At 39.6% G+C, this 111,607-nt stretch overlaps 6 protein-coding genes, 1 non-coding gene and 1 pseudogene across 7 annotated transcripts; 4 read left to right on the top strand and 4 right to left on the bottom strand.

Moving 5' to 3' along the window:
• Nucleotides 1–6,140: 6,140 nt before the first annotated feature.
• On the top strand, nt 6,141–7,733 carry LOC149284019 (cytochrome P450 1B1 pseudogene; annotated as a pseudogene).
• Nucleotides 7,734–17,610: 9,877 nt separating this feature from the next.
• LOC149284018 (regulator of microtubule dynamics protein 3-like) lies at nt 17,611–32,134 on the bottom strand. Its single transcript, XM_089497208.1, has 12 exons — nt 31,954–32,134; nt 31,141–31,285; nt 30,331–30,474; nt 28,641–28,905; nt 28,182–28,284; nt 27,743–27,803; nt 24,119–24,194; nt 23,082–23,159; nt 22,804–22,902; nt 22,108–22,161; nt 19,253–19,333; nt 17,611–17,682 (listed from the first exon to the last, which is right to left on the bottom strand). The coding sequence occupies exons 1-12, from the start codon at nt 32,132–32,134 to the stop codon at nt 17,611–17,613; spliced, it is 1,359 nt and encodes a 452-aa protein (XP_089353334.1).
• Nucleotides 32,135–49,587: 17,453 nt separating this feature from the next.
• Nucleotides 49,588–56,635, top strand: LOC149284017 (GTP cyclohydrolase 1 feedback regulatory protein-like). Its single transcript, XM_089497249.1, has 3 exons — nt 49,588–49,650; nt 53,755–53,849; nt 56,512–56,635. Exons 1-3 carry the CDS (start codon nt 49,615–49,617, stop codon nt 56,633–56,635), a joined length of 255 nt encoding a protein of 84 aa, XP_089353375.1. The 5' UTR covers nt 49,588–49,614.
• Nucleotides 56,636–61,219: 4,584 nt separating this feature from the next.
• Nucleotides 61,220–65,154, top strand: LOC149284016 (GTP cyclohydrolase 1 feedback regulatory protein). The gene is made up of 3 exons (XM_089497250.1): nt 61,220–61,255; nt 63,563–63,657; nt 65,031–65,154. Exons 1-3 carry the CDS (start codon nt 61,220–61,222, stop codon nt 65,152–65,154), a joined length of 255 nt encoding a protein of 84 aa, XP_089353376.1.
• A 5,610-nt stretch (nt 65,155–70,764) lies between these two features.
• Nucleotides 70,765–83,120, bottom strand: LOC149284015 (dnaJ homolog subfamily C member 17-like). The gene is made up of 12 exons (XM_089497248.1): nt 83,043–83,120; nt 81,362–81,431; nt 80,971–81,029; nt 80,496–80,583; nt 77,871–77,950; nt 76,016–76,119; nt 75,190–75,226; nt 73,594–73,671; nt 73,244–73,321; nt 72,764–72,872; nt 72,327–72,328; nt 70,765–70,884 (listed from the first exon to the last, which is right to left on the bottom strand). The coding sequence occupies exons 1-12, from the start codon at nt 83,118–83,120 to the stop codon at nt 70,765–70,767; spliced, it is 903 nt and encodes a 300-aa protein (XP_089353374.1).
• A 1,575-nt stretch (nt 83,121–84,695) lies between these two features.
• Nucleotides 84,696–95,820, top strand: LOC149284013 (abscission/NoCut checkpoint regulator-like). Its single transcript, XM_089497207.1, has 11 exons — nt 84,696–84,749; nt 86,231–86,352; nt 86,470–86,526; nt 87,594–87,739; nt 88,271–88,389; nt 92,132–92,246; nt 92,702–92,920; nt 93,446–93,522; nt 94,046–94,159; nt 94,745–94,905; nt 95,742–95,820. The coding sequence occupies exons 1-11, from the start codon at nt 84,696–84,698 to the stop codon at nt 95,818–95,820; spliced, it is 1,263 nt and encodes a 420-aa protein (XP_089353333.1).
• LOC149284014 (U2 spliceosomal RNA) lies at nt 87,315–87,505 on the bottom strand. The gene has a single exon (XR_016277893.1). It is a non-coding gene; the product is annotated as a U2 spliceosomal RNA (small nuclear RNA).
• A 3,391-nt stretch (nt 95,821–99,211) lies between the features above and the next one.
• LOC149284012 (protein phosphatase 1 regulatory subunit 14D-like) lies at nt 99,212–106,948 on the bottom strand. The gene is made up of 4 exons (XM_089497206.1): nt 106,766–106,948; nt 101,823–101,912; nt 100,454–100,486; nt 99,212–99,280 (listed from the first exon to the last, which is right to left on the bottom strand). Exons 1-4 carry the CDS (start codon nt 106,946–106,948, stop codon nt 99,212–99,214), a joined length of 375 nt encoding a protein of 124 aa, XP_089353332.1.
• Between the last annotated feature and the right edge of the window lie 4,659 nt (nt 106,949–111,607).

Below are 111,607 nucleotides of genomic sequence, written 5' to 3'. Positions count from 1 at the left end.
CATTTCCTTCCTGAAGGCCCAAAAACACTGCCATCCTGCAGTCTCCCACAACAACCCCCCCCCCCCCGTGTCCTACCCACCCTAACCGTGCGTGACAGAGGCTGAAAGTAAAGGGAAGTGAGTGCTATAAACAGTGATAGGTTCCAGAGCACGCAGCGCGGGTATTCGTGACTAAAAGACCCCCTTCTCCTAAACTGCCATTACTCTAACACGCAAATTCCAACAGGAATCCCGCTCAGCTCTGCTTGGAACCGGTGTGGGCGGGCATAAGAAAGGAGGGGTGGAGGGAGGGAGAACGTATCGGGGGAGGGGGGCTGTCTGGCAGTTCTTACAATACACAACTGTGAGGGGGGGGGTTGTAATCAGCGCTACCTTTAAAAAAAAAAAAATCCTACCTCAAACACACACACGAGCTGGGAGTAATTATGAATGAGTGCCGGAACTGAACGGAGCAAAGATTGCGCTGCAGTCAATCAGCTGACCCACAATTGGCTTCTTTTGCATTGTCGTTAACCCCTCTGCTGCCGTGTAAGCGGGCTGAAGTAACCTATTAAAACAATAAAATGCTACATAAGAAATGCATCTGATCTCGGATGAGGCACCGAACTTTCAAGCACTTTTGCACAGGGCCGTAGGAAGGGTGAGCGCAGCTGCGAGGATCAGCAGCTGCAGCCTGCAGGACTAGTTGGGAGATCACGGATCTCCCTCTAGTCGGGTCAACATTAGGGAGCGCGAGGCCTGTCACTTCAGACCTCGCTTTACTGCTCCCTCATCGAGGCACGCTGGCAAAAAATGCCGAGCGCGGGGATATGACGTCATCCCTGCGCTCTGCAGCAATAGCCGGCGCGTAGTGATGAGGCAGCGGTAAAGCGAGATCTGAAGTGACAGACTTCGCGCTCCCACCACAGGATACGGGATGAAGGATTGAGGAGGAAGGAGGAGGTAAGAGATGGGAGAAAGGGTTGTTATGGAAATGTATGTATATATGTGTGTGTGTGTGTGTATAAGTTTGTGTGTGTATGGACAGGTGTGTGTAAGAGCAGTATAAATGTTTTGTAAGCTGTGTGTAAGGTAAATGAACGTGTATATATATATATGTGTGTGTAAGGGCAGTATATATCTATATGTGTATGTTTAAGGGCAGTGTACGTGTATATGTGTGTGTGTATGGACAGGCGTGTGTAAGGACACTGTATGTTTATATGTGTGTGTAAAGGCAGTGTATCCAATGATACTCAGTCAGCATTATGGTGGACACCTGGCTGGCTGAGAATCATGAGAATTGTAATTCACAGCTAGCATCTGTCGCTTTACCGTTGACTGCACTTCCTATGATGCTCAGCCAGCATCACGGAAGCAGTATGTCTGGCTGAGCCTCATGTGAAGTATAGTTAACAGCAGATAATGTGACAGGTGTTAGTTGTGAATTTTAACTCCCACAATGCCAAGTCATAGTTGACACCTGACTGGCTGAGCATCATGGGAGTTGTAATTCACAGCTAACATCTATTGTTAACTGCACTTGCCTTGATGCTCAGTCGGCATCATGGAAATGGTATGTCTGGCTGAGCCTCATGGGAATTCCAGCACAACATTGTAAAGTTCAATTGTATTGGTGAGTTCTGCGAGAGCGATGTAAAAAAAAAAAAAAAAAAAGTGTCCCTCTTTCACATTTTGAAATGTTGGGTGTGAGGAGTGGTTGGGGAGATCACAGATCTCCCTAACCAGCCTAACATTAAAGAAACCATCTAAATGCATGGGCACTATGGGCAGTTTCCCAGGGGCCCAGCGTTCTAGGAGCTCCATGGTGGATCACATTACTGCGAGCAATGTGATTCACCACAAAGCCCCTAAAAAATATAGTGGCGTGTATATATAGGGGAGGGGTGATCAGAGAGGCCACCTCCCCTAGGCCGGTCTTCACGGGAGTGTAGAGGCAGCTGCGCGATTGTGCTCTCCTCAACCAGCCCTGCTCATCGGGCGCCTCGTGGGCATTGCGCTGGTCTGGGTATGAGGTGTCCGATGAGCAGGGCTGGTTGGGGAGATCACAATCCTTCTCTAACCTGCCTGATCACTACGCACCGGTAAATGATGCAGAGTGCGGCACCCCGCGCTCTGCATCAATAGCCGGCGCATAGTGATGAAGGAGCACTAAAGCAGAGGCATGGAGTGACAGACCTCACGCTCTTATGACAGCATGGAAGATAGAAGATGATGTATGATGCAGGATAATTGAAGATGATGGAAGATGAGAAAGGGTTGTAAGGGCTGTGTATATGTGTATATAGTTAGATAGTATGTAGATAGTGAGAAGGGGGTAGAGAGGTAGTAAGAATACTGAAATAAAGAGTGAGAAAAGGAATTAATGTGTGGACGAATAGTGTGAATGAGTGAGAGAATACATTGTGTGAATGAATTATGTAAATAAATGTGTGAATTAGTGAGTGTTTATATGTATCATAGATGTATAATATATTTGTAGAAAGGCAAAGATTGCACAAGCAGGGTGTTTGCGCCTTGGGGACCAAGATGGCACAGGGCACTTGGGGACAAAGTAAACTCATGAAGGGATGTTTAGGGACAAAGATGGCAAGCCCAATGTGTGTATTCTGGGTGCTGATCAGCTCCTATATGGGCAGCCTGAGGGCCAGGGCTGGTTTTGGGGTGTGCAGTCTGTGGTCTATACCTGTAATTTAGGGGGGTTTATCTATACATTGAATGCTTTTTATGTGAATTCCAATTGATCTATACCTGCAATGCTGGGTTTGTGTGTTTTATTTATCAATACTTGCAATGCCATTTGCCCATGCATTATTATTGTATACCTGTAAATACAGGATTTGTATGTCTAAATCTGTTTATTTGATCTATACCTTAAATGCTGAGTTCACATGTGAATTTCAATTGATATATACGTGCAAAGCTGTTTTTGTGTTCATGTGTTTATCTATACCTGCTATGCTATGTTTTCATACATTTATGTATGCCTGCACTTATAGGGTTAGAATGTCTTATTCAGTTAATCTATACATGCACAGAGGCAAGGCTTAGTGAATAAGTGGACAAAGGGATTCTGGGGAGAGGACCTCTCGATGTCATGGTAGGGTCAGAAGGAGGAAAGACTGCACTGATTCTCACAGTCTTCCCCCTAATCTGCAGTGAGTGTGGCAAGTATTTTTTATGGTGTGGTAGTGGAGGGAATTATTGCATGCCAGGGAGTGTGATGTTTCATTATAAAATTGTCAGCAGGGGCTAATATTGTCCTTAAACCCATTTAAAACAATGCATTGCTTTGTCATGAAGAGGTTAATATACATCGGCAACAGGATCTAATATGAAAAAATGAAAACTGCCATTTCAGCTGTTATTTTGAAATCATATTTGAATCACAGTCTTTACTTCAGAGTTAAGTACATGTGTAAGGGCATTGTATGTGTATATGTGTGTTTTATGGGCAGTCCTGTGTAAGGGCCGTATATGCGTGTTAATGGGCAGATGTGTATGTAAAGGCAGTGTGTATGTGTAAATGTGTAAATAAAATAAGCTCTGGGGGGATTTGTACTAACTGGCAGTTCCCAAAATATGCAAATGTAAGGGGGACCTTTAAATAAAAAAAAAAAATCCAACCTCAGACATACACACGAGCTGGGAGTTATTATGAATGAGAGTGCCGGGGCTGAACTGCGCAAAGATAGCGCTGCAGTCAATCAGCTGACTCACAATTGGCTTCTTTTGCATTGTGTTTAACCCCTCTGCTGCCGTGTAAGCGGGCTGAAGTAACCTATTAAAACAACAAAACGCTGCATAAGAAATGTATCTGATCTCGGATGAGGCACTAAACTGTCAGGTAGTTTTGCAGGCAGGTGTCTTATACATCTTCCCCGGCGATAGGTGTTTTCACGTTTATCATTAATGCAGTGATAATGATTTTGTGTCAACATTTACACTACGTCATAATTTAATTTTGAAAAGGACCAATTTATTGAGTCAGAAAAGGGGGAATACCCAGTTATAGGACCTGTTTCTAACGTAGCTCTAGTACCTTGCTTATATCTAGACAAATAACTACTCCATCAGACGTGAAACGTTTCTCCCAACCTGTTATGTGTGACGTGTGAGTGAAGAACCCGGGGGAATTTCACTTTACATCATACTTAAAGCACGCAAGCACAGAATTGGAGGACGGGCAGGAGACAATTGGCTTTACCATTTTCACGCCTTTTATAACACACAGGGGAAAAAAGGAAGAACGGAAGAAAAGGAAGAAATGAATTGTTCATAAAATCTTTACTGACCCAACAAGTTTTATAACAAATTTATAAAATTGTTAGTGTAGAAAAAAGAAACTCTACGGTCTATAAAATTACAGCATGAAGACACGGTCCATAAATACTTACAATCACATAAAGCTGTTATTAGGCTTTCTGTCTCCTGGAAACCATTATTATACCAGGAATTTGCACTCTTCTGAGTAACGTTATTACAAAAAAATATGTAATTATTTATCGAAAAAAATAAGTACATAAATATGTAATTATTTACAGAAAACAATAAATAGTGTATTGGATACATTCAATAGTTGTGAAATTTTTTTCTAAAGAAACCTTTTATATAAAAACCATTAATATAACACACACCAACCTTCTAGACAAAGACCCTGGCTCCTTATCTTACTGGTTTGTGGTAATCGATAGAATGACTTGGTCTTAATCACCCAGTCCCTGACACTCTGACTAATGATTGATGATTTCAGTGTACAGCAGCTCCAGGTCTAAAGAAAAGTACGTTTATTGGAAGAAAATGTAGTAAAACCAAGTTTGTTTTAATGCTAACCTACATTTCTGTATACTGTTTATGTTCAAGGAGAAAAAGAAATCCACTGGTCTTCTCCTTTAAATGTAACAAATATCTTTTACTTAAAAGTGATAGAAACAAAAACAATCCACACACTTATCAAATGGTGATAGATTAATAATCAATAAACAGCTATTTACCTGGCAGCACTACATATGAGTATATTTTCCAGTGGGCACAATCTGCATAATTTAATTAACAATTATATTAACATTCCAGACCCAGACGCTTAAAGTTTGGATGTAGTATCCTAAACAAATATGGAGGTGACATTGATAAATGTTGTTTCTTAACTGTGAATATCTCAAAAGCCACCCCCCACCACTTTCGTAAGTAATTCCCAGAATCTAAATGACAGTTTCTCCTGCCCGCCCTTTTGGTCAGCCACACTCTTCAGAAGCAATGGGTACATTAACATGAGAAAACATGTTAACATTAACATAAGAAAAGAAGTCACCATAGCCCTTTTAGGAATGTTTTTCCATCACAGTTAAAAAAAGAGCATACAGTATAATGATTAATTGTGGAGCAATGCTGCTCTCGAGTTATTTGGCATTGTGGCTCTTTGAATGGCCCAACATTCATAAATACAAACTAATCTGAAATTACATGCTAGACACATCAACAAGAGAAAATCATCCTCATTAAGAAAACCACAGTATTATTGTGAAAGTTGATGATAGCCCAATCATCTTATGCCCTGAAAGTGGCTGTATATGACACTTTATTGGTTGATGTAAATACATTACTTTAACTTACCAATTAACTGTATGTTGGGGCTTTTGACTTTAAAATCCACAACTCCTATCATCCTTTGCTGCTTGGGTACTTGAGGGTGATGGGATTTGTGATCCAGAAACAGTTACTTACGTGGGGCCAGCTGGTCTGCTATGTTCTTTGAGTAATTTAGTGTTTCCCTACTTGTGTGTCCCATGCTTTAATTAACTGGAGACCTCTACAGGAAGAGAGCACTTGGCGCTGAATGAGTCCTTGGGGCCACTAGAATAGGAGGAGACAGGTTCTGCCCCTTCTATTGGGGATGCTATAAAAAAGTGCTTAGAGTCCCCAGTCTGATATAGAACGAGAGAGCACAAGATGAACCATAGAAACGGACCATAGAAACGGACCATGCTATAACAGGAGAACTGATTTGAAGATAGGAACTCATTTCTGGTGGAACTATAACCAGGACTGGGGTCATCTACAAAGCATATCCAGATTTACTACTAGAAACTCACAAATATTCAGACTTATACTTCTGTTCCTAACCTGAACTGCAGCCAAGGATGACACCAATGGATGCAATTGACGGGGTGTCGCAACCATCGAGAGAATGGAAGGAAAATGTACAACCAGCGCTTATGTTCACATTTGTATTTTTAATCTGCTTAGAAGCCTGTATGTGGGTGAGAAGCCATGGACAGAGGAAGACTCCACCTGGTCCTTTCAGGTGGCCTTTGGTGGGGAACGTGATGCAGCTGGGGCAAATACCACATCTTACTTTTTGCAAGATGGCACAGAAATATGGGAATGTCTTTCAGATCAGGCTTGGTAGTCAAGATATTGTAGTGTTGAATGGAGATGACACCATTAGACAAGCTCTTGTGAAGCACAGCGCAGAATTTGCGGGTAGACCAAACTTTACATCGTTCCGGTTTGTTTCTGGGGGTAAGAGCATGGCATTTGGTGGGTACAGCAGTCTGTGGAAGGTTCACAAGAGAATTGCCCACTCGACTCTACGAGCCTTCTCCACAATTAATACAGAAACAACTAAAATTTTTGAACAGCATGTGGTGGCAGAAGTTGAAGACTTGATAAGGGGCTTCCTTCACCTGAGCTCCAGTGGTCAATTCTTTGACCCGTATCATGAGTGCACAGTGGCCGTTGCCAATGTGATCTGTGCCTTGTGTTTTGGGAAACGCTATAGTCACGATGACCAGGAGTTCAGAGCCTTAGTGGGGAGAAATGACAAATTCGTACAGACTGTGGGTGCTGGAAGTCTTGTAGATATAATGCCGTGGCTTCAAGCGTTCCCTAACCCCGTGCGCAGCCTCTACCGCAGCTTCAAAGACCTCAACGTGGAGTTCTTTGACTTTGTGAAGGAAAAAGTAACTCAACATCGTCAAACATACAGTCAAAACATTACCAGAGATATGAGTGACGCATTTATTAGTCACATAGAGTATGGAGCAGGGGCAGGAGACAGTCTCAGTAAGGACTATGTGGAAGGGACTGTGACTGATTTGATTGGGGCAGGGCAGGATACCAACTCCACTGCTCTTTCTTGGATAATTCTGCTGCTTGTCAAGTATCCCCACATTCAGGAGAAACTGCAGGAGGAAATTGACCTAGTGGTGGGACACGAAAGATTGCCCACTGTCGAGGACAAGGTTAAATTGCCCTACGTTCAAGCCTTTATATATGAAACTCTGCGCTTCACTAGCTTTGTGCCCGTGACTATTCCTCACTCCACAACGAGCGATGTGATCATGGATGGCTTCTACATTCCAAAGGACACAGTGGTGTTTGTTAACCAATGGTCAGTTAATCGCGACGAAGCCAAATGGACAAATCCAGGGATCTTTGATCCAGAGCGATTTCTGGATGAGAACGGAGAACTCGATAGAGACAAAACATATGGAGTGATGATCTTCTCTTTGGGAAAGAGAAGATGTATTGGGGACCAGCTGTCTATGTTACAAATCTTTCTCTTCACTGCCATCATGCTCCATCAATGTTCATTTCACTCCCACCCAAGAGAAAAATTAACCATGGACTATATCAATGGCTTGTCACTGAAGCCACTTCCCTATAAAATCTCTGTAACTGCTAGAAAAAGTCACCCTACGATGGAAGCTGGATACAGAACATGGGACTAGGTTCAAATTGGGTCACCTTAGGTGTCAACCAGCCAGGCTTTCATATACATCACTCAGCATGTTAAGAGGCACATTGTATGGACAATAATGTAAATAAATCACAAGAAGGTTTTTAAAGTTCCGTCTCTCACTCTCTCACTCAGTACTCACTATCGCTGTGAGTTTAATTAAAATAATAGCCTAAATTAAATGCATTTTAATTCGAAGCCACTCGCCATCCGCTCCACATGCATCTTAAATAAAGTGAGTGGTACTTACTCTTTTTTTGTATGCAAATTGTGGATTTTTGGAACAATTCGTTCAGGACGAGAAAGTTACACTACTCGGTCCACGCAGATTGGGCGATCCGCTGCCTCTTACTAGCCCGAACACATGTGTGATTAAAGCAGGGCAGCAGCAGACGAGGTAATGGTGGGACAGGGCAGGGAAGAGGGGGGTAGTGATACTTTTGAGATCTATACCATTTGCCTTCCCGGCAGCGTGGAGCACAACACCCATAACGCTTAGTCAGCCATGTCTGGGTACTGATAGAGTATTAGAACTCCAGCAAATGCTCCTCACTGTCCAGCTGATAACAACACTCTTCATGTGGGACTACTAACCGTATATATATATTTATGTGGCATCAACAGCTCAATGGTTAACGTTCTGTCTCAATAAATGGAAAAGTTAAGGGATGAAGAACTTGTTCACGCTGCAGGAATATTAGATTTTAATAGTTGCGATGATCAACCAGGAGATTGAATTTAAACCCCAAAGCTTTAGCAACGAGCAGGATTCCACAATTTAAAGTACAAAATTATACCTTTAAAACCATTTCTATTTCGCTTGGATTTTAATATATGTTTAAGGATTACAGATCCAATATTGTGAACATTCTGTATAACCAGATCTGTGCAGTATAAGTACATGTAACCGATTAACTGGAATATCAAGTGTCCATAGCATTGCATGAATAACAAACAGTGTTTAAATGTTAATTGTTGTTACAATGTAATTATTTAGTATTTATATGCACGCTACTAAGTTACTTTATGCCACTATATTACACTAAAATACGGTAAAATGTATTTTTCAATTATCTAGTAAATTAACTATATTATACCATGTGCACTACTCATGGTACACATAATAATGTTAAGTTCTTCTCTATATCATGCCAATTATTGGTTTTTACTTTTTGATTGGTTTGCTGCATTTAGTTATGCTTTATTTTGTACACTGCCCTAGCATAATGCTGATAATGGGCAATCAATATTGTGAGGTTACATTATTAACTATTGTTTAAGTGTTTCCTTTTGTTTAATAAATTAATTGCTGATTGTTCATTGTGAGAGTTCTTGTTTCACCTACTTTCAGACTGTTTGAATCATCTACTTAGTTATACTTCCAGGGAAACAGAGTAATAAGCGATCGCTCTGTGTGATCAATTTATTTTCGCGATTTAAATACGATTTACATCGAAATTTTGCACAGGTTCATGCAGTGGCGTCGCTGGTCGGTCCAAGGCAGTAGCGTACTTAGCGGAGGGGGGGCCCGGGTGCCGCTCATCAGGGGGGTGCCACCATGCCGGCACCCATCCAGAGACGGACTGTAATGTCCTCCGCTAGAGCAGCAGGCTCGGTTGGGGAGATCAAGGGAGATCCCCGGCTAAAAAGCAACCAAGCAAGCGGGAGGTCTGTTAATGCAGACCTCCGATCCTGCTCCTCTGCGACGCGTGCGGCAACTGATGCTGTGCGTCGGGATTTGATCTCACATCCCGGCGCACAACACTGAAGCCACGCCCACCGCCTTCCGCACTCACTGCACCGGAAGGACAGGGCACAGAAGAAGAAGAAGAAGAGCCAAGAGGAAGAACTAAGAGGGGGAGGAAAAGTGACAGTGATAGAGAAAAGGTAAGAAAACATTCAGTGATAGTGGATTAGTAAGTGTGTGAGAGTGATGGGTGTTATGCTGTTGTTTATGCTGAATGTTTGTGAATGAGTGTGTGTGTGTGTGTGTGTGTGTGATAGCATGGATGTGTAAGGGGGGGTAGCATGGCATAGGGAGGCTGTAATCACATTCCTAAAACTATGTAATTATTGTTGTTTTCCCAATTGTCCAATTTTGGTGTGTTACTTAGTTTTATTAAAAGTGTGGTTAACACACCAAAATAGGACAGCAAAATTCAATAACAGTATTATATATATATATATGATTGCTAACAGCAATCACACTCCCATCATGGCCAGGCAACCAGTACATGCTAGAACCTGGGCATGATAGGAGTGTGATTGCTATTAACAACATATATAATATTGTGACTGATTTTTTATTGTATAATTTTACTTACTTTTAATAAGTGGGGCTTTTTTTGTTCTTGTTTTTAAAGGTGTGTGGGGGGGTAATTTTCGGTTTCAGCCAAATGAATGCTGAATTCTTGGTTTCGGTCCAGAATTTTAATTTCGGTGCATCCCTACTATATACTAAGCCAGACACTGAAGTGGTAAGCCTACATCACATCGATGTTTGGCTTAGTATATAGTGATAGGGGTTATGCTGCATTATTGTCAATGTCTGGCGCAATGTATAGTGATAGGTGTTATGCTGTACCACCGTCAATGTCTGCCTCAGTATATAACAGTAATGCTGTACTTATGTCAATGTTTGCCTTATGATAGAAGCTATGCAGTTTTAAAGTGTGTGTGTGTGGGAGTGCCACATACAGGATCCGCCCCCAGGTGCCAAATACTCTAGGTACGCCCATGGTCCAGGGTTTTAAAGCGGCTGTAAGACCGCCTCCGCCGCTTAATTATTTTAAAGCGGCCAGAGTGCTTATTCCATGCCGGAAGACTGGACTGGCATTCAAAGCGGCTTCAGCGCTGGCGCCTAATGAAATTAAAGCAGCCGGCGTGCACGCACCTCGCCGCCCAATGGCCGTGCCTCAGCTCTTCGTCCCACCCCTGTTAAGAAGAGATATATAAATACACACAAAAATATACATATATATACACCGTATATGTTTTTTTCAGTTGTATGATTTAATGGTGGAAATTATTAATGCCCCCCAGTTTTGACTGTGGTATCTAATGTGCCCCCCCCTATATAATGTTTCTAGAGTCGCCACTGGGTTCATGTAACCACCATCACTACATGGTATGCTTACTTCATACCAGAGATAACATGTTTAGAGAAACTATTGCCAATTATTACGTCCTGATAAATCAATAAATAGTACTAAAAATAAATAAATATATATATATATATATATATATATATATATATATATATATATATATATATACACACATCATATTTCTGAGCCCAACATTATGTCAAAGTACCCCAAGTTTGGAGAATCCTATCTAATCCTAACATAGTTTACCATGGAGGTAAATTACTAAAACTGCCTAGTAACCCACAACATAACCATGTAAAAATTCACCAAAATTGGGGAACTTTAAAATAGTGGGGTGCTAAACAACATATGGCCATATCAGGTGATGGAGTTTATGCTTTGGATAGATGCTTATTAATATAATGTACAAAGGGCGTTTGTTCACGCTGAAACCGGTCGGCGTTTTCAGAAATAAACAAAAGAACTGCTTTGACTATTATCCTGGCTGATGTTCCTACTTTCTCTTCATTCATGATTGAGGGTGATACATTTGTATCCAGTGAGTACCTACTCCTCTGTTTCCCCTGTCTCTTTTTGTATATTCGTTGTTGCTACCTACAGAGTGGAGTCCATGTTATAAGCATAAGGTATGATCATTTACTATATATCTTTTTCAAGTTTCTCAACATGCTACGTCTTTTACTTTGCTCTCAGTGGAGTTAATTCACTGAACAGTGTACTGGGGTGCAAGGAAATAATTCCTGAAGAACAATTCATGGCTTCATGCAGGAGTAACTTACAAGTACGGGGCCCCCATAATCCACAGTGAATAAGGTTAGATGCAATGAATTTTTACTACTACTGTTTAGTGAATAAACAAAGCTGCCACACCAACATCTTGCAAAACCAGTCCTCATTTGTAGCTATTCTACCTTTCCATCTACCATCACTTAATTGGACAATTGTCCTGCCACCCATCGTAAGCCTGGTTTACTGATTTAGTAAGTTGAAACAATCTTTACATACTGTTGTATCTCCTAGCTTCACATGGATCCATAAGGCCATACTGTTGTTTCTCTCCCTCTAGACTGGGATGGACACAGTAATTCATATGCATATAACATCCCTGTACCGTTTCTCGCTTCATGGTGGAACCGCAATCTTGGTAGTCTTCTGCAGGCTGTAATGGGGGGGGGGGTGTTGAGGTTCTGAGCAAACTCATATATTCAAAGTCTGGCAATTCAGAATTAACAGATAATGCACTTCATACAGCTGACCTGTTTAAATGTCACTAAAGTATCGTGAGTGTGAGTATTTAACCCCTTAAGGACAATGGGCGGTCCCTAAACCCATTGAAAACAATGCATTTTGACAACGGGCTTTGTCATTAAGGGGTTAAAGGTCAATGTCTAATGTTATGATTGCATTAGTGTTGCCAAATAGACTCCACCACAGTTGTGTTGTAGACTTACCTGGCTGCAGTTAAGCGAAGAACGGGGTCATGGGGAGGCAGGTGCTGTGAAGATAGTATAATAGGAGGAAAGGATATGGACAGTAACTGTGTGCTAGAGAGTAATAAATAATGCGCATTGAGTGTAATGTAATGTTTACATTGGGCTGTTGGGTGCCAGAGTTCCTTTTGTTTGTCTTTCATCTGGACAATAAGGATGTGGAATTCTCTGTCTCTTTATCAGAGTCTGTACAGACACTTAAACAATTGGATGAATACTTGCAAAAACATGATATTCAAGGATATCATTTTTAAATTATGGGGAAACAGCTTCTTGACCCAAGGAGAGATCTGACTGCCATTATGGGGTCAAGAATGTGTGTGCAAAATTGGAAAGAACCACAAATGTTTTTGGGTTTTTTTGCCTGCTTTTAGATCAACAGCAAGAAATTAACAGATATGGGAAAGGCTGGACTTGGGGGCACGTGTTTTTTCAGCCTATGTAACTACGTTGTCCATCCAGTAACAAACCGTTTGTTCCTCAACACATTCCTCTCCTCCATCAGGCCCATCACAGTGTGAAAAAAATAGAATTACTGTCTTGCACTTTTTGGTGGTCCAATCTCTCACAGGATGTTCGTTATTTTACCCAAGCTTGCACCGTATGTTTCATACATAAATCTCCTAGATTCATACCCTATGGCCCATAACATCCTTTGACAGTACCTTCACAACCTTGGACACACATTGTCACGGACTTAGTTGTAGATTTTCCTCTATTACAAAAATAGTATATTCAGTAACGTTGACCTATTCTCTAAGCAGGCCCAGTTCATATCACAGACCAAGCTTCCGACATGTCAGGCTGCAGCAGACACATTCATCAAAAAGTTGTCAGGCTTCATGGTATACCACAACAAATCATCTGTGATAGAGGTTCCCAATTCACATCTCTGTTCCAGAGAGCCATGTGCAGATCTAAGGGTATATCATTTCAGGTTTCCTCCGCTTATCCACAAATAATTGGGCCGACAGAAACGACCAACCAAACAGTACCTCGGATTACTTGTCTTTAACACTGGCAAAACATCACTGCACATCTACAGGAGACCCAGAAAAGACAAACAATAGTTTAAGATAGATACTGTATTCCAGCTCTCAAGATTAATCCTGTAGACTAAATTTGGTTGTCTTCTCGGTATATATGCCAGGAACGTACCAGGGTTCTATCTGAAAATGTTAAAGCTGTCTGGGGGAGTACTGTCACACTTACAACTATAGGGATCTTTGCACAGCTACTAAGACCCAATCTAAGTCATCTTCCACAGTTGGCAGGCCCTCCTCTCCTGAGTATTAGTGTCCTTGCATCTATTCAGGTGTCACATGAACCATACATAGTCTTTGCCCGAACTCACTCTGACTCTGGGTTTACTAGTTCCTGATAGTTTGTGTTTAGACATAGCTATTGGTAATATGCTCAAAGCATGTGAAGTCATATTTAAACACTATTGGTAATACAAAGGAGAACTTCATTTTTTTCCCCCTATGGTAGGAGAACAAAACCATTGCTGAGCATAGGGGTGAAGGGAAAACAATAGTGTTCAAATATTTATTCCCTTAAATTATTTAAATATTGTTAAAGTCTAAAACATATACGAGTACAAATATTTAGTGCTAAATGTAATGTTACTGGAAGAGCGACAGGTACACTTTAGGCTATACTAGATAATTCAGAAATAGTTCTCTAAACTTCTTTCATATTCTTAAACATGGTTTTAGAGGTAACAAAGTTAAGATAAAATTCCCCTTGAGATCAGTACTGCAAGGTTAAGCTGAACCTATGTGTTCAGAGCTGCTATCTGGCGCTCCAAATGCCTCAGAAGAGCAATATATGTCATTCGCTTTGTTATGGCAAAAACTTCTAAAATATACGGGTATCCGTAAAACTAACACTAAAAATACACAACTCATTCATCTTCACGTCACATTAAACAAATTATCTTAGATGGCAAAAAAGGCTATACTGTAGACCACCTTCAAATGTTAATAAACTAGTAATTAAATGACTTTATGATGAATGTTTTCATGCCGTTATTGATGATGATGATGATAAATACAGTTATAGTCTTCCAAGTTATATCAAAGGGAAAAATTAGTAAACCATTTTATGTTTTTTGAACATTCATATTTTTGAGATCATACAAAAAACAGATGTTAAAAATGAATGCAGCTTAATTGAATCACACTTATACACAAAGTCAAGGCACGTAAGTTGCTTTTGTCCATCAAGTTATTTTATTTATCATGTATTTTGACATATAAATCTTCTCACAGCTTGTCAGTGCATGTTTGGTTAATTACATAATATAAAACCACATCTAAATGCTGGATGTAATATCCGAGTGTGCCTATTTCTAGTTAAATATATCAGTTAGAGACCTTGTCATACCTTTAACTATATACAAATGCATTGTAATTATGTCTATGTAAATATCTAACTACACATTTGTCTGATTTACAATGTTTAGCAGTGTATGCCACATATAAATGTAAAGTTACATTATCATATATGTAATATAGATATATAATGGCAGGTAAATTAATTTATACTATTATTATGCAGCAAGCGTCATTTTAAGTATTGTGCCTAGAAAGAGATTAGGAATGTGTGACTATTTATACATATGTTCCGTATAATTCATTTATAAAATAAACATTCACTATAAAATCTGACCAGCAAATCTCTCTCTGGAAAACTATTTGTTTTCCTGAAACATCACTTGAATGTCAAAGGTACTAAAAACACACTACAGTAGTATACAGCTATTCTATAGCGGTCTGTAGAACAAAATCATTACACATACTGTGCATTTAAGATGCTCTCCCACAGACAAAATCAACTGCACTCGCTATGCTACGCAAGTTTCATCTCAGAAGCTGTATTTTTTAAGACATTAACCCATCACGGATTGCTTTTTGTGTCGCAACAATTAAACATTTCTAACAAATTACGACTGAGGTTATTCACATAATTAGAAAATGATTTTTGTGAAGAGTCAAAACATTTACTAATGGGAATAACCACTTTACTTATGTAGGGCGCTGCAGTTATATACCGGTGCTCCACATTTTAAGGATGTCAAGGCATTAGGTGCTACATACTATGGAACCTCGGTCAAGCTTGGCACAGTCCACTGTAGTGTAAATGGGCCAACTGGGCCTGGTAACGAGCCCATGCTACTTGGTAACCAATCATGCAGCAAGCTTCTGCAACCATTTATCTATGAGCTGGCGATGCTTCTATATGATCCAGGAACATCCTTTCTATATATAAGTAATGGATACCAACTGGGTGGCCTGCTGGCATTTTGTTTTAAAAGAAGGTCATTCGGGCCTTAAGCTTTTATAAGTTAGTAATTTGAAGCACTTAACAGTCATAAAATGTGAGCCAACGCTACATATTTTATTTTTGTATGCCTGATGATTTCATGTGTTTTAACGTAACACAAAAGACTTACAAATGGTTTAAAGTGATGCTGACATCATTAAGTGTGACAAAGTCATAACTATTTAGACACTACATCCAGTAGGTAGTGTGTAAAAAAATAAAATACACCCAAAAACCCCAAACTCGCAGTAGTTGTCCAAACCTATTTAACCACAAGTCTTTCATATGTTAAATTTGAGTTCAGACAGCTGGGCGAGCAGAAACTTCCCAAGCCTTTTGTTTTGTTTTTCTTGGCCTTCGATATGCAGTGACTTTTATGTGCATCAGATTATTATTAATGATGGTACAATTATACCTTAAGGTTTTGGATGTTTATGTTGGCTTTTCTTTCTTTATTGTATACAATGTAGGTTTTGGGGTGATATGTGGCAAAAGTTCCTTTAATCTGTGAAATGGATTTATATCTTTACCACTGTGTCTTTGTAATTTAAACCTGAACATCTGCATGCCGTCCCCAATAAACATAACGTTGAAAAAAAATGTTAGTCATATGTTTTCTAAGACAGGCATTAAATTCCCTATCATGGTAAGTAGGCCAAATAGCCTCAACAAATGCGAATAGCCCCTTAGCAATCTTTGCACCTTTTACAAAAATGTTTAAATAGAAATACTCATTTCTGACAACACATAGCTCTTTACACAAAATTACACAACACATTATACCTGTGTAGGAGCTGCCCAAGGGCTAACTGTCTAATTAGCCAATGCCACACATTTTGCTTTTATTTGTTACATATTTAAAGAGAACATAGGGTCAATTTACACAATGTATGGTGCCATTTCAGTTATCAATTTCGAATGTTACATTTGAGTTGTTTTAATGGGGTATACGGTACTATAAAACGATTAACTTAGAATAGTTAGGACAAATATTGCGGTGCATTGTCGACAACAGGGGACCAGCAAGGCATTGTGACAAACCATTTACAATATTTGTGGAGAGAAAATCTTACATTACAGATTTAAGTAGCAATATTTATGGTCAATTTTAATATTTGCTATAGCACAGGCATTAGAATAGGGTTATTATATGATTCAGTCATCAAAATTAAAAGAACCGGTGCATGAAAAGGTCCCCATAAATACACTAATAAGAAATGGGTAAAGACTTTACCAAGTGTTGGCGATGTTTGCATTGTAGCATGAACGAGCTCCTGCACTGTGCTTATTGTAGACCTTGCTTTTTGCCAAAACTTGCATTTGTTTTATAATCAACTTTCACACATTCTCATCAGAGCCCCATTTGTCCAAATTTATCAGCAACCAGTCAAGCTTTTAGGTTTTTCCATAAAGTAAAAAATGGTGGGTTTCTTTCAGAGACAAATATTTACATAAACATAAAAAGAAAAGAAAAACAGAAAAAGTATTTTTTTCCTGTTCTTGTCTACCCTTCATTCTACATACTAAGCAAACAAGTTGCTTGTCCTTTGAAAATAAAACAAAAGAAATACCAATTAAATGATACTATAGCAAAATAAGATACAATATTTTCATCCCATTACTACTTATTAATTTACATTTTTCACATTATTGGAATAAGAGGGTTGTGACAGAAAATGAAGCAGGGTATTTAGATATTCAGTAAGGGGTGTATTCACAAAACTAGTAGTGTTAAACGTTTGAAACCCTTACTTCACTAGGGCCCTGGATAAAATAAATAAGATGCATAACATAGTGGTAGAGTTCTGAAAACAAAGAAGTCAGTCTCAGAATGAGGACATTTAAAATCCTGGACAAAGGGATGATCTTCAAATTCACAAAACACGGTGATTTCCTATTATCCAACCGTCAATTTTAAGAATTAGGTCTTCCGTATCACAACTCACAGTCCAAGTAAATTGTCACGATTGTTGTATGTTGCTATTTCATCCATAGTAGAAGCCATTTCGTGGTCCTGACATAAAAATAGAAATTTAGGGTTTTTTTGTAAAAACAGCAGCTTTAGAAAGAAATTGTTACATACAATGTTGTAGAAAAGTATTTGCCCCTTCCCAATTTCTTATATTTTTGCATATCTCAAGATTGTAAGCTTGCGAGCCGGGCTCTCTCCACCTAATGTATCGCTTTCTCTTAGTCCAGGGCTCGACAAATCCCAGGCGCCAGGTCGCCCTGGCGACAGAGAATTTTGTCCTGGCGCCTAGGTTTGGTCAGCCTCTTACATCCAGAAAAAATTGTGGCTGTAAGAGGCTGAGTCACCACACGGGGGCGCTGCTGCTGTCTGCCCAGGAGTCTGGGCAGACAGCACAGCCACACAGAGCCCGCCCCCGAGCCTGAGGTCACTCCCACGGAGGGAGCCTGTAGGCTGAAAACACGGTTGCTGGAAAACCAGCAATCGTGTTTTCAGCTGCCACAGGCAGCTTCAGGGAGGGGGGTTGTGTGTTGATTGGGCCTCCACACAAGTGTGGGGACCTGACCCAACACCCCCCTGCTGCCTGATCGCTCCATGAGAGCGACAGTGCAGCGTTAACCCCTTCAATGCCGCGATCGCGGCATTTAGGGGTTAATTCCCGTTTTGTACGGGACTCTGCTGCTGGTGGTCTGCCTGGAAGCCCAGGCAGACCAGCAACAGCAAAAATGAGCCCCCACAAGCCCTTTGATGATTCCTGTAGGCATGGAAGCCTACAGTCGTCATCAAAGAGATTCCCCCCTGCAATGGCTGGTCTATAGACCAGCAATTGAGTCCCAGCTGCCAGAGGCAGCTTCAGGGACAGGGGAGAGGGTTCTTTGGTCTCCCCATGAGTGTGGAGACCAGCCCCAACACCCCCCTGCTGCCTGATCGCTCCATGAGAGCGACAGTGCAGCGTTAACCCCTTCAATGCCACAATTGTGTATGACACATTCGTGGCATTGCAGGGGTTAACATTTGTCCCCACAAGCTTGTGGGGACTAAATATCAGTCAATGCTGTGCTCCAATGGAACATCAGCATCGAAAGAGTTAAAAAAAAAAAACAGCACTGACCTGAAAGTCCAGGGTGCTTCCAGGTCAAACGCTGTGATTTTAGTAAGTGGGCTATGATGATCAGATCACTCCTGACCAACTGTTAGTTTAAAAAAATCCTGGCTCCTAACTTTTTTACCTGGCGCCTAGATTCACAACAAATTTGTCAAGCCCTGTCTTAGTCTATCAAATCTCGTCTTGTCAGACCCCTTGAATATATGTATTGTATTAACCGCTGCGTAAATTGTTGGTGCTTTAGAAAAAAAAGATAAGTCACTTTAAAACGCTTCAGATAATCTAACTTATTTTAATAAAAGACAGACAACATCAGTAATAAATTGACCAAACCCTGTATCACTCGCGTAAAAAAGTAATCTAGTAACTGGTTACGCCACTCTTGGAGGCAACTGCGATCAAATGTTTGCGATAAGCAAAAGACTCATTAACAGTTAAGATATACATTCTGGATACTATTGACCAAAAGGATTCATATTTGGACACCCAAAATCCACAAACAATACATACTTCTTTTGTGATACACGGGAGTTCTGCAGCCAGTTTCAACCAATGTGCCGCCATAGCGATGTTTCCTAAATCCTTATAACACTGCAGTTAAAACAGACATGTTAAAAGAAATGTGAAAGAAAAATACATCAAATGCATGTTGCTATTTATCCTACATCATGCCACCTCTATCACTTTTTTCAAAATTAGTACCTAATTAAGTCACTAATAAACGTCATGCCGAAAAGCCATGCACATTGGAAATTGTTAAAAAGGTATTTGTAATTATTTGAAATTATTCAGTCTACAGTACATTTTGTTTTGCAGTAATTCCATTCAAGTGGTTTTGTTATACTCTGTGCAGAACATCTGTGTCACTCCATGTCATAATTGATTTGCACTGCAGACTGTTGCAGTTCAACAGGAGCGCACGGAACAGTTGAGATGTCAGTCGGTTACTATTTGTTAATAGAAACTGCTTACCCCCTGAACACCTTTTATTGGCAGACTTCCAGTTTCTCAATTACTTCCCCTTATGTTCTACACAAACTTGGCAATCGCTGTCAAGATAATTCTCTAGTGATTTGAAAAATCTAAGACATTTTAGCTGGGAACAGGGTGTTCATATACTATGGGAAATCGCAATTCAAATTGTAATAGCATGCAAAGCCAACTATAAATCGGTTATACTGTAGCTTCACATAGTGCTACTAAGCTTTGTAATTTTATAGAAAAAGTTTTAAAATGGACCTGTCACTTCCCAAAGCCTTGCATACAATACACTTAAAAAAACAATAAGGTTTAAGTGTGAGGGTTTTCCTTTTTTTAAGAATTAAATCAATTCTGTCTTCAGAGGCTGCCTTTGCATTTATGCCTCTGTTTCTCTGATGAGAATGATTATATATAGTTAATAATAATGATTATATTTTTCACGGTAAGAAGGGCTTTCTTTAGATACCATTATTTTTATACTACAGTATCCTGTAAAAATAATGAAATATGGTAAAAAAAAAATTCTTTTACCCAGCCACAAAAGCTAATGAAAAAAAACTTGCTAAATGGATTCTAATATTTCTCCTGAGTATAGAAATATCCATTGTTTTTATATTTGTGGGGATTTTGTTTGCAAGTTACAGGGCAATAAGTACAAGTAGCGTATTGTGTAATTTCAAAACCATGTTTTTCTCTAAATCTGGTCATCCTGCACCCATGTCCTATTTCAGACATGTTTGAAGCCGGCCAGTTCAATTTACCCCAACAACCATATATTTTTATAAACTAGACACCCCGTGGTATTTTAAATGCTGGTATTTTATGTTTTCATGCACTAATTCTACTACCGGCCTATGTCAAAGGTAGTAATGTTTGTGGTTTTTATTACACATTTAATTCAGGTATGGATTTACAGCTCCTGGTATATCTCACTGCTAAACAATACCCCAATACGTGTTCAGCAACATATCCGGAGTACAGTTATACCACGCGTGCATAGGTTTGCTTGGTTATTTCGGGGCCTGAAAGGCCACATTTAGGACATGCACATCTTACAGCATCTGGTCATGCCGCGGCCATGTCCTGTGTGGGACAATTGTGAAGCTAATCAATTCAGTTTTACCCCATCAAGCCATATATTTTTGAAAACTAGTGACCCAGAGTATTTCAAATGCTGGAATTTAACACTTTCTGGCTGACCTCAGGAAGCAATCGATCACTTCTTAAACTGCAGACAGACAGACATTCAATATGATGAATGTGAGCTGTCTGGAGACCAGGGGCCAACATTTTTTTTTGTTGCTGAATGCAATAGTAAAGCACTGCAGCAACACAGTGTGAGCAAAGTAAACTATCACTGAACGAATTCTAAGCTTTTTTAAACCCATGACGTGCCAGACACACCAGTTGTCACAAATGGCATGTCTGGCATGTTAATTGTCGTCAAGGGGTTAAATGCCACTTTCCGAGTCCCTAAATAATATTAATTACAGTGATGTCACCAAAATTACATTAAACGCTTTAGCCAATAAACAGTTATAAATATGGATAAAAACAGCAACATTTTTAACTAAGAATTGATAATTCCCTTTTGCCTACATAAAGTTTTTTGGCATCTGAACCTAATGCGCATATTACCCCTTTATGAGAAAAACACAAGCAAGATTCAGCAACACAGCTTGCAAAAAAAACCAACGGCATATTTAGGCTTATTTTGAATTCTGTAATCTAGAGATTACGTCTGCAAAAATAAAACTTTCTACACAGACAATGGGTGGGACATGCAGAGCAGATTGCTAAAATGAACAAATGCTTTGTCTCAAGCGGGGGAAGGCTACTTCCCACAATCTTTAAATGGTTTATTTTGTTTACTACTACATTATGCAGATTTCCTTGCAGCATGTCTATGCCTTATGCTAGTGGACTCTCTGCATCTTAAGGGGACAAATAGGGCCTCAGTACACCATTACAATATGAACATCTGATCATGAGACCGGGCATTCTCCTACTGGTAGGTGTTAGTGCTGACACCCGCCAGACGAACTTAACAGATGCTGTTGGGATCTCTGATAGCTCCCCCTACTGGTTGATCGTTGTATTGGCGCCTGCTTGCTGATCCTAGTTTGATCAGCACAGGAGAGATCGGAGGGAGTAGATGGAGAAACATTTTTTTCTCTTCCAAAAAATAAAATTAAAATATATATGAAAAAATACATAGGGACTTTACCACCAGGTGTAGGCTCACCAATAGATCAAATCTTACAACACAAAAGGAATTCTACCATAAAAGCTATGTTTTCAAAATCATTGTTTGCAAACATAGTACAAATGACAAAAACTGCCTGTCCTTAGTAGTTAAATATACAAGGTATTTTAATAGTTACCTTTGCAATATAAATTCTTAATGCTTTAGAATAACCAGGCATCAGTTCCTCAGACTGGGAGAAAAAAGAAACAGTTAAACAACATATCTAAGAAATAAAAGGATGCAGAATTTATTCTAGCATATAAAAGATCTACATGTCATTCCTTTGCTTGTTTAATGCCTCTCATTCCCACTTCCTCATTAAATACAAGAACACTGTTCTCACGTTATCTACTTCTCAAATCCAAACCTCCTTACATTTTTTAATTATCATCTAGTAAGTAAAAACCAAAAAGCCATCTGTCCCACTGGATGTTTACCTATACCACAAGTTTATACTAAACCTGCTTTGCTTTAAAAAAAAAACCTCAAGGCATCCTTTTCAATCACAAATTAATGATAGCATACCATATTTAAAAAACAAAATACTTTTGAACAGATCTCTGTGCTGTTTCTAGCTGAAACTGGAGGTGCTGAACCTGGGGATTTGCCCAGTGTAGTCAACATGGCTATGCAGTAGAAATTTAGGCTGTGTGATACTCATACTCCCAACGATTCCTAAATGTTTTTCTGCACCTAGAGCTCTGTACTGTATACAGGGTATACCGTTCATTTAGCTCCTCCAGTGATGTATACATTTACAAAGTGAAAGATAAAAAGTTGTTAAACATTTTACACTATATGAGAAAATTGTAATGTATTAAGTTGTGCATGCCTTCAGGAAGTTCTGCAGGGCCTCGTGGACAGTAGCATTTGGAGGATTTTCATATAAGGCAGACGCAGTCTTTCTTTCCAACCAACCAAGGTTAGAAACCTATAGGAAAATATATTTGATTGTGAGAACTGTTTTGTTTAAATATGAAATAGTGGGCAGCATATGGTCAATACTAGTAAATTACCATCATCTAATGTACACAGTTATTAGTTATCCTTTCACCTGTGGCTTTGTTGATACACAAAACTTAATTACCAATTGCCTACATAAATATATACCTGGTAGCACCAGCGTCCAAGCAAGTAATAACATCTTGTATCATCAGGCTTCAGTGAGATTGCCTTTTCAATGTGCTCCTAAACAAACATAAATAATCCAAAATAAAATACCACATTTTGTGGAAAAAGTTTCTACATAATCATTTAGTCAAGCTTTTCTACGCATATTTCTAAATGAAAATTCTGGACCGAAACCGAAAATTCAGTATTCACTTTAACCCCTTAAAGACAATGGGTTGTCCTTAAACCCATTAAAAAAACCAATGCATTGTGAGCCTGTACATGTATGGGCTTTGTCATGAAGGGGGTTAAAAAAACACGCTTATTAAAAATAAATAACACCAAAATTGGACAAAAAAATTGATTGTTTACAGCAATCTCACTCCTATCATGCCCAGGTTCTAGCATGTACTCGTTACCTGGGCATGATAGGAGTGTGATTGCTGTTCGCAATCGTGTGTGTGTGTGTGTGTGTGTATATATATATATATATATATATATATATATATATATATTACACACACACACTAATATTGTTATTGAATTCGATTTTTTTGTGTGTGTCCTATTTTGGTGTGTTACTTTTAATAAGTGTGGTTAACACTCCATAATTGGACCAAAAAAACCAAATATATATATAATTGCTAACATTAATCATACTCCTATCATGCCTAGGCAGCCAGTACATGCTGGAACCTGGACATGATAGGGGTGTGATTACAGCCTCCCTAAGCCATGCTACCCCCCACACTTACACATCCATGCCATCACACACACTCCTGGCCGGTACAAGAGACAATGCTCGCGCACTGTGCGACCAACCCACAGGTAAGCAGCCTGGCCCCTGCGGACGTATATTTTCATCTGTTTTTTTTCTACTTCGCCATTTTGCCGATATTTTTCGGCCAGCGATATATCGGTGCATCCCTATTCTAAACTGTTACTTCTACTTTCAGTATGATGCGGGTTTTGATTAATTAGAAATAAATGTTATTTCTTTTATGCCATTTTTTTTAAACAATAAGCTGTAGACACACCTTAAATACATTTCCTAACTGAATGCGCTTCTGGATAACTTCGTGCTCTGCGAGCTGTCCACATAGGATAGCAAACCTGTAAAAGAAAATACTATAAATAATAATAATAAAAAAAGTGTTCATAATTTAAATTAAGAGGGTATATAGACTATTGTGCAAGTAAGCATAGCTGGCAACGCTCCTGAATAAATCAAGACAGAACTGTTGGATGTTCAAGAAAATGTCATGTTAAAGGGACACTCCAGCCATCACATGTATTTTAATGCATGTGACAGCTGAAGGTCCTCTTTAACTGTGTGTTTTTCCCAGTTGCAGATGCATGGCGTGATGTCTCAGAATCCTCCCTATGCATTTTCTCTCTTTCCTTGCCTGTCAGATCCTTGGTCAGTGATGCTTTTGGTCAAACACATTGTTTACATGCCTGTGCACACATGTGCTGAACTCACTGCCAGCCAGTGTTGGCACTGGCTTACACAAGAGTTCCAGGAGGTCTAATGAGATCACCCATGGGTAAAGTATTCCTATCGATATCAAGCACCCGAAATTGGCATGAATTGGAAAAGGATGGGGGCCATGTGCAGCTTTTCCTAAAGAAGTGTGATTATTTTTTGTTCAGCATGAACACAGCATTATTAGAACAGAAATATAGATTACATTTACTAACAATTGCACAGTACATAACAGAAGGACATCACATGACAGTTTCAGTGTGCCTTTACTAAACCTAACGTGTGTCTTTTCTCACACAGACACCTAAACAAAAAAAAAGGTTCTTTAAAATAATAGTGAAAGCAAGCTGACAAGATTTATAGATGGGTTTACTCTATACTATGTAATAGGAATTGCCATTATAAGTAAAACGGAACAAATAGGAGATTGAAGAAAACGGAAACCTAGAGCAGCTACCTCCTTAGTCAAACAAAGACATAACTCAAGACTTTACCTGAACCAACACTTTTTTTATGCTCCTTCGCTATAAAAACCCTGTAGTGCTTGTGTATATATATAAGAGAATACACAACCCAAGAACAAGAAGATGGATATTTCTCACGGTTTTATACAGCTGAACAAATACTCAAAAGTTTCACCAAACAGGGTCAGAAGAATTTCAGGGATGAATAACATAACAGATTTGTTTTCCTGCACCACAGGACAAAAGGATAACAGTCTGTTGAATGAGAGAATTCACTATATCCACAATATTTAACCTGTTCATTTACTATAGTAAGGCACACAATTTTCATGGCTGTGACACCCCATTCCACCTTATTGGGGCTGCCTGAACTTCTACCCAAGTTTGTATTAGGCATTGTATCTATGTTCCCTGGCAAAACAAGCAAGAATATTCCCGATGCAGATAACTTGGTGGCAAGATAGATATAAGTCTGCAATGTGACACAAGGCACATCAATAAGTGGAAAACGTATATACCATTGATAGCAGGATATTCAACTTTACCAGTGTTCATGGTAAAATAGAAAAAAAACCTTTTTTTGAATTTCAAGTACAATTTCTAAAGAGTAGGTGACACAGCTGAACAATAACCTAATTTAAATTCAGCAACATCCCCTGACTACACTAATATCCTAAATATTTTTAGATTTTTGAAGGCCACACCGCTATGTAGTACATTATTCGGCCTGGTCTCCCTATCACCATAAATAATTAAAAACAACACACTGGATGTACTACTACATCCACTGCGTTATCTTGAGACCTTGTGGATATAATAGCCCATCCATGAAGGCATTAAGGGTTAATACAGTGCCTTCCCAGAAGTAGGGGAGGGGGGCGCATAATCCTCAATATTAATGTGTAAGTGTGTGCATTAGAACGAGTGTGCACGTGTGAGGGTGTGCATGCTAGTGTGTAGTCACTGGCGACTCTACTTTACCTGTCCCCTGGGCCGAAATGTGTCAACCCTAAGCTACTCAAAACCCAATTTTGTTCAGAGCTATTCTACTTCACCATATACAACTCTATAAAATGCTTTAAAGAAAATATAGTCCATTGGACTTCCTCTTAAAGTGGGGTCAAAAATATGTTCTGGAAACACAAAATATTAAGTGTGAATCCATGCTGTTGTAAAAGTTATATGATACACTTTTTTTTTTAACGAATGAACAATGCAGTGCTTGAGGCATTCTGGCTATGAAATACTGCTTAGACTAGCAATAAAATATGTGCTGTGTTTTGATCTCTTGGGGAAGCGGATGAAATTGAATTATTTGGGACCCTTCGCCACTCAGAAAAACATCTGCAGTAAGGTGAAGGGTGATGGGGGACTGACACTTTAACAAGGTCACAGGAGGTCTGTGCTTGACTCGTTGCAGTTTAAGATCTGCAGGCTCTGTTTTACAATTTCCCTGGAACAATTGCCGTGAGAAATAACAGCAGTTAGCCACAGTAAAAGTTTCACACTTTTATTTATTTTTTTGGTTAAGTCAAAGTGTGTAAATTCCATCGCTAATAGCGAAGTATTGATGAACTGAGCAAACCGTAAACTTCTCAAAATAAATGGCACCTTTTATTATTCGGGGTCACCAAGATGCTTCAGGTTAAACATGAAAATACAAAAGAAATATATATATATATATATATATATATATATCGTATTCCACAGCGCTACACAATTGGTATTAACTTGTAGGCAGTAGCAACTCACTCTGAATGAAGCATAACACTGCTTATTTAATTCATATCAATGGGAGACCAATAATGTTAATGTGTTTCTTGTTCCAAACTCCAGACCTTGATAAAAGATAAAAGCACCGGCATTCAAAAAACCCATAAAAGCATCTATCTTACATTAAAATCAGATGATATCCTCCAGGAGAATAGGTAAAAGGTAAGTCTTCAAATTTGTGCCCGACAGCAGAGGAAACCCAGCGTTGAAATGAGTTGTGGAGAAAAAGGATCCTGGCACAAATTTAAGGACTTCCATTAGGACTTACTTTTTACCTAGTCTTCTTAAGAACATCATCTAATTTTAATGTAAGGTAGATGCTTTATTGTTCACGGTAAACTTTTTTTTTTTTTTCTAATCCAAGCTGCTCAAGATAACTTTTTGGCTGAAATCCAGAAATGTATCTTTTTGCCAAAGCAAGCTTGACCGCTTGACTCTTGATTGAGTCAGTCAAGTTAATTCAAAAAGGCTCCAATTACATGAAATCAACTCTGACTCCAAATGTCCAGTGGGTAGACAGAGCCCCTCTACCTACCTTTAGCAGACAGGGCCACACCAGTGATTTATCGGCTGCTGGGGTTAAATCGTTGCTAACAATTTCAGTGCTCCAGTCTGGTTCTGACTATAGCCACCACAAGTGAATTGTGATAAGCTGTTTTATGTGTTTCTGCAGATCTGGCTCATTTTTTAGACACAGGAATTCGAAACATTAAAATCAATTTTACTCAAGGAGTAAAAAACACATTGAAATGACCTGTGTGCTAACAGCCAGTCACTTCCAACAAGCAAAACATATTTAATTTTTGGTCTTTTTTTTTTTTTTTCCAGTTTGCATATAGAACTAAAGCCAACATTGCCTGCTGTGTTATATCCACAGTGAACCGAAGCTTAAACATGACCTTGAGACATCAATGTCAAAGACAGAAATGTCTACATACCATTTGTGGCACTCTGCACTTTGGTCTCCTTTTCTAAGTGCATTTTCAGCTTCCTCTTTTCCTGCAATGCAATTACACGAAGAAGTATTAGGTGGGAGACAAAGTATCGGGAGTGTTGTGGGATGATCAAAGGAAATGACACCAAAGTTATATACATGTTAATATTCTTTAAAAATGGCATATACCCCCTCCCCATGAGGAAGGATACTATTGAAGGGACAGCAATCAGACTCAAACACACACAAAAAACATACCATACATATACTATAGGATTTCATATAAAAAGGTGAGGACTTATGTATGCCAAAGGCTCTCTCCTTTCTTATCCCTTCAACATGGTGTCACTTTATATACAGCAGGATAGTCTGTAAAAAAAGATTTGGGCTTGACCTTTTTTTTTTTTACATTTCTACAAAATGAGAAGGGATAGCTCGCTCACCATCAAATGCATATGTTTTCTTTTCTTGAACATCTTCAGTGGCATCACACATATCACTGTAGGACCGAGCGAGACGCCAAAGAAAATCTTGATGTTCACCATACTTTACAATTGAAACAAAAAAGTGTATTACTATATAGAAATAATGGCCCAAATGTGCTATAACTTTTTTTCTAAATGACTACTACCACATCCTAACATAATAGACCATGTGTAAGTATGGGTGGAATCACATTTAATAAGCTCAGTTAAACACATAAACTTGAACATCAAAATATATCTTGCTATTCAGAATTTTACAATCTAGAAATAGAAGGTAGGATATTACTTATAATTAATTAAATAGAAATATATATAATTCTTTCATTTTACAACGCAGGCCAATTTGAAGCCGATTATTAAGGAATTTTTAGTACATTTCACCGACTGTAGAAATGTGGGAAAAAAAGTAACTTCTACCAATAATTTATTGCTGAGAAGCATTTGGAACCCTTGTCTCTTCTCCTCAGAATCCCCGCTGGAAAGTTGGTCTGACTTTTGGAGTAGATGCATCAGCTCCTCATCCACAAGGTCAGTAACCATAGTTGTTTCCTCATCCATGACCAGGTCCACAGAGTCTCGGCGCATCGTTCTCACAGTTTCACAGCTTACTTCATCTTCCTCTTCCTCGCTACCCTTGCTGCTTTCGCGGTCATAATCAGATTCTGCGTTTGCTGTAGTGTAACTATAAAGATAAAAATTACATAAGATGTTTATGGTCTTTATTGTTGACAATAGCATTTTTTAACTACATAAAAAAATAATAAAAGACCTGCCGGTCTGTACAAATTGTCAAGAAATGGATCACTTTACAAGAGGTACTTATACCATTTAGTGCAGTTAAAAATGATACTGCTTAAGTAATTTTATGTCTGGTAAACCTGAGCAAACAAGTATTTCTTAGCAAGTAAAAAAACAAAACAAAACCAAAACTGTCAAAATGGTCATAAGGGCATATTCATATAAAATATAAAGATTTGTCACATTTGCCTTGGACCAAAATATGCTTATGCGGCTTTTTATTTTTTTATTGTAGAGGATGATTATACTTTTGTGCCTTTGTATAAATAGCCTATTGATTTAGTGCTTCTAATTTCCCTCCCTTTACCCCACTCTACTCTTAAAAAGGATGTCTGAATCAAACAAGCAGTGATGTATAAAAATGTAATCAGGTGGAATAATCATGTAGATCTTGAGATACACCCGTATTTGCTCAATTATAAAACGACCCCCAAAAAATCTGAATATTAATTTAGGGTGAAAAAAGAAAAAGCCTGCTCCATAGGAAAAAAGTTTTACTAGTAAATATTAATGTAAACTATTTTTTCATATTTAATAAAAGCTATGATTGATAAAAATATTTTTATGTTTTTATTTACTTTTTTTTGCCAATCTGCCCCCAGGCCACTCTGCCCCATGATATGCCTTTTAACCCCTACATGCCACTCTGCCTCCAGAAATGCCTTATATCCCCGGTGTCTAGTGGGGCCAGCAGGTGGAGGCTGGGGCTTCTATGACTGAGAACCTACTCTCACCTCCTACATAGTGGGCACACAAAGCAGTTTTTTGTATACATTGTACAGCCAACACACTGTATTTGCAGCATGCTCACACTGTTTGGTAGGCCTCATATTATACATTTGTATTATTTGAGTCTGAGACTAGCTTAGCGCACAGACATTTTTTCCCCCTGTTTGCACTTATTTGAGGTTGTTGGCTCCTCATCAGTCTGGTTGCAGCTTGCTCTCCAGGGGTTAAATGGGAGGAGGTTTAATTGCACTTCCCCCAACACATTAATAAGGTTTTGGTAGCCGTATAAACTGCTTTGTGTGCCCACTGTGAGAGTAGGTTCTCACCCTATTGAGAGTGTGCCTTGACATGGCGAGTGAGCTTAGTAATGCTTTGGCCAATTCATATACCCAAAACCTCTCATTAATATCATGTTTATATATTTGTTGCCAACTTTATTAGGGTGAGAAGCGCAGACAACTTTTATTTTTTGTATACATGGTCTGCAGGCATAAATACTGCCCCCCCCCCCATTGTTGAGTACTCAGTTTTCACAGCCCATACCTGTTGCATACAGAAACTTATTGTTTGCACTGCTTACCCTCCTTCACTTTCAACATCCGTGTGCCCTGCTCCAGAACTTGTTGTGAAGTAGATCGAGCTGGATCCTGTGGAATCTGTCCTCTCTCTGTAAGGTAGATATCTCCTGCGTCGAACTGCCTTCTGGTTCTCTTCTAGTTGCAATCTATATATAATACATTACATGTCTTGTGTTTTTTTTTTTTTGTGTACGCGTATGGGAAATTAAATCACAAATACTGTTTTTTTTATTAACATAAATGTGATGATCATTTCACATAGTTTAAATCAAGGTTCAAGCATGTTACAGCCGGAAGGTGTGCAATATATTAAACGAATGATTCAAGATTTATATTTTGGAACTTTTATTTAACATTTAAATACTTTACATTTATTGATAGAGCTCATGTAGACGCCATAGCAGTATTACAATACCAAGGGGGGAAAAAAAACCCATAAAAACTGACCACATAAAGGGGGCCTTGCCTCTTGTAATTCTACAATGACTTAATTTTCTTAGCAAATACAAGTTATCTCAGAAAGATACTGGAGCAAATGCATATGGAGGATTCTGTAGAATACCCCTATGCATTTGGAAGGGGGGCATCATGTAACTTGATATGGCTGAAACATCCTTTTAAAAAGAAAAGGTTTGCATCCAGGAGGTTTACTTTGGATATCAAAAAGTTACTACCCCCTATGGTCTTACCAACAAAGAATATTTATTAAAGTATTTTTAAGTAATTTTAATTTGCATTCTCTACTTTGGTGTTGCGAAATGATTTTGTATAGAGAAATATTGCGCTTCCAAAGACAGCCAAGAGGTACCTACCGCACTTCTCCAACAATATCCTCAACTAATCCATGAATACTGTCACGCAAGGTTTGAACCTCATTTCTCAACTCAGAAATGCTGGTGATGACATAGTCCAAGCGATTCAGCAACTCCAACTGCTCCCCTTGTGATACAGCTGTCTCTAACACGGCTGAAGTAAAGCAAAATAGAAAACCATATGTTTGCACAGCAAAAAGATTAAAACGTGACGTTCACATCTTGCAGAAAGAGAATTTATATTTTTCTTGGGGATCTGTTAAGCAAACAGTGTTATGTCTACCCTCTGACATGCAGAACCAGCATGCCTACAGCGCATGTGCACAAGCATTGCAGTTATGCATAGGATTCAGGATTAAACATAGTAGCTTAGTAGCCAATGGGGCAAGGTCAAGCTGCTCGGCGGAATGGTCCACATAGAGCAGGGCTTTTTTGGAATTACAGAATGGATGTAAATGGAATACATTTTTGACAGGGCTGTTCCTTTAACCCCCTTCTACTCTCACGACTTTCTATGCCATTATGAATAGGGATAACACAACACCTAAGGCAGAGGAGGTCATATCCCAGTAGCCATGTGGCCGCCTATACCATGCATAAGGATAAGGGGATTATACATTTTCACCGTAAAGACACTAACTAGTTTCTTTAATATATATTTTGTGTGGCTACAAAAAAGGGAATCCTGGTTGAATAGGTGGTTAAACAACAAACTTAACCTTTTTTTCTTGAACATCAAATAAAAACAGAACATACACTTTTAAGAAGCTATTCCAGTTATTTATAATACAACAAAATATTGTATAAAGTCACCTTTTGGAAGCTTTGATGTTAGGATATTACTATCATCTGTGGATAAACAGTACCCATTCTGCTTCAAAGTCAGTTTTTTATTGTTACGGTGCCTCTTGTAGACGAGAAAAATGACAGCCCCTGCAGTTGCTCCAAATATCAAACCAAAGCCAAGTCGATAAAAAAAGATTTGTTTAGACATGGCTTGGCTTCTTTCTTTCTGGGAAAGAGGAAAAAACAAATCACAATTATTTTCACAATTGAAATTTTAAATCAAGGTATTCATGTGGCTGGGTGAGTTAGTATTACCGGTATTTACTACATGGATTTATCCACAGAGCTCTGTTGCTGAACAATGACCACTACTGGTAGTGGCTACTGGCTGGTCACTAGTATTATGAGTAATCATGAGAGGTGTATTTGGTATCTCAGCGGCTGTTATCTACCATCAGTCATGACCAGTCAGCACAATTTACTGCGTTTACACGCTTCCAAAACAATATGAAACAATTATGAAAAAATATTTAAACAAATTTGTATTATGTAACCTCTTTAGCACGTGAAATAATATTTGTGTTTCATATGCTCTGATTCACTTTTCATTACCTTTGCTTTTCGGGTTTGTTAAGCCATGCTCTAACAATTGCTTAACCGTTATAGGAATTATATTAAGTTCTCTAACCAGAAAGTTACACTGTTTACTTGGGGGGGGGGTGTCTATGGAATCTGGGCAAAAGTGACAGATCCACTTAAAAATGCAATAGCCAATCAGACATACAGGGAAAGTTCCACATATTACATCAGTAAAAGCAGGGCTACAATGTTTGCAGTTCTAAGGTTCATTAGTCCAGGAACGGCTGGCCCAATAGGCAGCCTTACGAAAAACATAACGTTCCATAAAGTATTTAATTAGTGTATTTTAGTAATATATGGCATTTTGAGAAACGATTAAAAACTGTTTACATGAATACGATGCCACATATTGGGCAACGCCACAACGATCTTGGGTCTTATATTACATCTTACATGACGTGATAGAAAAGGAGATCAACACATAATGACATGTGAAATAATAAAACCCACGTGACACATTCTTTTATATCTCTTGACATATATATATATATAAAACTGTTATGACATATGTAAAAGGAAAATGGAATAGCATTGTATGTAGTATGACACTAGAGTCCATCACATAAAGCGACGTATCCGCACGTGTGTCATAATACTTGCACTCTTATTTGAAAGTGACATATATGTAAAGAAATGCTGCATCACCCGCACATATCTCTCAATGACGTCACGGAATGACAAGTCCTATAGTTAAAGGAGTCAGTCATTCGCCGCGTGTAACTTCGAACTAATATTACATGCAACGTAAATACCCCGTTAACATTGACAGGCCAGAGTCCAGGGCAAATGCGCCCTCTGAGACAGGTCACCACCACGTGGTCATACCGCAGCCATGCAATCTCGGTCGCTTCTACGTATTTTAATACGCCAGGTTACCTCTTATGCACAAAACCCAAAAATCTAACGAGGGCACGTTACTTCCGCCGCTTTCCCGATCTAGCGATTTCGGTACTCTTAGGAAATACCCGCCTTCCCTACCGGAGGAATCTGACAGTCGACGACACGCCCACTACAAAGGCGTGTACAATGTTACGCATGCGCATTGATTGTCCTTAACCAACCTCCAAATAATGCATTCAAGCGTCATACTGCGCTCGTACCGCCCCTATAGTGCTTTCTCTCTTTAAAGGTACAACGTACTGTCCATGACACCCCCACAAAAGAAGAATACATATTAAAGTAATCTGTGACTACCATATTCTCACAAAACAAAAAAAAAGGACTTAGATGAGGTAGAAGCTGCAGCCCTGTTGTCAGCTTTCAAAAAATATATTTTTTGCTCAGCGTTTTTTTTTTTTTTCTAGCCATTAGGGCCCAACTCCAGTGTATCACATTTAAAACAAAAAACAATCTAGTATGAAAACAGTGATAGATCTTCTTTTTCTCTTAATTTGCGCCTGCTAATTATATTTGGCTTTTTCATATTTTTTTCCCCATTTTTTCCTTTTTGTGTTGTAAAGCTAAATCAGAGGGAGGCAATTATGATTGAAAACATGATAGCAAATAGACTTGTGCATTCGTCTTCGGGCGAACATGAAATGAACACCAAGAGTGCGTTTTCGTTGTTCGTCACGAAGAAACGAAGAAGGGAAGGTAGTGGCGGTAAAACGTACATGAAGACACACAACATGAAGAATCTTCGTGTTCGTCTTCATCTACTAATCTCCCTGGTCCCTTCCCCATCTAGCCTACTTTATCTACGCAGCATCGCAGGGATTGACGGAAGCGGAAATCCGTAGGTTCGCCATCAGGGGTTAAGGGGCCATGCGAATGACTCTATTGGTCGCCTGCAGGGTCCTCCTCTGGCATCAACCAATTGGTTAATTGGTCTATTCCTTCATTGCTGAGTTTACATGTGATTTTCAGTTGATCTATACCTGCAGTGCTGGGTTTGTGTGTTCTGTTGGTCTATACCTGCTATGCTATGTTTCCATACATTATTATTGTATACCTGCAAATACAGGGTCTTATTCAGTTGATCTATACATGCAGTGCTGTTTACATGTGGTGTTTATTTGATCTATACCTGAAATACAAGTAAAAGAGAGGTGTGGCTTAGTGAATGAGGGGCCAAAGGGACTCTGGGGATGATTACGGGGGAGAGGACCTCTTAATGTCACGGTAGGGTCATAAATACGGAAAATTGCACTGATTCTCACAGTCTTCCCCTAATCTGCAGTCAGTGTCGCATATATTGTTTTTGGTGCGGGAGTGGAGGGAGTGATTGCATGCTAGGGAGTGTGGAGTGCGGCCCAAGGAAATGCTTTCCTGGGGTCCAATTTTTTGTCAATATAATATATATTGGCAGCAGGATCTAATATTTATATATATATATATTGGCAGCAGGGGCTAATATTAATATATATTGGCAGCAGGGGCTAATATATATATCGGCAGCAGGGGTTGCATGTATTGGCTGCTTGTGCATGATAGAAGTGTGATTACTGTATTAAATCACACTCCTATTATGCCCAGGCATACCCATATTCCAGCATGTACTGGCTGACTTGGAATGATAGGCGTGTGATTGCTATATTAAATATATGATTGCTAACAGCAATCACAATCTTGTCATGCCCAGGCATACCCAGATTCCAGCATGTACTGGGAATGATAGGAGTATGCCGTTAACAATCATATATATAAATATTTATTTTTTGTTTGTCAAATTTTTTACCTTTAATAAAAGTGTGGTTATTTTAATTTAAAATTATTTATAAGGGGGAGGTCATTTTTGGTTTCAGCCAAGTGAATCATGAACTTTCGGTTTCGGTCCAGAATTTTCATTTTGGTGCATCCCTAGTGTTGGTGTGGCAGAGTCTGTACTGGTGTGTGTGTTTTGGGTGTCAATGCGGCAGAGCCTGTCCCGGTGTGTGTTTGGGTGTCAATGCGGCAGAGCCTGTCCTGGTGTGTGTTTGGGTGTCTGTGTGGCAGAGCCTGTCCTGGTGTGTGTGTTTGGGTGTCGGTGTGGCAGAGCCTGTCCTGGTGTGTATGTGTTTGGGTGTCAGTGTGGCAGAGCCTGTCCTGGTGTTTGTGTTTGGGTGTGAATGCGGCAGAGCCTGTCCTGGTGTGTATGTGTTTAGGTCTCGGTGTGGCAGAGCCTGTCCTGGTGTGTGTGTTTGGGTGTCGATGTGGCAGAGCCTGTCCTGGTGTGTGTGTGTGTGTGTTTGGGTGTCTGTGTGGCAGAGCCTGTCCTGGTGTGTGTGTGTGTGTGTGTGTGTGTGTTTGGGTGTCGGCGTGGCAGAGCCCGTCCTGGTGTGTGTGTTAGGGTTTCGGTGTGGCAGAGTCTGTCCTGGTGTGTGTATTTAGTCATCTGCTTCCCGGCACTTTACTTTCTGTAGGAATAAATTGGTCTATTTAATTTTTATTTATCTAGAGATAAAACACCCTCCTGAATTTGTAGGCACTTCAGAGGACAAAACTTTCTAGGCCCAAAAATCAGTGAGAGGAAAAATAAAGGTTTTGTGTTGTTTACTCTATTTCAGTCAGCATATTTTATTAAAAAGGATTAGTGACAGTAAATTGTGGCTTCAGGCATCCCGTGTATGATGACTTTTGTTTAGTGTACTTATCTACTCCCAATCCCATCACATAAGATTCTATCCTATATTATCTGCCTCGCAGTGATAACATCTTTATCCAGTATGCCGAACAGTTTAGATTCTGTCTATTTTAATCCTCAGAACCAGGCCCATGTTACTCTCAATCTGCTCGAAAGATTCTAAGTAATTTTTTTATCTCATGGACGAAATAACGTATATATATCATACACATACCAAATACACTCCATATATAGTTTGAAGAAAATATGCTTTTAAAATGTTTTTTTTTACCATTTGCCATTTAAAAAAAATGTCCCTGGATTTCATTTTAAAAATCTGGTCACCTTACTGTAGAGGACTGAATTGTGGCAGCTGATTTCAGCAGAGGGCAAAAATGCTATCGCCACGAGAAATCCACTGTTGGGGGAGACACTGTTCTCCCATCTGGTTCAGTCTCTTTCCCCGGGGAACCCCAAACCCGCTTGACGCTGAGTAAAGGACATACATGTGTGATAGCGTGTATAAATAATTTTTTTTTTCTTCCCGTCTCCCTTCACTTCTGTTTCTTTTCTATCTTTCCTGCTCTATTTATGTTCTTTACCCTCGGGTAAAATGCAATTTATTGACTATGCATCTGAACAACCTGTAGTCCTGAGTGTATTCTTGTCAAAACAAGCTTTTCAGAAAAAAAAGGGGTTTGGCGCAAATATTCATAATTTCCCCTACAAAATTGTCCGTTAAAATGTTATGTAATGAGTTAAAATCATACAGCTTTATTTTCCCATTAGTATACTGACATCATCTCTGTCTATTGTACAGGTAAAGATGATAAAACTCTGCCCAGGAGAAATTAGATAATTTTTGTGTGCAGTGGGAGAATGTAATAACCGCATGCAAGGTTATTGAGAGAAACTATACAATAATGCAGGCCTAAAGTGCATGCGGATATTAAAGATTGTATCTAACTCGTGTTTAGGAGAAAAATAATCATGGATTTAATATTTCACGGTGCCTTGATACACACAGGGCATATTAATGCGCACTACAAATGCAGTGCTTTTTTAATTTACATTTTAAGATTAATAAAATAGACAACCCCTTTGTATATTTTTTTTCTTCATTTTAGTGTCGCAGTTGATAATATCCAAGCCATTTATATTTTTTATGGAAATTTGGAAAAAAAAGGAAGCGCCTTGTGAACATCAATGCACAATTTATATGAGCATAAAATTAGCTTGGTGAATATGTTTTTTTTAAACGGGTTGTGGAAAGCCCCAGAAGGGCAACTGAATCACTAAGTGTAATAACACATACTGATAAGAGGATGAGCGTACTCTATATGCAGGTCCACACTGGCCAGCGATAGGGCCGGATTAAAGGCAGAGCAGATGGAGCAATTGCTCCAGGGCCCTATAGTTCTGAGGGGCCCTGCACTAAATGCTCCAGTGCACCAGCGCTGTGACGGTCCATACCTCTCACAACGCGGGGAGATGATCAGGTCCACCATGCAGCAACCATCCTCCCTCCTTCAACGGAAATAACATTATTTCTTGCCGAGCAGTGCCAGTGAGGGACGATGATGGCTGCACGTCAGCAAGGAAGTGGAAGTTCTGTGTGCATTTGTATGTATATATGTGCATATTATGTGACAACTTCACCTCTTTGCAGGCTGGAAACCATAGATAAAATGAGTATGTTTGTTTTTATTTCATAGTGGGTTTTTTTCACATAAACAAAATCCTAGCTCCCACTTGGTTTTCTGCTAGTGTAAAGGATAGGGTGTTCCGACCCAACTACTTCATAGGCCTGTTCCTATTCCAACATTGGACGGGTCACACTGTACCATAAACTCTTTTGAGAAATCAGCTGTTACTAACACTGGCTATGAACAAACCACATCTTTTAGTTTTTGGAAAGCATGCTCAGCTTCACCATTCCATTTAACCATAACAGACTTTGTACCTTTTGGCAAATCCGACAAAGGTACAGAGATAGTGGCAAAGTCTGGTAAGAAACACCAGTAATAGTTTGCCTGTCCCAAAAATACTTGTACCTGTTTAATATTAAGTGGCTTGGGCCAATTTTTAATTGCCTCAAGTGTGGATATTTGGGGTTTCACCAATCCTCTACCAACCACTAATCCAAGATGGGTAGGCATATAATTTGGATATTACCAAATTATCATTTCTAAAATGATTACAAAACCTTTATTGATCCATCTGGTTTTGGAATCAACATTACAGGGCTTGACCAATTACTATGAGATTCTTCTACCACTCCCATATCCTGCATCTTCTGTACCTCTTCCCTCAAAGCCTGTCTTCTAGCTTCTGGTGACCGATAATGTTTGAGATCCAATACTTTTCTTGGCTCTGTCAATATGTCATGTTTAATCATCATTCAACCTGTATCTTCTTTCACTGACATTTAAAATGGTGTTGCAATACATCCAAATCTCACCCTTGCATCTGTATTATTATGACTTGGGATATGGCATGATTGACCATGTGATAAGAGTGCAAACTGAAAATTCATAATATCTGGGTCATGGCAGATGCGTGTTATCAATGATTCTAAACCCAGAACACACATCAATGAGGATAGAAAAAATGTTGTGTTAAAACCTGCATTGAGAACCAATGGTTTAGGATGACTGTACTGCCATTGCAGTTATGGGTTTGATAAAAGTGCCTAGAATACTGAAATGGCTAAACACTTTTTGATATTGCCAAATGCCTTTTCAATGTTATGTAAAAGTAACAAGCACAGTTAAAGAAAAAAAAAAAACAACAACAATTTAATTTACATTTTGGTACAGCTTGTGCTCTGGCCAAACCCTGGCCTCAGCCAATTCAACCCATAGCATTGTTAATCAGTGGGACTTAACTTTCTTCAATTGCTGGGTCCATTATATGTTTTCAGGATGCCAAACTAACATTTATTTCTATGATATTTGTAAAACCTCACAAAAATGTTCATGACTTTGCCATTGGGGAATGGCGATCTAACCACCATGGGACTGTAATATTAAACAAGTTTAGTATCAAAGTCCAATCCTCCCCAAAAGTGGTGTTCATTGCCAAGTTAAAATATCTACTTAGGAACTGTTCAGCTGTATGTTTGTGGTTAGCCCAGAACATTCAACTTAAACTACTGTAACCAGATCTCTGTTGCGACAAAGGAAATTATTTCTGCCAAGTGGATAGCATCCAATACCTATTTGAACTTGCTGATCCCACGCTAAGAATTACGTTTTCTAAATTCTTTTCTCCAAGAAGATATATAGTTATAGTGTGTGTGTGTGTGTGTATATATATATATATATATATGTATATATATACATATATAACATATATATATATATATATATATATATATATATATAATAAATATATAAAACAGTTTTTAGCAGATGTAAGAATGACTTCAAAAACAAACATGTAACAAAATGTAAAGTGGGTGAACAGGAGAAAAATTTAAATCAAATGAATATTTGGCGTGACTACCCTTTGCAGCAATTCTTCTAGGTACACTTGCACACAGTTGTTTTAAAGGAATTTGGCAGATAGTTCTCCAAGATGTTTGCAACAACCTAACAGCTCTTCTGTAGCTTTATGGCAGCTTTAGTTCATGTAATCCCAGACAGACTCAGTGGTGTTGAGATCAGAGTTCTGAGGGTTCATGCCATCACTTCCAGAACTACTTGTTCTTCTTTAATCTGAAAATAGTTCTTAGTGACTTCGGCTGTATGTTTGGAGTCATTGTCATACTGCAGAATAAATTTGGGACCAATCAGATGCCTCTCTGATGGTATTGCATGATGGATAAATATCTGCCTGTACTTCTCAACATTGAGGAGACCATTAATTCTGACCAAATCCCCAACTCCATTTGCAGAAATACAGCCCAAAACCTACAAGGAACCTCCACTATGCTTCACTGTTGCCTACAAGCACTCATCCTTGTATTGCTGTGCAGCCCCTCAGCGCAAAAGCTGCCTTTTGCTACAGCCAACTATTTGAAAATTTGGACTCTTCAATCCAGAGCTCCTGCTGCCATTTTTCTGCACCCCAGTTCCTCTGTATTTGTGAATAATTGAGTTGCTTGGCCTTGTTTCCACATTGGAGGTATGGCTTTTTGGCCACAAGTCTTCCATTATGTCTACTACTGACCAGATTTCTTAGGACAGTCGGTGTGCTAAGGTCTCACTGTTTTCAGCCAATGCTGAGCTGATGGCATTGTTGGACATCTTCCGATGTGGCAAGTTATATGTTATATGGGAAGTAAGCATGATGTGTCTTTCATCTGCTGCACTAACTTTTCTCGGCCAACCACTGTGTCTATGGTTCTCAACATTGCCCATTTCTTTGTGCTTCTTCAAAAGTTCTTGTACAGAACATCTGCAACCTCCTGGCTGCCTTGAAATGTCTACAAAAAAACAAAAACTGTCTGCGCTTCTTACCCTAATAAAGTTGGCAACAAATATATAAACATAATATAAATGAGAGGTTTTGGTTATATGAATTGGCCAAAGCATAATTAAGCTCACCCGCCACGTCAAGGCACACTCTCAATAGGGTGAGAACCTACTCTCACTTCCTACATAGTGGACACACAAAGCAGTTTATACTGCTACCAAAACCTTATTAATGTGTTGGGGGAGGTGCAATTAAACCTCCTCCCCATTAACCCCTGGACAGCAAGCTGCAACCAGACTGATGAGGAGCCAACAACCTCAAATATGTGCAAACAGGGAAAAGAAAAAATGTCGGTGCGCTAATGTCTGCCAGGGAGAGACCTTGCGGCACTCTGCCTTGATGCCAACACTTCTGCTGGGGAGTGGTTATCTGGGCCCAGGTGTGGAGACCACAGTCCCATCCACCCCTCCTGGGTTAACATCCTTAGATAAAAGATCAATTAAATCCCCACACTATGTAACCTCCAATGCAAGTGCTTCTGCTGACACTGTGCTAGTGGAGACCACAGTCCCATCCACTACCACAGTTTCTGGGGACACAAATTAATTTTCAACATAATAGAATACAATGGAGGTAAAAACATCTTAGTGCATAATGGGGGGTACATTTTCACCATATTTTTTTATAGGAAATTAGATGATATGACTAAGTAAATGATATCTGAAGTGAGACCATCTTGTGCTGAAGAAACAATATATAATTTGTGTGAGTACATGAAATGAGAGAGAAGAAGATTACAGCTAAACACTAGCACCACAAAAAAACCAGCCTCAGTCATGAAGGCTGCAAAAAGGGAAAAAAAGAGGCTGATCCTTAAAAGGTTAATAATAATAATGATTGTACATTCAAGCCTCTTGATGTTTGAGTTTTGCAGATTTATTCTGCGTGGCTTACAAAGACTTTGTGTCATGTTTTTGATGCATATTGCTGCTGAACATGCCGAGGTAGGGCTCATGTTCAAAAACTGTGAGTTAAAGTTATGTCTTAAGATGGAGAATGCCCATTTTTCTCTGCTAAATGCTGTGCAAATGAAGCACCTACAGAAACAGACATCTTTGGATTTACTTTACCTATTAGAACTTCCTTAATGCCATTTAAAGCTTAATATAGTTTCCTCATTTATTTTAGGAACATTTTAAGTGGTTCTTTAATTTGTTTGATTTTGTAGGTTTTGCATTAAATTGTTCATATAGGCTTGGGATGACTTTGGTTATGTTGTCATCAAAAGTGATTTTAATCATTTTCCTCTCTCAATTCTTTTCCAGACTGGGAAAAAAAATATGCACAAAAGGACAGCGCCAAATAACCTTTGTCTTCCTGTCAGAAATTATGTGAAAAAAACCTAAAGAAAACAGACCCCCTTGCAGGGGCCTGTTTCTGTTGGCTTCAAGAGTTCTACATCCCACATCGGCTCCGAAGAGACAGGCCGGAGCCTGAGCCAAGTGAGAAGGAGTTGATTCATGTGATAAACGGCACCTCTGAGATACATTACCCACATTTTTATTGCTAGCTCGCACGCTAATACAGCATATACTCACTCTCAAGAGAACCAGGCATATTAAACTGGAAACACAATAGCACAAGTAGAGCCTCGTGCTTTGTAGCCCATTAATACTCTCTCAATGTTGTTTTTGAGCACATCCTACTCTGTTTTATTTTGTACATATACAATCCAAATATGTGGCAAGTGAAATATTACATTGCATAACATTTATTTATAAAGCTCCGGCAGATTCTGCAGCGCTGTTACAGTCAGTAGAACAATTTAGAAACACATACAATAACAAACTGGTGCAAAGGAGAAGAGGGCTCTTGCAAGCTTACAATCTAGTCGGTGGTTGGGGGGGAAGTGAGACAATAGGAGAGGACTGCTTGGATGGGGATGAGTTGATTTGGTTCCGATGATGTGTTGAAGCTGTTGATTGTTCAGATGGCTTGGTTATGATGATGGTTGGGAGTAATGGGAAGACTTGTTGTACGCTTCCCTGAACAGGTGGGTTTTCAGAGAGGTTTTGAAAGTTGTGTATGAGGCATGATGGAACGGGGAAGGAAATTCCACAGGAGGGGTGCGGCACGGGTGAAATCCTGAATACGGGAGTGGGAAGAGGTAACAACAGTAGAAGATAGCCGCAGGTTGTGAGAGGAGCGAAGGGGGCAGGTAGGGTGTATCTGGATAGGAGGATAGAGATGTAAGGGGGTTCAGAGTTGTTGAGGACTCTATAGGCCAGGGTCAGATGTTTACATTTGATTCTGAAGGGTATGGGGAGCCAATGAAGTGATTGTCATAGTGGAGCAGCGGATGAGGAACGGCGGCGGAGAAAAATTAATCTAGTTGCAGTGTTGAGGATGGATTGAAGCGGTGAAAGGTGGGATAGGGGGAGACCGGTTAGTAGGGAGTTGCAATAATCCAGGGGGGATATCACAAGGGAGTGGATTAGTAACTTGTGTGGAGGCAACAGGATTTGGTGAGGGACTATATGGGAGGGATGAAGGAAAAAACAGAGTCAAGGGTGACACCAAGGCAGCGAACCTGGACTGTTGGTTGGATAGTGGAGTTGTCAGCGGTAATAGAGATGTCAGGAAAAGTGGACAGAGCAGATGGAGGGATTACCATGAGTTCAGTTTTAGAGATGTTGAGCTTTAGGTAACGGGATGCAATTCCTGATAGACAGTCAGTGAGGCGAGTTAGAAGAGAGGGGGAAAGGTCAGGAGCAGAAATATAGATAAGGGTGTCATCTGCATATAGGTGGTACTGGAAACCAAAGGAAGAAATAAGTTGCCCGAGGGAAGAAGTGTAGTTGTAGAATAGCAGAGGCCCAATAACTGAGCCTTGAAGAACACCAATAGATAGCTGTAGGGGAGGGAAGCAAGTTCCAGTGGATGAGACACTAAAAGTACGGTTAGAAAGGTAGGAATTAATCCATGAAAGAGCCATGTCACTGATGCCATGAGCATGGAGGGTTTGAAGGAGGAGGTGTGGTCGACTGTGTCAAAGGCTGCTGAGAGGTCCAAGAGAATAACCAGTGAGAATTGGCCTTTTGTTTTATCTGCGAGGAGGTCATTAGAGAGTGCAGTCTCTGTTGAATTCTGTGGACGGAAACCGGACTGTAGAGGCTCAAGTAGAGAGTTTGAAGAGAGAAAGTTTGTTAGTTGATTGTAAGTTAATCGTTCCAGCAGTTTGGAAGGTAGCGGGAGAAATGAAACTGGACGGTAGTTTGATGGGGATGTGGGATCAAGGGAAGGTTTCTTTAGGATGGGGGAGATGATAGCATGTTTGAATGAGGATGGGATTACACCAGAGAGATTAAAAATGTGGGTTGGGGTAAGGACACTAGAGGTGGGAGGACAGCATGAGGTCATTCAGGAGGAGGACCTATAGCTGAAAAAACCAGAGGGGGGGCAAATTCATAGGACACTTCAGCATCCCTTTAATTAAAGAAACATCTTGCACCATGGCCTCCTGTTCCCAAATCTAATCAAAATATGGCACAGGCAGGTTGTTTGGGGGTAATGATATGCTGTTCATCCTATTAATTGACTGAATGTCTTTTTAATATGGCGGTACCCTGCCATCGGAAAGAGTGATTAGGAAGCGATCAATGATTACTGGAACCTTAAATGTACTTTTCAGCGACAGGGCACCATCATACTTCAAAGACATACAGTCATTCAATATGGCACTGCTTCCATAGCTCAAGGGGTGTTGCTACAACAGCAACATCCGATCAGGAAGATCCATGATGTTTCATGGCTTATTTATTGCCATTGATGACTGCATAGACTGTCTGTGCAGTTTTTAAGGGGTTTATTTTTTGTATGTGATTTATTTATAATTAAATTATGCAATTGCTATTGAAATTATATATATATACTGCTCAAAATAATAAAGGGAACACTTAAACAACACAATGTAACTCAAAGTCAATCACACTTCTGTGAAATCACACTGTCCACTCAGGAATCAATTCCACATGCTGTTGTGCAAATGGAACAGACAACAGGTGGAAATTATAGGCAATTAGCAAGACACCCCCAATAAAGGAGTGGTTCTGCAGGTGGTGACCACAGACCACTTCTCAGTTCCTATGCTTCCTGGCTGATGTTTTGGTCACTTTTGGATGCTGGCGGTGCATTCGCTCTAGTGATAGCATGAGACGGAGTCTACAACCCACACACGTGGCTCAGGTAGTGCAGCTCATCCAGGATGGCACATCAATGCGAGCTGTGGCAAGAAGGTTTGTTGTGTCTGTCAGTGTAGTGTCCAGAGCATGGAGGCGCTACCAGGAGACAGGCCAGTACATCAGGCGACGTGGAGGAGGCCGTAGGAGGGCAACAACCCAGCAGCAGGACCGCTACCTCCGCCTTTGTGCAAGGAGGAGCAGGAGGAGGACTGCCAGAGCCCTGCAAAATGACCTCCAGCAGGCCACAAATGTGCACGTGTCCACTCAAACGGTCAGACACAGACTCCATGAGGGTGGTATGAGGGCCTGACGTCCACAGGTGGGGGTTGTGCTTACAGCCCAACACCGTGCAGGACGTTTGGCATTTGCCAGAGAACACCAGGATTGGCATATTCGCCACTGGCGCCCTGTGCTCTTCACAGATGAAAGCAGGTTTACACTGAGAACATGTGACAGACGTGACAGTATCTGGAGACGCCATGGAGAAACTTCTGCTGCCTGCAACATCCTCCAGCATGACCGGTTTGGCGGTGGGTCAGTGATGGTGTGGGCTGGCATTTCTTTGGGGGACCGCACAGCCTTGCATGTTCTTGCCAGAGGTAGCCTGACTGCCATTAGGCACCGAGATGAGATCCTCAGACCCCTTGTGAGACCATATGCTGGTGCGGTTGGCCCTGGGTTCCTCTTAACGCAAGATAATGCTAGACCTCATGTGGCTGGAGTGTGTCAGCAGTTTGTGCAAGAGGAAGGCATTGATGCTATGGACTGGCCCGCCCGTTCCCCAGACCTGAATCCGATTGAGCACATCTGGAACATCATGTCTCGCTCCAACCAACAACGCCACGTTGCACTACAGACTGTCCGGGAGTTGGCGGATGCTTTAGTCCAGGTCTGGGAGGACATCCCTCAGGAGACCATCCACAACCTCATCAGGAGCATGCCCAGGCGTTGTAGGGAGGTCATACGGGCACGTGGAGGCCACACACACTACTGAGCCTCATTGTGACTTGTTTTAAGGACATTACATCAAAGTTGGATCAGCCTGTAGTGTGGTTTTCCATTTTGATTTTGAGTGTGACTCCATATCCAGACCTCCATGGGTTGATAAATTTGATTTCCATTGAGAATTCTTGTGTGATTTTGTTGTCAGCACATTCAACTATGTAAAGATGAAAGTATGTCATACGATTAGTTCATTCATTCAGATCTAGGATGTGTAATCTTAGTGTTCCCTTTATTTTGAGCAGTGTATATATATATATATATAATATATGATCCAGGAATGTAATAAAAATATAGGGCCAATACAAACTTCAAATAATTGGAACACATATAAATGTATGTGCGTCAAAAATAGGCAGCGTCACTTAGATGCAAACAAAGGTAAAACATTTAATACGAACAAAAATAGAATTAGAATATAAAAAGAAGATAACAAAAATAATACAAAACAAGTCTTACAAAGCCTTGGAAAGGAATTTAGTTCGTGGCATCTGTCCTATGCATTCCTGGGGATGGAGGGAGTGTTGAGACGTGAAGAGTCCATGGATGGCAAGTACATCTCCCCTCTACCTCTCCTGCCATGCTTCTCCAATGCCTAACTTATATACGGTTTGGATAATGATGTCAGTCTATTGGTCTTCATCTAATTGGGTAAACATGCTCACTAAGATCTTTACACGTCAAAACCCTTTTACAGTTACAACTATACCATGCATTAGCAAGTTACTATCCTATCTATAGAATGCAAATCCTTCATTCCATATTTAAGGTCAAGGAAACCCTGAAGCCTATCATTGAAACCTATTAATATATCTTAATAATCATTTATTTATGAACAATGATTACATATCTTTGACTATTGCCTATACCAATAATTATATATGGTCCATTTCTTAATTGGGGTTAGAAAAAATGTGTTAGACTCTTTTACAAGGAAGTAATCTGCCACTATGGAATCAAGAAGGAATTTTTTTCACTGCCGTGGCATAATTGCCCCAAGTAGGGTTTTTGCCTTCTTTTGGTTTCAACTGTGTGAAAGGTTGAGCTTGATACACTGAAGTCTTTGTTTTTTCAACCTACTATACTATACTACCATGCCCCCCAACTATCCTGATTTGAGCGGGGCAGTCCCGATTTTGGGACTTTGTCCCACTTTGCGAGGCTGATCAACAGCCTGCAGGGCTGGTTGGGAAGATCACAATCCCCCTCTAACCGGCCCAGCCAGGGGAGGGCTGGCAGCCTAAGGCCTGGGGGGCAAGTCTAGTCAACTGGCCCGTTGCACCATCAAAGCGGCTGCGAGCGACATTGAAAGCGGCCGTCGTGCGGCAGTCACTCCACCAGCGCCTAATGAAATTAAAGTGGCCGGCGTGCACGCACCGCATGCCTCAGCTCTTCATCCCACCACTTTTAAGACGTGGGAAGAGGAGCTGAGGCATGGCCATTGGGTCTGACAGCCGCATGATGCAGGGGGGTACCTAGAGTATTTGGCACCTGTGGCAGACCCTGTATGTGGCACCCCCCCCACACACACACACTTTAAAACTGCATAGTTTCTATGGTTAGGCAAACATTGACAGGGGTACAGCATATTTGTTATCATTATATGCTTAGGGATTATGCGGTACCACCGTCAATGTGTGCCTATACATTGAGCCAGACACTGACAACCCCTATCACTATATACTAAGCCAAACATTGATGTGGTGTAGGCTTACCACTTTAGTGACTGGCATAGTATATAGTAGGGATGCAACGAAATGAAAATTCTGGACTGAAACTAAAAATTCAGCATTCACTTGGCCAAAACTGAAAAAAAAAACAAAAAAAACCTTTAAAATACTTTATTAAAAGTAACACCAAAATTAGACAAAAAAATCAACAACAATATTAACATATATATACACACAAACACACATATATATAACAACAATCACAATCCTATCATGCCCAGGTTCTAGCATGTGCTGGCTGACTTAGCATGATAGGAGTGTGATTGCTGTTTGCAATTATATATATATATATATATATATATATATATTAATACTGTCATTGAATTATTCTGTCCAATAAAAGTGTTAACACACCGAAGTTGGACCAAAAAATAATTTATAACAGCAATCACACTCCTATCATGCCTAGGCAGCCACTACATGCTGGAATCTGGGCATGAAAGGAATGTGATTACGGACTCCCTATGCCAAGCTATCCCCCAACACTTACACATCCATGCTATCTGAAACCCTCATTCACAAACATTCAGCATAACACCCATCACTCTCACACACTTACATTCAGCATAACACCCATCACTCTCACACACTTACATTCAGCATAACACCCATCACTCTCACACACTTACATTCAGCATAACACCCATAACTCTCACACACTTACATTCAGCATAACACCCATCACTCTCACACACTTACATTCAGCATAACACCCATCACTCTCACACACTTACATTCAGCATAACACCCATAACTCTCACACACTTACATTCAGCATAACACCCATCACTCTCACACACTTACATTCAGCATAACACCCATCACTCTCACACACTTACATTCAGCATAACACCCATCACTCTCACACACTTACTAATCCACTCTTTCCTACCTTTTCTTCTTTCACTCTCACTTTTCCTCCTCCTCCTCTTCTTCTTCTTCCTGTCCTTCCGGTGCACTGAGCGCGGAAGACGGTGGGCGTGGCTTCAATGTTGTGCCGCGCGCATCGTTTCTGAAGGCGTGCCGGCATGGTGGCACCCCTCAGATGAGCGGCAGCCGGGACGGACCGCCCCCCTCCCCACCACGCCAGGTACGCATGACGGCCGCATTCAATCCTGCTCGCAGCCGCTTAGTTTTTAACTTTGCGGCCGCAGCCGCATTGAATGCTCGTCAGTCCGGCCCACCGGCCCGGATTTAGGGCGGCCTGGGGGGCAATTGCCCCCCTGCCCCCCGGCCCAGTCCGCCCCTGGGCCCAGCATTAGGGAGCTCTGCTTCCGTGCTCCCAAATCACTACGCGCCGGCAAGTGATGCGGAGTGCCAGGATATGACATCATCCCCGCGCTCTGCATCATTAGCTGGCGCATAGTGATGAGGGAGCACTAAAGCGGACATCTGAAATGACAGACCTTGCGTTCTCACAACAGGATGGAGGATGAGAAAGGTAAGAGATGGGGAGAAAGGTGTGTGTAAGAGCAGTGTAGGTATTTCTAAGTTGGTGTGTGTATGTGCATATATCTGGGAGCATGGGCAGTCATGTGTCAGGGCAGTGTATGTGTATGTTTATGGGCAGGTGTCTCTGAAGGCAGTGTGTACGTGGGCAGGTGTGTGTAAGGGTCCTGGGAGGAAGAACAACATTAGAAATTTTTTTACAGCAACAGAGACAACGTTTATTCTGCACTGGTGTCAGAAAAAAAACTTTTAAATCCAATTTTACTTAAAATGACGCAGTGAAGAGCTGCTAATGTGTGTCTATCATCTATCTATTAATCATCACATGGTTAAGACAAACGTTGGTTCCATAGAAAGCAGTAGCAGCGTAAAATGTCAAAGCCTCTGACAGATTTTTAGCTTTTCTAGACCCGGTTATGCTTTTTATTTATTTTTTTTGCGCTGGTTTCTAACTTTCTGTTGGAACTCAACTTCTCCAGTAACATGTGTTTGTTGCCTACAAAGCACTTCCGGGTACGCCCCTTGAGGGCATTGTTCAGTGCCAGGGATTGGCCAGTATTAGGGGGCGTGTCTTTGATGCGAAGGGTAACACGCTAGATGTTGCCTGGCAGGTAGATTGACAGCTGGAAGGGGACCGGCGTCCAGAGGTGTGCAGGGAGCCGTCAGTATGCCTTATCTACTCATCAGCACCCAGACCCGCATGGTGAGTGCACGATCTCTGTGTGTTACGTGTTCTCCTATCGATGCAACGAATAATGTGCTTCCCATGTTTACATTTAAAACATTAGACATTAGACGTCATATGTAATCTATAGGCGTTCAGGGGAGGGAGTGGGATATCCCCAGCCGGTATTTTATGTGTGAGGGTCGCGCAAAGCATACATTATGTTTGAATGATTTGTGTGCACGTCTGTTATATTGTTTAATATGCTGTTTACTTCACCTGTATATAGTTTATTATACGTTCTATCGTTTTGTTGATCTGTATAAAAGGCACACATTATTAACAATACAAGCTCTATCTATCTACCGATCTGTCGATCTATCAAGTAAGGAACAGATTTCAAAGAGACATCTGTGTGTTCATGAGCTCTCATCTTTCTAATTTACGTCAGTAATTTGTTTTGAGACAGTGGGAATGGGATCACATAAATATTAACAAAGAACACATGTTCTTTATTATAAGTAGTAGCAGATTTATATTTTGTTTGTACACAGAACCTATGGCAAAATTGCTTAATATTTTGATATATTGTGCTGTTTTGTAAAGAAAAAATAAATATTGCCATATTAGCCCAGGGAAAATTGAGTCTGTAGACTATCAAGCAAAGTACCTGTACTGGTTATCGTTTTGGAATTATTGAATTATTATTATTGTTTTGTTTTTGAATGATTGAGATTCCATGTTGTGGATGAGATTCATTTTTCCTGCATGTGTTCTACTGTATTTGCACAACGATGGATATCAAAGATGTGTGTAGTTTATCTACACAGCTAGTACTGTAAAGTGGGTATTGTCTCCTATAAACGTGGAGGGCCCTGGGTTTTTAGGGCCACCTCACTGAAAATATTTAGGGAGCTCATCTGCAATGCAAATGATAAAAAGTCCAATTTGACATCAACTAAAAAAATATAATATTTGACAAAATAATTTAAGAAACAGATCATTTATAGGAACAACAGCTCTTCAAAATTACATTAGATCTGTATAGCACCGTACATAACATTAATAGCTGTTAAACATACTGGTACAGCGGGCCCTGCTCTTCGAATAGACTCTATCTGGTGGTTGAGGAAGAAGTGAAGCGGAAGATGACTGCTTGGGTGAGGATAAGGTGATTGTAGTGAGTGCGATGTAGGTAGCTCTTTTGGTCTGGCAGGTGGACATAGCAGATGGCTTCTTTAGAATGCTGGTTAAGGGCATTAGGAGGGAAGGTTGGACGCTTCTCTCAATAGGTGGGTTTTAAGTGAGCTTTTAAAATGTAGGTGTAGGTGAAATCCTGAATACACAAGTGGGAAGAGGTGATAACGGTAGAAAGGAGATGCAAGTCATGGGAGGAACGAAGAGGGCAATTACGAGAGTTTATGGAAATGAGAGTAGAGATAAAGTAGAGTGCAAGGGCTCTGCAGGTCATGGTCAGGAGTTTGAATTTTATTCTGGACAGTATAGCGATTATGAGAGTGTGTAGAAATGAGTGTAGAGATATAGTAGAGTGTAAAGTTGTTGTTCATTTTAAATGAATAGCAATGTTTTGTTTTTTTTGTCTCCCAATAAGTTAAAATTTTATCTTGGAAACATATCAAGTATATATGCGTATATACATGTCCAGCTATTCATATGTACCTAGTCTAAGGCAAGCCTTTCATTAATTCCCCATGAAATAGTAACATTTATTAAAATGTAAACATTTTCTAAAAATCTCCCCTTCGTAATTTTATCATATAAATGTAGTGATACATAAAACATTAAAGATAAAGCAAATGTAGGTGATAGTTTACAATATGTCAGAGGAAGGAGACACAGTATAAGGAGTCATATTTCATTTTGGTACAAAATATGAATATCCACATGTGCATTACCCTTATTACATTACTGAATGCAGTAGAGGAATGTAATGAGTGGTACACATGTTCGTTTGTTATGTCCTCCCTATGATGATTTCACTGGAAGTTGTTGGCCCATAGGATTTGGTTATTACATCCTTCTGGGTCAGGGTGTGTGCTTGAAATGTCTGTACTTTGACAATTCCTAAATCCATGCACAGCTGTGTCCTCCCAGAACCAATCACATGATTATTGCAGTCATGTTATACCTACCATCTCATTGGCATACTTGGGAACTCTCTGGGTTTGACCCGGAGATTGCCAGGTGAGCGCTGCTTCTCCGGTTCTCTGGGTCAAGACCCGAATCCTCCAGGTCGTGGGAGCGGGGTCTTGACACGCCCTGCTCCCTGCCCATTTTTCCTTAAAATGGGGGATGTTTCCCGATGCCGTCAGCGGGAACTCTAACCGACGTCAGCGGGGCTGCTCACTGACGTAAGTGTGCAGTCCTGGCCGCGTTCCGCAAGGGAAGGCTCCGGGTAGCCAGAGCCCAGAAGTTCCCAGGAATGTTCATTAGTGGTCGCATTTTGACATAGGGAAGCACAATCTGCATGCTGCTGGCAGTAATGGTTCCAGAGCCTGATCTTGGGAGGGGCATAGTTGACCGATTATCGATCGGTCTCCCTGATTGATGTCAGTGGCCTAAACCTGTCACTTACAAGTAATCTGATAAAAAAAATATTTTTAAAAGTTTAAAAATTGAAATGCGCATGTTCCAGTTTTGCCCTCGTAGCTTCCTCAAAAAATGCATGAACCATGCATGTGAGGCCTTGTTGGAACCGGGGGATGTTGGTGAACAAAATGTGGTGTTTTCTTCCACTGTTGCACTTATGATGTGCAAGAAATTCAGTGCAACATTGAAATGTATGCGTTAAAAACGCAATAAAATAAATTTTCCGTGAACTTTGGCAGACATCAGTGAAGAAATAGCTGCCTGAAAACTGTCAAAATTAACCTAGTTGAATACCTTGACTTGTCTGCTGTTCATAAATATATACTTTTATGGGGTAATTTACAGTGGGGGGCTTCCAAAATATCCTAAAGGGACATGGGCCCAGTAAACCAATTTCTGAAAATTCCAAATTTGAAAACTTGCCCTCATAGCTTCCTCAAAAAATGCCTGAACCATGCATGTGAGGCCTTGTTGGAACCGGGGGATGTTGGTGAACACGATTTGGTGGGTTTTTTTCTGCAGTTGCACATATTATATACAAAATATAATATGAAATCTAAAGCAACATTGCAACATATGCAAAAAAAAAAAACCCCCAAAAATACCTCAAAATTTGGCAGCAATTGGCGATAAAATCCCTTTTTGAAAAGTGTCAAAATGACCCTAGTTGTACACCTTGACTTATCTACTGTTCATAAACATATAATTTTGGGGGGATAATCAGTATCTGTGACAACTATTGCAGTTATTAGACTACCATGCCAAATTTGAAAAAAATTACATTTTAAAAACATGATGCATGCCTTGCAATATTTGCCCTATACTGGTCAAAATAGATGAAAATCCTGGCCGTGTCGGGTGGTTTCCAAATCAGGACAAGTTAATGAATATATTTTGGATAAAATGCGGGGTTTTTTTCAATTTTTTCCCCCACTTTTTCCAGTTTATTTCAACAAAACAATGTACTACCCAGCTTAATATGGTTTCAAATGAAAAAAATGAAAAAAACAATATGATTTGTCAATATATGACAGTTGAAGAAAGACATAGCAAAAACACAAAAATGGCTCCGGGCCTTTAGCGACACCTTAGTATCAAAATCGCGGTCCTGAAGGGGTTAAAAAATTTATCTTGACAACAATATGCCTTCATCACGCTATTAATCATTTCGCTTGGAAATTCTCTTCTGAGCCCTACAGAGTGTCATTTATTTCATAGATTATTGAAGAAAACTACTTCTAGCACTGTCCATTTTAATATAGAATGTTTCCATATGAACACCATATATCTCTGTTGTACAAGACATATTGCTAGCAAATACACAACTGTTTTTTATTTAATTATGGGTAATAAGCAAGAGAACATGCATTGTGTTATGTGTGGTACAAATTTACAGATACACATTATAGCTTTAAGCCTATTACAGCAATATCAAATTTTTTTTTATTTCTATTCACTCAGTTTATGTATTTAAATGTCTCTATCCAATGACCTACTGACTGAGTAGTTACAACATGGATTTATTTTGCACAGGAGATTGGACCTACAATGGTGGGAGATGAATTCTCTGATCCACAGTTGATGCAACAACTGGGAGCCACAAGAAGGATATTGCCAGGAAATAATTTGTAAGTTTTTTTGTAATGTGTTGTGGTTAGGGATGTTCCAATACAATACTGCAGAGTCACAAGTACTAACATAACAATTTCAGGATCACCAGCCAGTAAAATGTTGTCATATATATTGAATATGCAGTGCATTTGTACTTATGTGTGGCCGCACATTATACTCTTATACATAACAATCTTGCCCTAAGGGTAAGAATCCAGTGTTTTTATAGGTGGGAACTAGGGATGCACCGATTATAGCGGTGGCCGAAAAGGGCATTATCGAAAAAAATAAAATAATCCTTCCCAGAGGCCAGGCAGCTTACCTGTACGTTGGTCGTGCAGGGCCCCTGCAGAAGTCTGCGAGTGAGAGATCTGCAGTTAAGGTAAGGGTGTGTGGGAGGGTGTATGAGCAGGTATGACTGATTAATAACAATATAAATATATATATATATAATTGTTAACAGCCAGGGCATGATAGGAGTGTGATTGCTGTTAACAATCATATATATATATATATATATATATATATATATATATATATAGTAATATATATATTAATATTGTTATTGCATTTTTTGTCCAATTTTGGTGTGTTACTTACTTTTAATAAAAGTGTAGTTAATTTTTTATTTATTTATTTTAAATGTGGGGTGGTCATTTCCGGTTCCGGCCAAGTGAATCCTGAATTTTCGGTTGCGGTCCAGAATTTTCATTTCAGTGCATCCCTAGTGGCAACCCTACGCGGCTGCAATGTTAGGCCGCCAGTTGGATATTGAATATGCCTGGCTGCAACCTGTGTGTGTATTTATGTATGTGTGTGTATACATATATGTGTACTCTATTTGAATTATATGGTTTTACATATACAGGACATAATAACAATCTTATTACACACATGGCTTCTCCATCTTGGCTTTATTTTTGTTGAATAAATTGTGACATGGTATAATATGTCATGTGTGGTTGTTCATCTAAAGTTTTATTTACCTATTTGTTAGACCTGCTAAGGAACAGATAATTGTTATTATATCCTGATATGTAAAACAATAGAATTCAAAGAGGGTGTAGTTTTTTCCACATGACTGTGTGTGTGTGGGTGGGTATATATATATATATATATATATATATATATATATATATATATAATATAACCTATCCAGCTTGCGGCCAAACTTATGTTATTTGGCGACTACTAGCCTTCTACCCAGTCTGGCATGTGGTAGAATGCATTTGAGGCCGTGGAAAATGCATTAACCCAGGCAAATCATGCAAAAACAGTTAGTTAATGACAGGCTTGGCATTAAATATGTCAAGAATACAATGTAATATCGATTTCTTTGCTTCGACAGTGTTGCTGTAAGGCCTCAATGTTGAAGCATTTAGCAACATTGAAATCTGCAGTAGGGGCCCCTGGTTTGAAAGGTGGCGAATAATCGCCTCATAAGCTTCAATGGTGTCACTGAAATGCCTGGATAGTGAGGCATTCAGTGCCACCGAAAACCCACCCCAGGATGGACTGTGACTGGTCCCAAGCACCACTGCGAGAAAATTTGGTTCTCGCAAGTTGGTGGCACCCATTAAAAAATAAATACGTTTCTAAGAGGGTCTCTCCAAGCCTTTTAATCATAATATGATTAGTTAAAAAAAACCACAAATGGGAAAAAGAATAGTTGGTAACATTTAAAAATAATTATGCACCAACAGGGGAACCATCCAGTTCCAACAAAATCCAAAAATATACAAAAAGTTTATTTTTATGAGTGAGTGCTAAAATTATTGCTGTATCTTCTCAAAAATCTGTCTAGCTTTACATGGAGGCAGAAGGACTAGATGTCAAAGTTCTAAGTTAAAAAACTGAATTGCACATGTCCCAAGTGTGGTTTTTTTTAGCCCCAAATAACCTGACAAACCCATACATGGTATCACTGTACTCAGGAGATGTTGCTGAACACAAATCAGGGTGTTGTTTGGCAGTGACATATACCAGGAGCTGTCAGAGTACAATTTGTGTGAAAATAAACCACAAAACAAATTACTTCCACAAAGTTTTTACAAAGGCTGGTGTTAGAATTAGTGCATGGAAAGTGTTACAATACCAGCATTTGAAATATCATGGGGTGTCTAGTTTTCAAAAACATGGGTTTGATGGGGGTTAATTGAAGTGGTGGGCTGCAAAGTTGTCCCAAATTGGACATGGGGACAGGATTACCAGATTACCAGAAATAGCAAAACGCTACTTGTACTTATTGCCTATAACTTGCTAAAAAAGCAAAACAACATAAAAACATTGGGTATTTCTAAACTCAGGACAATAGAATCTGTTTAGCACATTTTTACATTCGCTTTTGTAGATGAGTAAAAGATTTTTCACACAAAAGGAAGAAAAAGTGCTTCTTGTTCTAAAAAAAGCAATAAATAACTTGTTTGGGTTCACTAAGTGAGAGAGAAGAAAATCACAGCTAAATAAGGGCACTGCAAAAATGTTAAAACAGCCTTGGTCACGAGGGGTACAAAAACAGTCTGGTCCTTAAGGGGTTAAACACTAATAATAACAATTTAAGTTCTTTATTTTTCCTCAAAACATGAATTTGGCATGACAGCATGGTAGGATAGACAAAGATGTACCTGGAAGCATACATAATCGAGATTAACTTTTGTTTTTTGTTGTTTGTTACGGCAGTACAGAATATTTTATTAAGGAACCTCCACGTGTGGCTTTGGACAGACTGGAAAAAATAGGATACCGTGTTGTGAGCATGACCGGCGTGGGACAAACTCTCGTATGGTGTCTTCATAAGGAATAAATGCATCAGAGTGACGCAAATCAGATCTATGGCTAATCGTATTGCAACTATTGTGTCATTGCAAATAACTGTCAAAACGTCGCTGCCAAGAAAATGAAATACAGAGATGCATATGCAGTCTGATATCATATGACCGTATTTCTATATTTCTGTATCTTGATAATGTCACCAATTGCTAGCATCTGTCATTGTTGTTTACATGTAAATGTTTAGTTGTGAGCGATCCTTGGTCTTTAAGACAGTGTAATTGCCAATATTATTTTTATAACACCAACAATGTACACAGCATATCTTATAATACCTATATTCAAGGGGAATGACAAGACTAGAATAGACAGACTACGACAAAACGATACATTAGGTAAAGAGGAGCCTGCTTGCAAGCTTATAGGGTGGGAAAAAACATGAAGTATGAAGGAAGTTGAGAGGTAATGTGGGGGTTCTATTATGGTAGATAAAAGCGGGAGAGTGGAAGGTGGAAGTTATGGGACACCAAGAGTGCATTATTTTAGATAGGAAAAGGATAAATGAGGAGGAAAGCCTTAGCTTAGAATGTAAAGATGGAATAGTGGAGCAGAAATTTATGGAGCAGTATTATGGAGGTTTTTATATGTTAGTACAGGGATTTTAAATGTAATTTTTAAAGTAATACGGAGCCAATGGAAGGCTTCATAGAGTGGGAAAGCAGAAGAAGAGTGTCATGTAAGAAAAATAAGTGTAGCATATATTCATGTATGTATATGAATGTATGGTAGGCTAGCTTATGTGCCCATCATTGAAATGACATAGTCAAAGATCTTTCTCTCTCTCTCTCCCCAGATCTCCGTTTCTCTGTTTTCACTTTCCTCTTTACTCTCTCTCTCACCCTTCTCTTTCTCCTCTCCATCCTTTCATTCACTCACCCATTCGATTTTTCTCCTTCCCTCTCTTTTTCTCTTTCTTTTCTGCCTCCCTTTCCTTTTCTTCAACTGACCTTTCCTCCCCTTATTTTTTAATCACTTGGAACCTTCCCTAAATTTTTCTGGATGTTATCCAGCAGTCGATTCACTGTTGTTACATTTTATTGGAGTAATACTTCTCACTGCCAGATGCTCCCCTTTAGTCCAATAAATGTGCATGAATTAATATTACTATTGTATGAACGTATTTAATGCAAGCTCATTCTGCTATCTGTAACTCTACTGCATGACTTTACTAAATGCGCAAAGTTAGACAGGGTTAATTTCTTTATAACCTCAAAACCTTTGACATAAACCTTAAGCATTGCTTTAATTCACAGGCGGTATATTGTAAGGTGGTCTATACAATACTATTGGGTTTTTTCCATGTGTGTAACTTTGCATATACTAATTCTGTAAACAGTATACATTTTTTCCACTCATATATCATTAAAATGTTTTCTGCTATTTGTCAGTTTTTATGTAAGAACTGTCATCTTGATGCTTCATCATGTGTTTTCTACAGAAAATGGGTGGGTGTTCATTATCCGTTACATTATACAAATTGACATTTGGGTTGTTTCTTTCATTATATTAAAGTATCTGACAGGTAACCTTTGACCTTCACTTGTGCCAAAGGGTTTCAAAGTATAGGCTTGAAATCCATGCCACCATATTTTGGCACATGTAGACAAAAAATCTACTTGTCCCTCATGACAATCTATTTGTCCTGATACAAAAATAAATTTTAATCAAAACTGTATTTTCAAAAAGGTTCTATGTATTAAATTAATTAAATTAGGCATATGTATTAACAGCTAAATAATGTTTTCTTAAAGTTATATTAATAACTCCATGTCAGTAGCATAACCACACTCCTCATACAGAGCCTATCATCTTGGGGACTTCACTTCATGAGTTTCTCCTCACATCCACTAAAATGCGGAAGATCTGCTCCCTGGACTTTCTCCTCCAAACAGGGTCGTGTGAGGACATCGCGCCGGAGATTAAATGATGGAGAGGAGAAGCCAGGAAGAGGCTTCAGTGGCGACCTGCCACTAATTGGAGGATATCAGTAGGGCTGCAACTAACAATTATTTTCAGAACCGATTAACTGGGTGTTGAAAACAACCAGCAGAATAAAAAAAATTAAATTTTACATTAACATCTGTCAATTTGTGCACCCAATGCAGTGCCATGTCACAATGGCATTTCTCTAATTGCCTTCTTATTTTACTATAACATATTAATAAAAGCTATATGTTAAAGGTACAAGAACCCAAACACTATTTCTCAAACTAGGTTTTAACCCCTTAATGACAATCCACGTACATGTACGGGGTTGCTGTGCAACGAGATAACGACAATGCCCGTACATGTACATGTACGGCTTTGCAGCATCCACGGAAGCCTCACAAGAGAGGCTGACCGTGGATCCGGGGAGGAAAGCCCTCCCCGGAAGAAAAATGTCCGCCGCCACACCGATCATCAAAGATCGCAGCGGCGCCCGGCTAAAACAGCTTAGGAAGTGATTGGAATCGCTTCCTAAGCATAAACGGTGTTGCTGACATGCCTCGAAATCGAGGCATGTCAGTAACACTACCCCCCTACCCCGATAGCCTTGTGTTTGCTCCGAGGAGCAACCACAAGTGCCATCCTGTAAATGACATTCCGTCATTCACAGGATGGCATCAACAATAGATATGAGTTCATAGAGGGCCTATCCAGACCCTCTTGAGAACTCTCGAGCTCCTCCTGCAGGTTGAATGCAGGTACTGCATCCACCTGCCTGCTTGCATGGAGCGTATGATTGCACAACTAGACAACTAATCCCTTCCTAAGGGCACTCCAAAAGTGTAACTCTTTGACAAACATGACAATTAGTATAGTAACAAACCAGGTACACAAATGTCTTCCAACACACTTGTCACGGACACGTTGCTTACCCCCATGGTTTGCAAAGTTACACATGCAAGCTCTGCACTCCAGGGTGAGATACTTAATAAAGCAATATACCCAAATGTTACCAAAACCAAATGGTTCCTTAAGTGGTCAGTCCTGTTATGTACAACTTCCTGTAGTGACCAGTTTTCAAAAAATTAAAATGAAAGGAAGAAAAAAAAAACCCTAGTTCACAAACCTAATAGATATAATGTTCAGGAATTTTTCAAAATTGTGGAACGGTGCAGAATGTTCGTCGAATTACATTAGAAGTTTTTCATAGTCCAACAAGAGTTCACAGGAATTATTTATTGCTTACAACATACATCAAAAGTTTATCTACAATGGATAATATATAAGAGCCACTTTGTCGCCCTCCCTTCCATGCTCTGGTGTATTAGCCAGTTTCTCATGCTGGCGTTCCACTGCCGCAGCGGCTAGCCTACAATTCATTAAATATACAGGAAGGTAAGCGCACCCTAAAAAGTATACATATTTAGATTCAAATGCTACTTAAAAGCATCTGAGGCATAGATACTGGGGATTCCATCACACTTAATGGCCATGTATTAGCCAACCACTGGGCATATGCTGTGTTTCTTTCTTGTATGCACATGGTGCTCATTTCAGCAGCAACCCGGAATCTGAATTTATGTGCTTTTTAGGGTGTCCTTCCCTTTTTGGTATTTTTGTGCATTTTTGCAGGTTTTGACCAAACCTTAGTGTCAAGCGCCCCACCTGCCACACAGGTGCCTCATTAATGGTGCCACAGAGGGATTAAAGGAGAGTCTCAGTGGGTAAAAGGGCAGCGCAGTCCCCGATTCAGCTCCTTGGTAAGCAATACAGCAGGGGCATCCAACGTGCGGCCCTCCAGCTGCTGCAGGACTACATTTCCCATAATAGTCTTTCAGCTAAGGGGCTGGCTGAGGAGTATGGGAGATGTAGTCCTGCAGAAGCTGGAGGGCCGCACGTTGGACACCCGTGCAATACAGCCATGCAAAATCACCTAGGACTTGCTGAAATTGGGGTACTTTGACATAGTGATGAGTTAAGCAATATACGACCATAATGTGTGACAGAAACCCCAATATTTAAATAGTATTTGCTGGGTGTGCGTTCCTTTCTTGCTTCCTTGGACTAGAATTTATTGCACATAAGGCAATTTTTTGCTGCACTGATTCATGAAAATGGCATCGCTGCCCCTTTGTGCGGGCTGAGGATGGCACTTAAATGGTTAAAAGAAAGCTGTGTGCTATGTTTGTGGGTCACCCCGTGCGAAGGCAAACATTCGGATAAAAGAACATTCATCTACTCAATAATAACAGCTGGTATTCACAACTAAACCGGATGATGTCTGTCCATTAAATTGTAACAACCTCTTATAGATGCAAAGCTTTCATGGAACCGGAAACAACATTTATTTATTTATCTGTATTATTTATTTATTTTTATTATTATTATTATTAACCAATGGGTTCCCCCCCCCTTTACTCCTGTTGACACACTAGCCCCTGCTACACTGTTTATCTCCTACACAGCGTTTCCGGATACGCCCCCCTGACGATATTGATCAGTGCGCCGGGGATTGGCCAGAATCAGGGGGCGTGTATTTGATGCCGAAGGTCAGTAATGTAGATGGTGCCTGGCAGGTAGATTGACAGCTGGAAGGGGACCGGCGTCCAGAGGTGTGCAGGGAGCCGTCAGTATGCCTTATCTACTTATCAGCACCCAGATCCGCATGGTGAGTGCGTTTGTTAATATAATCTTCGTGTTTACGTTCAAAACAATAACGCGCATGCATTGTGTCGTTTTTGTCATGCTTTAAAACATACATTGTCAGTAATTCATTAGTGTGAAGTTCCCAACCAAAAATGATCTTGGGTGAAAAAAATGAGTAGCAGATTTCAGCAGCTTATCCTGAGCTAAGGTTTCATTATACGAATAAGATCGCTTTTTAGATGGTGGGCTTAGCAAGGTGATCACTGGAATGTTAATGCAAGAAAACACAATTATTTAGCTTTTATATGAAGCTGTTATTAGTATGTTCATGTAGTGGCAGTGTTTTACATGTAGTGTCTTTTACACTTTCATCACCAAAGTCACCAAGTGTCGTGAATAGTCTTTTTATATGCTTTGATTTGGAAGTTTGTACTTGTTTAATATTTTGGAATTATAGATTGAGATTTAAGATTCTATATGTTTTTCTTTTATTGCACGCGTTATATGTGCCTTGTGATGAGGCTCCTATTTAGGTTTGATCTGTTGCACACATCATCATCTCAAATTCCAGGTCTGTAGCATATAGATGACTAGTGTCTAGTGAAGAATATTACAAAACTATAAACAAACAGTACTTCAGATGACATCATTCATACAATTTATAGGGAGCTACAGAAAGTGAATGGAAACAAATTAGTGTTAACGTGAGTGGCATTTCATTTACATTTCATGGTCTTTTAAATGTCTTTTTTAAAGGCTTCTTGCTGCACTGGTTTGATCCTTAGGACACCTGCTGCTGATACATTTTCAATTTATTGATCACCAGGTGTTTCATATCGCTGGTGGAATAATAAAAAAGGCATTTCTAGTCCAATCTGTGAGGGATATCACGTAGACCTTTTGTACAATTGCAGTTGAATCTGCTTTTGGTGGGATTTACAATTATAGCTGTGATATACAGAATGACATTACAGTGCAAATGCAGCTGGCTGCACAGACCTTCTACATGCGTCTCCTGGGATATGACATCATAACCCAGAGAAAGTTTTACTGAAGAGACCTGTTTCGCGAAGGAGGAAAGCATTTATCTGATATCATGAAGGGTTAGACATCTGCAACTGCGCAGACCTCCACTTCCCTTTATTATATATAAAACCACCATGACCCCCATGGAGGGTGTAACTCCCACAGTATCTCCACCAAGCTATGTATCTAATTGCTATTTTGTTTAAATGTCTCCATCTGCCCCCATTCCTATTGGTTATCATTTTACACAGTTTGTTCAAACTGATTGGGCGCCATGCTCCAGGTACTCGACACCCATTGGCTACATATATTGGCCGGAAATTCAATTTGTTTTCCGTGTTTGTTTTACTTCATAATCATTGTTATGACCATGCCCATAAATAGCCCTGGTTTCCCCAAGTAAAGTAGAAGGGAGCAATTCATATCATAGTGCTCCTGTGAGGGAATGAGGTTACATTTAAGTTTCTTCTAAATGTAGTGTAATGATTGAATCAGCACTTTAGAGGTATACCTAGGGTGACCACATTTCCAAAGTGACATTCATGGACACTTACCGTACTTTCTTATTTTCACAAGTGTATTGCCATAGACTGTGGTACAGCTTGCATCCCAAGATTATATAGTGATCCAGATAAATGGTGGTACAGCATGACTTCTGTCATTATATAGCGAGCCAGACACAGACATGGTACAGCATGACTCCTATCATTATATAGCAAGCCAGACACAGATTCTGGTGCAGCATAACTCCCATCAAAATCATTTTATTTGCATTTTGTTTAGTTTTCACTTACTCATTCTTACACACACTCTCTCACACTCACTGTTACTCTTTGGCTGCCTGATCATGCTGTTGATCCACAAGCCTCATAAATGTTCAGTCGTTGTACAGCATTTGCAAAGAGCAAACATCATTTTTATCATGATTGATATTTATTTATTTATTTACAAGATTGTATGTCTTTAAAAGCTATGTTTGCCACTTTGTTATGCTCTGTCTTTTTAGTCATTCATTTGCTTTTTTTGTGTTCATATCCACCTGTTATGAAATACTGCACAAGCCACATTTGTTACATGCATGACTCAAAAGTTTTTATTTAGCATTTCACATTGTTATTATGGCAAGTAGGTAGGGGGACATGCATGAACTTGTGGTGGATTTAGAGGTACACACACAGCTGAGAGTTACAGCTTTAAGCCTATTGCTAAAAAAAAATGTTCATTTTTATTCAGTCCCTTTATGTTTGTTTCTATCATATAACATAATGACAGTATAGCATAAACATGGATTTCTTTTGCACAGGAGATTGGACCTACAATGGTGGGAGATGAATTCTCTGATCCACAGTTGATGGAACAACTAGGAGCCACAAGAAGGAAGGTGTTGGGGAATAATTTGTAAGTTTCGTAATGAGTGTTGGCCCAAATACAATGCTGGAGGGACACAAGTGCTAACATAAAAATTTCAGGAAGACACATCACGGCTGCTCAGAAATACCCAATGTTAATGTTAATATTGTTAATATGTTAATATCCTTACAGGAACAGTACAGGAACCCTGTTAAGAATCACATTGCCTAGGAACAATACAACAATCACAGATTTTCAGAAATAACTGTTAATGTATACGCGGTAATAAACCTTACATGCCAATAAGTCACACCGTTCTCATGTTTTGTTCTGTGACAGTCCCAAGCAAACGGGGACACGCTGTCACCCTAACTCACTTTGTTTTCAGTGGTAGCTCAGCTTTCATTTATTAACACAGGAAGGCTGCTAAATATGTTCATAAAGTGTACCGTATTTGCTCGATTATAAGACGAGGTTTTTTCCAGAGCAAATGCTCTGAAAAATCCCCCTCGTCTTATAATCGGGGTCGTCTTATAATCAGACCTCAAATAGGTCTGACTATGAGACTAAGATCCAGATCCCCCGCAGCGCTGCAGGGGACCTGGATCCTCCTGTGCTATGCCCCCTCCCTCAACTTACCGGTGCTTCTGAGTCCCCGGTGCTTAGTCCGGGCAGCGTGTAGAGCTCTACGCGATTCGCGTAGAGCGGAAGTTCTCTACGCGAATCGCGTAGAGTTCTACACGCTGCGCGGACTAAGCACCAGGGACTCAGATGTGGTGACCTGGATCATCCTGTGTTATGGCCCCCCCAACTTACCGGTGCTTCTGAGTCCCCGGTGCTTAGTCCTGAAATGCCTTATACCTCCCTATATGCCACTCTGCCCCATAATATGCCTTTTAACCTCCTAAATGCCAGAGTGGCATATAGGGGTATAAGGCATTTCTGGAGGCAGAGTGGCACATAGGGGGTTAAAAAGCATATCTTGGGGCACAGTGGCATATATGGGGTGTAAGGCATTTCTGGGGGAGAGTGGCAAGCCTGGGGCAGATGTGCATAACTGGGGGGGGGGCAGGTTGAAAAAAAAGGAAATAAAAACAAAATATTTTTCTCAATCATAGCTTTTATTAACAAACAATTGTTCACATAGTTTACATGAATTAACATTTACTGGTAAAACTTTTTTTCCTATAGGGTCGTCTTATATTCAGGCTTTTTCTTTCATAAATTAATATTCAGATTTTGGGGGGGTCGTCTTATAATCAGGGTCGTCTTATAATCGAGCAAATACGGTATTTAAGAAAATAGGACTAGACTCTTAAAATATGAATATGACATGACAGCACTTAAAGCTAGTAAAAGATGTACCTGGAGACATCAGCATTAACCCTTTTTTTTATTTCTTCTCCCCTTTGTTATCCTAGTGCTGAGTATTTTGTTAATGAGCCTCCACGTGTGACTTTGGACAAGCTGGAGACATTAGGATACCGTGTTGTAAGCATGACAGGAGTGGGACAGACTCTTGTATGGTGTCTCCATAAGGAATAGCTACACCAGACTCACAAGGATCAGATCAATGGCTACTTATACGATTACAATTAACCCATAAAATATCTCTATCAAGAAAATTTAATACAGAGGTGCATCTGCAGGCAAATCTCATCAGACCAGATCTCTATATGATAATGTCTTCTATTGCTAATATTAGTGAGAATTTTTCATGGACGTCTCTGTTGTGCACATTCAAATGTGTCATTGTGTGATGTTACTTGATTTTAAGGACAATGTTATCGCTAGCATGTATCTGAATATGGCGGATTGAGGTTGATCTTCATGCCACAGCAGTTTGTGGGAGCTTGTCCGTTCATGTGGGGTATGCTTGCTCACTTTTTACCCTGTCACATATAGATGAATTAAACTGGGTTTTCATCCTATAACCTGGATGAACTGGAAGCAGACAATGTGCAATGGGTAGCCAGATGTTACTGAAGTTTGAGAGAATTGGATTTGACCATGTGTTACATTCAATTTTTCACCTTTTGTTAACGCACAATAATACAGAGCAACAACCACGGGTGGCATTTAATAAATATAAATTTAAAAAACTGCCAGCATAACGATGTATTACTAAAGTATCAGTAAAAAAAAAAACAACCAACCTTACTTACTGTACAATTGTTTTAGCTGATATTCTGGATGGGTCGCTTGCATAGTGGTAACAGAGTTTTGAAATGCATATAGTGCACTGTATTGCACTACTTACATGGTTTATCTTCATGGAACCATTTAAGAAAAACCATTACCAGGGTTTGTTGTGGACTTTTTTTTTTCATTTAAAATAACCTTGTGTGGTGCAGAGGATTTCATGTTGGCTAGTTCAAAGAGGCTTGTGAAATGACCCATGGGCTAATGACTCTTTAATGTGACTACTTAGGTGCACCGTGAGCTGGTTTGTTTATTTTATTGCAGCTACCTCCAACTCAGACATTACATCTTACAAAAAAAAAATGAAAGTACCTCAAACCTCTCAGCACATATCTGGACTGATGGATACATTGCCGCTACGTCACCCTTCCAGAAAAGACTGCTAATTATTCTTTTCACACCTTTAGTCATACAATTTGACAGTCTCGTAGAGTCTGTGGACCTTGAAGAACATCACCAGCCAGAGACCCAATTCTCTTCTCCTTGTATTGCTTTGGATTTAATACACCATAGGAAGGGTGGGCGCACAGCCGCCCGATCAGCAGCTGCAGCCGGCAGGACTGGTTGAGAGATCACGGATCTCACTCTAGTCGCCTCAACGTTAGGAAGCGCGAAGTCTGTCACTGCAGACCTCGCTTTATTGCTCCCTCATCACTACGCGCCGGCAAATAATGCCGAGCGCGGGGATATGACGTCATCCCGGCGCTCTGCAGCAGTAGCCGGCGAGTAGTGATGAGGGAGCGGTAAAGCGAGGTCTGAAGTGACAGACCTCCCGCTCCCACCACAGGATACAGGATGAAGGAATAAGGAGGTAAGAGATGGGGAGAAGGGTTGTTATGGCAGTGTGTGTGTACGGACAGGTGTGTGCAAAGGCAGTGTGTATGTGCATATTTGTGTGTGTATGTAAGGGATGTGTAAAGGCAGTGTATATGTATAAGTGTGTCTAAGGGCAGCAGATGTGTATAAAGGCAGTGTGTATGGACAAGCGTGTGTAAGGACACTGTATGTGTATATATATATATATGTGTGTGTGTGAGGGCAGTGAATCCAATGATACTCAGCATTATGTGGACATCTGGCTGGCTGAGAATCATAGGAATTGTAATTCACAGCTAGCATCTGCAGCTTTACTGTTGACTGCACTTCCTATGATGCTCAGCCAGCACCATGGAAGCAGTATGTCTGGCTGAGCCTCATGTGAACTGTAGTTAACAGCAGATAATGTGACGGGTGTTAGTTGTGAATTTAAACTCCCACAATGCCAAGTTATAATTGACACCTGACCGGCTGAGCATCATGGAAGTAGTATGTCTGGCTGAGCTTCATGGGAATTCAATGTGTTGGTTATTTTTAATATGCATGACTGTGCTGACAAAAATGAAGCGTGTTTTAAGTGGTGATGCCAGCATGACATTGTAAAGTGTAATTGCTTGTATTGGTGAGTTCTGCGAGAGCGATTTAGACCTCCCTAACCAGCCTAACATTAAGGAAACCATCTAACTGCATGGGCACTATGGGCAGTTTCCCAGGGGCCCAGCGTTCTAGGGGCTCCGTGGTGAATCACATTACTGCGAGCAATGTGATTCACCACAAAGCCCCTAAAAAAAAAAAATAGCGTCGTATATATAGGGGAGGGGTGATCAGAGAGGCCACCTCCCCTAGGGCGGTCTTCAGGGGAGTGTAGAGGCAGCTGCTCATAGGGCACCTCGTGGGCATTGCGCTGGTCTGGGTATGAGGTGTCCGATGAGCAGGGCTGGTTGGGGTGATCACAATCCTCCTCTAAGCTGCCTAATCGCTACGCTCCGGCAAATGATGCAGAGTGCGGCACACCGGCGCTCTGCGTCAATAGCTGGCGCATTGTGATGAGGGAACACTGAAGCAGAGGCTTGGAGTGACAGACCTCACGCTCTTATGACAGCATGGAAGAAAGAAGATTATGTATGATGCAGGATGATGGAAGATGAGAAAGGGTTGTAAGGGCTGTGTATATGTGTATATAGATAGATAGATAGTGAGAAGGATGTAGATAGGAAGAAAAGGGGGGGCATAGATAGTGAGAAGAGGGAGGAGAGGTAGCTAGAGAGAAAGGGGGTGGTTAGAATACTGAAAAAGAGTGAGAATGGGTGAGAGAAGGTATTAATGTGTGGACAAATAGTGTGAATGAGTGAGAGAATACATTGTGTGAATTAAATGTAATTTAGGGGGTTTATCTATACATTTAATGCTAATTTTGTATGTGAATTCCAATTGATCTATACCTGCAAGCCTGGGTTAGTGTGTTATTCTATAGATCCATATCTGCTATGTTTCCATACATTATTTCTGTATACCTGGAAATACAGGGTTTGTATGTCTTATTCAGTTGATCAATACCTGCAAACCTGTTTGCAAACAATCCTTGTGTTTTTTATTTGATCTATACCCTCAGTGCTGAGTTTACATGTGATTTCCAGTTGATCTATAGCGGCAATGCAGGGTTTGTGTGTTCTATTCATCAATACTTGAAATGCCATTTGTCCATGCATTATTATTTTATACTTGCAAATACAGGATTTGTATGTCTGATTCTGTTTGATCTAAACCTTAAATGCCGAGTTCACATATGAATTTCAGTTGATCTATACATGCAAAGCTGGGTTTGTGTGTTCATGTGTTGATCTATTCCTGCTATGCTATGCTATGTTTTAATACATTTATATATCCCTGCAATTATAGGGTTTGTATGTTTTATTCAGTTGATCTATACATGCAGAGAGGTATGGCTTAGAGAATAAGTGGACAAAGGACCTCTTGATGTCATGGTAGGGTCAGAAGGAGGAAAGACTGCACTGATTCTCACAGTCTTCCCCCTAATCTGCAGTGAGTGTGGCAAGTATTTTTTATGGTGTGGTAGTGGAGGGAATTATTGCACGCTATGGAGTGTGGTGTTTCAATATAAAATTGTCAGCAGGGGCTAATATTTATATATTGTCAGCAGGGGCTACTATTAGTATATATTGTCAGCAGGAGCTAATATTGTCCTTAAACCCATTAAAAACAACGCATTGCTTTGTCATGAAGGGGTTAATATACATCGGCAACAGGAATGGCAGAAATAAAATGTGGTCACCTTAGTGTGTGTGTGTGTGTGTGTAAAGGCAGGGGAGTGTTAGGATGGTGTATGTGTATACATGTGTATATGGACAAGCTTGTGTAAGGGCTGTGTATGTGTATATGTACGTTTATGGGCACTTGTGTGTAAGAGCAGTGTAGGTATTTGTATGTTTGTAAGCTGGTGTGTGTAAAGGCAGGGTTGTGTAAGGGCAGTGTCTTTGTGCGTGTTAATGGGCAGGTGTATGTAAAGGCAGTATGTAAGGGCATTGTATGTGTATATGTGTGTTTATGGGGAGATGTGTATAAGGGTAGTATATATGTATGTGTGTGTTTATGGGCAGTCCTATGTAAGGGCTGTATATGTGTTTTAATGGCCAGGTGTGTATGTAAGGACAGTGTAAATAAAATAAGTTCTGTGGAAAAAAAAAAAAAAAAGCTGGGAGGCACAATTTTCTTTGCACTGAATTCATCTAAAAAAAAAAAAGCACCTTTAAAAATATATTTTCATAGAGGATCTTTGAAAATCTTAAGAGTGCATGTTATCAATCTACATAAGCAGAGCGTAAAGTACCCCATACTGTATAATGTAAGCAGGCTGGTATGTTATCAGTCTGTATATACACTGAGCAATGTTACATATGGTAAGACTGTAAGCAGCAGATGGAATCATTGATTCCACCTCAAGAAGACACACATGGTCCTGAAAGTTTATGCAACTTCATGTCTTTTTCCAAGATAAAGGAAGCTATGTGCAAAATGACAAGATGATCAACTATTCTAGGTATCGGATTTGTCTGTGTATCATCTTTGGTGGATTGACAGAACATTCTAGCCATGTGAAACCCACGTAGCAGCTACTACAGAAAACTATATACTGTATGTTTCCTAATCTGGGTACATTATGTTTTGCCGCGAGCATTGCCACCCACAGCTTACACCATGGAAAAGCACAAAATGCACCCTTCCATGGTGCTACCTACACAATTGATATAAACACTCTAAATCATTGCTCACAATAGGAAACTTTACACAACCCAGGGGTACAGGGACTCCATAAATACGAATTACTGCAGCTGCCAATTTTCAACATAGGGGAGATATCCAACATATATTTTTAAATGGATGGAGGGAGCATCGTGGTTTAGGGCTGCTTTGCTGCCTCAGGGCCTATACAGCATGTCATCAAGAGGACAATGAATTCCCCAGTATGAAGTTTAATGTCATAATGGTTAAAAGCTGAAGCTCAGTAGAAGTTGGGCGATGTAAAGGACAATGACTCTAAAACTTTGAAAGTAAATCTACCGCAGAATGGCTTAAAAAAACAAAAAACACCTTTTGGGGTGGCCCAGACCTTAACCCATGAGAGATGCTGGGGAATGACCTAATAAGAGCCGTTCACAACAGACATCCTTAGAATACCGCTTAAGCAGCTTTGTAAGGAAGAATGGTCTAAAATGCCTTATGAAAGTTGTGTAGGTCTGAGCTGCAGCTAAAGGCAATATTGGTTTACATGTTTCTTCTGTTCACTCACTTTACATTTTTGTTAAATGGTACTAATTAGCTAAACGTGTCTATATTTTAGTATGACTAAAATCTAAACACCTGGAAAATAAAGGAATAAAAACTGCAAACAATGTATTTGTCAAAATTCTGAAAATATTTTATGTCTAGAATTAACATTTAACTTGTATTACAAGCCAAATATAAAAAAAAAAAAGTTGCATTAATTCGTTGTAAATAAAGATTCAGAAATGTAAAGTCCCATACAAATGCTGATGGATGGTCTGTCCATTTTTCTGTCCCCTGGCAAGAAATGTTATTGAAAAAAGAAAACAAAAAGTCTTAAAAGTGTAAGGGTAGCTAGGATTTTGATTCCTCATCTTCTTTCTGCATTTGTTCTATTAATCGCTGACGCTCTGCTGCTTGTCTCATCTTCATCAGAACCAAGCTTTCAAAGTCGCGCTCTGACCTTAAAGGTCCCTAAAGGAAACATGCATAGTTTAATTATATTGAATAGAATATATTTGTGAGAATGTTTCAACAATGTCTCGCTACTAACGTTTATTCTCCAACGCTGAAACATTTTTATAAAAGTAAAAACATTACGTTTAGTCAGTTTCTGTTGAAGAAAAGGGTACGGTCACTTTGAAAAGCTGTGTAGGGCACTGAAAATATGTTTTCCTTACGTATACTCTGGTAGCATTGTGGGACAAAATCAATACTTTAAATACCTCAAACCTCACAGATGACAGAAAGTAGTAACAGGGCCAGTTCAACTGAAGGCACCCCCATACTGGCGATAGCATAAGTAGGCAGCAACGTATCTGCATTTCACTCTGCCGTAGGCTCCTCCTTGGCCACCGCCTGCACCACATTAAAAGGAGTTTATGCCATAGTCAGGCGCTCTGTGTCTTAAAGATGCGCAGCATCTTCTATTGCAGTCTAAGGAGGATCCCCTTTAACTGGCCCATTGAGCAGTAGGTCACTGGGGGGCCTAATCGCCCAACAGAGAGATCTCCCTGGTTCGGCAGCAAAGAGACTCCTGCCCCTGGACTAGGCTAGGATATGTCTGTTGGTGGCACAGAACACCCAACCTTCAAGTAAACAGTAAACTTTCTTAGTGGCTTATTGAGGGGAGATTAGGCTGTCTACTAGCTCTTCTGATGATAAAAATGGAGCTTTTCGCTTCTGAAACACTAGTTTTTAAGGACCTTGATTATTAGTCTTTAAGAACCGTATAAGATGTATCCTTACTGCCTGGTTTAGAATACACATGATTATAAACCCCCCCCCCCACTAAACTATTCGTCCTTTTTGTAAGTAAAAATAAGTTTGTTTTTTGTAGAAAGCTAAAATCAGCTCCCTGTACATAAAGTCGCCCTTTATTTTTCATCAAATATTTCCAAAACACAATTACACTGATAAAAAACATAAAATGTTAAAATATGTATACCAAATGTATGCATATGGTATTTGCTAATAATGTGCCATACATAAAGTTATGTAGGTTAATTTATTCCCACTCTCAACTGCTTCCTGTCACCTCTAACATGGTTTATGACATATTATTGCCCTCCAATCTCACAGCCTGTCCAATTAACCCTATTCTCTCACATATGCTTTTCCAGATGCTACATACCTTCCTGACTACTGTCCTATTTTCCTTCGCTTTCCGGTCTCTAAGCTAAAGGGACACCCTAGCTTACTGCGTTACAATTCAATTTCCATCCTAAAACAAAAGGTCCTTTATCCTTTCTCATCCCCTTGGATCTCTCTTGACCTGGTTGACCACCCTCTTCTTATGCAAACAGTTCCACATTCCTATTGTGTCTATTACAAAGCTATCCCTTGGATTAAAGCCTCCGTGTCAGCACTTGTAGCATGCCCTTCTCTGTAACTTGTCGGTCTTCCTCAGAGTTCACTTCTGGGGCCTTGTCTACATATGCCCTTTCTGTAAACTAATATCTTCTTAGATTCCAATTCCACCTGGCATGTTAATTTACCTTTCGATTCCTGACTTTTTGCCCTAACAACTCTTGATGATCTAAAACTGCATCATACCACCTGAAAAGCAACATCCCAAAGACTGATCATGCCACTGTCTCCTCATATTTCTATCATTGTTGAGCATTCCATAATCAATGCAGTAGCTCAAGTCTGCCATCTTAAGAGTTTCTTTTCACGGCCCTCTTCGCTTCACCCGTTACATCCAATGAAGTTCATAAGGGGATTTGGGGTTTTTCATGGATTATGCAGAGTAGTATTAAGATGGGTCACTCCTGAATAAAGAGAGTACAATTACAAAGGTGTGAAATGTCTCATTTCACTCAATTTACCTGGGAGGCGGAAACTGACTGACTAGATAAGTTTGGGTTCATGTTACTAATGTTCTCTGGTGGAGGGCTACCAATCCATGATAATGACAATGGATTGTTAAGTAGTCCAGTTTCATTCTTCACCGCCAGTTCCTGTGAACGGAGAAAAAAAAAAAAAGTACTTTTTTTGTTTTTTACATAGCGGCCTTAAAAGGGATTTAAAAGGCATTGAGACAAAGAATAGAGTTAAATATATTTTTTGAGATTTTTTTTAACATTAACAGTAGCTGTGGATAGCTTCCATATACATTTAAAAGAAAAAAAAAAGTCTGACATATATGAAGATTCTTTTAAAAACAAACAAACCCTCTGTGTATATTTATGTATATAATTTGTGTGGGCACACTAAATGAGAAAGTTGGAAATAACAATTGAAGAAAGAAGGCAAAAACACTTAAATGGCTCTGGTCCTATAGCATAAACGAAAAAACAGTTAAACGTATGTATTAAAACAAGAAACTTACAGCTGCTTTCAATGTGGCAAACTCGACAATTGCTGTCCCCTTCTTACTGGACACAAGTATGTTTTGCACTTCTCCATACTGCAATAACACATTCTTATTATATGACAATCCATTTGAACCTCGATTTTATGTTTTTGTAAATCTGCATCTATACAGTTAGCTAAATATGTGTTCACACTACTAATGATCAGCCCCCCCCCATTAAACCAGGAAACTGGTACGTGTGTGTGTGTAAGAAGTAGGAACATTTAAAAAAGAAGTTGCTTCATGTGGTTTAGGTATTTGCTTTTATAGATAATGAAAATCCCCCTTCAATTGAAAACGTATGTCCAGAGCTCTCACAACACAACCTTCTGCAACAGCCTCATTAGAACCTCTTCTGAATATCCACCTCTTGTGTCGTCGTCTTTTTTGCATTTCCACTTCAGCTGTAAGGGAACAAATATAGTAGATTATTTTATGAGGTAAGGGAGCATAGCCAATGTCTTATTTTCCGGTGAGGTTGAAAGAGAAAACATTTTCTATACAATTTTCCAGTTTAAAAAACCCCCAAAAACCAAACAGGTTTAAAATAAACAGAACAGCTAAGCAGGATCATTTTCATATTACCCAAGATGATACTAAACTTAATGATTACAAATAAAGCAAACATGTTGAAGTTTGCTTTGATTTCTGTATTCCAGAGTGCTTTCCAATCTTTGCTGGAGATTGCCATCTAGTGAGGACACCTGCTATGGCGCCAATGTGGCTTTGGGTAGTTAAGTACCAAAGTTCTATAGCAGTTGATGGAATTTTAGTAAAATGTTTATATTAAACCAGCTAGATATAAAGATAAAACATTTTTAGCTCAACTTTAAATTCTTCTACACATTAATATATTCACACTTTACTAGTATATGTGTTTGCCGCCTCCAGAAGCATATTAGTCTTGCACATTTGGATTCGTAAAAATTGCAATTGTATCTGCATTTAGGCAATTCATACATATCACCAAAAACAAGGCAAGCCCCAAAATCAAACAAATGAAAATGAAGGAAGAGCTCCAAATTTTCATTGAAATTTCTTTGGTTCTTTCACTCTCCCATTCTCTCATGCTCCCTTGGAATGTCATTCAGAGAGAGCGTGAATGAGCAGGACAGAGTGAATGAGGGTGAATGTCGTAAAGTCATCCAGGCAAGAACCTCATACCAACATTCAAGCATGGTGGTGGCAGTGTTACTGTTTTGGGATGCTTGCTGCATCAGGACCTGGACAATATGACATCATTGAAGAAACCATGACTTCTGCTTTGTATCAGAGATATCTGCAGCAGGATGGCAGGCCATCTGTCCATCAGTCTAAATTCCCATTGAGATGCTGTGGCAGAATCTGAAACAAGCATTTAATACTCAAAAGCCCACAAATATTTTTTTATCCTGTAAAAGACAGATCAATGAATGTCAAGAAATGTTTGATTGTTGGTAAAGGTGGGTTAACCAGATTAAGGGGGTGATTACGCTTTCACACGGAGGTATTGGATTCTGCAAGTAGTAGTATTCTTTATTTGTGTGCCTAATATTAGGTTTTGCTGAAGATAACTTTCAGTGATAAATATATGAAATAATGCAGACAGAGGGGCAAGTACACACACACACCTGTAGATCAAACGTGGTATTAAAATAGACTTAGAAGCATACATAGAATTTGACTGCATTTTGGCCACCAAGTACATTTTTTTTCAGTTGCAAAAACCTTAAATCTTACTCAGTCCTTGGTATTACTTCATGTTTCATGTATTATTTTCATGTTATCCTTATACCTATCATAGGCATGTTTAAACTCACTGTATATTCCCTTACTGCTTCGGCTGGAGGCTCTTACACGTATCTACCACACTATCAGTATAATAAAATAATAAGAACATAATTTTTACTTCAGGGGGAAAAAAACAAACAAACTCCACTTACCTTGATTTTAGCAGTCGTCTCACCTGTGCTGCTGCTACTTTGTTTACCTGTAAGAATACTATCCAAATTAGTGTATACAATGTATGTAAAGAAATCGGAACAAAGTAGGGACTCAATCACTAAACGAACCTCTCCATGCTAAAATGAATCCCAATTGCTGTTATTAACTCCTTAAGGACAACGGGCAGTCCCTAAACCCATTGAAAACAACGCATTTTGAGCCTGTACATGTACGGGCTTTGTCATTAAGGGGTTAAATTCACAGCAATATTTATATATATTGTACTTGGCAAACACCTTACGAGTGTTCTGTTAAAAATATTTACACTTATCTGCAATGGGAGCCACAAGGAGGGCCTCTCTATGTTTGCGCAAACAACCCACCAGCAATCTAGTGCTTGCTCTATTTAGTGTTGCTACAGGGAAAGGTTGTTGGTTCACAAAGCGTGACTTATATACTTAACATAAAATATTAGAAAATAATAATACGTTATAAAAAAAAAAAAAATTTGTTGATTATAATGTAACTTTAACCAGACCTTTGTCAATATCAAGCAGCACCAAATCATAATTCTTTACGATTCAATATGTAAATACTAAATTTTGTAGTATTTAACAATCATTAGAAATAAAAAAGAGACGTCCGTTTTTGCTATTGCCGGAGGATATTACCGATGCATTTAAACTTATGAACTATCAACACTGTTCATGCTACAAAAAGCAGCTGAGGGAGCCACATTCACGGTGCAATTTACCATAAAGTATTAAAATCTAAAATCACCTGCTGGTCTTTGTGGTTAGCGGGCAATGCAGAACAGTAACGCACTCTGTACCTTGTAATCTCTGACTGATTTCCGACTTGATTTGTTCCCGCACCAGCCTTTGCTGTTCCTCCAACTGCCTAGAGCCCTCTTCTCGAAGACGCATGATCTGCAGGCCACACGGTGCGTTATACGGGTTAATAATGAGTTGCCAAAAACATTTGTGCGTTAATACAAACCGAGGGAGTCATTTATAAAGAGGTTCCAGGTGCATTTTTTGCTGTGAAAGAGATACTGCCACGTCTGATGTGGTTGTTAATACGGATGGGGGTTTTTTTTTGGTGCAAGATCCCAAAAGTTTTTTTTTTGTTTTTTTTATACAATACATTCACTTTTTATGATTCGATTGTGTAGCCTTTTATTCACAGACAAACTTTTTGGCCCAAATGTCACATTCTGAAAAACGCTCTCGCATTGTTGTAATTAGAGAAGACAACTACGTAAGCAGTGTGGAAAATGATTGTTCATTATTAACGTAAATGGCAGAGAGGTGTTATGACATTAACCTACTTAATTCATATGTTTTTGGGTTTTTTTTATAATAGTCTGGGGGAGAAGTTGACATAGCTCATATAGACTTCAGTATGGCGTTTGATACTACTCCTCATAGAATACTCATACATTAAAAAACAGCTTTGCTTGTAGATAAATGTAAAATTATACAATTGGGACAGATAAATATCAATTGTATTAATTTGGAGTAATTATTTTCAGAGACACAGAGACATGCACTAACATTACACAAACACTAAAATACCCAAACACATGCCTAGACACACAAATGTACACACACAGGGCCGGCCCGACAGTGGAGCCGAGTGGGGCAACCGCTCCAGGCGGCACTTTAAGGGGCGGCACTTTGCCGCCCCAAGACCCTTTTTTTTTTTTATTAAAGCGGAAGAGAGAGCGAGAGGGGCGCCGAGTGGGTTTCGCTTACCAAGTTGTCAGTACCCCCCCTCTCTCTCTCTCCCCTCTACGACGAGTCTCCCTGTTCGGTCTCGGTGCCGGCTTGTAATGCTGAGCGCTGGAAGATGACGTCATATCCGGCGCTCAGCATTACAAGCCGGCACTGAGACCGAACAGGGAGACTCGCTGCAGGACTGCTGAAAGGTAAGTACAAGGGGGGGGGCAAGGGTAGAAAATAGTGAGGGAGAGGAAGTGTAGATAATGGGGGGGCGGCAGAGGAAGGGTAAATAACGGGGGGGGGGGCGGCGGCATTTTAAACTTCGACCCAGGCGGCATTTTGTCTTGGGCCGGCCCTGTACACACACACACACACACACACCTCAAGAAGTGTGAGCTGCTGGTTACTACCACGGGGCAACTGTTTATAACACAGCTGCAAATGGCAGACTAGCGGTCATCATTTTTTTTTTTTTATATAAATTACCCAAAGTCAGACAATTAAAGGGACACTCCAGCCGCCATATCCACTTTAATGCTAATACTCCAGATAAAAGAAAAGAAAAAAAAGCTAAGCAAACAAGACATTGTTCCAAACCAATTTACTTTAAGCACTGATCCATAAGTTACCAATATTCTGCAATAAAGCATACCTTTTTGGACATGGTACATAATAAAAATAAGAATTTAACGTCAAACCTTGTTTTGCAGATTTGCCATTACAATTCTGAAAATTGGAAGTAGAATATTCGTTTTTACTCCCTGATATATATAGCGGCACTTTGGGAGCATATAGCTATATGCAGTATTATTCTGTACTAGAATAGTAATAACCTTTAGAAATCTGAACTTTTTATATTTCCCACAGATCCTCACATATCTACACCTGAATAGGGTGCATTCCAACAAAATATAGAGACAAACCATGAACAAGGTGCAGAAAACATGGATATTTACCTCTTGTTCTAATGTCTGAGCAACAACCACTTCCTCATCGCCTACTTGAACTTGTGCCTCTCTTTCCCGAGCCTCGAGATCTAAAAGAAATAAAAAAACAAAAACGTGACTTTGTATTTTTTTTTTAAATACCCAAAATGCCTACATTTTAAGGGGGATTGACACTCATAAGCACAGAACATTATCTTTATGATGTAATTTTTTTTAACTTGTTTCATAAATGTATTTATGTTTTTATAGTAAAACATAGAAATGGGTAGTCTATGGTTATATTGGGAAGTAGTTTCTGCTTTCAACACGATTTATTTAGTGCCAATATTATAAAAACAGAGAAGCCAATAGTAATGCACGTTAGTAATTGTTACATACGAAGAGATAAATATTAAAACTGTTACTGTATTATTAAAAACGGATGAATTCTGATTTGCGCTATTGTCAACCTGCTTATCTAGCTCTAGACAACGCCGCACGTTTCATGTTAGCAGACATTTGTTTTGGCAAAGAATCGATTACAGAAATAATTATTTCAGCTTAAATTCACTAAATCAGAATTCAGTGGGTCAAGTAAACCGTGGAAGATTCCGGAAATTGATGTAATTATGTTTAACAATCTCCTGATTGGCCAGTTGTCATTATTAGGAGCTAATTGGCACCTGTGGCTGTATTTAAGGACCTACCTGTACAGTCATAGCCTTTTTGCCTTTTTAATTAATGAAAAAAAATCCAAAAAACTGCAGGTACCAAGATCAACTGTACAAACAATTGTATGCAAGTACAAAAGGTATGGGACCACACAGACATTGTTCAGCAAGGAGGCACAAATTAACTCCCAGGACACAGTGTACTTTTTTCATTAAACATTTTGACGTTAACCCCTTGACAACAATTGACAGTCCGGGCACGTCACTCCAAAACATTCAGTTGGCGACAATTGATGCGCCAGGCTTTAAACCAGGGGTGGGCAATTAATTTTCCCATGGGGCCACATGAGAAATTGGAATGGTTTTAGAGGGCCAGACCTCTACAAACTACAAACTCCGAAGCCTTGTCCATTTTGTTAACTTATGTGCTGTTTAATAAAGTTATTCAAGCCTACGTCATTGGTAGAGGTGCTTGAATAAGTAAGGCCTGAATAACTATTAGCACAGCACAGAAGTGAACAAAATGAACAAGGCTTCGGAGTGCATACCGTATTTTTCGCTCTATAAGACGCACCTGCTGATAAGACGCACCTAGATTTTAGAGGAGAAAAAAAAGGAAAAAATATTTTGAGCTAAAAAATGGGCTAAAATATTTATTACAATAACTGAATAAGCTATGAACACAGTAAGACACACGCAGTAAGACACACACAGACACAGTATGACACACACAGACACAGTAAGACACACACAGACACAGTGAGACACACACAGACACAGTAAGACACACGCAGTAAGACACACACAGACACAGTAAGACACACACAGACACAGTGAGACACACACAGACACAGTAAGACACACACAGACACAGTGAGACACACACAGACACAGTGAGACACACACAGACACAGTAAGATACACACACACAGTAAGATACACACACAAACACAGTAAGACACACACACACAGTAAGACCTCCCTCCTTAACCCCCCTTCTCAGTATCTCCCCTCTAACTCCCTAACCCCCCCTTCTCAGTATCTCCCCTCTAACTCCCTAACCCCCCCTTCTCAGGATCTCCCCCCCCGCCCCGGTCACTTACCTTAAACTCCTGTGTTGGAAGCGTGAGGCGTTTGTCTCGGGTGCCGGCGCTTCACTGCTGATCGCCGGCGTCTGACGTCATATGCCGGCGCCCAGCGTAAAGCGCCGGCACCCGAGACAAACGCTTCCAACACAGGAGTTTAAGGTAAGTGACCGGGGCGGGGGGACACACCGGACTCATTGGTGAGTCACCAGGACACTCTTTGCGGGCCGGTCCGAGCTATTCAGCGGGCCGGATGTGGCCCGCGGGCCGTGCTTTGCCCAGGTCTGCTTTAAACGGATATAGAGAGCGATCTACGTTCGCTTTGTGCACCCAAATGGTGTTGCTGTAATGATGGGGTAAATTGCATCGGCCGGCTTTAAAGATACCCGAAATAGCACATAGGGCAGAATGACCTGATTTGGGAAAAAAAAACGTTTTGAAATTGAAGTAAGAAAGAGTTTTTCAAATGTCAAGTGTTTTAAATTTTCCTCATATTTTATTTTATAGGAAATTAGATATGATCAAAAAAATAGTATCTGAAGAAAGTCCTTCTTGTCCTGAAAAAACAATATATAACGTGTGGGTTCAACACGAGCGCCGCAAAAAGTGCTAATACAGCCTTGGTCACAAAGGGTAAAAAAAAAATAAACAGCCTGGTCCTTACGGGGTTAAATGAAGAGGGTTTGCTGGTAGTGTAAACATGCTACTTAAACCCAATTCAGGAACCGTATTTGAAGAACTAAAATACAATGCGCACATGTACAGTACAATCTCTAATTCTGTGACAAATATTTACTGATTTATTATTTGGCGTTGTCCACGACTTTAACTTAAGTCACTGTATGAATTTGTATGACAATTTACTTTTTTGTTTCTGGACTACAGAATGGAACCCTTACCAAGCTTCACCTTTTTTCTCTTGTCGTCAAGCTTTTGCGTACGTAGAGCTGCAGCTTCTTTGGCTTTTCTTAGTTTGTCATAAGCGGCCTAAGAGATAACAAAAAATGAAAACAACGTTCCTGTTGTCCGGCATCCTGAGTAACAGGTACCCCCCCCCCCCCCCCAGTTCTGCACTAATCCAGGGCTATTAGAGAAAGTCTCAACTTTTTTTAACTCACTTCTTTTAGGGTAAAAATTAAGCATAAGCACTAAGTGCTGGGAAGTCACCCAGAGGTTCAGCAGGAAGAGTTTCAGAAATGAAACCGAAACAAACAAAAACCACACTTGTTACAGTGGAGTGCAGTAACCCGGGGTGATGATGATAATACGCTTTTTGGCGTGCTTGAAATAGGCTACAGAATAGCACGTGATACAAAGTAAGAAAACCTCGTTGCTTCACTATGTTAGGTATTATTAACCTTTGAGATTTCTTACCCTGGCTGCTCCATCTGTGAGGACCTCCAAGGCCTGAGAGAGCTGGTGAAAAAGTTCAGCTAAAAAATAGAATAAAAAAATAAAATAAAATTATAAATGCAAAAAATCATGTTTAATCCAAGCAGTAGTACCTGTGTAATAAATAAGATTAGCGTGTTCAGATACTTTTTTTTTTTAAATGTAACTAAGCAACAGTTCCATGCATATTTTAGGGGTTTTTCAAATGATTTTTTTTTTGGTTTGTTCTATTGACATGCAACATTTTTTAAGAGTTTCAAAGTATATGAGCATCAATGCAAAACCAGTCAAATGTGCCGATAACATACAACATGCTAAATCCTGTGCATGCCGTTTACCAGTAGGTAGTGCGCACAGAAAAGGGTCTGCTCACCTGCACGTGGATTATCTGGGTTCTTGTCAGGATGGCAAGTTAGAGCTTTCTGTCTATATGCTTTTTTGATCTGGGGGGGGAAAGAAAAGGTTCTATAATAAATGAAAAAATATAGCAACATATTAAATAAAAAATATTAAATATACCAAAGCCCCATACTTGATATTATAAAGAAAAAATTAGTGAGGCATACTTATTTCTTGAAGAGAAAACCCTTAAAGATGGGGTTAAATGATAAATAATTAATAATCAAGCATAGTATTCTACTCCTCAATTCATAGGCGGGGAAAAAAGGCATAATTAGAATGATATGAATAGGAAAAAGGCTAGGTGAGCTACAGGAGAATTTGGATAGGTTTTTGGGAATGGCTCAATTATAGAAGGATCAGTTACTTTTTGGACCAACAAGGTCTGAAGCATACATTAACTGAGACTGCCAAAAAGGCAACAGATTTTTGAAAATGTGCATTATATTTTAATTATGTCGAAAATTGCCTTCGTACGAATCAACGAAAACGAGGGCGGTCTCCGACAAAGCCGAACCTCAAAAGTTACAAAAATGTGTAATGGTGGCACATGTAGCCACCATTACAAGCCATTTTTGCTCCATTATAAGCCATTCTACTGCTCCTTGATGAGGTAACGTTGGGAGGACTGTGTCTAGGAGGGTAAATCTCAATAACTGATAGGTAGAATTAGCCAAGAAACAAGGAGTAATGGCTGTGATTGATGGGTCCAACAACCTATGGGAGGTTTTCCCTCCTTTTTCTCTCTGGCCAATCAGCATTTACAAGGGGAGGGACAAGCATTAGATATATAAGTGCGCTGACGCCATATAAACTAGTCGGTGGCAGCAGTTACAGACTGATGGGAGGTGACTACAGAAGGTGTCGGAGACCTCCTCGTTAGGGAAGGGCCCCTGAACATGTTTCATCGAAATGAGGATTGATTTTAAAAAGTTGCTCAGAGTTTGGAGTAATTGGAGTGACACAATTAATTCTGTATCTAATTTGAACTAAATTAGTGCCTATATTTTGGTTACTTTTTTTGTATTTTGACACAATGTTTTTTTTTATTTTAGCAGCAGGGGCTATACACCCTATTTGTAAATTTTTTGATATGTTATTATTTGGATTTTATCCTCAGCTTTTTGTATAAAAGTTTGCAGGGTTCTCCGCTCCTAATGCGTCTGTATGTATTCATGTATGTTTGTTATGTGTGTTAACAGTCCCCATTTAAACTGTACATCACTGCGTAATATGTTGGCAAGTAAAAGTATTACGATAACAATGTTGGTTTATTATTGATTGTTTTGCGTATATTTTATCTGTTGTGACCTATAACGGATGGATACAGTTCGCTCATTGTATTGTCTCGATCAGAGGTGTTAAAAAATAGGTTAAAGTATTGAATCATATTTACCTATTTTTACCAGAACAGAATATTTAACTCCGTAGTGTATTCAAGAATATATATATATATATAAAATATGTTACATTGTGGTTTTATATTCTCCATAATATAACTGCATAGAAGTGAGTCATAATTTCACTCACAATTTAAATTTTTCTTCGGAAATTATTAAATTAGCTCGAAAAGAAGGATTCTGGATAAGAAGAATAAGATCCAAGTGAGATTGATAGACACATTTAAAAATGCCTATTTTAAGATGCCCCCTTACCTCTTTCTCGGTAGCATCGAATGGCACAGCGAGAAGGCCATACAAATCCATCTGCATCAGTTCTTTAGAGGTCGACATCTTTCCCGAAGACATTGTACAACATTAACGTGCTTATCCCCTCTTTCCATACACCGAACTTCCCGACTGTGCGCAGCACGAAGCGGGATTTGTAGTTTTATTTGGAGACAGTTGCTATTACATCTCGTTTTTGGGGCTCATGTAGAACTACCATTCCCAGTTAGCACCTTGCTAGCTAACGTAAAAGCGCTGCCCTGCGCGTTGCACTATGGGAAATGTAGTTTAGTGTGCCGCGTTCTGTCTACATGGCGACGTTTCCTTAAAGGTAAAAAGAACGAGAACTCCCAGAAATCTTTGCTTTGTGGGCTGATCTGCTCCACTTCCTGGAAGGCGTAGAAGTTACTGAATTATAGAGGTAACACGTCTTTTGAATTACTTGAAGTATTTAATATTAAGTGGCATATCTAGGAATTTTTGACCCAATACCAGGGGGTCACAAACTAGAAGTGACTTCTTCCTGTTATTCGCTACAGTGACCGTGTATAGGCATGTCAGTGGATGCTTTTGCTACCGGTATGTCATGGTTGATATCCCTGCTTGAACGCAGGTGGCTAATTTATAGCTCTTTAATGTCAAGTCATGAGGACTGGTTAACACATAGAATCCTTACAATGGGCTATTAAAAGGTTAATCTCTCAAGAATCTCTGGGTTGGCCCTTTTAGAAAGCTCCTAGGAATGCGGAGTGGGAAGTTTGCGACCCATACCCAAAAATACCGAACCCAATTTTTGGGTTTGTTTGTATTAAAGAAAAAAAAATAAATTTAACTCACTTTTGGAAGGAGCCTCCTCACCTGTTTCTGTATGTCACATTGTTATGTTAGGTGCTAATTGATGTCCTGTGTACACATTGTACAGCGCTATAGAATTTGATGGCGCTATATATAATAATAATGTAGTCGCCGGTTTACCACGCCCAGTAAAACGCAATAAGAGTAATGACCGTAATGTTAATTCACATGTAAACTTTTTATTAATATTTTGTAAAAACTGATAGAAAAAAATGCATTTCTTGTTTTTATTTCCTTGTATTTGCCAATCTTCCCCCAGTTATTCATATCTGACCCCAGGCGCGCCACTCTGCCCCCCAGATATGCCTTATACCCCCCAGATATGCCACTCTGCCCCCTGCAGACTTACCAATGCGTCCCCCAGACATTGCTGCTCCCAGGCACTTCCGCGGGGGGCTTCTATGATGGAGCGCCGGAAGGTCCTGTCACGCCAGGGAGTGCCAGGCAGCTGTGCAGGTTGTCTACGTGCAGGGCTAAATGAAAAAGGAAAAAAAAACAAACACCTGCCCAGTTTTTGGAATTGCATGTCAAGGGCGCCGGGCGATACGAATTGCGCATCCCTGTTCTTTCTTCAAGTCTGGTATCTACAAACCATTCAAAAATCTGAACTTCTAGTGATATGTTGTTAAAATTCCTAAATCATCTGAATTGTAAAAGTAAGTCCTGGTCTGAACGAAAACTGATGTTTTTCAATGAACAATTTAACTTTTGCTCGTATTATTAAAATATCCCGTGCTCTTTTTATGTTGTCAGCCGCAGCCAGCACACCTTTGTGCGTTTTGTGAAATGGACAGAAGATGCTTCAGCTGTGCATCAAAGTTCTCAGTCTTCAAAAAAGAGGTATGTCGGTAAAATATAATATTCATCAGCGTATTGCTGTTTTTTTGTTTTGTTTTGTTAGTGTGACCTGTAATCCTCCATTTTTAAACCATACCATTGTGTCTTCTGTCTCTCTACCTGCAGAAATAAAATGCACAACAGTTACGTTTTGTAATGTTTACCTACTCATTTGAATTTGAATTAAAATAATTTGTTTGTGTACGTATGCAGTTCATGTCCTTGCAGTCTACAATATATATTACCGTTTTTGCTCGATTAGAAGACAACCCCCCCCAGAGTTTGAATATTAATTTTAGAAGAAAAAGCCTGAATATAAGACTACGTTATATAAAAAAGAATATTACTTTTTTTGAAATTCAAAATTTTGTAATTTTTGAACATTGGTTTTGAAATTTACAACATTCTTTACAAGGATCAGAGCGATGAGGAAACCAATGGGACCAGATTTTTTTCATATTAAAAAGAAAATTAATTCACATGTAAACAAGTTTTTCATATTTAACCCCTTAAGGACAATGGGAGGTCCCTAAACCCATTTTGAGAAAAATGCATTTGCTTTTTTTCCTTTTATTTGCCAACCTGCCCCCCCCCCCCCAGTTAAGCACATCTGCCCCATGGCTCTGAAAAAACCTTGTCTTATAATTAAGCAAATACGGTATTTGCCTGTCCAGAAACTTTGGCCGCCCCAGGTGCTTTGAGCACTCGGTATACTTTATATACACACACACCGTATTTATATATTCAAGGTTGTCTTATAAACCACGCTCAGAGGTCTGACTATAAAACTAAATTGTATCAGTGACAGGGAAGTTCTAGCAACGGAGGTGGTGCGGCTTCTCTGAAGAAGTGGGTTTTGAGATGTTTCTTCAATGTTGAGAGGGAGGGTGAAAGCTGAAGGTTCGGTGGAATAGATTCCAGAGATATGGGGGCAGCCCGAGTGAAATCTTGTAGATGGGAAAAGGAAGAGGTGATAAGTGAGGAGGAGAGCCTTAGCCCATGGGAAGAATGTAATGATCAAGCAGGGGCGTATTTGTTTGAGGGCAAAAATACATGGAGCAATGTAATGTAGGGCCTTATCACTAACACCATACAGTACTGTAACCTAACCCCAACATCTAACCGTACCAATAACTATCCACTAACAGGACCCCTTCAACTATCCACTAATACCTAGGTATTTTCAATAAGTTATGTTATTTGCGTGCTAGTTGGTTCTGACACTAAAACACATTTAAAAAATGAACCCCAAACCTAGGGAAGTAAAACTACCAAACTCAGAGGAACAGGAGACACCCAAAACAATTAAAAAAATACCCCCCTAACACAGGAAGGGGACTTCATTAAAAAACCCTGCCATGTGTGCACGACAAAGGAAATGAATTCTGAATTAATACTGAATTTTAACATAGACTAAAGGTATCATCGCTATCATAATAACATACAGTATGCGTTTTTTTTTGTTTGTTTTTTTCCCCCCCAAGTATGGTTGTAAGGCCTGCGGGCATTCATTCTGTGCTGGATGCCTGGGGTTCAGTGCTGTGCTTCCTCAGTATGGTAATACCAAGCAAAAAATATGCAAGAAATGTCACGAGAACATCACCAGGTGAGCATACTGGTGAGAACTATTCAACATGTGGCAACTAGGATCTGTCAGTGGATCTTTATAACTCGATGTCCCAGCTACTATACTTATTGATGTATTAATGTTGCTCTGTTCCAGTGGACGACCTCCAAGGAACAATTCAGCAAAATGGTCACCACCAGAAAATTACAAAAAGTGAGTTTCAACTCTTTGACATCAGTTTTATATTGGTGTAAGTTTATCTCTTCTGTCAGGAACCCATGTAGGAACGTAGTTCAGTTGTGGGGAATTATGTTTGACTCTACCGAAAAAGTAAAGGAACAAATGAAAAGTAAAAAAAAAAAGTAGAACAAATGGCATCAATTACTGCGTGGCGATGCGGTGCAGTCCTCGTCCTTGGAGATTTGCACGAATTTTAATTTTGAATTTCAATTTGTATGAATCCAAATGCAGAAGTCTAATGTGTTTATACTTTTGTGCATATTTTGACATCCCGACCAGACTTGGTTAATCACCCCTTCCATCACACAAGTGCCTCATTAATGGTGTCCAAGAGGTCGCTACGTCGTATAGTGTGTCTGGGTGGGATTAGTAGTAGTACTGACAAGCGATACAACTATGTTAGGATTAAATAGGGCTCTTTAAAACCTTGGGAACTTTGATTCTTCAGTTCTTAATTATTGCTTGCGCCTTTGCTAAAATGTTGTCTTTAATTTCCTTTAGTATGGCACACTGGCCAAAAGTATGGGGCCACCTACTCATTGAACCTCTTACTCCAAAATCATGGACATTAAATTAAGTTGGACCCTTCCCTTTGCTGCCTCCACTCTTGTGGAGATAAGATGATGGGATATTGCTCCAGGGATTTTTATCTATTTAACCACAAGAACATTGGTGACTACTGTTGTTGGATAACGTGGCCTTGATTGCTCTTAAGCAGTTCACCCCAACGTGTTTTTTTTTTGTTTTTTTTTTTGTTTTTTTTTTGGTGCACCGGTCCTGGAGGTACTGCAATACCAGGTCAATGCGTGGAGTGGACAGAGCAAGCTCTTCTTCCATCTCCCTGTTCTAAAAATCCATTTAATACATGGTCCCCAGATAGGGGACGTATCAGATATTAAACTGATAAGAACAGATACTACACATGATCTTAGCCAAAAGGCCGAGAAGCAATACCCCAACGTGTTTTGAATGGCCTACACAAAGCCCAGATCACATTATGAACTGGTTGTTGTAGAGCTAAATTGCTACATTTCTTTCAGGAGAATTGCAGCTCTTGAAACCAAGTTGGATAAGAGGGAGTTTGGACCAAGTGGTAGTGTACCAGATTCTAAATATCAAGGACTGCTTCCGGAAGACAGAGCTATAGCAGAACGACTGGATAAACTCAGAGAAGAAACGAAGCCCAGTAAGTGAAAACATATGTTACGTTTAGTGTTTTAGTCTAAATTACATTTGAGTATAGTCTTATACTATGTTTGTTACAATGGAAACCCTTATGTTTGATACGTTGTAATGAACATTACTGCCTTTTAAAGTGGCAGTTATCCAGTTCAACCTTCCCGAGATGATTGCACCAACTCAGATAAAGGGGAAATTTATTTTCTTCACTCCATGAGCAATAAGAATAATCCGAGAATCGTTTGAATTGCTATATAAACCCCTGAATACCCTTTCTTGCTGAAAAGCAGTCCGTTGTTTTTTGCTTAAGTCTTTAGTAGTACTTTCATTTCAGTTCCTTCGTTTTCGTTTGAGATTTAGGGCTATTGCTTTATTATCTACACAAAAAGAAACCCTGTAAGAGTCCCTTTTTAACCATTATTTGTATATTTGACGCTACTTCTTCTCATCATCTCTCCATGGCCTTCTCATGTATTAAGCATGGTATATTTACGGTATGTATGTATGTATGTATCATGTTGTTTTTTTTCTGAAACAGAAGCCAGAGCAGACAAGCTCTCGAAAGGTTCACAGTCATCTATACCATCTGTGCAAGAGATAGAGGATCGGTTAGCCGTACTACAAGGCACGGTTCCTCCGTCCAGAACACCAAAACCGGTATGGCAGTCCAACTGTACAGTTTATGTCATAGAAACATCTGATGGCATATAAGACCTGTTTGCCCTAACTAGTTTGCTATTTTTTCCTGATGTAAAGCTTCAGACCTTGATCAGTCCTTGATCTCATCTTAGATTTAGGATATTCTTATGCTTACCCCACACTTGTTTAAATTCCCTTTGCCACTTCTGCTGCGAGGCTTACCTACCTCTATCCTCTTAGTAAAGCTAACTTTCCTTAAATTACACCTAAGCATCTGACCCTCTAGTTTTAGATATAGCATGTCTTTTAAATATAGCTGGATGATATTTCTGCTGATGATAATCAAGTCTCTAAATACAGAAATATACAGTTTGACATTAAAAAAACTATTTACCGTATTTCCCCATGTATAAGACGCTCCCATGTATAAGACACTCCTTAATTTTGGGCCCGAAATGTGAAAAAAATGTATTACATAGTTATTGAACTAAAGTTTTATTTATCATAAAATTCATACTCATCATCCCCATCATTCCCGTCCATTAACTGCCCCTAAATTAACCCTAAAGACCCCATCAACCATAAGTGCCCCTAAATTAACACTAAAGACCCCATTGATCCTTAACTGCCCCTAAATTAACCCTAAACACCCCATCAACCATAACTGCCCCTACGTTAATTATGTATTTTGGGTGAATCCGATTTGCTACTTAGAGTGACATTACTAATTGCACTAAATAGCCTATTAAATGGGCAGTAATACGCAAAACCTGCTGCAATAGCTTCAGGACACTTAGACAGTGAAGACGAGGAGCTGCCCTGGTGCTGCATCTGTAATGAATATTAATATCCCTAACATAATTTTTAGGGGAGATATCTCAGCAGTACCTCCAATTATGTTAGGGGTATTAATGAGTAGGGCTGCAACTAACGATTATTTTCATAATCGATTAGTTGGCCGATTATTTTTTCGATTAATCAATTTTTTAAAATTAAAAATAATGTAATAAAAAACATAATTTACACTTTCATCTCTTTATTGCAATGGCCTCTCTCTATTCACCTTCTTATTTTACTGACATAATAATAAAAGCTACAAGAACCCAAACAGTGTTTCTCAAACTAGGTTTTAATACAAAGTTATTAGTAAATATTAATTCATATGTTAACTATTTTTCATATTTAATAAAAGCTATGAGAAAAAAACCTTGTTTATATTTTCTTTTATTTACCAAACTGCCCCCAGTTATGCACATCTGGCCCCCAGCTTGCCACTCTGCCCCCATATATGCCTTATACCTCTTATATGCCAGATTCCACTGTGCCCCCTGATATGACACTGTGCCCCTGATATGCCTTATACTCCTTTATATGCCAGTGATATGCAGCTGAGCCCCCTGATATACCTTTTACCCCAGATATGTTTTATGCCCCCCTGATATGCCTAATATCGATATGCCTTATACCCCCTATATGCCCTGAAATTCATAATACCCCCATACACCATAACTCACCCATACACCACTTTGGCTCCTCCCCCTCCCATACACCACTCTGGCTCCTCCCCCTCCCATACACCACTCTGGCTCCTCCCCCTCCCATACATCACGTTGGCTCCTCCCCTCCCATACTCCACCTTGCCTCCTCCCCCTCCCATACACCACTCTGGCTCCTCCCCCTCCCATACACCACTCTGGCTCCTCCCCCTCCCATACACCACTCTGGCTCCTCCCCCTCCCATACACCACTCTGGCTCCTCCCCCTCCCATACATCACTTTGGCTCCCCCCCCCATACACCACCTTGGCTCCCCCCCTCCCATACACCACCTTGGCTCCTCCCCCTCCCATACACCACTTTGCCTCCTCCCCCTCCCATACACCACTTTGCCTCCTCCCCCCCTCCCATACTCCACTCTGCCTCCTGTCAGCAACGGAGGTTCACAAGACACCAGGGAGCCGGGTAGAGAGGCAGAGTGGCGTATGGGAGGGGGCGGAGCCAGAGTGGTGTATGGGAGGGTGGCTCCTCCCCCTCCCATACATCGCTCTGCCTCTCTACCCGGCTCCGTTGCTGACAGGCACTTTCACTGCAGCTTCATAGAAGCCTCAGCGTAAGTGAAGGGCAGTAACGGATGCTGTCTGTGCGATGCAGACCCCCACCGGCTGACAGAGAGAATGATTCTCTGTCAGCCGGTGGGGGTCGGCCTCCGTTACTGCCCTTCACTTACGCTGAGGCTTCTATGAAGCTGCAGTGAAAGTGCCTGTCAGCAACGGAGGCTCACAAAGCACCAGGGAGTCGGGAGAGAGGCAGAGTGATGTATGGGAGGGGGAGGAGTCAGAGGGGTGTATGGGAGGGGGGGAGAGAGACGGAAGTGAGAGACCGGCCGACAGTGAGGGGAATCCAGGTCCCCTGCAGCGTTGCGGGGGATCAGGATTCTAGTGTTATAATCCGATCTCGGTTTGAGGTCGGATTATATAAGGAGAGGAGTTTTTGACAACGATTTTCATTATCGATTGGTTGTTTCAGCCCTATTAATGAGTTAAAATAAGCCAAACCAATATTCTATCACATACACAAAATTCTGGTGATATTAATTACTGAAGGACCACACCAACAATGTGACTTTAAAACAGATGATCTATATTTTATCTCCAATCCTAAATTCTTTCAGATCAAACCAAAATGTATACTTCAAAGCGTGATATTATATTACGACGATAGTTAATCAAGATATTATTTATTGGGACAACCCAATCTACAAAATACCTACATGATCTGTTAAGAGCAAAAGGGGAAACCGAAAATGTATCTTCTAAAACATGTCAAAATAAATCATGACATAAAATATAGTGTATTATTGATTGTGAGATTTTAAATAGATGCAAATAATGTCAGACGTCAGAAAAACTTACTTCCGTTACCTTTATACATCATTACCATTATTACAGGTTAAAAGGCGCAGTCATATACAACATTAAAATATTATTCCCCTGAAGAATATTGAATATTCCCCTTCTATATTGAAGCAGACAAAATTCACCTCTATTCAGGATAATTAAACACCATTATATTTACCTCTACTGGTCCCTGTTGATATAAATCCAGGTTCAGTGGAAAGAAAAATAACTTTCTTAAAGTTGGGCAACTGCCATGAGAATTTTATGGCAGTTGCCCAACTTTAAGAAAGTTATTTTTAATTACCCAGGAAAAGATAGTAAATATGAAGATTATAAAATAATCCAAAGTAATTATGAGAGTAAAAATACAGTCCAACATTTCGTAAACCCCAAAATCCGCATTTGTTGAGATAAGTCGTTTTTTGCTTTCTAACATTCCTCTTACTATTGAAACTATTCATTTAATTAGGAAATACTCGCTGAAGCAGCTATTTATATCAAACCTTTTTTGGTGCTCAGTATAGGGAGAGAAAAAAAATCCTTTTATATGATTTAAAGAAAGCAAGATGGCTCTGACTCCTGAGTGTAATATGCTTAAATATAATACTTGCTTTCCAGCCTAAAATATTTGACAATGTGCAATAGACTAGGGGCTAAACGGAAATGATTTGTTAAATTATTATCATGTGACTGGTCTACTTTAGGCCATCTTTGTTATATTACTTGGAGAGTACATAAAATGGACAAATATATAATATTCAACTGCATATAAAACGAGTCAAACCAGATGTCTGCTTACTTGCTGTTATGAATATCGGTGTTATTTGTATTAGGATATAGTTCTCCCTTTATGTTTAATGTAAGGTTTACAAGGCACCAGACACCAGAACCCAAGTCCAGTGTGCTGATGATCTACTAACGCAATTTAAAGAAGAGGTAGCCATAGACAATACGTGGGACCAGATGTCACCGCTACAGGGTAATAGAGAATATTCTAGGATATCTTCTTAAATACCTCAAATGGTTTTTAACCTGTTGGATGTCTGAGACAAAAAATGATTGAAATCAGCCAATGCTGATGTGAGAAGGTACTGAAAACCTTGAGACTTGAATATTGCACTGTTAGCATTTTTTGATTGAACGCTGTAGTAAGCCATATATGAGGATTAAAGTTTAGCCGCTCTGTTTATATTTTGTGTTGTTTTTTTATGTTTATAGTGCCAGTTTGATTTTTTTTGATACAGTAAGTATTGTGTAGGTTTATTCAGCTGGCTGCCATTCAGGGATATGTTTGCTTACCATTCTCAGAAGCCAACATGGATGTTTTCTGACTCATTTCTGACATATTTTGCAATCATAAAATTTGTGTGGTAATAGAACTGAACAGTTCTTTTGTAACACCAGCTCCTTGCATTTTAATGGTATCTTTGGTAGAGTTCAGATCCCAGCCAATGAATGATCTCAACAGAGTCGATGAGAAGGACATTTGGACGGGCCGTAATTCTGAATTAAACACATTACATCTAGAAGAGGAAAAGAACAGGCTATTGGCAGAAGCTGCAGTAGAACTGAGAAATGAGAACACTAGACAAGAGAAGATCCTGGATATAGCAAAAAGACTTGCAGTGTGCCAAGGCAAAGATCCAGAGACAGGTATACAAACCAGGGTATTTATTACTGTTTTACAAAATCTTAGTGCCCCCCCCCCCCCCAAAAAAAAGCAGTCTTTTGAGAAATGGCTTCTTCCTAAAGAAAATTGTTATATGTAAGTATTTCCTATCATCATATTAAACTTAACATGCATATCCATCTGAATATTTTGTTCACTATGTCCTTATAGATTAGTATCACACCAGAGAGTGAGCAGAATGCTGTTAAGATTTATTTGATTAACAGGGGCCACGCTAAAAAGTGTAAAGAAAAGTTGCTTTCTAGCACCTTGAAAATATTTTTGTTTTTCTGTGGCTTTGACCTGTAAATGTTACTCGGTAAACGGTTTGGGAACACCAGGATTCAATTTACTCTCTCATGTTCTTGAAAAAGGTTTCAATAGAGGGATCATAGTATGGGGTAGTTGACCTGCTCTGTTTTTTACCTTTTTATACATGCTGTGTTGTGAAATTCTATGAAAAAAATATATATATAAATATTTATATATTCATTATAATTTTTTTTTAGTTACTATAGATAGCTATAAACTTCCGGACAGCGACGAAGAAACAGAGGAGGAAGCGATACAGAGAATATTGATACAGGTCCGCACTGTGCATGGGAATCCTGCAAATTTGTAGAAAGCTATCTTCTGTCATGTGATTAAACGTGAATCTTCAGCACTCTTTTATTTCTTTCTTTATTTTTATTTTTATCTTGTAGCATGTATTTAAATATACAGTATAGCTAGGCCAGAAAGTAGTTCTTTTTAGATTTGTTGTTTTTTTCCTGTGTAGCTACCACAAAATGTATGCAGAATCTAGCAAGAACTTGAAAGCATTATATGAACATGAATGAGTCCCGTCGAGAGGCTGTTAAAGATCCGGAAGGCCTTCGCTGTGGTTTATTAGCAGGAGCTTATATAGCCCACGCCGTCTCTTGACTACTTTTTTGAGTGCGTAGTTTAATATATGACACAAAAATACAGTATATGAGTAACACCTACCACTAAAGAGTTTAGGAAGACAAAGGCTTAATTATTTAACAAATATTAACAAATGTATCTGTTGGATTTGTTTAAAATCAGCATATTTACTTCTGTACAATCTCATGATATTTTGCTTTCAGCTTTCAGAGGAAACTGTTCTGGATGAAGCAAGCGGATATAACGTGAACCCTAATCAGAGCAACGGAAAAGAAAAAAGCACCCAAGCAGAAAATAAACCAAAAAGAACGGAACAGGTCTGTGGCGTCCTTGTGTCTTTTTGTAAATTTGTGTTTACTAGGCACAAAAAGACAATATTCTACCAAGCGTCATTATGTGCTGCCATTTTTGAAAATGTAACACAAAAGGGAAAGAATCAGAAGGACTATATGCTGGGAACAAAACTCAACCATGCATAGAACCAGTATTGGTTTAAGGGTTAAGAATCCCTACTAGAACTGCTTATGATAACATTGGAATTGGCGATAAACTTGTCCTGGAATATAGATAGAAAAGTCTTGGCCTCTAAGATGGATGGAATTATTCTGAATGTTTTAAAAGTAGTTTCACACATCAGCGCCTGTTTTCCATCAAGATTATCATGACCTCCACCAGTGAGAAAAGAAGGTGTATCTGGGTGTAGAAGAGAATTTCCAAATTCTATTTTAAGGACAACAAATCTGCTTCAAGTTGTGCCCAGCTAAAGTTTGTAACATGATGGAATGCTTTTTCCGAGTTGGCCTCATGCAGTCAAGGTCTAACACGTTTTTTTATCTACATCTGTACCACATTAAGTGACGAGGTTATCTTAAACTTATGATCTCTTTTTGTTTTTCCAGAAGGTGCCTGCACAGCCTTTGGCTACCACAAAAACTGCTGCAATACCTTCAAGACACTTGGACAGCGATGACGAGGAGCTGCCCTGGTGCTGCATCTGTAATGAGGATGCTACTCTTAGATGTCACGACTGTGACGATGATCTTTACTGCAAGAGATGCTTTCGGTAAAAACAAAGCAATAACATTTTCCTGTGCTGCTGGTATTCTTTGGTGCATAGATTGGATAAAGTTATGAATTTTGTTTCGGTTTACTTGGCGAGGGGTACAAAACAAAGTCTACCACTGTAAATAGAAACATGTCAGTATGCCTGAGATACCTCTCTGGTCTATATTGGCATGTCATTTGCAAGTTACAGTTATGGAATCCTATTAATAGTCCCTCTAATATCTCAGTTTGCCACTTATTAAGAGATACAATACAAAATACACTGGGCTACCACTTCCAGTACTACTTGGTAGCCCAAGTACAATTTTAAGAAGTTGATGGTGCCCGGTCTGTACTTTTATTCAAATCTTACTTGTATTAGGCCTCATATGTTCATGGGGACAGCTAATGTATGCCAAGCTTAGGCTTTTCTTAAGGGTATTTATTCACTAAAGGGAGAGTTATTCACTTTGTTATTCTGACACAGGCTTGTCCAGCAAAAAGCGTTGAGATGGCCCATGCATGGTGCATAATTTAATGTTAGGATTTAACTCTGCATAATATATGGCCAGCCAATTTCTTCCTGTAGCAGAAGTTTACTGGGGTTGGCCCTTTACGATGTATAGTGAAGTCAAAGAGTTAAAATCGTAACTCTCCCTCTAGTGATTAAACCTCAGAAAGCAAAATGATGTCTTATACTTTATATTCCTTTGCAAGTTTTTAATACATATCATTAATTTCTTTTTAATCTCTATGCACCCTTACAGTGGTTCTTACTTATGTTGAACTGTAGATTAAGCGTTGGGAAAGACATTTCTACTTTAATAGTTTGCTTTTTCATTATTATTATTTCAGAGAAGGACATGATGAGTTTGACCGCAAAGAACATCGGACATCTGGTTATCGTGCGCAACAGAAAAAAGGAGTGAGATAAACAGAAGTGGAACAGAATTTTATTTTTGCTTTGCTGGACAGTATATCTAACTAATGCGTTGCCGCAGCAGCTACTCCACTGAGTATCTTCCTGTGATGTAAGCCAAAAAAAGCAATTTGTTTTCTGTTCCCATGTACTTTCATTTATTTATTATATATTAAAAAAACTAATAACAAATAGATTTCGTTAAAGACCATTGGTGTGTGGGTGGTACGCTGTGGGCAAACGATGTTTGACACGTAGTCCGTGGCAGAAGGCATTCCAATTGACGTTCCCGAAGCCATCGGTTCATTTGAGTGACGATGAAGATTACTTCCTCCAGGGTACCTGGAACCCCCACCCGAGCTAGCTCATCCTAGAGCGTGTCAGACAGGCCTAGGCGAAATTGGTGCGATAGAGCGGGTCCGTTCAACATATAATGTAGGGAATATATTTGTTACTGTAGACAAACATGTTGTTACAGTAAGTATTTGGGGTATCGCTCTCGGTGCACACTTTGTTCGGTGAGGACTTGGTTGTCATTGGAGTCCAGTAGATGGGTTACACAAACAGATCCAGTGTTTCTGTCTTGCTTACGTGTTAGGACATGTCTGTAACACTTAGTGTGTTCACTGACCGGTTTGACAACCTACTACAATTAGTCAGGCACAAGAACCCAGCCTGTTCTGTAAAAGCAGAGTCATCCATGCAGGTCAAGCAAAAACATTCATAATAACTGTGATATATACAGTGAGATCAAAAGACTGCCAATTAAAGACGTCATATATCAGCTTTTGTAAGATGTTTGTGTTTTTTCATTGGAGTTGGTTATAGTCTAGAAACATAATGCCAACAGAAAGATAAATAACTGATCTCTAATCCCTTTAAGATTCACTGACACTTTAATTGTAACCTGTTCAGAATTATATTTTCCAACTCTGACTAGAGGACATGGGAACATGCTTGCAAGACTCTACCTGCATTGTTCATCAATCAGTATCAGAAAGCGTTGAACATTTCCTCTTTAAACTAATATCATAACTGTATTTGGATGAGGCACCGCTTCATAAAATATGTAATCCAGCAGTGAAACAGAGGAGCTTTCAGGAGTAGACAGTGGATTTAATACCTAAAACTCGTGTGGCACCCAAGTTCTTTTCATACTGAAGGCAGAGGTTGTAATGCAAATGTACAAAAAGCATTGTATATGACTGCTTGTGCATATGCGCTAATATCCCTTTAATACATCTGCAGATATTGCGCATATCCGCCATATTGTGTTGATGGCAGTTAAGGTTCCTGTTGCTTCAGAGTTTTCCTGGGGTAAATACTGTATATTGTAACTGGTACTTTGGCAGGCCTAACTGAAACTTCATCTGTGAGGTTTTGGGCACTAATCTACACCTACCATTGTTTATCTTCTCTGTGTTGTGTTGCAATATTGCAAAATTCTAAAGCTTCTAAAATTCTAAATTCTAATTCTAAAGCTTGTTCTCCATTTATAGGTAAATGCATATTTTACAATCAATCTACCTTTTGGTATGACTAAAGCCTCAGGAACAGTATTTAAAGTTGTTGTTAGTAAGAACAAAAAAAATGTTTCCATGTTGGAATTATTTTGCAAGTGGAAATCTTTAGGCAAACAATTGCTATTTAGTTCATAATCAGTACTAAACTAAATGCCAAATAAATTATAAACAGTCTATCTAATACACGAGAAATGCATTAGATAATAGAAGTCAATAGATAATTCATCGTATTTAAGTCTTTTTTTAGTTATTTAAAGTATATATTTTAAACATAAAAACTTCACTTTTACATCTGTACTCATGCTGTACCTTATAATTTACTAAATGGAAATTGACGACTGCAAAATTAAGTGTGGACCCATGGTAGCCATACATTTTTGACTTTCAAACTCATCTGGTGGCTGGACACAAGGCTCAACTTGGCTCATCAAACTGTGTGCGTCCGCATAAGGAAAGGCATACAAACCATAGTAGAGGAGAAACTGTTTCTGCTACAGCTAGCTCTCCTCCACCTTTCATAAGACATGACAAGACAAATCAAACTTGAGCGCGACCTGCCTCTCCCAGCTATACTGAACCCAAATTAAAAAGCGAAGAGCTCAAAATTTCACAAAGCATATTCCTGTCATAGCTACAATGAAGCACTTGTTTCAGTCATAGATATAAATATTAGGTACTGTGCTAATAGTATATTTTGTGGATTTTTGGAAATTAGAATTTCCTACTGTGTCAAAGCTATGCAGAGGATTAACTAGTACCCACGGAGTTTATGATAATCATTGTGCTTCTTACAGGGACAGTCTATTGCCCCTGACACTCCAGAGCACAATGCATATTAAAGTACTCAGAATACTAAAAAAGCTACAGTTGTATAGCTGAACACATATTGGGGTTTTGTGTGACATATACCAGGAGCTATAGATTTATACCTAAAGTACGTGTGGGGAAAAATACACACAAAAAATGCTACTGCAAACTTTGACAAAGGCAGGTAGAATGAGTGCATGGAAAGAGTTAAAATACCAGCATCTGAAAAAATATATGGTTTGATAGGATAAATTGCATTGGCTTCAAAGATGCCCAAAATAGCACATGGGGGAAGAATTAACAGATTTGGAAAAAATGGCTTTGAAATACCAAAATGCTGCTTGTAATATTTTCTAAAGAAATAAGTAAATAACCCTGCTCCAAATGGGATACAAGCCCAGCAAAAAGCAATCTTTAATTAAAATTAAATGAGAATGCAATGCACTTTTGATCTTGTGGCTTCTCGGTAACATTACGTTTGTAACCTGTTTTACTCATAACATGATGCTAAACCTAAAAACCTTTCAGCGGCATCCATATAAAGTACCAGAAGTTGATATTGTGTGCAGATTTTGTCTTTCTTGACATAGATGAGTGGTAAAATGGCAGCAAAAAAGTGAATACTTATGGTCTTGGAATCTGTGACTGCTACTGAAGCTACAGAAGATCAAATCTGAAAAATCTACAGCTTAGGATAAGTAATGCACAGTGTATAATATTTGCCCTGTAACTGACACAATAGTTGAAAGTCCTCAGCATGTAAGGTGATTTTCTGCATGCGCATTTGTGTAGATAAGCTATGAAAATCTGCTTTCTTCTTCAATTTCTCATCTTCATTTGTTATACTTGATGGGTTACGTTTTTACATACAGCATCAAAATATAGCACTGATTGTACTTAAAACCACATCAACAGTGTGCGTGTATATGTGTGTGTGTATATATGTATGTGTGTATATATATATATATATATATATATGTGAGCAAACTATTATTCAACAGAGAGCAACAATACTCAAAGTTCATAGTCTCCATAGCACAAAATGGTATTTTGGTCACAAAGAGAAGAAGTCTGATTCATTTATGCTGTAATTCTTCTATCTTCCGTAATCCTTTCAGACGCTGCAGAAGCTCCATTGTAAATTCCTAAAAGATCAAGTGCTTTACGTGTTAGCACAATGTTTCACATACCAGCAAAATCAGGACATTGTGCTGCAAACTCATTTGTATCAGCGGAAAACACATAAAGGGCTATTGCTGTTATGGTCCCAGAAGAGACAGGAACCTGAAGTATCATGATAAATTCTATGGACTGTAGGCCACAGATAGTGAGGGAGTAAGAGAATCCATTTAGAGGATCTACTGGCAAATTAGCATCCACCCAGATTGGGCAGTGTCAATGCTAAAAACTGGGAGAAAATTGCCATGGAATGTCGTTTTACGGCATAACTCTGCACAGGGCATTTTAAAGAAGGTAAGTATGCTCCTGAACATAATAGAAAAATTTGTTTGTTTGACATATTTTGCTATCTGGTCAATTTTCACATAAAATGTATTTACTGCATTTTAAAATTTTCTGCTCCTTATCAACCAGTTCACTGACAATCAAGGGTTAGCAATTGACCGTAGACCATCAACAGATACAAAAGCTGAAGAAGAAATCCTGTGGAAAAATATATTTTCCTTGAGCACAAAATACAATGCTGTATATAGTTCTATAGGCTGTTAGTCATTTAATATTTAAAGTGGCTTTCCCTACTGGCACCAGTTTGGGGAAGGCATTTTTCTATTCCAGCAAGACTGTGCCCCATTACACACAGCAAGGTCCATAAAGAAATTGTTTGATGAGTTTGGTGTAGAGGAACCTGAGCGGCCTGCACAGAGCCCTCATCTTAACCCCATCAAACAAACATATTTGGGGGTTGTCAACAAACCCATGTAGATGTGATGGTCAGGTGTCCACATACATAGTCATACAGTGTGTATACGGTACATTATTATACTCTTCTCCCTAATTTAATCAACACGTAGCAAGCAGTAGACAAAAGTTGCTTTAAGCCCCTTGCTTTGTGGTAAAGATGGTCTTGAAAAGTAACCAGCAGATCCATCATATGTCCTGGCTATGCTAAACTGACTTTTATCGTAAACTGAAACTGTCTTGAAGAATTTATCAAAGACGTATGCAGGGTTAGCTTAGCCCCTTTTTAGCCCCTTTTTCAAACATCCAGTTTAATTAATGCAATACTGAGATAAAGAGGAAGATTAGATTTATTTCTACCCAACAAGTAAAAAACAAAATGTATACATATATCTACTCACTTCTGTGGGTCGGGTACACTCTTGAAGAATTTCCTATGCAAAAATAAAAATATCACTCTTAGTTAACAGATAACTCTGTTATTTCTTGAATAGGCCAGTTTAACAGATGTCAAATGCATGGCATTTTGCGTTGTGGGCTTGAAAATATGGTTGACTTCCTGTAGTCATCGTATTTTTAGTATTCATTTAATTAAATCAATTCTTTCTTAGGCTGTCCCACCCTAGAGCAGAATATTGTCCAGAAAGCGTAATCTAAGGTAATATAGATAGCAAAGGTATCCCCAAATAGAAGGAAAGAAATCCGTCTGTACCAAGTGAAAGGCAAACGTGGAGTGATGTTTAAGTAAATGAAAAGTCCAGCACTGAAAACCTCGGCTTGTATATTTCACTTGGTGTTTTATGAGAATCTGACTCCACAATAAGTATGGATCCCTTCCAAGTGTTTCCATTTTTTGTATGACAGTCCCATTTTTCAGACTCCTACATGACTTTGTTATGACAATTGTGAAGCCGAGTGCCATGAGGTGACAACCCACCGATGCCTCTTCTGGGGCCTACCGTGACTACCAAACCCACACCCTGCCTCTAACCACACACCATGTCCTGATCTGGACACCTAAAATGTTGAGGGGTATGACGATAGCAGCAGGGTTTGCAGGTTGATGGCCATACCCTTAAATGTTTCAGTTGCCCAAAATGAGACACCGTTGATGGGGGAGGGTTAGGACAATAATAAAACCTATTATTTATTTTTCCAGTGGGGCTCAAATCAGCAGCTCAGTGATAGATGTTAATATCACTCAATTGATGGTGCTCATTTGATTATTATGTTTTCTTTATATAGCCGTGACAATTTATGCAGCGCGTCTTACAATACATATATTCAAGGTGTATGGCAAGATTGGAATCGACAGACTAAGACTCCATGCTTTAAGAGAGGGACAAAGGCAATTAGTTTCCGTTTCAATAGAGGATCTCCCTTCACCGCCCTCACAGACTTAACAACAGCTCCACAACTCAAGGAATCAAACAATGTAGTAGATTAATACATACGGGGAAACAGATGGGTCAGAGAATTGTGGGATGATTTCAATACTAAAAATCTCCCTTAGAATTCTCCACCAATTCTATTCCAAGTAAATAGACCCTAGAACATTTTTTTGTTTTCAAGTTTATGACACTAAAAAAAAATAATAAAAATTACATTAGTGGTAGTTTTCTTTATTTTTTTTGCAAAAAAGTTGAAGGGGGAAGGTTGTCGGCTATGAGCTATCTTGCACCATCAACCCCCTTGATCTGCTACTGACTGCAATCCTTAGTTTGTGCATTAAAGGTGGCATTATCAACATTGTTTGTCCTATCGTTATACCTGTAGCCTTGATTTCTGCTCTTCAACAGTCAGATGTAGAAGATCATCAATATCAATCTCAGGTTCAGCATCTTCATCCCTTCGCTCCTCCTAGAGAAAAGGTCGCAGTGTTGAGATTTTACGTGTTTCCACCAATTGAACGTTTGCATGGCTTTGCTATGGCATGATATGATCATGGTATGAATAAACCAGGTCATGGCTGAAATAGTATGTCATGCACATTAAAAAAATAATTACCATTTTTCCAATAACTACAAGGGGACTATAAGGGTAAATCCCCACCAGATGCATCTTACTCCATCTTTTTCTTTTAGTTATCCATGGGTCTCACTTCGAAAACTTTTGAGATACAGCTTGGACTATATTTTATAATGTTGGCAATTAATGAAATTATTTCTGTTATACAAGTGTAGGGTTGTCAAATTCAAAGAGTAAAGAAAGCGGCCTAAATACAGCATATGAGTAATAGCACCACAGCTGGACCTGTGCCTTCGATTTGACAATTTCATTAAATCGTACGAATGTCTGAAAACGAGGAGGGACCCCAAACGAAACAAACAAACATGAAGCAGAGAGCTTCGCATTTTCATTTGCATTTCGTTGTCCACCCATTGTACAGCGCTACCCTTTGAGTAGCGTGCAACAAAAAAGTGTAACAGTCAAATCACAGCAGCTTTCCTGTGTTATGATTACATACATGATTTTGGAAAGATTACGGCAAGAAAAAAGGGGCAGCACCCGGTATAAGTGTTCATTAACAAAGCAATATAAAGTTAGACAGGACATTGTTAATAATGATGTACTACGTTATGTGAACAATGTATGGTATTATGCAAGGCACACCGGCTGCCACATACTAGAGGTTTTAAAATAATTACATGCAATGGAACGCACCATGGTTAAGCATTTTTCTACAAAGAAGTGATCTTCCCAGGAGCAACATGGGGATGTATGACAGGTATACTGGCAACAAGTGAAAAGCCACTGTGATATCAGCTTTATCCATCAAGGCCCCTGGACTGAACTTCATCATCCACTGACCTAAAGTCAGTCAAACCCATCATTAACAAAACTGATATTTAGTGGAACTTAACAGGTTTTAAGTAGGGAGACCCTTAACCTGTCCAAGGGTGTTCCAGAAAGAAACCTGCCATCAGTCCACATTTATTTAGAAAAAAACTAGAGGGATTCTGCATTGGTAAAATAAATTATCAGACCTAAGCACTTTATTATTATTATTTATGGTTTTATATGGCAGCATCATATTCCGCAGTGCTCATGGACAGCTTTTTCGTCCTTAATGGGACTCGTCAGCATGAGGTTGTGATACGAGTCCCATTAAGGACGAAACAGCTGTCCATGACTGGTGATCTGGCTACTGCACCTCTTCCCCGAGTTTTGTCAAAGGCTGTCTTGTACCTCGGGCAATTACTTTCCAGGGATCCATGTATAAAGTGGATATAGAGGCAAAAGGTGATTATTGTTGACCTTATTTGCATGCGCCTACCCAGAATCCCTTGTGGTTGTGGCAGCACAAGCCTTCTGGCGTGTCTGGTGTCTGTAGATGAGTGTTTAATAAGGCTTCTACTATCCCAAACATTTTTTAAAACATTGGACCCCAGGCAAGCATTTTCTTGGGTCCTTTGGCCACTTCAGTGGGAGGCCGCGCGGCCATTTAATTTAGATTCAGCCCGCCGCTGCATAGCAGGACCAAACCTGGGAACTTCTGAGCTCTGGCTACCAGGAGCCTTCCCTTGTGGGACGCGGCCAGGACTGCCCACTGCCATCAGGGGCGTTCCCGCTGACATCGCTGGAAACACCCCCATTTAAAGGGGAAATGGGCGGTGTGTGTCAAGACCCCGCTCCCATAACCTGGAGAACCGGAGACGTGGTGCTGCAGGCCGGAGATCTCCCAGGTATGACCAGGACATGGTACTTTGTCTTGACTTGGCCAGGTTGTGTGTATAGAGGAATGTAACATTGAGGATAAAGTTGTTGATTGTCATACCTTACTACTCCATTCTGTGTCATGGTTTTTTTTAATTCTGCGGGTATTTAAATATTTAGTTAAATCTGTGTAGATGCATATTTTTTTATATATTTAACAAAATCTTTGCACTCCATAAAACAACTTTGCTCCATACAAATGGGTTTATACCGTAGCTGCTGGCTTTTGCAGCTAGCACTGCAAATATCGAGGCTGCTGGCAGAAATACATGCATAATGACCAGAATTTGGCTATGTGTGTGTAAAAGAAGCCTTCAAAAAGAGCAACTAGAAATAGGCAAGGTGGTTCAAGCTAAGGCAAGGTTGAGCTATGAGCAAGCCGGATTTGATTGCTGGATACCAGAAGTCCTTGCACAAGGACTAAACCAATGAAGGAGAGTTTAAGCTTGCTCGTCTCTGGAATGCACTCTTCACGTTTTATATTGTGTTTGAACATGTTGTGACATCAACCAAACATGACCACTTAAGACATTTGTTTCCCAATATAAGACATTTGTTTCCCAATATTTCACATGCTGCTGACCAAAACAATGCTGCCCTGTAGTATCTGGTATATAACTTTGTAAATAAATACATTTAGCCAATTTTGGTGAGGTCAGGCACTGCTAATGAATCCAATGCTGCCTGTAACATGCCCTGATTATTGCTGCTAAATGCAGACCAGATGAATCCAAATTCAGGATTTCTCTGATGTATTATTAATCTAGGACAGATTATGGAGGTGGACCATCAATACAGCTGAGTGCAGCAATCAGCTGCTCATTATTTTGAAGTGAGACGCTCCCAGGGCAGAAGGTGTCCTATATGTTAAATTAGGTCCTGCAGAACGGTTGACAGAAGAAGGAAAGAGGAGTTGATAGCAACATAGGAATGTCAGCTTGCATATGCCTGGTGTGACGGCCCAGGGTTAATAGGTGTTGTCTTTGGTAGTTATTGTCTGAATTCTGTATGTCCCAGTATATGTGTGATTATTGTTATGCTTTTGTTCTCCCTCACGTGTTACCCTGTCCCTGTGCCACATGTCCTGCCTGTCACGGAGCCATGGGCTCCCGGAGGGGTCTTAGTGCCAGCCTCCTCTCTACAGACTATGGGCCCTGGTAAGGAGTGCCATGTTATCCAAATCAGAAGAGACCTCTATGGCCAGTATTTGCACCTGGATCTGATATCCAGCAGGTTTACCACCCTCCGCCCACAGAATACAATAGAGAGTGCAAATACTGAGCCGTGTGCAAAGGAGGGCCGGATGAAGAACCTTGTGTGTTATTTCCCTGGACATTAGTCTTGTCTAATGCTTCAGGGACTTGCTGGATCACTCACTGTCCTCTTCAGGACAGTTAAAGCTATTACATCGAGGAATCCAAGCCAGTTCCTGATCCCTTCCTCGCTAGTATAGTCTAGAGCTGGAAGGGGTTAACCCTTTGTGGTTCCGGGAGGAAGCAGCAACGATTGGCGGGTTTACCCAGTCGGGGTACAGGTCGTTCCCGTCACACCTGGTAATAAGTATGATGTCATATCCCTGTATGCTGCATTTTCTTGTGACATGGTACTAGAATTGCCAGCATCCAGCACATGATTCTGGAGCTACTCCCTTCATTAGTAACTGGTTAAATAAGTCTGTTAAAGGTTGTGCCGGAACACCGCAAAGCTCTTTTAATAACTTTGGGTGTATCCCATTTATTTACATGTTTTTACTTTGGAGAGTTTAAGTATAACATATTCCTATGTAAACATACATGTGTTGCTATTTCTCTTTCCTAAATAAAGTCCCTTCCCTTCTTCACCTTCCTCTGTAAAAATGTAACAGAAGAATTTATTGAGGCGGTCAAAGTGTCTTATGTCTTCCATGATTCTTTTTTCTTCCGTCGCTAAACAATTTTTATCTCCCTTTTTTTTTTATTAACTGGGACATTTTTCTCCTAAGTGTGTTTTGGTGCTTTAATATATGTGCCACTTCTGAGGAGTACCACATTATAGAAATAATGCCATAACTCCTAAAGAGGCTGGGCTGTGAAATATTCACTTAAATGTAACCTATTAACAAAAAAAACCCCAGATTTTCTAATATCTAAAACTTTAAATCTAAAAAACATTCCACGGGTGCGCAAGCCAACAGAACTTCAGCAGGCAAAGATTTGTACTTGGTGAGGTTGAAGAGGACAATGAAAGCTGAAAAGGGCTGGAGGGAGAATAAAAGAACCAGTTTTTTTAGGGCACCAGAAATTCAAGAAACGCAACACAGCTTGTAAAAACTTTGTTAGTTTAATAATATGGTTAAGAGCAAACTCTAGCCATCGTCTACACTTTAGCCCATATGATAGCTGAGAGATTCCTTTTAAATTTACATAGTGTCCTCTTACAAATGCATAGGGGGATTTTATAGACACCTTCCATATGTATTTGCCAATTTGCTAGCTATTTTCACGCATGAGATAAGTTTGGCCAAACACATCTTCTGGCACATGATATATTTACTGCTAGTCAGCTACAGCACTTGTTCATTGGGCATCACCGGTGGGGTCTAAAGAGACCCCCAATGCCATACACCTAAAGAACTGCTATTGATTTTAATGGGATAGAACGTTAGGGCTACAGAGGGGGCTGCAGCGTCTGCCGAAGGTAAGTCTTTTTATTTATTTTTTACACTGCATATTAAAAGATCCCCAAAAAATATTTTAATGTACATTTGTACATCTTTTGTACATCTTTCATTTTTTTATGGCTGAACTTCTCTTTGTAGGAGGAACTATATGTTATGTGGTTATTGTATTATTTGTTTCTACGTAAACAAGCAATGTTTATGTGCTGTAGCACATTTCCACTAGCATATCAGTGATGTTATCTCGGGTGCTCGATTAGCCTTGCAAGCTTAGATTTCACATTTTGCTGTTATTATTTTACAACGATACAACCGTGATAACACTTGCATGTGGCCTCACCTGGCTCTGGTATAGCTCCTGGATTTGGGCATCGATCCACTCCTCTAGTTTAATTCTGCGTTGTAGTTCTTTGCGATTATATTTCACTGTCAGTCTTCCCAGCTTCTTGGGTATCACCTCTTCATCATGACCCTCAGGGGCCAGGAATGTGACCCTAGAAGTACCACTGTCACCAGCAGCCATTGGTACCCTTCCTATGTCCCGTCAAGGCCACCTTCAATGTGTGGTCTTCCCTCTGACACCAGACTAGAACCTGCTAATTTTCCTTTGTGGGTTGATAATTTGCAGTGCAGCCGGATACTCGATCTATGGTTGTACAGAGGGGTCAGAATTCATGTGATCTGGCTGGATAGACTGTGACAAAGGTAGAGGAGGAGAGGCTTGCAAGAAAGCAAAGTCCTTGCGTCTTCTAATGTTTCACCTGCCAAAGCAGATAGAGATCAAATGTACCAAATTATATCGCTTCAGAAAGATAAAACGCACACTTTCCTTGTCTCACAGAATGCATATTTTCTTGCTTATCTATATATGACTATTATCACAAAAAAAAAACACACATTAGCAAAGAACCTTTTCAAAACGTAATCCTATTAATTTACTTTATTTATAATGATCAAAATGTATAGTCCATGATTTAATATGAATAATATATTTAACATAAAATACTGACATGGCTTTGTAACTTTAATAAAAAGAACCTAAAAATAACTGGCAATTATATATATTTCTGAAAAGCAGAGCAGCCAGCTCTGTTTAGATTGCCAATTTCAACAAAATAAAAAAATTAAATTAATAGACAAATTGGATTTATTATGCCAATGAAGTCTGGCTCGTACAAGGAAATCTTCCCTCAATAGATTTTCATTCGTCAGAATGTCAGGTCTTCATTACAAGGCTATATAATAAGGAATCAAGGTGTTTGATTGGGTTTAGACAATAGGCAACACAACTAGAACATATGTAAACATTATGTGATACAAAACTAGAACTTTAAAAAAAAAAAAAAAGGAAATAGTACATAATCATTTTAAAAATTACTTTTATCTAGTACTAGTAAAACATTCCTGGTGGGTGTTCTTCTTTTACTTCCATTTGTATTGTGATTGACTCCTTGGGTGTGTTAGTGTGATGGGATTTCTATGTAGACCCCCTTGGTGAAAAGTGTTTTGGGTAGGACTGGGTAGTGCACATTGACACGGGAGCACTGAGATGCCCTGGTAAGAGTGAGTCACGTAACATTATGTGGCCCTGTAGCATGGTCACATAACATCATCAACTAGAATGATGATAATGATGATGATAAATGAAGCTATCATGGCTGTAACCCACAAAACCACAAATGCCCCAATGCTGAGAGGTCATGAGTTTGTATTTTATACCTATATTGTGTTTTGGTACGATTATGGCATATAACTCCCACAATACAAAGTATGAAACTCTTTTTAACATCGGAACAAATTACAATGCCCCAGTTATCAGAAAGATTACTTAGTTGCTATAGTGACAAGACATTTCTATATACTTTGCAAAAAACTTATTTTTGATACATAACCCATAATGCTCCATTGGTCTCGATGCTATTCTAAACACGTAGTCAGCATTAACAGCAATATTTTTAACTATACTCGTATTAACTTATTTATCTGGCTAAACACAGGAAAAAAAACAAGAGATCGTGGCCATAGCATGCAGTGACATACCATGGGACCCGTGACAGCTGACAGCTATTGAAAAGACTAATTCATTATGTCAAATGTGTTGCTATATTATTTTTTTTTTGCTACCTATTGCAAAAGATCGCTGTTTAACAATGAAAAAAGGAAAAGAAATCCGAGTAGGACAGAAGGTAACCATTTTCTAGGTCATTGAACAATTTGCCTGCAGGCTTTTACAATCTATGCTAGTGTTAGATCAAAAAATTGTAATTCAGGGCTTGCCATTTGGAGGTTTGCCATAGTTTTGGTGATGTGAATTTGTTTTATTATTATAAAATGTTTAGGCTAAAATTAACGTTTTACAGGTCTTCTAATTCACTGCTGCGTTATTCAGATTATTTTATTTTATTGGCCAATATTAATCTAAAAAGTGTTTTGTTGGATCACAAATATTGTGGTTTTCTTTTAACTTCAAAAAATTATTTTTGAGACTGAAAAGGGTTTTGGTTGGTAGTGAGACTGATTCTGATTTGATGAAGCATTATTTAAGCTGAAATTACCTTATTCACTGTTGCATCGGAAGTTTGTTTAGGAGGAGGACTGTTTTCACGTAGTTTTCTAGCTGGTTTCTTCAGGTTTGCAGTTTTCTAAAGCTGAAATTGATGATTATTTGCTGATTTTTGTGGCCAGTTGTAGGGCTAAGGATCATACATAAACTGATTTAGGTTCATTTAAGGATCTCTGTCCAATACGTAGTGTCAAACTATTTACAGGCCGAGGGTAGGACGTACATTTTTACTTCATCAGGACTGGTTCGTCCCCTACAAGATACCAGTTTTTAAAGGTTTATCACATGCCATTAGAAAATTGGGGTTTATAATTATTATTATCTTTTATTTATATAGTGCCAACAATAGAAGAAAGTGAGTCAAGAAGGACGTGGCGAACGACAGTAGCAAAACCAGCAGAAAGGTTTAGGAGTATCAGAAGGGAGCGGTGACCTTTGGTTTTGGCATAGTTAGTGAAGCGACTCGGAGGCAAAATGAAGAAGAGACGTATGGGGTAGTTGGTCTGACAGGTGGGATCTATTGATTTATTTTTGGAATGGTTGGGATGTTTTAGAATGGTTGTGATTAAAGTTACAGAGGAGAAGGAAAGGTTAAATAGATGGCTAAGTGACAGGCAAAGATCAAGACAGAGGAACTTTGCAAGATGTGATGGGATAGCTTGTCGTGTGGCGATTTTATTTCTTCAGGTAAAAATTGATTTTGATTATAGTAGAGCCATATACATTTTGAGACGCTATGAGAACAAGTCAATTAATTTGGTAGTTCGCCCCTTTGAATGTTCTAAATGTCAACTCATTTCAGAATAAAAGTTGTGGCCTATCAATCATATTTTTTCATTGTTTATTAATGTTTATGGGGGGGCACAATCAATCCTAAAGACTGCTTCTCATTGGTCAAGGGCATTCTCTGGGTAATATAATGAGCCACGGGTGGAGAGAAAGGACTGTGCAAGCCCTGTCTTCCCAGCTATCCATGTAGCTTGCCACAGGGTACATCATGTCTGCCTTTTTAATGGTTCTGGCAAAACAGGTAAATAGACGGGATCAGTTGTTCTGTCTTCTCCGATGAAGGTGTTAATTCCTTCTTTATTTTCTGAAATAAAGTGACATTTTTGGCAAAATGCAGCCTCCATATGTGGCCAATGGTCCCCATATTTATATGATGACAGCGTATACTTAATTGCATTCAATATCACTGCTGCATTTTTCCTAGCGGGTTAGAGAGTGCCATAGGATCATGGGTAGGTGAGTATTTGTGTTAAACACCCAGGTAAGTAAAATTAAAATTTTAAAAAGGACTTAAAATAAAACTAAAAGTGTGTATTATTTACATATTCTAAAGCTTTATTTAAAAAAAGCCAAAACAAACAACTTTGGTCAGAGTACTAGGAGTGCCCCTTTAAGTCAGGGGCAACCTAAGGCACCTGTTTTATGACCACTGTGGTAGGAACTAGAGCACTGCATTGGGGTGCGCCAAAAAAACACGGGCGGTCTTGCTGGTGTTGCAGGAGCAGACGGTCAGGCACTGTACCTGCGGGTCCCGGTAATCCCACACAGTCCCGCAAGGCTGCCTTCGCGTTGCTCCCTCACAGCATCTCTTCTCTTGCTCCGCCCAGGAACACAGCGGAGTCACATGATATGACATCACTTCCCGTGACTCCGCTGGGTTCCTGGGAGGAACAAGAGAAGAGACGCTGTGAGGGAGCAACTCGAAGGCAGCCTTGCGGGACTGCGCAGGAAATCTGCAGTTAAGGTAAGGAGGCGGGCGGGATTGACCACAAATGTGGCGGCAGCGGGCGGGATTGGACACACACGTGGCGGGAGCGGGCTGGATTGGACACACACGTGGCGGGAGCGGGCTGGATTGGACACACACGTTGCGGGCAGGATTGGACACACGTGGCGGGAGCAGGCAGGATTGGACAAAAAATCAGATGGAGCCGGATTAAAAAAAGCAGTCCCGCGCAGGGCTTTAGTAGGAACGCGGCAGCTAGTGCTAAAGAGGAAGTTAGCACAGGTTTGCGTGTTCGTGTGTGTCTGTGTTAATTATGGAGTCGCCAAAAAAAAATCTTGCACCCAAGTACCAGTAACTATAGGCTCACCCCTGCTTTCAACAGTTAAGATAATGATTTTTCTATTAGTAAAGTATGCTTCATCGTTTTCTTAAGTGTTAACGTAAGGTTTATTAAACCTTAAATTGCCTCTGAGCAAAAAAAAATAAAAAATGAACAGCCGTATCAGGTTCGGTCCTGAATGACCACATTGGTAGAAGACTTTCTCTCCTGTCTGAACTGAAGTAAACTCTGATCATTATGATTATGACAGAGATCACTGATGCAACTATATTTTGCTTTATTGATGCCTTATTATCCTTTAAAAAAAAACAACACAATTGTTATGCCTATATTAAACCGCAAATGAAAATCATGGCATAATGAACACACAGCAAAAATGCCGAAATTACTCCTGGTTTAAGGAAATTTGACTTTACTGAGAGGGTGGTAGATACGTGGAACAACCTCCCAGCAGAAACAATGGAGGCAGTAATGTAAACAAGCATAGGAGAGGCACAAATGCTAAGATCAGAGGAAGGACTGATACATGTCTGAGTGTTAGGAT

This window comes from Sceloporus occidentalis, unplaced genomic scaffold (genome assembly GCF_023333645.1).
Source record: "Sceloporus occidentalis isolate IW3139 unplaced genomic scaffold, rSceOcc1.0.p SCAF_100, whole genome shotgun sequence".
Lineage (NCBI taxonomy): Eukaryota > Metazoa > Chordata > Lepidosauria > Squamata > Phrynosomatidae > Sceloporus > Sceloporus occidentalis.
Note: the sequence above shows the minus strand (reverse complement) of the source record. Positions and strands in the feature narration are given on the sequence as shown.

Coding starts and splice junctions, on each gene's coding strand:
- LOC149284013 (XM_089497207.1), top strand. CDS start 84,696: ATGGACAGAAGATGCTTCAGCTGTGCATCAAAGTTCTCAGTCTTCAAA. Junction 88,390..92,131: donor CGTCCAGAACACCAAAACCG/GTATGGCAGTCC, acceptor GTTTAATGTAAG/GTTTACAAGGCACCAGACAC. Junction 93,523..94,045: donor TACAGAGAATATTGATACAG/GTCCGCACTGTG, acceptor TTTTGCTTTCAG/CTTTCAGAGGAAACTGTTCT.
- LOC149284017 (XM_089497249.1), top strand. CDS start 49,615: ATGCCTTATCTACTCATCAGCACCCAGACCCGCATG. Junction 49,651..53,754: donor TCAGCACCCAGACCCGCATG/GTGAGTGCACGA, acceptor TATTTTGCACAG/GAGATTGGACCTACAATGGT. Junction 53,850..56,511: donor ATATTGCCAGGAAATAATTT/GTAAGTTTTTTT, acceptor TTGTTACGGCAG/TACAGAATATTTTATTAAGG.
- LOC149284018 (XM_089497208.1), bottom strand. CDS start 32,134: ATGTCTAAACAAATCTTTTTTTATCGACTTGGCTTTGGTTTGATATTT. Junction 23,160..24,118: donor AGTTAGGAAATGTATTTAAG/GTGTGTCTACAG, acceptor ATGTTTGTTTAG/GAGCACATTGAAAAGGCAAT. Junction 22,903..23,081: donor TTGGACGCTGGTGCTACCAG/GTATATATTTAT, acceptor ATTTTCCTATAG/GTTTCTAACCTTGGTTGGTT.
- LOC149284016 (XM_089497250.1), top strand. CDS start 61,220: ATGCCTTATCTACTTATCAGCACCCAGATCCGCATG. Junction 61,256..63,562: donor TCAGCACCCAGATCCGCATG/GTGAGTGCGTTT, acceptor TCTTTTGCACAG/GAGATTGGACCTACAATGGT. Junction 63,658..65,030: donor AAGGTGTTGGGGAATAATTT/GTAAGTTTCGTA, acceptor TTGTTATCCTAG/TGCTGAGTATTTTGTTAATG.
- LOC149284015 (XM_089497248.1), bottom strand. CDS start 83,120: ATGTCGACCTCTAAAGAACTGATGCAGATGGATTTGTATGGCCTTCTC. Junction 81,030..81,361: donor CCCAGATAATCCACGTGCAG/GTGAGCAGACCC, acceptor TCTATTTTTTAG/CTGAACTTTTTCACCAGCTC. Junction 73,322..73,593: donor TAATGAGGCTGTTGCAGAAG/GTTGTGTTGTGA, acceptor GTGTTATTGCAG/TATGGAGAAGTGCAAAACAT.
- LOC149284012 (XM_089497206.1), bottom strand. CDS start 106,948: ATGGCTGCTGGTGACAGTGGTACTTCTAGGGTCACATTCCTGGCCCCT. Junction 101,913..106,765: donor AGGAGCTATACCAGAGCCAG/GTGAGGCCACAT, acceptor CCTTTTCTCTAG/GAGGAGCGAAGGGATGAAGA. Junction 100,487..101,822: donor AGCAGAAATCAAGGCTACAG/GTATAACGATAG, acceptor ATTTTTGCATAG/GAAATTCTTCAAGAGTGTAC.